Source organism: Diadema antillarum, unplaced genomic scaffold, assembly GCF_040938485.1.
Source record: "Diadema antillarum isolate AM-2024a unplaced genomic scaffold, OU_Dant_1.0 scf00000095, whole genome shotgun sequence".
Taxonomy (NCBI): Eukaryota; Metazoa; Echinodermata; class Echinoidea; order Diadematoida; family Diadematidae; genus Diadema; species Diadema antillarum.
The window spans coordinates 245,789-389,967 of record NW_027270984.1 but is presented as its reverse complement, the minus strand read 5'-3'; the positions used below and the strand labels follow the sequence as shown (position 1 = coordinate 389,967).

Sequence of the window (144,179 nt, the reverse complement as noted above, 5' to 3'; positions counted from 1 at the left end):
ATTGTAGGAATCCATGAATCTTTGCACACCGGTGAGAGAATTTTAATCTGAGCAGATTCAGAGTGTATCAAAAGAACTGTCACTCGTAGACAAGGCCTCTTTATACTAATACGTTTCCCAGACTATGAGAGCTGTATGTATTCTATTGTCAGTTTCATTCCGGAAGATCTTTAACAGATTCGGACAACAACCTTCCAACATGTCTTCAAATGAGGTACAATATGAAGTGTTTGCAAACATTTGTAGAATAAATCAATGTACCCAGAACAATAAAATTAACCTTTCTCTCTGTCATTTTTGTCTGGCAAATTGTTTCCCAGAGTCCTCCAGAAGAATACAGATGCACGTATCTGAATATAAAAGTTATTACCTAAAATGCTAACGGTGACTTTGAGTGATAATCCTCTTGGAGTAGTGACAACTTCTTGCCCTCCCTTGCTCATTTTCTTTTTCTCTTCCCCTCGCTCTTTCTCACCACGATCATCCTCGCCACAATTATCACCATCATCATCATTACCATCATCATCACCATCACCATCATCGTCATCACCACCTTCATCACCATCATCATCACCATTATCATCATCTTACCGACTTGCAGGATGTGCAAATACTGCTGAATAGATTCTGCAATAAACAGGTCAACCCAACTGATGCCACCTGCTGTGTGGATTCAAGTGCTGAAATGAATTTTGTTCAACAAGCAACATTTTGCTTCTTTTTGATTATGTAAGTGAATCAAAGTTGATCACTCCTCAAAAGACTGAAAGCAACCATTGACAACAGTAAATCAAAATCCAGTACTGACCCTACATCACAAAACCCACAGAAAGTCTCACAGGTTGATTTTTTGTTTTTACATGTATGCTTGAAAAACATACAAATGTGTCAACACAGCTGATTTGGTTATACTGTGTCTTCTGACAGAATAACACTTTTCCAATTTATATTTGAAGTTTGTTTGCATAATACTAGCTAAAGTAGCGGGTTGTGTTTTTTTTTTCTTTTTTTTCATTTGTTTTCTTTTTAATCGCAAGTTTGTTTTCTCCATTTTCTACCTGTAAAGTGCATGAAATTGTCACTTAAAAACCACACAGAAGCTTTCAAAATAGTCAGTAGTATCTTTCACACTTGACATAATTGTGAATAGAATGTTCTTAACGAGTCTACTATAGTTATGGGTAAATCTGATAATCCCTCAACATTGGTCGCAGGAAGGTTTTAATCCCATTGTGCTACTCACAGTAAAGAGTGACTGAGGGCACTTGAGCAGAGCCTTGACAAAACCTGCTCTCTCTAAAGTATCATTCCTCATGAGCTTGATTTTCCATCAGCTATATTTGGTGAGTTAGGAACAGCCTCAGCTTGAATAATTGTGCATCATTTCAGAGTTGAGAATCTCTTTTGGAATATGACCTCATCGCAAAAATCTCATCTGGTACTTTTCTTTGAGTTTTGTCACGCAGGTTCTCAATTGAGCTATGAATGTACTGAGATGGGTTTTGGAATCGAAAGATAATAAATTGAATTGTGGGTTGTTAATTCATCGTTTGAAGCACTTTATTCTGTAGGTTTGCAAGTGGCAAAAATGTCACAAGTCATTTAAATTTCTTCTCGGGCTTGGTCCACAATTCTTAGTCATGACCATTGTGATTACTACTATGAAATAAACCAGCTTCCTGTCATTCAAAATCTATGCAAGCCTTCTAACAACCACATGGCATGCCCAGGGTTTGCCTGATATAACAACAAGTACAATGTGCTAAGTAGATTTCAGATATTGAAATATATCTTTTATCTGTTGCCTGATGGGGCAAAGCTGAGCAAGTGAGTCTTGTATATTTCTTGGGGAATTATAATTCAAAATAGTTTGATGGTACTGAATATGTCACATGTTTTATGGCAGGTTTGTTGTCAGGAGTTTTGTGCATCAACTGATATTTGCCATATTGCAAACATGCCAAAGTACAGTGTATTATCTTCCGTAACGTGAATGCAATGTACTTTAAAACCAGAAACATTTGCAGCATGAAACTTTCGGGAATTGGAGCGGATGGTCTTTTTTGCTGCATGAAATTTTCATGAAATGCCACTTGCATTAAATGTATTGTGTAGACAAACACTTTCATGTGCATTTTACTTTTGCAGATCTTTACTCTTGCAGATCTTTACTCGTGAAAATTTGCAAAAGTTTCATGCTCGCAAAAATGTCTGTTTCCACAGTACAGTATAATATCTTGGAATTGTGTGTCTAGATCTCGCCAACATCATTTTACAGTACCCTTTCAGGATATGTCATGCTCTATGATTTGCGGGGAAGGAGTAATTGGGAACTGCATGTCAGGCTGATTGAGACTGCTGAACTTCTTTTTGTCTGCTCGGGCTCAGGTTCATCTTTGCAGTGTTCCTCAAGATCCAAGCCCTTCGCAGGGAGAGATTGCTCAGGTCATCGTCGCTTAGCAACGCAGATGCCGAGGCAGCCAATCACGCGGCAGAGAAGAGCGAGGCGGGCAAGAAGGAGGAGCCTCACTGGGTCGACACGTGGTATACCTGTACGAGTCACCTGGCGCGATACGGCGTTGTCATGGCATACTTCTACATCTGCGACAGGTTGGTACCTCTGTGTCTTTGAGCTTTGCACAAATTCATTTTGATAAGGATGGGTGCTTAACCCGTTCCATACTGAATTTTGAAACCCCTATAAAGAGACGTAATACACAGGTCACCAAGTTCCTGTATGGAACGGGTTAACAATGTTTGTGTGTCCCTTTTGCCACCCTGAAAATTAGATACCTTTCATAAGCTGGTACAATAGAAGTAGGTAATTCCAAACCTTTCCTTTTGAATGATAAAACAGAAAATGTTTTTATGATGGGGGGGGGGGGGGGGGGACAATACTACACATTTCTGGTGAATTTATGCAAATTCTGAAAAAAATTCCAACTGCTATTCTTGGTACAAAAGGGGAGGGAATTCTCAAGTGACGTGGGGTTAGTTTTCCATTTTTTTTAAAAAACACTCTGAGGTGTATTGCAGTAAGATTTTATACGCAATGTTGGGAGATGTTATTCTTCAGCGATGCAAAATTTTGTGATGTTTGCAAAATGAATAATCAACCTGTAAAGGGAAAATGTGTATGCATGTGTGCTTAACTTGTAACTGATTCTTAAATTTTTGAAATTTTATAGGACTTAGGTTTGTGTCTCCCTCCCAAATCAGCAAGTTACTTGTGATTTGTTTTGTTTTGTTTTGTTTTGTTTTTTACAGCTCTAGTGAATTATACTACTTCTATCTAATCATTCTCCAATGGAAGATATGGAATGAAATTTAGAGATGCCATTTTGATGAAAACAAGGCGGTAATTTGTGTGGCAATTATCTCCCAGGACACAATCGATTCCCTTTAAAGGGTAATGAAAGCTAAATATGTATGTGGATTGAGTGAATGCAGCAATACTAGTAGAACACATCAGCTAGGTTTGAGGAAAATCAGACAAGCTGTTCAGAAGTCATAAAAATTTCAAGTTTCAGTACTGCAGTCGCAGGACTAAAACAACTACAACAATTTGCGATGTCATTGCAGGACAACAATATAAAAAAATATAGAGAAATTCCACAAGATTTAATGTTACATGAAGAGTACACATTCCTACTAATTTCTACTGACATGTATTGTGGGTAATATCCACCTGCCTTCCATGAGAGTCGAGCCAAGTGCTCTTTCTCTATGCTGGAAAACTGGAAATATGTTGAATTATCTTTTTATATTCTTAATAATATTGTCCGTGAGTGCCATCACAAGTTATTGTAGTAATCTTAGCCAGTGATGCTGTACCGAAACTCTAAAATTCATAAGTTTTAAAGTGGTTGTTCAATTCTCCTCAAACTTTGCTGATGTGTTCTACTTATATTTCTGCATTCACTCAATCCACATATCGCTGGGGCGACAAGACCTCGTATCTACAAAATGTGAAATGTTCAGGAGAGCCAAGAAACATGGCGGCCAAAGCACTATAGTGAATGGGATAGCCTTTCCTTTGACATGCCATAGTGGCTTCATTTTTGGAGTAAGACAGTTGGGATTTGGACAGGACATCACTTAACCCATTATTTGACCATTAATCAAAAAAAAAGTCATTTTCACCAAAATTTCAGATACAAGGTCTTGTCACCCCCGGGACGATATGTTGTTGGGTTTCATTCCCCATTAAACATATCATTTTTTTTTTTTTTCATTTTGTCTCTGGTATTAATGGATAGTTTTCAAATCAGTATCTGATACATTGCTCTCATTTGTTTCTTTCTGTGGTCTACATAGGACAGATCTGTTCCCAAAGAGGCAGAAATTTTATTCCAGCAACTATTTCTTCTTCTCTGTCTCTGTGGCATTCCTGCTTTGCGTGTTCTTTCATAAAACCACCAAAAAGGTGAGATGGCCCCTCTCAGATTTTGTATATTGTTTTCTTTGACCAAGAAAGGTCTTAACTCAGTTTTGTAGATATTGAGGCTTTATATCATCCTACAATAAAACCCTCAATTTGCTGAGATTGGTTTGATTTCTCTCACCTTCCCAATGTGAGTCTTGTCTGGGGAAATGTATGTGCAGTAACTGCTCTTTGCCTCCGTTTGCTTAGAAGCAGATGGGTGCTTAAAGGGCAGTACCTTTAACAGCTGTGAGTTTGAAAAGAAGGTTGCATGTAGGGCACCTTGAGCCAGAGCATATCCCTGGCAAAATGACTGTGGCATCGTTTTAGTGCCAGAAGGGGGCTAACATCAGAATGGAAGGCATCAAGGGACATACAGTGTAGCATGTTTTGCATTATTACCCATTCGGTTCTGATCTGAAGATATCCAGTGTAAAGTTCAAAGCTTCCATTGCTGAAATAAGAATTTTCCTGGTTATTATAGCTGAGTTACGGTAACTAATGTGTCCTCAACACTGTACTAAAGATGCTGCTGTGAATAAGGAGAAAAATGTTTTTGCATACATCAAAAATTTGCAGTACAACGTGTAGGTTCTGATGATGGCAATAATGATCATTATAGTAATTGTAATTAAATCAATGATTGTGATTATGATAGCAACAATGTAGGTTGTAAGTATTTTTACAATGCAGTGATAGAATTGTCCTATGTATTGAATCTTAGATTAATCCTCTGATTATCTGCAGCACAGAATTCATATGGCCATAAAGTGCCAATATGTGTAGTCCCACATGCATGATTAATTAGGGTTTTTTCTGTCTCTGCTTTGATTCACAGCCCAGTATTTTGAACCTGGACCAAACCAAGGAGTGGAAAGGATGGATGCAGATTTGCATCCTCATCTATCATTATTGTGGTGCAAGCAAGGTGAGATTGTTGGCCTCCGCCATGAAGTGTCACCAGAGGCATTATGTTTTCGGGTTGTCCATCTGTCTCTCTGTCCGTCCTTCCGTCTGTCCATCCTTATTCAATTTTGTTGACAGTGTAACTAAAAAACTGTTTGAGGTAGCCTATTGAAACTCGGCACATATACATTGTATGATCAATGAGTGGGCGAAGTTGCGCCTAATAACTTTTGGGGACACTACTCAAGGTTGAAGGTCAAGGTCAAATGCTAAAAATTTCAGTGGCTCAAGGTATCATCATGAACCTTAGTACATATGCATGTCTACTGCCTGACAGTGATTCTCTTGGAAATTCAGGGGTCAAAGATCATGGGTCAAAGGTAACTTTAGAATGCTAAAATTGTACTATGTAATGCTGAAATTACACTTTTTCTCCATTCTTTGGCGATTATTCAATGCATTAACTTATAAAAAAGTTAGAGGTCAAGTAAAAATCCTCAAAACCCCAAATACCTGCTGTCAAACCTTATAGACAATCAACACTTTTGTGACAAACATGTCATTTCAATTTTTTTTTTTTTACCAATTATGTGAAAATGTCATCTCACATTGTCAAGACATATACAGACCTACTGGGAGAACCATGCATTATGGTGAAGGCATACTAGTCGCCATAGCTTCTGGATGTGTAATCAACCAGTACATCTATTTGGGTACCAATAATTAGGATACAACAGTGCTTTTGTTATTTTGATTGCACGTATCTTTACATTTTTGATGACGTAATGTCTTTGTGAAGAGTACCAGGTAATTTTTATGCCTCCGCCACGAAGTGGTGCCGGAGGCATTATGTTTTCGGGTTGTCCGTCCGTCCGTCCGTCCGTCCGTCCTTCCGTCCGTCCGTCCGTCCTTCCGTCCGTCCGTCCGTCTTTCCGTCCGTCCGTAATGAATTTTGTGGACAAGGTAACTATCAAAAGCTGTTGAGGTATCCTAATGAAACTTGGCATGTATGTGTATTAGGGGGTGAAGTTGTGCCTATCAACTTTTGGGTGCACGTGCTCAAGGTCAAAGGTCAAAAGGTCAAGGTCAAATACATAAAATTTCACTATTTCCACCATATCTATGCAATGCCTGAAGATATTTTCTTGAAACTTAGTGTATGCATGTATTACCCAATTTAGATTCTCTGGTGAAAGTTTGGGTCATGACGTCAAAGGTCAAAGGTCAAAAGGTCGAGTAAAAGTATTAAAACTTCTTTTTTTTCTCTGTAAATTGGAAAATTGTTCAAGGTATCTTCATGGAACATAGTATATGTACATGTACTGACTGGCAGTGATTATCTAGAGAATGTAGGGTTCATGGGGTCAAAGGTCAGGGGTCAAAGGTCAAGTGCAACACTTCAAAATTTTACTATTTCCCTCATGTTCATGCAATGCCAGCAGGATTAGTTTTTTTTTTTTTTACACTTGGTGTATGCATGTGTAACCTAATAGAAATTCTCTGGAGAGTTTTTTTTCTTTTTCTTTTTTATTGCCTCAAAGGTCAAAAGGTCAAAGATCAAGTGAAAGTGCTGAACTAACTTTTTCCTCCATATCTCGGAAGTGGCTCAATTTATCGTGAAACTTACTGCATATCTATGCATGTTCTACCTGAATGTGATTATCTTATGGATTGTAGGGTCAAAGGCCAGATGAACATGGTAACAATTTACTATTCAGTACAGAAATTGCACTTTTTCTCCATACCGGTACCATGAAAATTACTCAATGCATAAATGTATGAATGGGTCAAAGTCAAGTTAAAGTCCTTAAATCCCCAAATACATGCTCTCCTATTCATCCAATTAAACCAAGGTCAAGGAAGGTGAACATTCAACACATTTGTGACAAACTTGTCATTTCAATATTTTGCCAGTTTTGTGAAAATGTAATCACACATTGTCCACATGTACTATCTAGACCTATTAGGAGAATCATGCATTATGGCGGAGGCATAACAGTCGCCATAGCGACATTTCTAGTTCTACTTGAATAGATGGTGGTATGTGATTGTATGGTCACCCAAGGTTTATGTTCGCTCATGTGATGTTGAGCGGCATCAGCTTGTATTCACATACTCATCTCTTTTTGTAGTGCTGCTTTGTATGCTGGTATCTTGCCATTTGTACACTGTACCTGTTGCCATGGATATCAATTGGTACAGTAAATGTACATAGTTTAGTGTAAGATACATACTCCAATTGGTGTGGGGCAATTTGTTTTCCTGACTCCTGCCTATTTGAGTGTAGGCCACTAGGTGGTATCAACTTCAGTGCTACGCCACTAAATGGACATTATTCGAAGATGGGCATCCAGTCACAATAGAGGTTTATCTTCATTATGCTCACACAACACAAACTGCAGTAGGAGGGGGAATAAGGCTTATCCCCTCCCACATCCTCTTGCTTTGTCTCCTTCCACAGACTTGCTACACTTCTCTGATTGACAAATTTCCAGATATTCCAACAATAGTGTTTGCCATTTATTGAATTTCAAGTCTAAAAATGAAAAAGCTCCCTCGAATATGGGAGGGGTATCTTGCCAACTTTAATTCCTGTATTTTTCTCTCTTTTTTTGGGGGGGGGGGGGAGGGGCTGGAAAAAATGTTAAAGTATTTTACCACAAGTTTGCTCCAGATCACTGAATTTGAGGTCTAAAAATGCAAAATCACCCTCATGTGGGAGGAGAAATGCAGTTGTACCCCTCCTCCTACATCCTCATTTTCATGTCTTTCTGTTTGATTGCTTAACAGACAGTGTTCTTGATAATTATTCACTGTAAGAATTAATACAAGAAAATTACATAAATTATAACATTTTTATATGCACATTGTTATATAATAATCTACATTAAAACAGGCCCCACCTCCCTGATTAAAATACTGCTTTCTTACTAAACCAATGGGACTTTTTCGAGTCGATAAAACATGCAAAAACATGCATCAAATTACACCATTTACAACATCAAAAGCAAAAAGTCCTCACTGCAGGAGGGGGGACACACCCTCTCCCACCCCCCCCCCCACCCCAAGATCAAATCCTGGCCACACCGTGGTCATACAACAATTAGCATAACATACTTCTCAAACATTGCCCGTAAGCGGGCAGCATAACACGCTGGCCCTACTGCTGGTGGTGGAGTTATCTCCAAAACAACATGTCTCTCCTCATTAAATTATGATGCAATATTAAATTTTACCCTGGGGGACCAAATTAGAATTTACCATTTCATAGAATTATTTTGAGTGCTGTACCCTGGGTTACCAAAAATGTTTAAAAATAATGTTTAGTATTATTATGAGCAAAAAGGTGTCCGTGTTTGTGATTTTGCAACAATTAGTGCATGCAAATAACAACTTTTTTCTCATTGACACGCTCTTTTGTAGTCTTTACTGTTAGATATTATTGTACATCTTATTGTAAATACTGATTTTATTGTGTTGACATTGAATGAGATTGGAAATTAAATCTTGTTTATTATCCAAGAAGTGTCAGTTTCTTTCACAAGTTGACATGGAAGGAAAATTGGCATTGAGATCATTATTGTCGTGCCGATCTATGCTGGTGTTGATGATGAGAAAACAGTCGCCATGACAACATTGCTCAACTGAATGAGAATGGACACAAGATGGTGCGACACAACGCCATACTTCGGGTTATAATGGTACCCCGGGGTACGGCGTGCTGAATCATATCTCTATGTTGTTGTCTTGTATTACTGCCAACTTTCCTCATATTCCCTATTTTTAACAAGGGCCCACCCCTCTCAAAAAAAAAAGAACAAAAAGAAAATACCTGCATGAAGCATGTATTCCTGCATCATCTTCTCATACTAGAAGAACAGATCTTCCCATTACTCTGGTACAAAGGAGCATAATGTTGGAAGTCAAGAGTAGGTAGCTGTGACGGCGACTTTCAGAGGATAGAAAGGGTTTTAGGATATGGCAGAGACTCCAACTCTCCCGCCGAAAGCCCATTTTTGCAAAATCTCCCATTCTCCCGCTTGAGATTAAATTTCTCCCGCCCTGGCTCTGTGTCTCCAGCTTGTGTGGTTTTATAGATGCCAATCAATTTCATGTGCATGCATGCAAAATATATGATTAGAATCATTGAATTATTACAAGTTTACTTAGTGCCATCATACAGATGTACATGTTGAAAAAATAAGCCTGAGATATACGAGAGAGCATCTAGAACCCTAGTGACCCAAGGGACTTCGCGCACATCAAGTTGAGTCTCTAGTTTGCGAGGGGTTCAGGTGGGAGAATCTCCAGATCAGAAAGTGCTTGGGGTTGTAGAGTCTCTGATGTGAGCATGTGTGAGAATTGTCCAAGGCTGTGCTGAAAGAGTAATAACAGCCTTGGATAGTCTCACACATTAATACGTCTTGGGTTTGGTGAATACCAGTCAGCAGTTGAACGAACTTGATCACATGACGGTTGAGCATTTGTTATGTCCGCCCACGGGCAGAGCTTTTTGTTAGCTGTGTTCTGCTTTGGGAGAACACTAAATGTATGTCCTGTAAATGTTTGTCATTTTTGCACAATTAAATTTTTGCACTCAATGGCTCAAAAACATTACTGTAAAATCATGGGGGAATGTTTGTGTGCATTTTAATTTCACAAATTTCACGAGAGCAAAGATTCACGGAATTAAAATGCACGCAAAAACTCTCGTATGCACCAGGGAGGTGGGATCTACTTCCCACTTCCCTGTCTACACTATATGCATTGAATGCCAGAGGCACTTCGCGAAAATTTCATGCGGTGAAAAAGGCTGTCGGCTCCAATTCGTGAAAAATTCTTGCCGATAAAATATCATGTTTTACTGTATTTAAGGGTCCTAAATTTATGCTGCACATTTGCTTGCTCTCATGTTTACTTGTATTTCACAGAAGAAAAAGATTGAATTTGATTTTACATTTCCATGCATCAAAATACATATGTAGATGTATTACTTGATTGCGAAACATGCATACCGATGTACATGTACACATATCATGCCTCACTTCAGCCAAGTACACATATACGCATTACATAATACATAGGTGTCAAGTACACACATATACTGTAATTTCAATATGCACATAAACAATCCATTCAAATTTACGCCTGCACAGAAAGCTACATCTGTACGTGCGTACACATATCAGTACATGCCCAAATGAATACTAGGAAACACACACACACACACACACACACACCCAGTCACACACATATTACTACTAAAGTAGTATTTATCAGCTGGCAAAGTACCTGATTCAATCTATTTGAAATGTGCTTAGGAAAGGAGATATTTTTACAGGTTTTGAAATTCATGGTAGCCAAAAGTCACACATAATCTGCAAAAGTTAATGTGCCACAAATATATCTGCATTACAGTAAATGAAAAAGCTGTGAAGATAAAGCTAGCACCTTAATGGAAAGTACTTTTTGTATTCTATGCGGTGATAGAAATGAACATATAATTCATGGTGCATTCCAAGATGTGATATGAGAATTTCAGTGGCACTTTGAAAATTGTAGACTGTAAGGCATGAGGCACATGTGCAAAAGCTGTGCTGTGAAGTAGCTTCTCCTTGTGGGGGATTATGAATCCCATCCTTAAAGGTACTAGCCCACATTTGCAAACCCACGAAAATCAAAACTGCATAAAACAGGTCCACTATGACTTCAAGTACAAGTTATAACAGTAACATACCTCACCTGTTGCTCTTTGTCTATACCATTCGATAAAAGAGAGAAAATCATCGTTTTAAAATCAATTTTCAAACCGGGTCAACCCGACCCAAAATCGAATTACGAGCGCGGGCTAGCTACGTACATTAACTTACACATGTATCGCATCCATGTAGTACGTGCGTGGACCGGAGCTAGCGAGCGTTTTTATACGCATGCATACGGTGCATTTTCATTTATTTTTATGAAAGTAATGGACTAATTGGAACGAAATTTTGCACAGGTGTTACTGCAATCATACTCAAACTCCATGCTAACTATGAGACCAATTGCTGCAGGTTTACAAATGTGGGCTAATACCTTTAAACCTTGTTTTGGGACGTGTGTTCACTTTTCAAAAGCATTTGTGAGGGATACTGGGATTGTTTGACCATAGAAGTTACATTCACACGCAGTTGCCAAACTTGAAGTTTAGGTCAAAAACTTAACTGTCAATGATTAGCTCCACTCGTGAATTCATGACGCGGGTTCCACACGCACACGTAAACTTAAAGTTACAACTTACGAGCGAATCCCACTCGATGATTACACCGGAAGTGCAGAGTCTTTGCTAGATGACCTTATGCCCATACAAAATAGCGCAGCTGGAGGTTGACCAGGAAGGGAACGAGAAGCAAGGTTCACACTTCCAAGTTTGTCGATTATTGTGTCCACATGAAGCGAAACTATAAGTGGGGACCTCCCATGGCTCATGGAGAGAGCATAAACCCTAAGATGTCTTGTGGTTCCAATCATCCACTAAACTTTAAGGTTACTAACTTTCAAGTGTGTCCACAAGGTGCTAAACTACAAGCTTATCATCGAGAGTTTAAGTTTTCGACTTAAACTTAAATTTTAGGAACAGCGTGTGAACCTAACTGGAGACGGCACACAAAAATCTGTAGCACAAGGACGACAATGGATATATTAGAACAGTCCACTTTATTCTGACAGGCATGAACAGAGTCTTCCCCCCCCCCCCCCCATTTTTGACCATCAGTCTCTCGTTACACAGTATGCCCCTCTCTGCTAAAAATGTAGAAATGTGACAACCTCAGGAAGACTGATTGTTTAAAACAAAACATCAACAAAATAAAATCAGTTGTTGAGTGACAAGGAAATAGGAAAAGACAATAAATAAAATAAGTAAATAGTCCAGGTTTGAGGACATGAAATATCATTAACATGTATGAGAGCACACAGTTTCCACACAATAGTCATTCAGCTTTCTGCAATTTTCAGCTTTGTTTCTATGGCACTTCGTAGTGCCAAAACACAAGAAATTACCAAAGTAAGCTATAACCTTAACACACACACACACAAATAATAATAACCCAGGTGCCCTATTGCATTTAGATATATGCACATACGTTGATCGCCTAAGTAAACACATATTCACAAAATTACACAGAATTAAATTAGTGTAGGAATATTTAGAAAAATATTTTTAAAGATCCTGAAGTGTGATACCTTCTCAAAAACAGGAAAGAATATGAATACATGAACAACTACGGATCCAAAGTAAATGCTTGATTTAGCTTACAAAAATAAAAAAGCAAAACACTGTTCTGAATGCAATTTATAGAAGATTTCATTATTCAACTATACTGTGTGGTTGACATTTAATATTTTTGGCAGGCGCTGTATATCAATATGTAAAGATTCTTTTATAATTCATATATTTCTATTGGTTTAAAGCTTTGTATATTTATTTATATTTCAGTACCCTGTACAATGTACCTATATCACACAAGCATACCCTGCACCTACATGTATATCACACAAGCATTCATATCATTTATACACCTTAAAATTTATTTCAATTACATATATATCATAGATTATCAGTTTGGTATGTATAGTATGAATATCAACCTCTTCTTTTTTTTAAAGCTTACAATTAAAAAGCAAACTAAGAAAATTGCATGATTATGACTGCATAGACTTTTCCCTCATCCTTCAGGCATGTGCACATAAGTGTTTGTTATCATCTCTTGTCATTTCAAAACAAAATCCCCAGAACTAAATTCTTTCACAAAAAAAGTCTCTCCCTTTGCAAAATGATTACAGACGTAGAATATAATCCTCATGGCAGTCTTTTAAGGAGAATGAAAGCTGATTTTAGCTGAGTGCATAATCATGTTAAATTTCTGGTCAATCTGTAGATAGCCGGTGTTACATAATGCCACTTAATCACAAGTCTGTGCTAAACTAAGCCTGAATATGAAATGAATGCATAAATGTACATAAAACAAACAAATTTGATATATAATTATGCTATTGAACATAAAATTTGATCATAACACTTTACACACAAACACAAACACACAAAAATATAATAGACAATTTTAGCTGAGTGCGTAATCATGTTACATTTCGGGCCAGCCTATAGTTACATTGTGGCCAGTATTACAAAATGCCACGTTATCGCCAGTCTGTGCCAAACTAACCCTGAATATGAAATGGCACATAAAAAAATATAAACATCGATATGATTTCAGAGCCCCGTTTATCAAAACTTATAAGAGAAAAAGTTACAGATGATAAATATATTGCCATGAAAGAAGACTGAAAGAACCTACTAGACATTGTTATTGCTTCCTTTCACCCACGCATGGTTTGTGCTATTGATAGCTTTGGTTATGAGCCTGTCAGACATTTTGCGCAAGAATATGACCGAATCTGGACAACATTTTCAAGAAGGTCAGAAATGGGAGCAAGACACGATAATGCCTTTTTTTTCATTATGTTATTGTCTTTTCATTATGTTATTTGTTCATTGCCCGAGTGTTTTTCTTGGCATGATCTTTTATATCTTTGGGCTAGATGTGACCTGTCCAACAAGAGGAGGGCTTTTGAGAATGGGTTTTGTATAAGAGGTACATGTACAAGTAGACCTTCTACTTGAGGTAGGACTGTTGTGATTTGTGAGAAGGCAGTTGTGGTGGGCTAGTTCGTTTCAGATGTGTCCTCAACTGGCACACTGGTTGGAAGAGTTTTTCGCCTCCTCATCTGGTAGTCTGCGCTGTCGCCAGGACCAATCACTGGATGTGTATTGCGCCTCTTCGTCTTGCAGTCTGCACTGTTGCCATGTTGACCCATCTGTAAGCTGCATTGCAAAACATATAGAGAAAGCCCTATGGGTGAGGTTTCTTCATCGACTCCCCATAAGTTTAAAAAAAAAGAAGATGATATTGATAAATAGTGTGTCTTGAAAATACACAATATTAGGGCCTATATACGTGTAGTGTGTATAACAATTTTGAAATGTCTCCTTCATGGTTTGTACATGCATCTAATGTTAACTGCCAGTGAGCTACTGTGTACGCCATATAGCTTGTATATAAAGAGTGGTTAAATTTGCGAACATAGAGTACAGTATCATGATTCTTCTTGTTCATGTATTGTGTACTGTGTGCCAGTACATACTGTACATAACATGTGTAGAAAGCGACACGCATGCGTACACATTTCATACACGCTGTGTGCTAGTGCCCATTACATTCATGTCAGGACCAGAAGTTATTTTTTTACATGTTAAATTTGCAAATAGCTCCAGATCGACTCAAAATATTCACAGAATGAAACCCCCTGATCTGTGAAATACATGTACACTGTATTAAAGTCTTTATTTGGGTACAGCTGCCACTGCATAATCAGGCTGTGGAAATATACAATTGCAATGCTGTAATGGAACACCTATATTGTAGTTCTCCCTACAACAACTTTTCTTAGGCCCTTTTTTGTACTATAAATTGTTGCATTACATTGTATTTAAGTTTGGTGGCATAATTTATCTGTGAGTGTGGGAAGGGAGGGCTGGATGTTTGAGTATGTCATACATGATAGCATAAATGTCACACAAACATGTAAATTTTATATCCCACATTAATACGTTCGACCAATGGGATTACTTAAATTTGAAACAGATGACCAAGAGATGTTTTTCTCCCAACATTCATGCTCTGGTACTATCACATAAAATGTACATGATAGTCTTTTTTGTTAGCACTTTTTACATACCTGCGATTGAAATTGGTAAATGTATCGATCACATCTATTGGCCATGTTTAAGTTCTAGAGGCACACATCCGTGCACAACACACAATCGATACATCAGTATCGCTTTTTATCTTCTTATATTTATAAAATTATTCTTGTTCAGTCGACTGCTGTCTTGCGAGGGTCCGTGGCTGTACTGTACAACCACCTGTGTTGTAAACATTCAGCTCAATTATAAAATAAAAATCTGCGTGGTTGATGGAACACATTTTTATCAAATCTCAAGTTTGTAAATTGATGTTGGATATGAAGCAAATAATCACCTCCTGTTTCTCGGGCAATGGATACCATCTAACATCGCCTCGATGATCCTTGAGGACTGGTGTCTATCAGCCCTCGCCTTCGGCTCGGCCTGATAGACACCTCTCGGATCACCTCAACAATGTTAGATTGTACCATCGCCCTCGCAGTTGATAATCATTTGCTCATCAACTTTATTATGTGAGTTGGAGTGCTCTTGTGACTGGCGGGGGAATGATGCATCAGAGATTTGGTGTATACAATAACACAACTACAGTGTATGATTGGCAGAATAATGTAGCCAGAAGCTTCTTCGATAGTGGCTGTATTGGGATAGGCAATTTGTTTTCAGGTTGACAGAATTATCTTTAGCATAACATTGATCTTTTATTTATTTTGGGGTTTTTTTGCATATGAATTTTCATCACAAGATCATTGAACAAGTAATTTCATGTCGAAATTAGATTGAAAACCTGTCTTCATTGAATACCAAGGCCCCTACAGATACAGCTTGTTTGATATTCAAGAGTACATGCCCATGTACATGTATTTACATTTGTGTACTGTATATGCATGAGTAAATTTGCTTAATAGATACTGTCAAAGATCTTACTCCATTCACATTCATATTTGACATGGGTACTTTGCATCACTCTAGTTCAAAAGTGGATTTCCCTGTGCAAATCTCCCATATCACCATAGATGTACAATACACAACAGACTGGTACGGACACGTGTTTAGGTACAGTCGGTATATCAGAAGCAACAAGCTTGATCGATTCATGTTCGTCGCGTTGATCTCGATCGTGTACACAGTACATGTAATGAGCTTTCAGGTCTATTTTCTACCATTCTGTTGGCACGGTAAGGTGAAAATTCCCTTACAAAAAAGTCCTGTGGTACTCCTGTGGTAATTACCACAGGACAGTACCGTGGGTCATTACCACACAACAAAGCCACAGGGTAGTACCACACATTACCACAGGAAAGGTACCTACACCACATAGCATTACCACAGGGCAGTACCAAGCAGCATTATCATGGTACAGTACCACACAGGATGGATCAAAAAAAAAAAAAAGATAGAAAAAATCTGGGAGAATCAATAGCCATACATCCAGTAATATTCGTGATAGGCAAGTGATGGATTTCAGGACGAACATGGCCCTACTTTAATAATAACCTGTCCTACTCCTAACATGTAACCTCAAACAACAGTCTCGTGTCAACATTGACAGTTTACGGGACCCCGTATCCATGATACAAGTAGATGGGGACTTCGCTGAAAAGCAAAATGAAGGGAACAATTATAGTAACATCTGTTGCTTATACCTTCACTAGCCAGTGCTTCCCCGGAATATATGGTGCGGTAGGATTGAGAAATTTTCTGGCTAATGGAGAGGCACACGAATTAGTGCGCTATTTCACGAATTAGCATGCTAGTTCACATATACTAGCCCAAGATTTTTAGGGAAATTTCCTCAATCAAATAGCGTACTGGTACTATTTGCGTCTTCACTACACAAATAGCGTGCTATTTTGACATCGGGCTAGTTTTGTAACCACAAAATAGTGCACTATATTGAAACTTCACGCTGATGAAGCCTATGGTTACTGCATACACACTATTCCTACTGCTACATAAAAACACATTGTGCATCATCTGTTTTGTAGAAAGGGGGACATTTACTTTTGCCGAAATCCATTTTTCAATAATGTAACCCAGTGGTAAATATGCTAGGAGGATATGTTTTTGGCTTAGCATAGATGCAAACCATGCATCCGGTAATTACTGGATGCCTAGTATTAAACTTCACTGGATGTATGATCGGTTAGCTAGCCTAAAAGGCTTCTCGTACTGAACGTGCAAACTCCTGCTTATGCAAACTCTTGCTACAAGTGTGCGATAAATATACACTCTGGCTACTGACAATGAGGCAACGTGCAGCCGGCCACTAAGAATCAACTCACACTCTCTTGACCAATAAGATCAAAGGATTTTCGCTACCCTGTTCTATCGTGCCCATGTGCACTGTCATGGACAACACCCATCCCCTCCCCAGTGACCACTACTAATTTAGCACCTATTTTTGGTGATAGTGCACATACATGTATGCAGAATTGCTGGTTATCAAACCTCTACAATTAGATACCAAAATATAGTTGGCAGCTGTTTTGTTTTTACCTGGGGTCAGTTTCTCCCACTTGCTGGTGTCCATCAGCATTTGGTCCATTTGGTGGAGCAGTTTTGATGATGACTACAGTATTGCTCACAGAATAGCAACTCCCCATCTTTGGTATCTATTGTAAACAACAGTGAGAGAAAGAGAGCTGGTATGTGTAAGTAAATTGTTTCCTCCATGTGTGCATGTGAATATTTCATTGCTCTTGATTTGCTCTGTCCATTTTAACATAGTAAAGACATGCAAACTGTCCATACAGTCATTATTGTCTTTGCTGATTACTCTCCACATTGATATGAGCAGATTGAAAACTTACCTTTTAATGCACTACATAGCTTTTGAGGAACTGTACATAAAATTGTAGTAACCAGAAGCAGTGCATATGTAGTAAGGTAAAACCCCTCCCCCTTAAAACAAACGACAATCATGAGGGAAAATATGTTTTAGCGTACCTCCAAGCTATTGGGGTAGATGTCCTACGACTGTGCGATGCATAATGACATATCGCCTGTCTACACTACAACCGTGCGATATTCTTTGCACATCAATACACCGCCTGTGACCACTTAGTATACTAATGCATTGTGAAAGCTAGTAAATATGGGAAATCTGATCCATGCGATATCTCTAGAATTATGGCACAGTACAAAAGTCAAGTACAATTTGGAGCTGATACTCACATTGTCAGTGCAGAAAATTCTGTTAAAGATCACTGAATTCTTGAGCGATTGCGTGCTCTTCAGCAATTCTTCAGCCTGTGAATCTGTGTCCAGGGCCGAGGGTGATACAATAAATGGAAGTGAGCCCCCTCTACGGTGCATGTGATCATCGTCACCACTTCAAAACATCCAGATGTTGCGTCTGTGTTTAATAACATTTACAATATATTACTGTAGATTATACAATGTATTTTATATGTGTATGTATGGGGGGATGAAGTTATGCCTATTAACTTTTGGAAGCATGTGGTCAAGGGCAAAGGTCAAGGTCAAATGCTCAAAATTGCGTTATTTCCTCATATCGATGCAATGCCTGAAGGTCAAATGGCAAGTGAAAATGATGAAATTTTACTTTTTTCTCCTTAACTTGGAAATGGCTCAAGGTTTTATCATGAAATTTAGTACACATAAATGAACTGCCTGACAATGATTCTTGTGGTAATCTGTAGGTCATGGGGTCAAAAGTCAGATTAAGATGCTGAAATTCTATTATTTAATGCTGAAATTACTCATTTTCCTCCTTACCTTGTAGATTAATCAATGCATAAACTTAATAAAACTTGGTGTATACATGCATTACTGCAAAATGATTCTGTAGGGAAAATATTTGGCCATGGGGTTAAAAGTCAGAGAAAATGTTCAAATGTCACAATTTTCCCACGAAAGTAGTCTAAAATATTATCATGAAAATGTATGTTACCAGGTGAGTTAGGGATTATTTAAAGAATTGTGGACCATGGAGTCAAAGGGCCAGGGTAAGGTCAAGTGAAAATGCCCAAATCCCCGAATACCTGCTCCCTTAAACAATTTAGCCATCCGTCGATCCACATGAATCCTAGTTGGAGGAAAGTTAACACTCAACACACTTGTGACAAACATCTCATGCATTTTATTTTTATTTTTTGCCGATGAAGTGAAACTGTCATGTCAGCATTGTCAAGACGTACTATTGAAAGACCCATGCATTATGCTGGAGGCATACCAGTTGCCATAGCCACATTTCTAGTTTTTTTTTTAAGTTTTTTTTTTAAAGCCAATTATCCTATTAGAATTGTAAAAAAAAAAATCACTTAGCTAGTGGGGGAGATGTTGAAATAATTTGGTCAAAATTCAGTGAGACTAGGTGTGCCATTTGAATGAGTCCTAGGTCTCTTGTGTTGACCTTGAAAAAAAATAACATACAAGATTTATATGCTGCAAAGTTATACTGCCTTTATTCTTTTCTGACATATGTCTTGTTATGAAGTAACTCATAGATGTGAGATCTTTATATATCAATTTGATTTTTTGCCGATATGATGCATGTTGAATTATTTCAGGCATTGATGTGCTAGACAGGGGGCTAAAGAAATTTCTGGTAGTGTTATAACCTCGAGGGGGAAGAAAGGCAGTCCCCACTATGCATACCTTTCATTTAAAACTCGGACAAAACAAGGCTACGTCACCATGGGGGTTTATGAGGAATAGTGAAATCATTGAATTTATTTCCCCAAGTGCCATATGTGTCTCTCAAAACTCTTGAAGCTTCCACCATGTGGGCTCAGCAAGAATACATAATTTGCATAAATTTATTTTATGCATATTCATGAAAGACAATCTGGATTGATTTCCACTGGAATCCTTTGTCATAAAAGCCTTCAAAAAGTTTGAATACATAACAGTATCTGTCTATCCTTGAACAGCTTCTATGGATTACTGCCAAATCAACATGTGGGCATTCTCCCAGCCAGTACATTCAATCAGGTATGGAGTGTATGACTAGAGTGCCAATGTGTATACCCTGTAGCCTGGCAGTAGGATGATGCATAAATCAAACGTTTTGCTCCTTTCCTACCTCCGTATCAGGTGGTTCCGATCTACATGCATCTTCGCCTCATGGTGGCGTCCTACCTGTTCATGACCGCCTATGGCCAGTTCTGCGCATCGTGGGACAAGAACAAGTTCGGTCTGCCGCGGGTGTGCAACGTGAGTGCTCAATAAGTCTTATAGTCTCTTTGGACAAAATCAAGCGCAACGCACCAGGTTGTGCAGCAATGATATGCACTTTTGGTTTGGTCTCTGTAAAAATCAAATATCTCATTTAGTGCACTGTTAGTGTTTGACAACTTTGTGAGTGACTGAATGATACATTTATCAAATTTTCACTGTTTGCTGTATGAGACTTTCCTCTTTCTTGTCAGACTAACACTTAATAATAGTTCAGAATTCTCCTTTACACACATAGTGCTGCATGGACTTGAGATGGTAAAACAACGTATGTCAAAAATTCTTGAAAATTGACTAAGTCTCTTATTTCAGTTTGTTTAAGCGTAATCTAACTCTGAAACAAATCTTGAAATCAGAACGCAGTCCATTACTGAGATATGATGCCCCCTCCCAGTGAGACCTGTTCTACTTTTGTTGGCAAAACAACGTAAAGCAGTGATACGCTTGCCCCTTCTCAACATGCGTCGCACATGAATTTGGCAAAACAATGTATCTACAGGTGACCTACATGAAAAACATTGTTTTGCCATATGCATGTTTACACAGTAATAGGCTGCGCGCCGCACGCAGACTGCAGAAGCGCACCATTGACAAGATTTAAATTGTTTTGCTGTAGCAACAGGTTGCTTAGGTTGATGCAGTCAAGCAACTTACAATGTATGTTTCGATTTATGCAAATCAATCGTAAAAATAAGGAGTCAAGTGAAATCAATTTGCATTCAGTATATTGTTGATACTGTTGGTTGTTTGAGGGTAAGGTATGAAGTTTTAAACAAAAACAGAAAAAGAGCTGTACTTTTGCAAAACTCTAACCTCTATTTCCTGGAAAAGAGGTTGCATATAGATACATTGTTTTGCCATCTCATGACCGTGTTCCAGTGTCAATGCCTTGTTTGTTTGCTTTTCATGAGTAAGATACAAAACATTCCTACCCCCTTCCTCTCATTATCGATGATCCGCAGGTGATCTTCCGCATGAACCTCCTCGTCTTCTTTCTCTGCCTGGTGATGGACCGTCAGTACCAGCTGTACTACTTCGTGCCACTGGTCAGTTTCTGGTTCCTGGTCATCTACGGCACCATGGCCATCTACCCACGGGTCACCAGGCAGTCAGCCGAAGGTAGCACTTAGCCTCTGCTGTTTCTCCTTTTTTAGCTGACGACGAGGTTCATGATAACCCTGGCTTGGCTCAGTTTCCTCTTACTGCCTATCATCCCTTGGATGACAAGGCCTTGTATTTTGAATAGCATATTACATTCATGCACCTTCCAACTCAATTACGAATGTCAAAAAAAAAATGATTTGAGCTTTGAAACATTACAATTATTGATGTAATTAAAAAGAAATGTTTCAGCATTATTTGATGTCAACACCAAGGCTATGTTATGAAAATGTTGGGAAGTGAAAAGTTTTTTCGCTGTTCTGCAAATTCATCAGTTTGAGTGTTTAGATACAAAATTGTACGAGGTCTTGTCACCCCAGGGGCAATATGCCATAGATTTTGGCGAGCACACTGCATACACAGAATGTTTTTCTTTCTTTTTATTTTTGTTTTATATTTCATGAATCAATCAGTATTTGCAAATCAACAACTCTCAAAAGACTCATTGCCTCCTGTAATACAAAAGCTTTGTTTTATCATCTCTAACGTGAAAGTTGCTAACTTTTCCATTGAGGGATAAAACCTCTTTCTTAGTCTGTTAGTGTGGTACGAGATTACGAATTCATCTTGTATTACATTGTATATCTGCCATTAAAGTGATTTATTATATTCAATCAATCAGTCAATCAATCAATCAATCAATCAATCAATCAATCAATCAATCAATCAATCAATCAATCAATCAATCAATCAATCAATCAATCAATCAATCAATCAATCAATCAATCAATCAATCAATCAATCAATCAATCAATCAATCAATCAATCAATCAATCATTCATTCATTCAATCATTCAATCAATCATCTGTGTTTCTTCATTTCTTCTTTTAAAACTTCCTGCAGGTGCTCCGCGCCACTACTTCTACATGCTGGCCAAGCTTCTTGCCCTGGTCTGCCTCATCACATTCCTATCATTCTCAAGGGTATGTTACAAGATGTTGGTGGAGGTGTAGCCTCTGAGGCCAGCCACTTACATGGAGGAAAACTTGATGCCTTTAGACATGCTTGCAACACATACACGTTTCATTGAAGCACGGTTCAGACAGCATGAGACCAGAAAAATTCCAATATGAGAGCTGAAGTATCTTAGTGTGATGATAATAAGGTCTTATTTATCCAGGGTAGCCTCTTTGGTGTTGCCACTGCTCTACCAGAAGGCCCTGCCATTATTGTTACCCTAGCGTTGCCAGTTACTCATGTATACACCTGGGTCGAGAGGGATATGGTGGGTAAAAACATCTTGAACAAGGACGTAAGCACTGGGCGGGAATTGAACTCGGGTCTTCCGATTGGCAGTCGGGAGTCTTATCCACTGTGCCACAGCGCCCCCACTGATAATGATAGTGATAATGATGGTGATAATGTTTTCAATGATTAAGTGTCTTGAGAAATATTTCATGGCAGAAACTAGATATATCGCTACGGCTACTGATATGCCTCCGCCATAATGCATGGTTCTCCTAATAGGTCTATAGTACAATGTCTTGACAATGTGTGATGACAGTTTCACACAATTGGCAAAATATTAAAATGACAGGTTTGACACAAATGTGCTGAATGTTCACTTTTTCTAGAACTAGGTTCAATTGGATGAATGATTAAAATGTCAGAGTGCAGGTATTTGGGGAACTGATGATTTTTACTTGACTTTTGACCCTTTTATAAGTCTATGCATTGAGTAATTTTCAAGGTATTGAGAAAAAGCATAATTTCAGTATCAAATGGGAAAATAGCATTATCTAAACCTGGCCTTTGACCTTTGATCTCACAGTTCCAAAGAGAATCACTGTTAGGTTGAACATGCATAAATATGTAAGTTTCATGACGATACCTTGAGTTACTTTCGAGATATGGAGGAAAAAGTGCAATTTAGCACTTTCACTTGACCTTTTACCTTTTGACCTTTGACCTTTTGGCAAGAAACTTCCCCAAAAATATATATTGGGTAATACATGCCATACATCAAGTTTGAAAAAAAAAAAACCCTTCAGGCATATTGCATTTTAAGGAAAGTAGTGATATTTTGAGGAGTTGACCTTGACCTTTGACCCATGACCCCAACTTCCCTAGATAATCACTGCCCATCGGTACAAGCATATATACTAAGTTCCATGAAGATACCTTGAACCATTTGCGAGATATGGAGAAAAACATGAAATTTCAATTTTTTTTCACAAAATAACCTGTGACCTTTGACCTTTGACCCTGTGACCTTAAAATCCACACAAAGTATCATCCCCCAAGGATATACCCTCATACCAAGTTTGATGTAAAACCATCACACGGTTCTTGAGATATCGACAAAAACAAAACGGGACGGACGGACGTACGGACGGACGGACGTACGGACGTACGGACGGACGGACGGACGGACGGACGGACGACCCGAAAACATAATGCCTCCGGCCACTTCGTTGCGGAGGCATAAAAAAAGAGATAATGATAATATAATATATAATAAAGTACATTTATAATGCGCCGTATCTATCATTAATGATACTCTCGGCGCATGAGAGCCTGCATACTTCAACACATACTGTGTACAACCCTCCAAACACAGTCCATAATTATATCCAATATGACATTAACATTAACCAAAACTACAATCAAACAAATATGATTTAACTAAAGTCTTGAAATGAGAGTATGAAGTTTCCTTACGGATGTTGAGTGGGAGACTGTTCCATAGATGAGGTCCAATGTATGAGAAAGAACGTGCCAGATAGAGAGAAAGGGGGGAAAAAGGAAAGAAAGATATTTCTCCTTTATACAGGAGCAACAATGTGCATTCCACCCCCCACCCCCATGAGAATGCGACAGTTTTTGAGAGCTTGGAATGATTGTTTGTTTACAATTCTCAACATCATTAGAACAATTCAAATGTGGCTTTAGTGTTCAGATGATCATTCTTTTTTCATTTGAGTGGTGTAAGAAAGAGATTGGCTGTAGCATAAGAAAAGTCTGATGCTTTGTTAACACCATGTTCCTGGCAGCCACAGCAGCCCCGTTTGCCTGAAACGTAATGCGCCGTGGGTAGGTTGGATATTGTCCTGTTTTTTTTCCCCACCGTATTCCGGTCTTGTTTGTTCCAGGCCTTGTTGTGGTGAACATATAGCTATCACACCTGACTCTCACAGTGTCTGATCAGACCAGACAATATTTTTTGTCGCGTCCTATTATTAACTGCGTCCAAGATTTGTTACGGTCTGTTACGTGCTGTCACATTTTGTTGCGTTCATCCTGTTTTATTACGGCCAACAAGGTTTCTCATTAGCACTGATGCGGCATACGGCCCGTCACATTTGCCTATCCTGTCCCACTGCATTGTCTCACAGCCATCTTGTTTTGCCTACGGTGGCATAACACGTGACTGCCATGGCCGCCAGAAACATGGTGTAAACGCAGCATTACCTTGTATTTGCTTTATCTTTTTTCTGGAAGAGAAAGTAAGCTCACTAGATATCTGTGTTAAGATAACATTTTTGTCTTGATTTCCCTCTCTCTTGCAGGTCACATTCAACCTCATCTTTAGATGGTGGCCCTTCGATGTGGCTTTAGTGTTTAGATGATTAATTCTGTATTTGAGTGACCAGTGTAAAGAAAGAGATTGGCTGTAAAATAGGAAATGTCTTAAGTGGTATTTGCCTTTTGTGTGTGTGTAGAAAGTAAGTTCGCTAGAAATCTTTGTTAAAATGATGTTGTTGTCTTAATTTCCCTCTCTTGCAGGTCACGTTCAATCTCACCTTTGAATGGTGGCCCTTCAGTGAACTCTTCACCTGGCCAGGCAGCTCCCTCTATGAGTGGTGGTTCCGATGGAACTTGGATAAATATGTGAGTATGAAAGCTGAACATTGGCCTTAAAACCATGCCTCTCTCTACTACGGCCAAATTTCATCAAGTCATTTTGAATCAAAATTTATTGTTTAGATTAATCAGTGGACTTGAAGAAATGCAAAGTATGTGTATCTCTTGCATGTCAGCCTGTGTTAATTATTGGATGTTTGTTTCCATATTGATGCAGTATGAAAATTGGTTTTGAAATGGCTGAGATATCCGAAAACAAATTAAAACAAAGAGATTGAAATAAAAGATGAGTTCCACCTTTTATTGGGATTGCTGCGTTTGGGAATAACTCAGCCGATTCGAAACCAATTTTCATCAAATTAATTTTTAATTCCTCTCTGAATTATTTGTTCTTTTATATTTCATAAGAGGTTTCTCGTTATCTAAAAAAAATTATCACCCTAAAAAATTGGAAACTTAAAGCCTCACCTCAACATAAATTGTGCCATCCCACTAATAATGATATTAGGGCTAACAGATTTGATTGAGTATTAACCACCCCCTCTCTCTCCTCCTCCTCCTCTTCCTCCTCTACTTCCTCCTCCCCTCCTCTTTCTCCTCCTCTTCCTTCTATTCTCCACCTCTTCTTCCTTTTCCTCCCCCTCCTCTTCCCCTTCCTCCTCCTCCTCCTTTCCCCCTTCAATCCTAATGCCTCCCCCCCCCAAAAAAAAAGGGGCTAGGGTTGACCTATTCATTTTTTCTTGATTCCACAGATTGTTCCGTACGGGATGGTCTTTGCCTTTGGTCTTCTCACTTTGCGGTCCTTCAAGTGGTTGGATGACAGTCATAGCGGCGATCTGTTCTCTCCCTTTAAGAGCATCGTGATTCAACTCATCACAGCAGCTGTGTTCTTTGTGAGTCTTCTTCTAGTGGGGGAGGGGAAAGAGTTTGTAAAATTTTTGTACACTGTATCATCCTCTTTGTGAAGGCAATTTTGATTCCCATGATTTCATGTTTTTATCGAAAGCAGTAAGAAATACAACAGTTAAAAAAAAGAAATGTATGATAAAAGGCATAACAATGTTTGATTCATGAAAGTTATGAGGTGTAAAGTGCCTTTACTACAATGTCAACTTGGCAAAATGTATACTGAGGTAAAGTGGAACTCACATTACAGATCCTAATTTTCTTTTTATTAGTAGGGCATGACTGTACCAGATTTACTATATAACTTCTAAGACCTTATTTTCGTGCTATAGTTCCAAGTAGCGAAATGACCAGAAGCAATGAAGTATCTTGTTATAGTGTCAATTTTAGATAAGGCGGTGTTTTTTATATTGCAAATTATTTTCACGTATTTGTTATTTTTTACTTTTGTTTTGAGTTGAACTTTCACTTCATTATTTGTGTTTTGTTCTTGCTGTTTTATTTTTATTTATTTATTTTTTTTGCTGCTTATGATGTGTTTATTTTGTTGTGACTGCAGAGTGATCATGGGGCTTGCTGTTTTTTACCTGGGCGAGAACCAAATCCATTGTTGCCTTGCTAGTATAGGCAGGACTTTCAGGCAAGACAGCCACGTGGAAGATTTTGAATGCAATTTCATGGGCCAGCTTTCCAAGCTGAAGCAGTTCTGCTTTAGCATGCCTGAATTGTTTGAAGCTCTGTCAATCTGTACCGTTGCTTATTGGTTTCATCTTGCAGTTATCCAGCGTCCACTTCTACCGCTGCACCAGTAAGCCAGAGTGCAATAGAATTCACAGCTATACCAGCTTCATACCGGTAAGAATTCTTCCTTTCTTTTTCGCCTTCACGTGATGGCCTTCCTTTGCCAGAAATAGACTAGTTCATTGTAAATGTGATGCACATTTTGGCTAACTTGTGTCTGATATATTTTGTATGAAACAAAGTAGAGTGAATGATGGAGTTTCCTTGTCGAGAACCTCTTATTCATTCAGAAGGAAATGGGAAAAATTATAAGTATAAATTTTTCCTCAAATTATAAGATTTCAGTCGTAGACCTGCAAAAGGTGATTGGACTGTGACACGGGTTATGTATACACCGCAAAGGTACATGTGTATTGTTGTTTTTTTCTCTTTTAACTTCCAACAATTTGACCCCCCAAAGCTACTATTCTAGTCTCTCTTTGACTTGGGCCCTGCAGCACATTTAAATCTCAACTTTCAACACCCCCCCCCCCCCCTCCCATTAAAAAAAAAGATCTAATGATGAATAAACAATTAAATGAAAATAATAATAAAAGTGAACAAATAAGGAAAAACATTGTAAATAACATAGAACTAAACAGCAGTCCATTCTGTATCAAGAAATCTCAGTTTTACATGTGTATTGAGAACTGTTTTGTTACTTTTCACATCAATTTCACTTCTCAGACTTCAGTCATCACCCTCATTGCCTTACCCCTCTCTTTCCTCTACCCTCTCCCCCCCCCCCCCTTCCCAAAAACAAATGAAATCCTTATGATGAAACTCTGTTATTCATCTAAGAACTTGTTTTTATTCACTTCTTTCCTTCCGTGTTGATTTTTCTAATAATTTCCTTTGACATTATTTTCCTATACCACTACTTCCCATTGTTTTCTCACTTTCTCTTGCATCCCAACAGATCACTGCCTTCATAGTACTCAGAAATACAAGTGGATTCATACGCCAGAGGTTCAGCGTCTTTGCCGCCTGGTTTGGGGATATTTCCTTGGAGGTAACTGCCGAGAGAGAATATCCTCCGTATTAGATTATCACGAACAAAGCTCAGCTATGACAGACTAGCATGATTGTGCATTTGAATTTGATGTATACCTTTATCAGAATGTTCATTTTTGACAACCGGAAGATTTTGTGAGGTGTGTCTGACAAGAAACTAGCGAATACAATCAAAATTGAATGTAGCTTGTTATTAACTCTTCAAGGAAGAAAATTTGCCTTCCCCCCCCCCCCCCATCCAAAAAAAAAAAGAAAAAAGAAGAAAATTGCAAACATCAGTTTCTACACTGTAACATCAGCATGCAAATGAGGACTATGATGTTTGTTCATGGTGGGACTATTTTGTGATGATCTTAGCGTCAGATAATTCTGCACTCAAAAAAATTAGTTTCATTGTGATATTGCTCAAGATCTGTCAAGCATATTCTTGTCCTTATGGGTCGTCTGAAACAAATGAAGTCTCATCTGTTGGAGAGATTCTGAAAGATGTTACTATTTGTTTGGGGTTTATGCACTCACAAAGTAAGCAAGGGTGTACTGTGCAAGAGTTAAGTCACATGACCAGGATGACCTTTTTCTTGTGTATGATAATCTTCTCTCAAACTTTTGTATGTAAATTTGTTTTCTAAAAATGTGGGGTTTTTTCAGTGGCTTACACATCATAGATATTTTGTTGATTTCATTAGTGTGTGCTTTAAAGCTAACCTTCTGCTCCCCCCCCCCCCCCCCCATCCCCCACCATATGCTTGTGTTTATTCTGCAGCTGTTCATCGCACAATATCACATCTGGCTGGCAACAGACACCAAGAGCCTTCTTGTCCTCATACCGGGCTTCCCCCACCTCAACCTCCTCGTCACCTCCTTCATCTTCCTCTGCGTCGCCATCGAGCTCAAGGACCTCACGGGGGTGCTGACGGCCATGGCGATCCCCGGCGATGCCTGGAAACTCTACCCCCGCCTCCTCGTCTTTCTCCTCCTCCTCTCTTCCCTCCTCGTCTACTCTGCCTACCTGAGATGAGGCGGAGACAGTTCCATCTCCTGAAAAAATGGTCTTCTTCTCATCTTTTGAAAAACGATCTTCGTTTCATCTTCTGAAGAAGGTGTCATTCTTCTACGTTGTACAGATACAGCACGATTATATTCAGACAATTAGAGCTTAGTTTATGTGTATGATGTAGTTAGTCAACTCTTTGCTTCCCAACTCAATTTTATATTCCAAATCTCCACCTCAACTCTTCCTCTTCGCCATTAACATCTCCAGAATAAATGTCGTGGTGTGAACACAGCACTGGTATATAAAGAAGGCACCATTCAGTTTCTCCTTCTGGAACCAACCAGAATTATTTGAGCTCCTTTATTGCTTCTTGTACACGGATGATGTCATTGTGAAAAAAATAAGAGTTGACTGAAATACGGAAGGCATCATTCAGTGAGCTGTGTACAACAGAAGATGTCTTTCAGAGCGCATTTTGCATATCTTTGTTTGTCCAGGTTTTTTTGTTTTCAGTCATGTTTTAGATCATGTTTCTTCTTTGATTTTCTTGATAGAAGCAACTCTTTAAATACCTACCCAGGATATGATACTGTAAAATGAGGAATGTTTGCGTGCATTTTAATTTGAGAGCCGAGATTTGCAAAATTAAAATGCGCGCTCAATATCTTGTCTACACTTTATGCATTGAATGTTAGAGGCAACTCGCGAAAATTTCATGCTGCGAATAAGGCCGTCGGCTCCCATTCGCGAAAATTTCATGCCGCGAAAATATCATGTTTTACAGTACCCTTTCCTGAAAATGGGTGTCGTGCAATACCGAATAGAATGGGACTGTGATAAACAGAAATGAAGATTTGTGCATGACGTCATGACATCAGGATCACATGACCGAGGTGCCAATTTGAGGCCCCCACGCAAGATGATTTACTAAAGATCGACAGCGTCCTACTTTCTCATTCTGTGCTGGTTTTGCATAAGTTCAATACTCATATCAAGATAATATTATACATATAGATAGCTTCAATACTTCTTTCACTATTATTGATCTGATATATTGTATATCAAGGCTCGACATTAGCAGTGGCCCAATAGCCTAGGGCCACTAAGAATTGATGTCTAGCCACCAAACTTCCAAAATGATGATCTTCTGGTGACCTGATCGGGCTACTTAGATTCAAAACGGACTGCTATGTTTCCTCTTATTTTGGGCCTCCAAAATGTCAAATTTAAGATCTGAAGTATTTTAAAGATTTTGTTTAAGATTTTAGTAGCCCAAACAGGCTACCAGAAAGAGAGAAAAAAAGTGAGTGTTGAGCCCTGTATCTCAGGCCATTGGGCAGAGCACTGCACAGACATATTGAGGAAAAACAAGACACTTGAAAGAAAGATATTATTCAGAGGGGTGAAGGTCCAGGTGTGAGTTTCTTCAATTTGTCTCCCTCTACAAATGAAATTTGTTAAGATCGCCTTATCCGTCTTGGACTACTTAACATGACAATGTCGGAATTTCGGAGCTTGGGTATTTGTTCCATGTTCATCGTGTCGCTGCCAGCAACCATGGACAGCCTGGTGGTAGTGTCGCTCCCCGGAAAGCAGTAGATGACAAGTTTGAGTCCCACTGGTTCCTTTATTCCAACATATTTGTTTATTTACAGAACAGCAGTTGCAATCTTAACAAATTTAATTTGTAGAGGTAGACAAATGGAAGAAACTCACATCTGAACAAGACACTTATTTAAAAAAAAAGTGCATCACAGTGTTCCAGTTACAACGTTCAGTCACATGCTCCAAATCTCTCGAAATTCATTTGAAATAGGAGGAGCACAGTATATGGTTTCTTACATTGTAGGTCGATTGCCAACATAGTCATGCAACCCAATTCTCTGAAGGATGCTCTTTGCAATCAGAGCCGCGTCTTTTCCCATTCATTGCCTTAGTCACACTTGTGTGGGTCCTCTACTGGCCATGTTTCTTGCCGGATCTCACTCAAATTCTTGCTAAGGAGGTGTACTGTGGGAAAAATCTGAACTGCAAATTATATTTGGTGACAGCGCCCACGTTGTTCTGACAATTAGATCCCAGACATGTAATGCCATTGATGTTCAATCTCCTTAATAGAATACAGGTGTGACATGTTGCACTGCATTGCCCCAAACGTTTCTATTATTTGTTTGTTTGAAAGTCAAAGAATGAAATTGTTTACATTTTGATTTATATTCATTTTTGCCGTACATAGTACTTTTAATACATTTATGTGTGAGATATCTTTTCTTTTTTTTTAAGATTATGGCTGCATTATATTAGATGTATAAGGGGTTTTGAATCGTGTGAAGAGAGTGGCATAATAGCCAATATATGCCAATCAACCGTTTTTAATAATGAATGAGTAGGAGTACCAATGCTGTCCTAGTGCCACTTGTATTTGCAGAAGATATTTATTGTGATGTCAACGATAGAGCTTTTTCTCTAGAAATCTATTCTATAATGTATTAGCGTGTACATTTGATAAATTTTTACCATAGATATTTTTTGTAGATAAGTTGTAACTGGTGATGCTTTGATGTGTAATGTGCTGATGTTTACAAAGGCGAGACACATGGCGACATGTCTTTCATTAAAGTGCAGAGGACATCTGTTACTTTGACATTCGATACCAAAAACTGGGTGTATCAAAATAGCATGAGGTAAAACTGAAAGTTTTTGCATTGCACAGTCTTGTTGTGTGAGTGCTGACAAGATATTGGTATCTGACGAGACAGCATAAATGTGAGTGAGTTTGATGTTTGAGTTAACTGGACATACATTTTTGTACCTGGATGTATATATGTAGCTCGATCTGAGCCCTGTTGCTGGGAACTTGTATCGCGTTCAGATGCAAAAGTTTTTGGCAACAGGGCACTGGTGCAAGTCCCCGCTTTGACGTGCAGGTCAACTCGAAATTTAAGTTGTTTTCATGGAATGGAATGGAATGGAATGAATAAGACTAACAGAAAGTGGGTAGAGGTTTCATAGAAATCAAACTAAGACAAGTAAGTTATGGAATTCTTACTTTTAAAGATTGTAGAAGTTTTTGACAAAACAGCAATGTTAGGAGCAACCACACACATGTTGACAAATAAATAATGTTATTCATGTCACAAGTTTCCTGTTTACTCTTACGAGTATCTTCACCCAATTTCCTCCCCCCCCCCCCCTCTTTTAGATGTGAAATTCATAAGAGTAATTTGTGCAGTGTACATCAAGTCATTACAGTCTTATTAAGATACCATAGTGTCCGTAACTGGGGGGGGGGGGGGGGGGGGGAGAGAAGGGGTTGAAGTTACTTAACTTGCAGACCAAAACAGTACTCCTCTAATGTGTGTTGATGTGTACAAATCATTGGAAGATGGTAACATCATTGCCTGTAAAAATTTGCATGCGCCATTGCGACAAGTGTCACTAATTTGGTGAAGACAGAAGGAACGTAGCAAGATTCCATTTACCAGTCTCGTTTCTTGTCCGATTTCGATGAAACTTCAACCATTCGTTCTTTTTGTTTCTTTGTCTGCATTTCATCTCAGTTTGGTAGAGTGGATTTGAGCATCTTGTGGAATTAGGCGTGAAGTGAGCCTCGGAGAGGACAGAATTGGAGAATTCAAAAATGCGGCAAGCTGGCAGGAGCGAAGCAACAGCGTGCCTCACTCTGAAAGGAATTTTTCTCCCAATTTTCTCAGAAATGCTTCATACAGCTGCCAAAATTAGTAGTACATGTATATCTGTAAAAGGAAGTGGATTCAAATGTTAAAGCCGTACATGTTCCTGCACAGAGAAGAAAGGGCATTCTATGATATAATAGCAATATTCAAGAAATTTGAAAAGTTTTCATAAAGTGAGATACGTCTGTGCTCCTTATGTGTATATAATGTTGCAGTCCAACTTCTGGGCTATTTGTGTGTGTGCGTGTGTGTATTTTGACAATCACGTACATAATTGTCGGTAAATTAGAGAAATTGGGTGTGATCAAAACCAAACTTGGTCATGGGGATTTTGAATGAACTTTGAAGTAATATTACCTAGCTGGAAGGAAGCCTGATGTAAATATGGTTGTAGCTGGCATGGTGTATGCCTTGAAGTGGCGGGCCGGCTGAAATGCACCCCAGGGTGTGTAGTGGGGAATGCGAGGGTGCATGATTGGGCCCCGTGATTGGAGTAACGTACATGTTTTGAATCGCTGTGTGCGCTATGATGAGGTGGAAAAGCAACACAGACTTTCCAACCATTGTGACTGTAAAATAGGGATGATTTGGTTCAGAGGTAGGAAAGCAAGAGCAGTTCACATAGGAGTGAGTAGAAAAATTATCAAGAAAGATAGGAAACTCCTCTTGAAACAAGAGCTGAGAGTGGTCAAAGTTCAGATTCTCTCCAATTCAGAATGGTTGGGAGGTCTGGGCAATATAAAGCCAGTGCTGTAAGGGATCAGAAAGTTTACTCAAATATATGCGAGGATTGAGTGAATGCAGCCATATTAGTGAGAACACATCTGTGAAAGTTTGAGGAAAGTCAGACAGTCCGTTTGAAAGTCGTAAATTTTTAGCCATCGCTGGATGAGAAGACTGCAGTATACTACAATGTGTGATGTACATATTTATGATGGAGAAAATATAAAGAGAATTCTACAAGAAGGACACATTCCCTCAACTTGTTAATGACACATTTTATGGCTAATATTGTTTCCCCTGCTTTCTGAAAGATAATTGAAGCGCTATTTCATTTTGCTTGAAATATGAGAATATGTTGAATTCTGTTTATATCTTATCTGTATATCGTTGGCCTGAAGTGACATCACAAACTTGTAGTCTCCTCATCCAGCAATGGCGGCACTGAACTTTAAAAATTTATAATTTATGAACGGATTGTCCCTCAAACTTTCATTGGTATGTTCTACTAATATCGCTGCATTCACTCAATGCACACAGATATTTGGGTGAACTAGCCCTTTACATACTACATGGGTTGAACCGCCAAAATATAGTTCCTAATACATATGATATATATCAGATCTCATATATTTATCAGTTTGTTATTTTTTTTTTTCAATATTATATGACTGGATATCAATACATGATTAAGCTTCATGCCTGTCACAAAGTGACAGATGGGTGCTCTACAAAAGGTCAAAATTTATTTTGGAATTGGTGGCATAATTTTATTAGCCAAGACCCAACTTGTGCAGTGGTGCGATTTCATTTGTTGTTTTTATGTACACTTGTATTGTTATCCTTTGCTGAATTTGTCCTGAGGAAAATTGTCTGTAATGTGTACATCTCTGCATAGAAAAATAGTGGAATGTGTTAAAGCCAAATCTAGCCAGTTTTTCTTGATTCTTGTTATGCCACACTTTCCGTAATTCGTTTATCATCACAAGTCAATGTGCCATTTAGTCTCTGAAATACAATTTATTTAAATTGCCGGGCTTTGCTTGTATCAATGCGTTTAATTCCATTTCAATGTTATTGAAAGAATGAAGTTTTTGTCGCTCCCATGCAAGCTAAAAACGAACACCCCAACTTCTCATAAATGTGCACTAAAACTTGTGATGGGCTAGTATGCGAGATGTTACATCACAATGAAGAAACGATCACACTGAATTTACTTTTTTAGCTCATCAGTTGTTTGTTGTGTTTATCCTGTGGAATGTGTTTATTCCACAAAGAAATGTGCCTTGTCCGTGCACGACTGCTGTTACAGCAAGACATTACCTTGAAATAAATGCGAGTGAACAGATGTTCATGTTTTAGTATGCCAAATGAGCATCTACACATTGCTTCATTTTCTCTTTCTCTCTGTCATATTCTATCTTTATCCCAATTCAGAAAACGTACAAATTTTCTGAATTTTTTTCTTTCATACTTTTTCTAGTAATATTGCCAAGTACCAGGCTTGTTGTCAGGGGATGTGCTGGTAAGCTTTATTTATAAGGACTATACAAGAATACGGCTGCAATCATTATATCACAAATGCCTATCTCATTGAATTTTTAACCAGTGTGCCTGTTAGTACAAATGACCCTTTTCTGCTCACAAGCAAAATAGAACTACAAACTGGCTTACTTGTCTGTGTGTTTGTATGTTGTATCTACACTGCACCTATCTCAAGTAAGTGCTTTAGTGATTACTGGTGTACAGTATGTCGAACCTCGTTATTATGAGATCAGATAAAACAAAACCCTCTTTATAATAACAAAGCAATTTTGTAAATTTGCAGAACATTGCTCGAATGGAAAAGTATACTGTAACACAATGATGAACAGACATACACAAAAAAGACCAATTGTATACACAATGAATTTGCACTATTTATTCTACCGAAAACATACAAGCCACAAGTGCAACATATGTGTACAAAGAGCTAAAACTAGTACGAAAACACAAGAAAACATATATGGGACTGTTCCAAATTGCAAGTACTGAAGGGTGAGTTTCTGCTAGAAAATTTGTTGAAGTGTGAATCACGGCATGTGTCATAGTACTTCTATTACGTTCGTCATAAGTTTTATCTAATCACTTTATTCCTGATGATTTACAGTGATACGCTTCAAAACTCATTATTCTTAGAATAAGAAATTACATTGTATTCCATTGGCAACTTTCAAATTTTAATGTACCACTGACCTTTGTCTCACACAACCTCATTAAAAATTTTGACTTAAAATCTGATTAACAGTCTTGATATCCTAACAAACTCAACATTTGACATACACATTAAAAACATTTGACATTTTTCTGTTTTTCTTACCCTTGAATACCTGTGCAATAAAAGCTAAAAATATCTACAAGCAGACATTAACCACATAGGTAAATACAGTAGTGTAATGAATTTATTTTACAATGAATACAAAACGGAAAAAAACAAGTAGCACTAATACTGATGTTCCCAATAATACATCACTATAAAACAGTATCATGAACGTATATTGAGTAAAAGCGAATTTCATCAGTTAGAATACATCTAAATCAAGTTGAGCTACACTGTTTTAGCGTCCCTCAAGATTATAAAAATATTTTCTTTTTCTCCTTCAGAACGAAACTGAACGGCTAGGGAAGGAGGAAGAATGGTTTTCTCAAATCTGGTGGTTTCTCCACTCTCTCTCTTGAAGCGGATAAGAAGAGATGGTGGTTGTCCATCCGGTGATTCTAATTCAAATTCTACATATGTACAGAATTTTCAACTGATCCTCTGCATGATTTAGACTCTTTAAATCTCTTTTACAACATCAAACAATTATGAAGAGGATGGAATCCCAAAGACGTGTCAAAGCTCGTGGAAAGAAAAGGTCAAAATGGGAAGCTCACACCACTCGCAATACTGCGCGAAAAAAAGAAATGCAAGAACTTGTTTCGAAGACTACACAGGAGCTGGCAATTCTGCCAACATCACCCAAAAAGAAAGAAAGAAAGAAAGAAAAAAACCAGAACTGAAATCGACTGCTGCAAATTTCATTTCGAAGTGAACAAATACCACGATTGCTCTGATGCATAAAGCTCAAACTTCTGGCGTATCGGCTAATTCTGGCTTATTCATGCCGCCTCGCATATTCAGCGTCATAACAACTTCAACCTCGTACAAATATACATTGGGTAGAAATCCACACATATGATACTGTACATTTATATATCCCTATTTGAAAAAAAAACATAAAAAAAAAATACCAGAAAGCAAACGAACCTCAATAAGTATGTATGTCGAGTCAATATGCATTGGTGGAAATGATTTCAAGAGTGGCTTTGAGAAAACTCCCAGCAAGAAATGAATGCTTAGTAGAATACCAAAAGTAACCCGTTGATCCCAAGTTCAAGTGAAACTAAGAGACAGTGCTGGCAGTTAGTAAACAAAAGTGAGAATGAATACCACTGGAACATCAGAATTTTACAGTGAATATTGAATACTTGACTGCACCCATAAATGTAGGGAAGGGGGAAAAAAAGAAGAATTAAACTCACATTTGCATCACTTAATTACACTGATATCTTTCTGCATGGCATCTCATTCTTGAGCTTTTTTTTTTCTTTTTCTTTTTTAAAGAATTTTGTCTTTCAATCAGATATTCACAGGAGTAAATACATATTTACAATTCATGATAAATACAATGACTTGCTGCTCTTTCCTACATTTTTTTTTTCTTCACTTCCTCCACACAGTAGAAATACCGGTCACCTTCACTGCTATTTGGAAAAGCTAACTTTTACGCTCTGAAGCACTATTTGCTATTTGTTACCCTGGGACGAGATATAATCAGAATCTCTCCCATTCGCAATCATCCATCATGAATATTAAATTTAAGCAAGCATTATGAACAAAGTTTATAAAGTTTACAGTTTGTACACATGAATACAAAAAAGAAAAGAAAAGTGTGCAGCCCCTCTGACAATGTATGAGAATACAATGAGGGAACATCCAAGTCAATCCTTAAATCTTCCCTTTAATCCTCTTGCTGCCAAGCTTGAGGGAACATTCAAGTCAATCCTTAAATCTTCCCTTTAATCCTCTTGCTGCCAAGCTTGAGGGAACATTCAAGTCAATCCTTAAATCTTCCCTTTAATCCTCTTGCTGCCAAGCTAAACGGACGTTGAGAAACATTCAATGCATGAAAGGAGTTGCCAGGTTGGGAAAAAGCTCCCAAAACTTTCTGCAAGACCACTAAGACAAGCATCTAGGGACGCTTTTCAGTCGTCTTGTAGCAGAAGCCCAGGACACCTTTCGGGTCACTCTGGCAAACTGTTTCATGGATTGCAAAGGATGGGGTGGGGGGCAGTGGTGGTATTTGTGTCATATCATTTTGGTCTACACTATTCGGGGTTGAACAATACTCTTTCAAATGTGTTTCATGGACAAACTTTATTCTTTGGCTTAGCATTGCTCTCATGGTACATGCAAATATCCTGAGAAAAAAAGAAATCCGGCCAACACAGCCGACTCCAAAATGGCTCTTGAAAAATTCATCATTTTGCAACACTTGTCAATGCCTTCAACAATTTTGCTTTAAGATCAGACAACTCCTAATTAATTTGAATTAGATTTTGAAGTATTTTAGGAGTACTAACTTAAGGGCAGTGTGCTACTAAATAATGAATACAGGAAAACAGTGCATCTACACAAGCAGCTCTCATAATGAAATAATAGAATAACTCATTACTCTACCTGTTGCTTAGTACTGAAATATTCAACTACATGAAACCATACACAATATATTTTTGCTGAAGTTTTCTCTTTTCTTTTTTCCTTCCTACTTTTTTTTTCTTAGAAGAAAAACATAGCCTGGTAAAAAGAACAAGTATATTTGTGAGTAGTCACTGGCAAGGCAGTTTGAAAACATTGGTGTCAGGAATACTAGTAATTCGGCAGCTCATGATTGGGAAGAGGCATAAAAACTGATCAAAGCGATCGGCAATGCTAAAACATCAAATGGCCCGTGGCAAGGTACAATGTAACTCTAGTACTGGCAGTGTGCTGCCAAAAAGTAAGAAGGTTAAAAAAAAAACAAATCATGGAACCATTGTGGGGAAAGAATGAAATCTCAATTTATTCTGATATGTTCCATGTCCTACTTTCTCTACTGTCCTGTTTGTTTTTGTTTTTTTCTTCTTTTCTGCATTGTAGGCTGTAAAATCATTCATTGCTTTGAAGATCAAATTCACCTTTCAACAATGTAGGCAGTAAAATAATTCTTTACTCTGGATCAAATTTACCCATCTCTCACACATAGAATCTATGTCAAAACTCGCCTTATCCCACCTGAAGGCGGCAATTGTAACACTGCATTTGATCCAAATTCGCCCTAGCTATCGTGATGCCACCTTACAAAGCTTTACAGTTACATGTTTAAGAGAAGACATAAAAGAGAGATCTTCACCCTGATAAAATTAACCAAAAAAAAAAAAAGAAGAAGAAAGAGACAGATAAGAGACGTTAAAGAGAGAAAAAAGAACTGAAGAGATACTACTTAGACAGAAGATGGTAGGTCAAAGGGCAAATTTCCTCTCTTGCAACCGACTGTCCAAGTTCTCACAGGTCGGTGTCGAAGAACGCCAGACCGGTGTTGTCGGCGGGAGGGATGTTCTCCAGATTCAAGTCCCCTGTGGGCGGGCCCATGTCGGACAGGCTGGGGTCCATGCCAAAGTCCCCGCCTCCCCCGAGGTCCAGGTCCTGCATCATGGGCTCAATTGGTCCTGTGGCGTCATGGTAACCGCCTGCAAAGAAGGTCACGGGAGGTTTGTGGTCACCGCCATTCTTATGAAAGCTGTAAATATACTCTGAATGAGCAATGAAGGTACGGTTCCCCCATATACAAGGATCACCATGAGTGGCAACATTCTGCTAGTGCTCCTTAAAGGACATGTTCACCTTCGCATACATCTGGATTAAGTGAATGCAGCAATATCATAAGAACACATTCGTAAAAGTTTGGGGAAAATTGGATATTCTGCTCAAAAATTTAGAATTTTTTCTTGTCCTTTAAAGATGAAAAGAGACAACTTGGTGAGGAATGTGATTGAAAGGCATGGTGCAGTATGCTACCTCAACACAGAAATAACTCTCCAGCTTGCAGAGGAATTGTCCAAAGTTCTGCTTAAATCAAATATTATGAAAAGTCTTTGATTTGATCGTAATCATTGGTACAAAGAGAGCATACATACAATATATCTAATCCCAAAGATACATTCATTTTTTTTTTTTACTGTAATAAAAACTCATGGCAGAAATTTGACTGCTGGTAACAAGAACACTTTCGAATTATTATTTTAATAAATTTTGTTTTTCATGCTGGGTCAATCTGAGTAAATTCCACTGGTTGGTACTTTTGCACACAAAGAGCATTTCTCTACAAATTTTGATATCTCAAAACAAAAGTATGTGTCATCACATTTGCACTACGTTAGAAGATTGCAAAACTGGCAAAACTTTTCGCCAATGCAAACTATTTCACTCTTTTACCGTAAGGGGAAGAACCAGCACCATGAAATCTTTAATACCTTGCATGGGAGGTGGTGGCTGTCGATACTCCCCCTGGCTGCTATGCTGATGGAGACTGTGGACGCTGCCCTGGTGTTGGTAGGTGGGGTCCGGGGGAGGACCGCCCATGGAGCTGGGCGGCAGGATGGAATTGTCAGCGGGCATGTCAAGAGGCTGTCAAACAGACGAACAGGGGAAAGCACAGACAAATACAGCTTAATTTTCTTGCTCGACTGAGCATCTTTTGTTATATGATGTTAGGCTCATCCACAACAAAGGGGATTCCCCCTCCAAACACACACACACACACACACACATATGCAAAAATAACACACACTGACACAGGCATACATACATACACAAACACAAGATTCCAGAAGCTACTGTGTAGACTGCTGAACTGCTAAAACAGAATACGTTCCTTTTTTTAAATCTTTTATTTTACTTTGCACAAGTCCAGATGACTTGACCAATTCTATGTTGGGTTGATACTAACACTCCAGCAGATTGCATTAAGTCCGCAAATACAGCAGTTATTACTGTAAATAACGCAATGCAGCTTTTTGAATTTCCAACAGAGACCATGGACATAAATTTCATAATGTCACCCAATGCTATCAATGACAGAGATTGTGAAATTTGGGAAACAGGCAACCGAATCTTAAATGACAAATGGAGCTACAGTGATTACAAAAAAGCAACCTATTACAACAAATTCTACACCGTGTTTGGATACCACTTCACTGTTATCAAAGTGAGTTGTTGTATGCCAAACCTTCTCTCTCTTACACAACATGCATGAGACAAAACATGTTTAATATCTTCAGCTCACCTCTCCCCAAGGAACAGAATCTCCCCTGAAGAGCGAGTTGCCCAGCTCTACGGAAATCCTCTTCTTGTAGTCTGTCGGCTTGTCGTCAGACATGCGATACAACACGGCGGCAGCATAGGTGGCTATAAAAGACAGCAAAATGGAGATTTAGTACAATGGCAGTTAATCAGATACAAAAGAAGATGCCATATTTTTGAACATAATGACAGAATGACATACATTTATAAGAACTAATCTGTGCCCATCTAGATGCAAAATAATTTTTGTTCCAAGTGTGCGGGGGGGGGGGGGGGGGGTGGGGGGGTGTTACACACCCTATTGCATGTAATGCTCAACACTTATTAATTCGCAACAGAGCTACATTATAGACAAATATATGTAATGAAAATGGCAAAACCTTAGCATGACTAATCAAATACTTCCTAAAATGTTTGTTTGGTACCCTTCCCTCACCCTCCCTAACAACACCCCCTCCCCCACACACACACAAACAAAAGTTCCATAGCAAAGAGATCAAGCACATATTCATCTTTTTGTTGGCTTCTCTAGGGATGGGAGATTCTTTCATCTGTGTGAACTATAATATTAATGGTTTCAAAGTAAATCAGACACTAACTTGGGAAAATTGATTTCAGAAATAGCAACTAGTAATATGCAGAATTTGGGTGCATGTCTGTGTGTGTTTGTATGCGTCTGTGAGTCTGTATTATAAATGGCTTGAACCTATTATCTATCTGGTCGTGAGTTAAACATTTCGCATGTAATGCAATCCTACAGATGAAAATCCTTGCCGAAAGCAGAGACATGGTAGCTTAGTGAATTTAAGGTCCACTTACCGACACCCTCGTTGCGAGAGTGCAGGAGCTCAGTGAGGGGTGCAGTGGCGCCCTCCTGCTCAATCATCTCAGCCCCCTGCTTGTCTAGGGAGACCTCAGACAGGACTCCTGCAGCCACACGCTGAATGTTCTCTATGTTGGAGTACAGCAGCTGGAAAGGGGCAGAACATACAGGGAGCAACAGAAAATGATAAAATGTTGATAAACTGGAAGTATATGCAGTCACATGTAAATCTATGCAAATTACTGGACGAAAAGGAAGGACAGGTAACTTTTTGAGGGTTAGTCTAAGTCACATGAGACATTTTTCTTTAAATTCCCTGAAAATCACCCATTCAAAAGTTAACATATTTCACACTGCATTATTCACGCATTAGAGGCAATCTTGTGACATCCAAGAGCCTCATGTCTGTGCTGACTGCTAGAAGTCCACTTGCCCAGTTGCCCTGGGCAATGAAAACTCACTGTCAGGCAAATGAACTGTATGGGCACTTGGGTGTTCTAGTGTTGGGCCCTTGACCATTTAGCATTTGGAACAAACTGTCAGAATGATGAGACAGAAGAGATGTTGGCGGTCACATTGCAAATACAACATCCAGTCATATGATGCAACAAGTAATGCCTCAACTTAATATGTCCTCTTTGATGGAGAAATGGTGGTGGTGGAGGTGGTGGCAAGGGTTGTAGTAGTAGTATGGGTGGTGATAGTGGTAGTGGTAGGGGTGTGGTGGTGGTGGTAGTGGTGATGGTGGTGGTGGTGGTGATGGTGGTGGTGGTAGAGGTGGTTGTAGTGGTAGTGGTAGTGGTGTTGGCACAGGTGGTGGTAGGGACAGTGGTAATCATGATGGTACTGGTAATGGTGCTGGTAGAGGTGGTGGTAGGGATGGCTGTAGTGGTGGTAGTGGTAATGACGGTGGTAGTGGTAGTAGTAGTAGTGGCGGTAGTGTTGGTTGGTGGAGGGCTACACGAAAAGGAATTGGGTATAAAGGTAAGGGCGCTGGAACCAATCCTACCTGGACAAAGAGAGGGATGCAGTTGAGACCCTGGATGAGAGCCCTATTGTGGGAGTCCCTGGCCAGGATGTGCAGCGCCCCCGTGGTGCCCTCCACAATGTCCTCCATACGCACCCCATCAGCATAGCTACCTCCCTGGCTGCCGGTGCTACCCATGGACGACCGCTGCATGGCACAAGAAAAACAGTCAGAGGTTCATAGAAAGTACATATTATCAGCAAAAACATATCAACACCCAAATATGTCTTCTATATAATTATATTTCAAACAAAAACAGCTCTTGTAGAGATATTGATTTGATCTAAGATGTGTGCATCACTGTCTAATTACTATGGTATGTTTAATTTTCATCACCATGGCAACTTTCATCACTATCATCATCATTTCCACTACCACCATCAACCCTACTCCTCACAACATTATCACTACCATCGTCATCATCTCCAAAATATTAATATTGTGAGCCTGCTGCAATCATCACCATTGCTCCAACTATCACCATCATGATCATCACAACCATCTCAGAGGGGTTTGCAAAAACACCATGTGAATGTACAACTGTAAGATAAGACAATAAGACTCGAGAGAGAGAGAGGAGAGTGAAGGAGCGAAGGGACAGAGGGAGCATTTCACTTTCACCATAACCATCATCATCACTTTGATTCTAAGTGTCACCAGTGTTATTACTCTACTCATAGTTATCATCATCATCATCATCATCATCATCATCATCATCATCATCATCATCATCATCATCATCATCATCATCATCATCATCGCCTTAGTGATAATCTTTGCAATCACAATCTTACCCTCTGTGTATCTTGGTGAGCTCTCATCAGGAGCTGGACCAGTCTGTGGAGTGCCCCCTGCTCTCGGAGAGGGGCGTGGTTGGCAGAGCACAGGGCCAGGTTTCGCACCAGCCCAACAGTTGCCTGGCAGGATGGAGGGGTAAAAAGAGGAGGAACACATCACCACTGACAGTTAAAACCTTTTGAGATCTGTGTTCTCTCTCTGATCTCTTACAGCTTCATTTGTTTTTGTTTTTTCTTAGCAGTAAAATCGACACATCATTGGTTCTTGACCAGGAACCAAATAATTAATACCAAGATAGAGCTGAAAAGTGAGAAAATTGTACAAGGCTGCCATTGATCTATGTCTGTTCATGACATCATCTGCAAATGAGGGTTAATACATTTTTCATAAAACAAATAACACCTAAATTTTCTAACCCCTCACCTTGATAAGAGGCCACTTGGATGGCGGGTGGAGGAGCTTGACGACGGCTGGGATGCCAAAGTGGAGACGCACTGCATTCTGGCACAGCTCCGCCCCTGGGTGTCGGCTGGTCAGGTGGCGCAGGGCACAGACCTGTACAGTGATAAAGAAATGTGAGAATACATTGTACTTACACAGTAATATGTCTGTTATGTTGTCACTCTTTCAGGTCACATGGTGGACAAAACACAGAAAATCATCACTAGACACTCTGTGTGCTATTCTTGCGATTTTCGCATCTGAACAAGCCAGGAACAAAGCGCAACCATAAAGTTCCATTGACATGTCACTTTGAGGCAAAACAACACAACTGCTATGTTGACTGATCATCCTGCTATTACATGAATTGTTTAAAATTGTGATCTTTTCATGAGAGTATTGTCAGAATGAACCTATCCCAGGGTAAGACCTGTGCAAGCTTCTTCCATTTGCAACTCATTACAAAAAGAGGAGGGTGATAAATAGAAAGTAACCATTATGGGAATTCAAGTGACAATCATGTGGTCAACAAATCATGAAAATGAATTCACAATCCATCATGTCACTTGTAGGCTTCAGACACTTTGCAGGACATTTGACATCAGGGTAAAATAATGCCTCCGGCGACACTTTGTGGTGGAGGCATTAAAAAAAAAAAAGAATTAGAAATTCCAATTACTGAGATAATACTGATTCTTTCTATCTTCTATCTTTCTATTGCTTTCATTTTCTGTTGTGCCTGCAGTAAGATTCTGACTAGTTTGACCTTAAGTATTCCCATTACGACCAAATACTGAGCAATATCAATGCATGGTAAGATCCTTCCCCCTCCCTCCCTCCCCCACCCCCCCCCCCCCAAAAAAAAACCTAAAGAACAACAACAAGGCTTAAACTAGATATATCGCTATGGCGACTGATATGCCTCCGCCATAATGCATGGTTCTCCTAATAGGTCTATAGTACAATGTCTTGACAATGTGTGATGACAGTTTCAAACAATTGGCAAAATATTAAAATGACAGGTTTGACACAAATGTGCTGAATGTTCACTTTCCTAGAACTAGATTCAATTGGATGAATGATTAAAATGTCAGAGTGCAGGTATTTGGGGAACTGATGATTTTTACTTGACTTTTGACCCTTTTATAAGTTTATGCATTGAGTAATTTTTCAAAGGTATTGAGAAAAAGTATAATTTCAGTATCAAATGGGAGAATAGCATTATCTAAACCTGGCCTTTGACCTTTGACCTCACAGTTCCAAAGAGAATCACTGTTAGGTTGAACATGCATAAATATGTAAGTTTCATGATGATACCTTGAGTTACTTTTGAGATATGGAGGAAAAAGTGCAATTCAGCACTTTCACTTGACCTTTGACCTTTTGACCTTTGACCTTTTGGCAAAAAACTTCCAACAGAATATATATTGGGTAATACATGTATACATCAAGTTTTAAAAAAAAAAACCTTCATTCATTGCATAAATATAAGGAAAGTAGTGATATTTTCAGGAGTTGACCTTGACCTTTGACCCCCTGACCTTTGACCCATGACCCCCAACTTCCCTAGATAATCACTGCCCATCGGTACAAGCATATATACTAAGTTCCATGAAGATACCTCAAACCATTTGCGAGATATGGAGAAAAACATGAAATTTCAATTTTTTTTCACAAAATAACCTGTGACCTTTGACCTTTGACCCTGTGACCCTAAAATCCACACAAAGTATTATCCCCCAAGGATATACCCTCATACCAAGTTTGATGTAAAACCACCACACGGTTCTTGAGATATTGACAAAAACAAAACGGGACGGCCGGACGGATGGACGTACGGACGGACGGACGGACGACCCGAAAACATAATGCCTCCGGCCACTTTGTTGCGGAGGCATAAAAAGGATCCAGACCAATACTGCTACGGACAAACAAACACACACAGACACAACAGAAAGAATAATAGCTGAGAACTGACCGCCGGCTCCGTGATGTCTTCCCGGTCTCCGGCCTTCTGGATGGTCTGGACAAGGGCCTCGATGCCGCCCAGCTGGCTGACCACCATCTTGTTGTGACCGTTGTTGCAGGTCAGGTTGGAGAGGATGCCGCAGGCGCAGGTGACCACGTTGATGTCATTCGATGCCAGGAGGTGCACCAGCATCTGGAGGAGCGGCTCAATGTCATCCTGTCAGGACAGAGGAGATGACGTCACGATGAGAAATTATTGAAGATTATAGGCGCATCTACTGTACATATATCTTGCTATCGGCTTCAGAGACTCTAACCCCAAGAATCTCTTAAACGGGAGATTCTCCCACCTGGACCCCATAGTAAAGTGGAGACTCTGATAACGTGAACAACTGAAGATTCCGTACATGATGACCTACTGTTTCCTAGAAGGAACAGCAATATTACTCTCATTTCCACAACTTTCTACATGATGTGAAATTGCTCACGGCATGCCTATTTTTGTCTATCATAAGTTATGTTTATTTGAAAGCCTATCAAGACTTTATATGAAGAGACTGGTGTGTCACAGAAGTAATTCTGACATACTTTTATTGACCTTTGGCCTCTTTTAAACTACATAATTATATATTCCATATGAAAACAATAAAAATGGTAAAGCATTAAACTATAAAAATGCGGACAGGTGGTTTCGGGCATTTTAGGGAGCAATAAGACGGGGGACTGACTGTTCATGGATAACATATGATTACTGCTCAGCAAAGGCACAGAGACAATAATGCATGCAAAAATCGAGGTTACATGAACATGGCAAATGCATAAGGTGCTAATGAGATATCACATCCAAATGATTCAATGACAATAAAGGTGCCATTACTGTCATACAATCAATCAGCTTTTGCTCAATTTTTTTTTTTTTTGCACTGATTGTTCGGTTTTTCCACTGCACTTATACAACACAATCTCCCCCTTGGTTGCAATCTCCTGTATTTGTCTTACTGTTTCTTCTTACTCCACGAATGACAGACCATCAAATGCATACTTACATTTCCATTCGAGCAGTCTGAAAGATTACGGAGGGTCCAGAGGCAGTTCTGGACGAGGCGGTTGCTATGGTGACCGAGATGAAGCCCGAGGGCCGACATGCCGCCTGGAATTGAGAACAGATGGGAGCACTTGCATGTTATCGTATCCTTTGCTTTGACAAACAATATTCTAGTCTCAGACAACCATATACCTTGTCAGCGACTTTCAGGACTAAAGCTTGATCATCAAGAGCTGTTTTTTGACTCCTTACTAACTCTTGACACGGCACACCCCCTCCCCCCCCCCCCAAAAAAAAAAAAAAGACGACAACAACAACAAAAACAAAACAAAACATATGAACACTTTGTATTAATTTTTTTCTGGGGGAAATATAAATTTAGTACACACGTGACTAGAATCATTACTTATGAGTGCAAATAAGGTGACAAAAAGAAGGCAGACAAGAAACTGCCACATACCAAAAAAGAATACTACATTTAATTGGAAAAACAAAGTGCATTTAATCTACAAACATAAAGTGTAAATAATCTCTTTAGAATTGATGAACCTAATACACCCTTGTCAAATGCTGTCAATTTCGCCATAAAGAATGCTTCTGCATTGTTTCACAGTTCTTTGCAGATGTCATCATGGTCTGTGCACTATTAGAGGTGATCTGAGGTACATATCCCTTTATCCCAATGGACTGAAAAGGATCGGGAAGTTATGATGACATCATGAAAACAATCCAGAGTTACACTCTTCATTCTACATGTCAGCGCAACATACCTGCTTCTACGATGGCTGGCTTGTTGTTGGGACAGACGGAAAGGACCTTGAGGACCCGGCTGGTGGTCCAGAGGAGCTTCTCATACTCGTAGGTTCGCATGATGTGAACGAGCCCCGCAGGTCCACCGCTGGCCAGGATGATCAGCTGAAATGGCAAAGAAGTGTATATTCTCCATGTTATACATATTATGTAATTGTATTTAAGAATATAAATATAATATAACAATTCATAATTCATATGCATTTTAGTATGGGTCAAGAATGAAGATGTCTGTGGTCACTATGGATTTACTATTTCTACTAAATCAGTGGAGATACCTACTATGCCTAGCACCCTTTTGAGTTCTTATTTTACTGGTATGAAATAGCCATTTAATATTATTCTATGGCACCCGGATCTCCTCATTTCCAAAAAAAGTACTTATATTTCTTTTAATACAAGTGTGAAGAGGCTCTGTGGTTGTTCTATCATACCTTGTTAGTGTGGTCTATTCACATTATAAAGAATGTTAATACATTGCGAGTGTGAGTGAAACACAGCACCCGTCACTCAATATCTCACTCTTCTGATCTTTGCTGGGAAAAAAATATGTTGCAATATTGCAAGTTTGAATGGACTCTACAGTTATTGCACTACATTTTGTTCTCCTGGGTTTTTTTTTTTTTGGCTAAAGACTGTGTTTTTCACATCAGGGAAAAGTGCGATCTTATTCTAGGAAAGACTATGTACTTCATATTGTGAATGGTCTCTGCAGTTGCTCCACTATACCTTGCTCTCTTGGTTTCCGTAGGCCAGGATCTGGAGGCAGTCCGTGACGATGGCCAGGAACTTGGGGTTGTTGCGAGACAGCAGCACCACCATCTTCTGCAGGCCACCGGCCAGGCGCACGGCCATCTTGGAGCCCTCCTGGTGGAGGAGCAGGTTGTGCAGGGTGGTGATGGCGTAGAAGAGCACAGATTCCACCGACGAGCTACAGGAGGGGGGGGGGGGGAAGGGGTGAAAGATTTGCACAAAACATGGTTTAATCTCTGCTCACAAACTGTGGTGAACAGCAGCTGCAAAATATTGGTCAATGATGAATGTAACTTGGCAGAGACCACAGACACATATAACTTGTCAAAACTGGAACTTTTGTTCCACGTACCCGTAATTAGTTGATCTGGTAGTAATACAGAAGGCAAAGAGGACGTAGGATGTACAGATGAACAAAGGAGAGGAGGGACAAACATTCACACAATGTGAAAACCACAAAATGTTCTTGTACCTTTCAGCAGCAGAGACACTAAAATATGTACAGGCATCAGGAGAAATTTGACTTGATCAACATGAAGACACACAACTTCAACTTGTATTCTTCTACTTGTATTCTTCATGAAGCATTTTGTCCGACAAAGTTGTCGGACAAATTTGCCCTCAGCCAATCAGGGGGGCATTTCGTGAAGCAGTTTGGTCGGATATTTTTCTGACAAAATGTTACAAGCTACTGAAATCCTTGCATCTGATTGGCTGAGAGCAAATTTGTCTGACAACTTTGTCCGACAAAATGCCTCATGAAATTCCCCCCAGATGCAAGGATTTCAGTACCTTGGAACAGTTTGTCAGAAAAATATCCGACCAAACTGCTTCATGAAATGCCCCCCTGGTCATCTCAACTTGAAACACAAACACAATTTTGTAAGACATAGGGCATGGGAGACAGGAGCATACAAGATCATCATTATTAGCCTTTTTCCACTCCTTTAAGCCATTGAAGACAATACCAGATTATACTCGGGTAGGTGTCTATGGGAAATATGTGTTCTAGCAATATCAGCCCATCCTCGACAGATTAAAGGGATAGTTTAGTATTGGTGGAGAGGAGAATTTGGCTTTTAATTTTTTTTTTCCATACCAGGAAACCACTTATGAAATAGTACAGAGGATACCATTCTAGGAGGAATTTAAAGTTTATTTGATGAAACTCTGTTTTGGTATGGCTGAGGCACCCCAAAACAAAGTAAAACAAATCGATCGTAATAAAAGCTGGGTCCCACCTTTTATTAGGGTCACTCTTTTTTGGATATCTCAGCCATTTCAAAACCAATTTTCATCAAATAAATGCTGAATTCCTCTTAAAATCACATGCTCTTTCATATTTCATAAAAAGTTTCTCATTATCTCACCAAAAAATGTTAGAAATCTGAAGTTACAGTGTAGGTCTCAACCGAAACTGTACAATCCCTTTTAAAAGATGGTCATACCTGAGCAGCTTCACCAGGGCGGGGATTCCCCCACTCTTGAAGATCTGGAGTAGCCCCGCCCGGTGGTGGGACAGGTTGTGCAAGGTGCCGGCCGCGCAGCGCGTCGTCTCCGCATCGTTGCTGTTGGACATGGCCCGCACAAGGGCGGCCACCATCTGTGGCGAGTTCATGATGGCGTGGCGGCTGGCCTCCTTCTTGGAGAGCTGATGGACCATCATGGCCGCCTGGTTCACAACCACCTGTAGAGGGCACCACAAGCAAATACAAGGCATGGATACAAAAAATTCACATCATTCCAGATTCACGCTATTTCTCATCAATCTAAAAATGAACACTGTGTAAAACAATTCCAGTAAGGTGGACATGAAAGGACTTTCATACCTCTCATCCATACATTTCTCCTGTACTACCGAGAAAAAATCACAAATTTAGAGTAAATTGGATGACATGTTGATTATCCCAAAGGGGATGCCAATAAAGTTTTGTTTTAATGAACAAGTTCACACTGATGAATACTCTGCAATTTATTCAGAAATGGAAGAGCCATCAAAGGAAATCCTCATTACTTGAAAAACAAGCTTCAAAATAAATGAAACAAGATTTCAAACATGAGTGTCCCTTGCACAAAACCTATGTGTACTACACACATGAGAACACACTGAAACATTGGCAGCACTTTTGTAATTTCCACACGGTACAAACAAGATCATCTTTTGCCAACTGTTAGGGGAACACTACATGAACATGGCAGAGCGTATTGGTCCGAGAATGATGACACTATTCGTAAGACCTAGCACCATGGCAGCACCCGCTACTACAGACAGAGAAACAACTCACGAGATCATCATCGTTGAGGAGCTTGGTGAGCTCCGGGATGGCGCGGGTGGCCAAATCCGCATCGTCCTGGTAGTTGATGAGGTTGACGACAGCGTGCTTCAGCATCTGGGACGGCTCCGAGAGGCGCTGGACCGCCGTCGGGTGGGCGGGGTCAAACTGGGTGGAGGGGATCTGCACCCCTTCCTCCAGGGTCTCGGGGAACATCGCCGCCCGCACGCGCTGGGAGCGCGTCTGGGTGAGCTGCTGGTTCATCTCTGCACGATATTAAGGGACAAATGGAAGGAAATACTTTCAATAAAAGACACAATACTCACATGATTTAGCACTACACAAGCAAATCACATATGCAGATGTTGGAGAATTTTACAAGGAGTTGAGCATTTTAGGGAATAAAGGAACATACCACTAAGGATATACAGATTATCATAAGCAATGACTTATACATATCGGTACATGTTGTCAAATATGTAATATGCATTAATGAATCCTGCAGGTTGATACAAAGTCTTATAATACACAGGGAATTAATTTTTTTGTTGTCTTGTAATTTCATGTACACTTAAAAAGCTTTTGTGCCGTGCACTTCATCGGTGCTTCAAAGAAAATCACTACACTTAAATAATGTCCATACATGTACATGTATGTTAGTATGTCAAAACTACACAATTTTCCTCATTTCAGCACAGAAGGAATACCATGTTGAACATCTCATTCACAGTATTTAGACAAAACATTTCAACACTTGATTTATTTTGAACTCAATGCAGATAGTGTCTGATAGATGGCTATGTGGCTCTACAGTGTTTTAACATTACATAAAGATGTTTTCTTAAAAAAAAAAAAAAAAAAATGACATCGTTTCCTCACCATCAACTTGCTCCTGTGTGTATGCCTGGCCGTAGCCAGCGTCCCAGTCAAACATGTCCTGCGGCTGGGCGCTGTCCAGTTCACCTCCATCATCGTGGCGCGACTTGCTGCTAACAGATGGCGCCTATGGGTGTCAAAGTACGGGTGAAAATTGGACATGTTTACCCAATTTGCTTCTCTCGTCGTGATGTCAGTGGAAAATGAGTATTCTAGATGCAATTTTACTCTTTTATTTCCAAAGTCATCCACCTTTCAAAAAATGAGTCAAACAGCTTGCATACATGTAATTCAATTATATAAGTGTATACATGAGTGTAGCAATGCCATTTTTTTTTCTTCAAATTTTGCAGTGATTCAATCCATGACGACAAACAGATATCTATCATAGCTGTACATACACAGTAACTGTCATAACTTAATCACATGGTAGAGATCTGATTACATAGGTGTTAAAATTCTTCAGTGATCTTTACTTGCTGATAGCATGGTTTGAATGTGTGGTATAAACTAAAATTTCACATGTCCCAGACTCCTGCATATTTCAGGCTCTGACTAAAGTCAAGTCAATCACATTATTTGCATCATATCAAGGTTGTCATTACAAGGAAATGATTATCTGAAGTTTGTACAGTGAAAACATTTACATAGCCTTAGATGACACTCCTCTCACTAGACTAGAAGTATGTGGAAATTTAATACAATTTACATTCCAAAGTCTGTTAATGCACACATTCTTCCTCTCACAAGAGAGATAAAGCATACATATGACATTCCAATGAAGTGATCACTGACAAAACAATATGTCATGGGATCTCAAGGTACAGGCATGACAGACAAGGGCTGATGTCGTGGACATCATTATCGCAAAAATCCAAACTATGGCCACCTTAACTGATGAGAGACAGTGACATGCACACACATGCCATCAACTTTGCCCGACTAGATATGAAGAGCGAAGGGTTCGACTCTAGTAGGGCTATTCATTGCTATGCAAACGATTATGTAAAATACCCGATCAGAGCTTACCCTCACTGATCATAAAGCTCCAACTCAGAAGTGGATTGCAACAAGATATATTGGCACTTGAATGCCAAGCTGATGAGTCACGACCAACAATCAATTCAGATTATTTGTGTTTGGTCTTCGTTATACCTAATTTATCTCTCTCATCAAAATCCAAATTGATATGTGATTATATGTAACCACAATTACAGCTGTAAATATTTTATTGCACAGGTGAAGATTGATGTATTACACAGACAAACCTTCAAGACAGCATTCCTCAGCTTTAATGACAGTAAATTCACTCAGAGATATCAAATTGAGGTTTCTATGGCTCTGCTGGTTGTATGTGATCTGGCCATTATGAGATGAGCTGGATTTCCAACAATTAATAACTTCTTCCTGTAACAAAGACTAGCTGCATAATGAAGAATCTTCCTTCTCTGAGGAAATAATAAAGTCCTATGACTCCCTTTCAATCAGTTGTTTGCAATAATTGCACATCGACATACTGTGAAAGTGGAGATTTTCATGCATTTTGCACAACCAAACACTGGCACGAAACTAAAAGCATGCAAATATTTTTGCCTGCCATAAGATCCAGTAGCTCATGCCTTGATTCCACGGAATTAAAGGACAAGTTCACCTTTATAAACATAAGGATTGAGAGAATGTAGCAATATTAGTAGAACACATCATTGAAAGTTTGAGGAAAATCAGACAATCCGTTCAAAAGTTATGAATTTTTTTAATTTTTGTGCAGCAACCGCTGGATGAGAAGACTACCGCAGTGTATGAATAACTTGCGTACAACAATATAAGGAAAATATAAAGAGAATTTCACAAAATTCCATGTTTTGAAAAAAGTACACATTCCCCTGACTCGTTACCGACAAATGTTATGGGCAATATTATTCCCCCTGCCTCTAGAAAGAGGCAAGTCAAGAGCTCTTTTATTATGCGAAGAAAGCGAAAATATGTTGAATTTTCTTTTACATTTTCTTTATACTGTTGTACGCATATGACTCACAAGCTGTAGTAGTCTCCTCATCCAGTGGTTCCAACACAAAAATTTTAAAAATTCATAACTTTTGCATCGATTGTCCAATTTTCCTCAAACTTTCACTGATGTGTTCTACTAATATTGTAGCATTCTCTCAATCCTTATGTTTATGAAGGTGAACTTGTCCTTTAAAAACACGCTAAATTCATCTTCCCAATGTACCTGGCCAAGACCGAAAAATTAATCTCGCGAAAATTTCCACTTTTACAGTAGTACAACAGACATCGTAACACCTCAATTACTCACATATGAATTGTAGTTTTCAGGCTGCTGCTGCTGCTATATTAACTTGATTCGAATCATTGCAACGAACTATGACTGCAATGCTCGGAAATGAATTAGTCCTGTGATTCCGAAAGTAAGAGCCTGCAACTGACAAGCGCAGGCGTCTATCAATTAAAGGATCGCGGACTCACATGTGAGGTGGCGCTGCTCTGGAATCCAGAGTCCATGCCGTAGCCGTGGTGTTGCCACTCCATGGCGTTCTGCATGGGGTCCTGCTTGGGAAGGTCCTGGAGACCGGAGCCGCCGTACCCCTTCTGCGGCTGGTTCACAGGCTGCTGGGTGTTGTACTGAACGTTGCAAAAGGGAGGGAAGGGAATCAAATTAGATCAATGTTATGATTTGAGGCAAATGGTCAAGACACTTTTTCCGTTTGTCATCTCTTTAATGTCCATCAAACTTTGTCAGTTCATCATTATTTGCATTCCTGATTGGATGTTTTTTTCGATTACAAACGTGTTTCAAGAAACACAATTAAAAATGAGTTCCTCCAACATACTAAAGCCCTCATACTTTGGTTAGCTCTTTACATTCCTTTAGTTTCGGTCATCTTTTCTAAGTTTGTCAACCACACATATTTTCTCTCATTTATGTTAAATCCCTAGCCCTAATCCCTTGATGTCTTTTACATTCATTGCATGATCTGTCACTTTCACCAAAACGAGAAACACCAAAATTCCAAACTTTGCAAATGCTAATTTGCAATCACAGCAAATGCAAACTCTTCATCGACCAAAAAACTCCCAAACACGCATCAGACATGGTAGGCACTCAGAGTTTATTAATAACAGACATTACAATTGATCTTTATCCCTTTTCCCTCCGAATGAGCATTCTTGGGGAAAAGTGCATTAAACATGCACTCCATGCAGGCAGATGTCCATTCATTATTTAACTGGTCCAACACTGAATTTTAGTTGCGCGGTGCACTAGGGGAAATAGAGTCTTGAGGCACCTACAGTGTACATGTGACATGTACTCACCCTAGCTTGTTCCATGGTGCTGTATTCCTATGTTTCCTCTTCGCAAAATACTCTGAAAAAGAAAATGATATCATGCATATATTAAGATGTAAAAGTGTGGGCACATATATGTATATAACATACAATAAAGAGAGAGAAAGAGAGACAAGAAGAAAGTTCAGCTTCTTTGAGCATGGTATGGAGATGGTTTTGAGAAAAAAAAAGACGAAAAATACTCGACTGATTTCTGAAGAGTAAGAGTTGATTTCAAGTTTTAGAGTTGATTTCAAGTTTTGACAAAAAATATACTTCTTGGCATGGATTCAAAATGATTTTACATAGACACCAGAAATGTGTACGTGCATGAAATATGCACGCATTTCGCGAGGCGCCAAGATTCGCAAAATTGAAATGCACACGCGAAAGTTCTTGTCTACACTATACAGTGTGTATGTACTGAATGCCAGTCAGAATTTCGCCAAAATTTTATGTTGCGAAAAAGGGCATCAACTCTAATTTGCAAAAATTTCATGCCGCGAATATTTCTGGTTTTACAGTACATGTGTATGTACCTGGTTATGTACAAATAAGTAGCAAATTGAATGCAAGATGATAACACCAATTTATAACTCCAGCATCATTGCACTACAAGTAAACCTGCCTAGTTGTACATGTCTACATGCCTAGTTGTATAATGTCTGTATTGTACAAATGTGCAATAAGTATTGTAACATTATACCTTGCAAACCAAGTCTGTGCACTGTAGTAACAGGCATACTTATGTACACTTGTAACCCTGTGTTTAATTTCTTACAGTGGATAAACACAGAGAACAATGTTGCGCCCAACTCTGCTCACCGCATCCCATTGTATCTGTACAAAGCACCTCTCCAGTGAACTCTCCGGGTACAAAAGAGCACAAAGTATCCTCCCCCCCCCCCCCCCCCCCTTCTTTCCCAATACCTCTCAGCCTGTTTAAAATGTTGAAGTCTCTAGACAACACATACTGGTCTCCTACACATGCAAGCAATACACATTAGGTACATTGGTGGGTGACTCATACTCCATAGACACATACACACAGACACACATACAATGTACAGCGTACATGCATGTACACAAGCAGCACACTCAATATAGGGTACTTGTACCATAATGATCATTGCATGGTGGGGAATGGAATGAATTTTCTAAGTGTGGTTACCACCCAATGACCTCAGCAGCTGGGATGGATGCAGTCTCATTCATAGACACATGGTTTTTCAATTAATTATATGAGCAGAATAATTAGAGGTTATTCCATAAGGATAAAACACATAAAAGAAAAAAATATACCTAACAAACATAATACCATTCAGCCATATACTGTATAGGTCTACATAATGTGTGATAACATGCTTTCAGTTGCAAAGTCAAGAAATACATGGCAGAGTTAAGCAAAATCTACAGCTTGTACGCACCATCTCTGGTAACGCAACACTAAAATCGCCACCAGATAGAAATGCATTCATTCATGATTGATAAGCACTTGTAATCTCATGATTTTCATATACTACAGCCACGGGGATATGAAACTGGCATAGTCTTGTTGTTGTTGTTTTTCCTCAAGTTCCTCAATTCCTCAAATATTCTGTTTCTCCTCAAAGAGAAAGAAAATCTACTTTGTCAACTCTTAAAAAAACTCTGACACACACACACACACGCACAATCATGAAAACACTCATACCACAAGAATTTTGATGATTCTCTATCATTATTTACTTTCTATTTTTGTGCAGACAAAATCATGAATGTATGAAAATAGAAAAACATATTGAAACAAATACATGCCATGTACTATTAGTACATTGTACATGTATACATGTACAAAAGTACATGTACCTATTGCTGCACACACAAAATTCAAAATGTACACATCAACACATTATTGTCACAAATGAACACACCCAAGTGACTCACTGAGGTAATGTATAAAATCACACATATACAGTTTTACGTACATTTATACAGTAGTATACTCTACAATGCAGATGCCCACTCGAATCCTCTGTCTCAAACCAAGAGAGAAGCTTTCTGATCCTGATGCGACAAGACTTTGAGGAAATGAAAGCTGCAAGACACCCCCCCCCCCCATTAAATCTGTAGTCAATCTGTAAGAGTGCAATTGAAAACTGTAAATCGTGTCTCAATTGGTGCTCTCAATCACTTCAACCATGACGCAGGTTTTAAAAGTACTTCCTGAAGATGCAATTAATCTTTCTGGATGAAAATTCCTTGAAATTCACCCCCCCCCCCCCCATTTTTGTCTCAGGCAGCTTATATATTTTACTGATTATAAGATTATCTCCAACATCAACTTTATTGCGTGACTTGTACAATATGATTTCATCTAAATGACATTATTCTAAAATATTCTATAAATGGTAGAAGAAATTTCTAGATGAAAGTCTCTAAAATCACTCAGATTTCCTCAAAAGGTGGGTGTTCAGGACATTTTTATTTCTCACTCAACTTCTCCACAGAACTCAATGGATAAAGAGCTTCACTACAAATGTACCTTTGGCCAAATAAAAAAACCACAATAAACGAAACCCCCTTCTTGTAATACCTGTACTGCCATTCATGTTCTTACTGTCTGCATACATTTATGGCAGTTTACGAAATAAATCATGTAGTCCTACATGACTAGGCCTTTATAATGGAGAATCACAGCCAACTTGCATCCAATTGGAATGTGAAAATGTTGCATATTATTAATCTCTTTAAACATTCCACCTAGAGCCTTGAAAGTCCATCAGACATAGCTCAACACATCATGGTGTGCTGTAAAATTGAAGTCTTGCACACTATTAATGTCTGCTTATTAAACTCTGAACATACAGGGAAGGTTCACAGATGTGGAGGATAACAATGTGTACTGAACATGCACAGATGAATATACACACACCAAAGGTGGAATACCAAAGGTATGAGTAATCTTGACCCTGTCACATCGAGTCATTTTTCATTGGCCCAGAATATGCTGGGGTGGGGGGAGGGGCGATGCAATGTTACCACCACCATCGCCAGACACCTATATCCCCCCCCCCCCTCCAGTAGAATTCCAAGCTCCATGACAATGTCAATCACTCCCTCGCCCAGACGGATTGGAAGAGGGCATGACACCAGCTAGTCTGGGCTCCCGTAGACGCGGCTGGTCCTCGCAGAGCACAACATGAACAAATCCACATTGCCCTTCCATTGATTACCCAGACTACCCATTCTCCCACCTCAACCCAGCACCAATCCGAATCTCGCCCAACAACATTATTACCGCCCCCCCCCCTCCAATCTGCAAAGAGTAATCATCAATTCCAACCCATTCCATTTGGCCACTGGCTACTACAATTTGCAGCCTCTTCCCTTCAAACATAAAGAGATACAATGTACACTGAAGAATTGTTTTATCAGAAACTGTCCAATTCTTCTTCTTACAAATTCACCACTTAAAAATCTGGCATACAATGTACTTTTCATCATACAGACAAGCAACAATAAATCAGATTTATGTAAAATCCTTGCTGGAGATCATCAATTGATCAATTCCATGAATACTGGTCTGAACTCTACAATGACCAGCAGTCTCGATCACCGAATTGCATTTTTTTTTAAATTCAAAGACAGGCATAAAAGGATTGATTTACTGATGCAATCTGCATTGTGAAATGTGTGCCAGATGTTTGGACATGTTATAGATCAAGAGCCCTGCATCAAACACACACAAGTTTGGTGCTGCGATGCACCTCCCAATGGTGACTGAGTAAAAATTGTGCTACCAGGGCATCACAGTTTTGTAGTAAAATGCAAGACAGTTGCACAAAGTTGGTGGGCAACTTGTGCGGAGAGGCTTTCATCGGGAGACTAATGCCCGCCCTGCATGTCATTCCAGAGGGCTGGTCGGCAGTTTGTCACAATTCGGCAACGAGACAGCTGTCACGGCTCGGCAAGCCGTACATGCGGGGACTAATAAAACCCACTGGCAGTTAATGGAAGGGTAATCGTGACATCTCACTCTCTGCAGTTTTAACTTGCAAGAGTGGATGCATGTCTCACACCTGTAAATAATTCCTCATCATCTTGAGATATGAATCTAAAATACAACCCCCCAAATTCTGCAAAAAATACACTGAACATTCAACATGTTTCAAATAATTTGTTTATCACTGTTGAGGCGACAAATCTTCATCTATTATCTCAAAAAATGTCAAATATTTACATGTAGGAGAGCAAAAAAACAATGCAGCCAAATCAAATGGGATTGCCTTTCTTTTGGCATGCTGTGGTGGCTTCATTTTGGGAGTAAGACAGCTAGGATTTGGATAGGACATCACTTGACTGATTATCTGGCAATTAATCCAAAACATGATTTTTCACCCAAATTTTAAAAACAAGGTCTTGTCACCCCAGTGATGTTATTAATACTTGGCATCCAAATCAAGCAATAGTACTTGTCCCACAATCAACCATTCTTCAGGGATTTGTATGTTTGTTGGTTGGTTGGTTTTCTGACAGTGCTCTGCCTGAAGACCTAATTAAAAAGCAGATTATTCTTTTCTCATGACAAATATGGATGTTTTGTGAATTATATCGATGGGTAAAACAAACAAATAAAGCCCCCTAGTATGAAAACAAACATGTCCAGCCTCCAGGAGGGGCACAGTTGTCAAAGGTAGGAATATACAATTTGCATCCTCAGTCTCACCAATCATATTACACAGCAGTGTAATGAGAATAAATTAGTGATTTTTTTTTATTTTTTTTTGCAACTAAGTCATTTTGACTGATGGGTTCAGCTCCATGTTCCTTTATCATTTCCTGTATTACAGCGCTTTGAAAATAAAGACATTCCCTGCAAATAAAACAATATGAACATAATATCACCACTACAATTGCTGATTCAATTACAGCACTGTAGTACAATGATGCTAGAGTACAGTTCCATCTCTAGTACAGTTCCATCTCTAGAAAACAAACAAACACACACACATAGTAATACATACATACATACTGTACACACACTGCACAGTGTTCTATTATGGTCAACAACGGATAGAGAGAGAAAAAAAAACAGGTGCAATGTCAGTATATCAACTCCAGGGTGAGGAATCACTGCATGAAATATTATTTTGCTGGCACCTGCCTCAACCCACTGTGCAAGTACAAGCACTTTGCTCGATTGATTAATTGGACCAATCTCTGTCTCATTTCAAGTACACACTTCACACCATGATTCTATTTGGTGTGCTTCACAGGCAATCAACGAATCTATTCGAAAGGGTCTGATTAAAAGGGTTCTTCCTAACCAATGATTGCGCCTGACAAAAACATGATCCAAGAAGAGCACAAAATGTGGCTGCAATTCATGAGCTCAGCTGTACCACCAACTGTTTTATTTATCTTGTACAAGTATTCATCTGCTACATGTATGTCTGTCCTGTGTGTGTAAAACTTCACAGGTGTCTGCGTGCACAATGTTTACAACCTGTACGTCTTTTTTTTTTCTTTCTTTCTTTCTTTCTTTTTCAAAGCTATTCATTGCCTGGTAATTGCACCTTCTTGGCCCATGTAGCAAAAGGGGGAAAAAATACTGAATTATACAAATTTAATTTACAATCACAAATTGCTTAAAATGTATGTCTGAATGGAATGCATGTGACTACTGTAAGCACTTTCAAAACATTTTTTTTCTTTCTTGATTGCTTTATCTAATTATTGGTGAAATATTTCCTCATCTTGTACATGTACATACATGTAGGCCCTAATTGTATACAAGACAGACGACATATCATGGTACAGTGTCCATTAATGCAAGTGAGATAAATGCTTTCAAAACTTGCAACACATGAGCAAGAGATTCTCTTTTGCATCCATGGTAATGGTACTAATGAGACTGTATGATGTTTATTGTATTTTTTTTTTTAAAGAGAGAGAAAAGAAAATAAAGAGGGGAGTTCTACAGTAGTTCATTTCATTCATTTCAACCTTTGTCTGTCAATGAGTTGTACACAAACAGAGAGCTGAATAAAACTAAATTAATTTAAATACAATGTATCTTTCAATACGTATCATAAATCTGCCACAGTGACTTTGGGAAAGATACATACAAATGCAACATTTAACACAACACAGTGTCAATAAACCTAGGAAATGCTAATGGAGGATAAAATGCTGAGCCTGATGGCAATATGAAAAAATAACACACACACACACACATACACAAAAAAAAAAACCCCGCAAATCTGATCACTGTCTATTTTGGAGGAAAATGGCACGAACAAAAATCAACAACCCATTTGAACACCGGGCCATTCTTTCCACTTCACTCCCCATTCCCATTTTCTTGTGCAAATGTCACGAGCCAAACAGCGATCAATAGCAGACGCACTCAACGGCTCTCATATTTACTCTTCCTCTTCTTTTTTTTTTTTTTGCCCACCATAAATCAATTGCCGAAATAAAATTCCAGCATCACATATCGCTCAGGATGAACCTCATCTCTCATTAGCAATTCACGGTGCTACCATATCCGACATTACCGTCGACTGACATCATCTACTTGCATCCATACAAAGAGATCAATCCACATTTTTTTTTTTTTTCAGCATGGCAACCAGCTTACGATTCGCCCATAAAGGGTATCAAGAAAGCCCAGCTTGAATCATGCCCATGTACTCAATACACACAGTGTGTGTGAACCTGCACGCCCACTGACATGCTACATGCACTTGCGCTTTATATACATGTACATGGGGCCATACAAGAGAGAGAGACACACCAGTGCATTCCTTTGGTATGAATAGCAATGCTGTACAAATACACACAAAAGCCACATCAACTCCCACACACAGGGTTTCACAATGACCCCTAGGTCTAAAAGCACACACACAGTCTCTTGCACAAAGACTCTTAACCACAGCTGAAAATCAATCACTGGTTTTTCTCTCGGGCTGTGCTACGCTCGCTTCAGATACAAATGTAACTCTATTTCACAAAGTTCTTTAGTATGACTTTGAAATTGATTTCACACTTTCATTCTGGTCTAGTTGTCCTTTCTCACAGTTTTCAAATCCTGCAAACAGTCAAGAACATGTACACTTGTAGTACGTTACATACATTGACTTGTACAAGTGTGTGTACCACAGTGTGATAGGTATACTGTATGGTGTGCAGTACGCAAGACACCTAAAATGACACAAGGTCTACTTCTCAAGACTATCCATACTCATTCCACTTTGCTCATTTTAACTCCGTTCTCCCTCTCCCATTGTTGTGGACTTAACTGACTGATTTGGTCATTTCTACGAAATTGAACCTGTTCAACTTTGCCCTTTACAATTTCAAATTAGCAGGGAGTACATACCAAACAAATGACACCCAGGACGGAAGCTCATTTACGGCGGCCATTTCTGCTGGCCGTCTGTCCTGAATATTGGCAATCAAGTCTCTGACAATATTCTGCATCTTGTCCTCATCAACTTCCAAACTGCGTCACCCAAACAGGACACTTATCATTACCGATGAGCACAAAACTCCTGGTAATATAGTATGTAGGTCACCTTTCTTGATGTTACAAAATTTGTCACAAGTCTTTATCTTTCCTACCTTTGTGCTCCATATCAGCACAAAGAAATAGAAGAGAAATGTAGGCATAATACACCTACCACAGCACAAGTAGGGCCTATTATTTTTTATGTCATAATTCTAGAGTTTTATAACAAAACTAAAAGAATTCTGTAAAAATAGGTGTTGTCAATTGCATGATCTGAATGGCCATATGAATGGGTCTCAAGAGCGCAACTACAGGTCTTATAGGCAAATCAAATCATAGCAATTAGTATGACTTCTCATTTCTGAGTTTGCTAAAAATTGAAATAACTTAAATAATGCTGCTATATCAAAATGTTTACCCAACCATTCTCATGCCTTGTCTAACTGCGAAAAGAAAGAATCTGACGCAAACTGCACATTACAAAATGAACATTTTACATTGTACCTCCAAAAGGACTCCACGTAAACCTTCTTACTCTGGAGGCCCACTTTTCAGGCCAATAAAGTCTTTAAATCTGAAATTTTCGCATCCCGAAATAGGAGGAAACATAAATATACATTTTTAATCTACAAAGTTGTCCTATCGTGCCACCAAAAGATAACCTTTTTGAAAGTTCGGTGGCCCAACAACAATTTTAAGTGGTTCCAGGGCCACTGCTAATGTGGAGCCCTACCCCGTCTCACACTAAATTGCTCAAAGCATTTGGTTACAAGTTAGTCTTGCGGCCGGGGTCCAGGGCCCTTTAGCGGGCCCTGGAAGTTCTAAGGTTCTAGATGCTCTCTCATGCTATCTGAGCTACAAGTATATTTTGCATGTTTTTCTTGCATTCTAGACAGAGGGTACTTGGCATGTTTAATATAATTTATTTGCAAAATACATTCTATGATTATTAATTTCAAAGGTAATGATGATTACATCTTGTCTTCAGCGCTGCATGCAGTTCCAGTGGAATGATTTATACATGTACAGTAGGCCCTAAATTTGAGTCAGCTAAGGAAAAATGTGACTGAAGAAAACCAAGAATACAATTCACTAAAGGATAGAAAAACTTGTACTACTTGCTACTTGTCTTCCTGATTTTTCTTTTCATATGCAGGCAAAGCAGTAAAATATATGAGCTTAGTTCAGCTTTCTTTTCAGGAAGTTAATTACCAACTTAATGAGAGCAATCATTGCCCTGGTCAGTGTGTTATAGTAGTATGAATCATGACAGATACATCAAGTCCATAGATGAAGTAAAGAGTAAATACTAACATCTCTCCGAATTCAAAACAGATTTTGATGATTAAATAAATTCCCATTTTGTGTTTAGGCATGTACATTGTAGTCCCGTAACCCCAGGGCACTCCATTATACAGTTGTACTGTGGGAGCGCCCCGAGTAAATAGCCTGCTTTCTTTGTTCTTTGTACGATGAGAAAAATCAAATTTAAATATATTCAGCCACCTCTAAAAATGCCCTATTTCACCAGCAATACGCTGGCGATGATACTATACATTTTTAATATCTACATAAACACTGTAATGTTCCATTGGTCTGGAAAAGACATTATTCTTTTTGTGTGTGTTTATCTCCTTTCTGCTGTTCATTTTCAAACAATTTTGTCTTGTGTGGCATTGGGCATGTGCTATACTATACTAATGATGCACACACAAAATAATCCTGTGCATCATTTGTTTTATAAAATGGGTCGAAAACTAACAGCATTTTTCACGTACCTTTGTGGGTCAATACCAGTCAGCTACATGTAGCACTCGCTCAAGTCAAAAAGTCAAGATGTCCGAAGATGTTCGTCCCAAACATTTACGCACGTCACACTCGGAAATCCCGCACATATAAGTACTGTACGTATAAGAGTATACGTACGCCACATGTTATGCACAAGAAAGGCCGGCCGGCAGCCCGAACTAGAAGTTGTTTACAGGATTGACAGCACGTATAGTAGCACTTGTAACAACTGATTGAGTGCGCACTGCTAGTGTAAACATTGTGACGTCAGGCCATGCATGTTAGTGAGAAATTAATGCACTCACAAGTGACTCATTTCAGCGCTTCCAATTGGCTACATTCTTGAACCCATTTTATAATCATGAATATACATAATTTGTTTGTGACTGATATGGTACAAAGAATCATGTTGAACTTAGCCTTTGACAAGGCCCTGTGAGCTCTCGCTGCATGGTGGCGAGTAAGTGGGGTCGAGAGAATTGAGCCCAGCAGAGAATGATGAGACGCCTCGAGGTTGGGCTGTTGTGCTTGGCTGGGCTTACTCCTTTGCTCGCCCAGAAAGTAACACCATATCAAAAGTAAAAATATTTCCTTATCAAAAGGCTACACTACATTGGATTTTCGTCAATATGCAGATAACTGCTGAACTGCCAGTGCATGCACACAGTTTCCAAAGCCTTCAAGTGAATAGTTGTCGTACTACTACTCTATGTTTGTGCTAGTCTGGTACTACAGTTTACTTTTGACCAAATCACCAAAAAAAAAAAAAATCATCAATTTGGACAGTATAAGGGACTACGAAGGAACCAAATTTTACCCATTGTGAGTTATCAACAAGTGAACTACATCCGTATGTGTTCAAACTTAAAATAATTCAAATTTTACGGCTAAAGTTCATGTCTAATACCACCAACCACGTACGAAACACCAAATGCTAACCCCGGGCCCTATAACCCGACACATCCGTGCTGGGGTTGCCGTAACTGCAACCAGCCCGAACGTGAAGCGTTCGGGCTGTGGATGATAGGATTTCGGGTCTTGTATGGGGTAGAATCCAAATTCCAATTTAATTACTAAAAATTGCTTCTATTTGAATACATACAGATGTAGTCCAAATATTGACAACAGAATATGTTGTCTTTGAACATTTGGTGTCTCTTCTGTCCTAATTAAAGACTGAAACTGATTCGGTCACGAGGAATCTGAGAATGACAACTGTTCTGCACGACAGATTTGAAACCTGTGCAAATCCAATGCACTAGCCGGTAGCAGTGTAGCCTTTTGACCAGGCACTCTTGCTGCGCGACATCATGTGGCACTTGATCGCTCTCTGCTGGGCGCATTTTATTCAAACCCTTTCACTCGCCACTACACAGCAAAGGGGCCTTGTGCAAGGGCTAAAAACATCGCGACTGTCATGCATGTAAGCATATTCTTTTTCGCCAATGCGCAATGTGCCATGCAAAGGTTGTTTCGAAAACGAAGGAATGGGGGGTATGGAGATGAACTTCTAGAAACACGTCTTTTCAAAACCATGGGATTAACCTGGAAATGAGCAAGTGCACAACGGGTACGTACGAGTTAGATATGGAATGTATACATGTACATTGTATAGTTTAAAAGTAAGCTGTTTGCTGGTAAAATAGGAGTTGCTTAGGACACTTTTAGAGGCGCTTAAAGGGACTGTACAGTTCTGGTTGAGGTGAGGATTTAGCTTTCAATGTTTTGCGAGATATTCAGAAACCACCCTATGAGATGTCAAAGAGCACACAATTCTAAGGGGAATCAAAAGTTTATTTGATGAAAATCGGTTTTGAAATGACCGAGATATCCAAAAACAAGGTGAAACAAAGAGATCCTAATAAAGGGCGTGGCCTGTCGCCTTTTATTATTATCGCTTTTTTTTTATATTTCGCACAACCAGAAACTAGCACGAAAATGAAAGCACGCAAATATTTTTGCTTGCCATGTGTTCCAGTAGTTGATGTCTTGATTCCGCGGAATTAAAAACATGTGAAACTCTTCCTACCCAGCTGAGCGCGAAAAATTAGTCGCGCGAAAATATCCACTTTTACAGTTAACTAGCTAGACAGAAAAATCCATCTGTTTGGGGCAATTTTCTATGATTACCCGTCGGTATTTTTTTTTTCTTTTACTTTTAGTACGGCTCTCCTCCTAAGGAATCCCATGAAGCCAGACACACACTGTACTCTCTGAACTCTACTACGGAACAACCCAACAACGTAAACAACAAGATCGACCGATCTTCTTTGGTCAAACAGAACCATCTCAGGGCATCATCCATGTAGATTTTCTACAAGCATTTGCAAGTCAACGTCGTGGTCAATGTTCACATTGTTAGTTCTAATCCATATATCAAAAAACAAGCATGACAGCAACTAGACAGAAAGATCCGTCTGTCCGGAGGAATCTTTTATTTTTTTGACGTTATTGCTCTCCTCCTCCGGAGAGGATCCATGATTAATGAAGCCAGACGTAGTCTCCGCAGAACATATCCCCGACGACCAGATACAGACCAATCTTTCGGTCAAGACAGCAACCTCTTTCATCATAATTTAGAAACATCTTGACTGATGTTGCAAGTTTCCAGTTAGACTCCTCTATAACATTATAACAAGGTAGGCTTCTGTACACATCACCACAACATTTACATGCTAACATATACACGGCCTGGACGATCTCTACCACTGACACACGGACATGACAGGCACTCTGCTGTGCAGAACCACTGAACTGGCACTGCATTGGTACTGCGTAGTGTTATGTTGAAAACGTGCATAGTATTGTGTATGTAAGCAAATTGTATACGGTAGAATATTTTTCATATAAATTTCCCTTTCTCACAGACACTTTACACACTCTTCCCTCCACTTACCGGCAATTGTGCACTTTACGGCCCTATATTATCGGTACCTCATTCGCCGTATGCCAGGGTGATATCCCATGAACCACCACGCACTGATCAGCTGGCGAGCTTCTCTTGCTGTATGGACCGCCGTTTGACAAGTGATAAGGTCACTAAAAGCCCGCCTGGAGTTTAGGGGCACAAGACAATTGTGACCCTACAACAATATAATTTGATCATAAAAATTGTTTAACGGTATTCTTACATGTTTCAGCTTCCTAGCGCCGTCATTACAGATCAAATGCAGCGTACAAAATTGAATTTACAACCACAAATATTGTCAGATGCACTAGAAAACAGCGATGTACCGAGACTCGTTCGTCGATCGCTGAGCATCATCGGCGCGCACGCATTCGCCTGGTATACGTGCACTCCCTACTGAAGTGAGCGCACAATCCGCCGACATCGCCTATGTATGGTGGCTTTAAGCGGCCAAGAACCACAGGAAAATGGCGGCTGTTTTGATCATGGCGGATCGTAATGGTAATTGTGAACCGATTTTCACCACACTTCCAGGGTTTCTTCTCAATGGAGTAAGAAAAAAATATCACTTTGGGGGCGAAGGCCAAAGGTCAAGTGGATCTTAAAATGATTAAGAAAGTTAAATCTCCCATGCAGTATAGGGCCTAACTTAAGAACGGATCATTTTTTTCACAAAACTCTCAGGGTGTGTTAACAAAGAAGTGAGGAAGAAACCATTTTTATTTAGGGAGTCACGAAAATTAAGGTCAAAGGTCAAATGTCACAGAGGTCATAAGTACATAAAATGTGCTTAATCTCCCAATAACTCAAGAGTTAGTGGTCGGATTTCCACCATGTGCACTAGTAAAGTGTCTTAATGATTTGGCCCAAGTGCGAAAGAAACAATTTAATTTTAGGGTCAGTTGGGGGTCATTAGGTCAAAGATCAAAGGACATGTATGGGGTCATAACTTGACATTCAATGATAGTGATCTTTCTTTCACTCGATGCAAAATTTGGGGGTCATGATTTCGAGTTCCAAGGTCAAGTACCGGTACCTGAAATGTGTAAAAATTAACAAAAATCGTCATCTCACAGGACTCAAAATACGTGCCAACCTTGTCATTTTTTTTTTCATATGTTCTGAAAGAGCAATTATTTTTTATGTTAATCTATAAACCAAATATGCGGAGACCACAGACCTAATCTTACTAGTAATCTCCCAACAGCTCAAGAACGGGTAATCGGTTTTTCATTAAACATGGTGTCTTAATCATGAAGAAAAGATGTTATTGGGGTATTAGCTAGCAGGTCGAATGTACAGATCTTAAGGTTAAAAAAGAACATTATAAGAATAAGCACTATCCCTTTTTACTAAAGAACAGATGGACTTGCAGGATGTGTTATAATTCAAAATCTGCACCTGACAGTTTTCCTTCAAATAAGAGCAAAAATGGAAGAAACCTGTTTAAGGGAGTTCTCAAAAGAAATCAATAAATAATGCCTGTGTTCTAACTTCAAATCTTGTCCACCCCTCATTCTGTGGAAATATCAAATACTTAAAAGATGAGTTTGCAAAGATTGGCGAATATGTACGACGGCCATTCAGCGTCAGAACTGAGTTTGGGAGCTATAAGACAAAGAAGAAGAAGAAGAAGAAGAAGAAGAAGATATTATAGACACACTTTTATTTTTGTCTTGTCAAGTGGTATAATGCCTTCAAATCCTATACAATTAACATGGCATCTCGAAAATTCCCTAACTTCCGTTGATTATGACATGAATATCAAGATTTTTCTGTCAATGTTTGAACGAAATCAGGGAAAGCATAAAGGGCCGGCGGAGAAATTAGGTGGAGATAGTGTATCTGCATGTAACTGTTTAAAAGTTCCCTTGGAAGAAATGGTTCTTCTTATGTGACACCATATCCGTCCGAATTCGATAGGAAATACTTGTCTTGACAATGGACGACGTTTGTGAAGATTGGAAAAAAATATATATATGAATAGTTGGCAGCAATAAAAAGTCAGAAATGACTCGTTGTTCTGGGACAATAGTCCTTTATATAAAGCCCACTGTCTTCGGGTAACGTCTCTGAGAGCTATAGAAATGACCCCCCCCCCCTATCGAATTATAATATACCATATTTATTGAAATTGAGGTACATGTACACTGTATTCAATGAAGATAGCTTACATATCCCTCATTTTCTGCTAAACGATACAAAGACGCTTCTGACAAAGTTTGTTTGAAATTAACACGATGATGAAGTAATTACAATTTTGTCAACTTATTTGTTTGTTTCTTTTTCATCTCAGTAACATTATTGGTGTATTACCAGTTTGTTTTATTTTTATTTGCTCAGTAGCCTATTTTTCATTCGGTTTATGGGCAGTTTGTGTAATGATTGTTTGGTCAACTAAACCCGTTTTGGTCACATTTTATGAAGAATCTAATTTCATCTTGTGTAATGGCAATGTCTGATTTCCATGTGGATACAAGTTAATTCGTTTAGTTTCCAGTTCGAAGCGCGGTATATTTAGATAACTCAATCTTTTCACTCGAGTAGAAAGCAAAAATTATTGACCAAAATTGCTCTACCTTTTTTTTTTTTTCAAATAGAACATACAAACTGCAATTTAACCCCTCAATTATATTTTTTCCATTTTCTACATTTAATTGAAAACACAACACGTTCAAAAAGCAATTCCATCTTTGCGTTTCAATAGACAGAGGAAAGTACAAAACCGACCCCTATTTTCCATTGTTCTATTTTTCATTTGGAATATGAAATAGAAAGTCGAAGACGGCCCTCATCGTTCAAGTGCGCACGCGGGAATAGAATGCTGCGTGCATTTCGGCCAATATTACGATTAAGTCTAATTCTAATTTAGGGCAGCAATTACCAATACAGCTACTCTACATGAACGGTATTCATTACGACAAGACAATATGGAAATCTGTGTACGATCTCTGGTTCTCATGTACCAACCGACACACACAAGCACATACGCACATGATTACATCGTATATACACAAAATAATGAGCGTGCACCCACACAGAGATAAGTAAAATATTAATGCGGGAAAGAGCAACTTTCGATGGCAAGGTTTTTTTTTTAATTTATTTTTTATCAGTCGAATTAGCACAAAACACATTTTCTTGGCACAGGATGATAATATCGTAATTATGTTTTCATAAAAAAAACCCAACAGATCCTCTTATGAGAAAAAACTTACCTTTTCCACACAAATGACATGACATGCAGACTCATGACGGCTATGTCTTAACATATAATCGCCGAACAACGTAACTTGAACATACTGTATGAAACACTTTGACTGAACTGTCATTTTTTTATTTCTGGCTGTTTAGTCTGCTGTTAGCACAATATACCTCACATGGACGCATGTAGGAGAACAGAGGATGGCACGTGTACTCTGGTACATGATAAATGGGACTTACATAATTATACATGTTTAGCTTTGCATCCCCACTTGCGAATTTCAAATTATGTAGGGCCTACAAGCTCTCGATCTCCAAGGCTGATAGATACATATAGAGTCAAAATACTTAAATTTGTACTTTGGTTTTAAGCAACCTCTCACTTCATCCAACCAATTATGTAAAACACAGCTGTCTTTTCTTACTTAAGCTTCACAACAAAATTGGTAATGATAATAATGATTATTTTCAACAAAGAATATGAAGTGTGTTTTCTTCTTTTGCGTACGGTCGTGAACAAAAATTGACATATGGCCAGTATGGGAACACTTTTCGTTATTAAAAACAAGACGACCGTAAGCTCCGTCATCTTTCTCGCATAGACCGATGTCACTAACTATTGTCACACGAATACAAAGTAAAGAACAAAAACAAACAGGAATATTGACTCCCTTCAGAATAATTCGTCAGTCAATTCTAGAAATATCAAATGTGATGTCAGCTGTAAAAGACTAGCCATCACTCAGGATATGGTTTATCAATGGAGAACTATGATGTGCATGGAGAGTAGGCCCTGTACCATTTGTCGGGATGAATGATTTTTACCGACTGTTGCGATAGATAACTTGCGCAGGTGCATCGAACAAATAAACAAAACAAATGAAACTAAAGCAAGATGATAGCAGTATAATCAGAGAAGACAATAAAATAATGGAAGGCAGGTGAAAGGCTGATGACAAGTACTGCGCCAAACAATGAAAACCTCGGAAAACGTGTGAAAATTACACACACACACACACACACACATACACTCCCTCTCTATCTCTGTCCGATGCATGTCAAGACATAACGTTTGGCAGTGGTTGTTGGGCTTTGCTTTTCACTCATTATGCTTTCATTTATTTTTTTTTAATTCAGGAGGAATTGGAGGTTTGCTACTTCAGGATTACAAAATGTTTAGTAAAGCGTAATCATGATAAATTTATTCAAATGAATGTTATAAGTGTTATTGACACATACAGACAGAGTTTCTTTTTATATATCACAGAAGGATGTACAACGACACGCATGTATTACGCATTCAGACTGTATTTAGACTAATGACGCGTGGCTTACACATAAAAATTTATCATGCATATTCTGTAAAGGAAGAAAATAAAACATAACATATTAAAATTTGAATTTTTTTTTTCGAGTGCTACGAATTTTCATGGATTACCAGAGGAGTTGTGTATGGCGTTAGTATTTAATAACTTGTTGTATTGAACCATCAATGAAAAAGTAATAGATCGCATTCCCGGACACTACATAGTTCATCAGCAAAGAAAACAAAAAGAAAACTCATCAATAATTTCAAGGGCAATGTCATAAGCCGTCATTTTGGTGTACAAAGCCTATGGGGTTGTAACGGGGGAGGGGTCAGAGGCAAAAAAAGCGTTCCGCTTTGAAGATAACTAAATTGATGTCAAGATAAACCTATGGAAGTTGTAGTCTAATATCTCCTTCACACATTCTAATCGATTTCATAAGATGAAAAGTTGTTTCAGGTCCGTAGAATTCATAATTTCAAGAGCAATGTCATAAGCCGTCATTTTGGTGTACAAAGCCTAAGGGGTTATAGCCGGGGAGGGGTCAGAGGCAAAAAAAGCGTTCCGCTTTGAAGATAACTAAATTGATGTCAAGATAAACCTATAGAAGTTGTAGTCTGATATCTCCTTCACACATTCTAATCGATTTCATGAGATGAAAAGTTGTTTCAGGTCCGTAGAATTCATAATTTCAAGAGCAATGTCATAAGCCGTCATTTTGGTGTACAAAGCCTATGGGGTTATAGCCGGGGAGGGGTCAGAGGCAAAAAAAGCGTTCCGCTTTGAAGATAACTAAATTGATGTCAAGATAAACCTATAGAAGTTGTAGTCTGATATCTCCTTCACACATTCTAATCGATTTCATAAGACGAACAGTTGTTTCAGGTCCGTAGAATTCATAATTTCAAGGGCAATGTCATAAGCCGTCATTTTGGTGTACAAAGACTATGGGGTTGTAACGGGGGAGGGGTCAGAGGCAAAAAGAGCGTTCCGCTTTGAAGATAAGTAAATTGATGTCAAGATAAACCTATAGAAGTTGTAGTCTGATATCTCCTTCACACATTCTAATCGATTTCATGAGATGAAAAGTTGTTTCAGGTCCGTAGAATTCATAATTTCAAGAGCAATGTCATAAGCCGTCATTTTGGTGTACAAAGACTATGGGGTTGTAACGGGGGAGGGGTCAGAGGCAAAAAGAGCGTTCCGCTTTGAAGATAACTAAATTGATGTCAAGATAAACCTATACAAGTTGTAGTCTGATATCTCCTTCACACATTCTAATCGATTTCATACGATGAAAAGTTGTCTCAGGTCCGTAGAATTCATAATTTCAAGGGCAATGTCATAAGCCGTCATTTTAGTGTACAAAGCCTATGGGGTTGTAACGGGGGAGGGGTCAGAGGCAAAAAAAGCGTTCCACTTTGAAGATAACTAAATTGATGTCAAGATAAACCTATGGAAGTTGTAGTCTAATATCTCCTACACACATTCTAATCGATTTCATGAGATGAAAAGTTGTTTCAGGTCCGTAGAATTCATAATTTCAAGAGCAATGTCATAAGCCGTCATTTTGGTGTACAAAGCCTATGGGGTTATAGCCGGGGAGGGGTCAGAGGCAAAAAAAGCGTTCCGCTTTGAAGATAACTAAATTGATGTCAAGATAAACCTATAGAAGTTGTAGTCTGATATCTCCTTCACACATTCTAATCGATTTCATAAGACGAAAAGTTGTTTCAGGTCCGTAGATTTCATAATTTCAAGGGCAATGTTACAAGCCGTCATTTTGGTGTACAAAGCCTATGGGGTTGTAACGGGGGAGGGGTCAGAGGCAAAAAACAAGCGTTCCGCTTTATAGATAACTAAATTGATGTCAAGATAAACCTATGGAAGTTGTAGTCTAATATCTCCTTCACACATTCTAATCGATTTCATAAGATGAAAAGTTGTTTCAGGTCCGTAGAATTCATAATTTCAAGGGCAATGTCATAAGCCGTCATTTTGGTGTACAAAGCCTATGGGGTTATAGCCGGGGAGGGGTCAGAGGCAAAAAAAGCGTTCCGCTTTGAAGATAACTAAATTGATGTCAAGATAAACCTATAGAAGTTGTGTTCTGATATCTCCTTCACACATTCTAATCGATTTCATACGATGAAAAGTTGTCTCAGGTCCGTAGAATTCATAATTTCAAGGGCAATGTCATAAGCCGTCATTTTCGTGTACAAAGCCTATGGGGTTGTAACGGGGGAGGGGTCAGAGGCAAAAAAAAGCGTTCCGCTTTGAAGATAACTAAATTGATGTCAAGATAAACCTATGGAAGTTGTAGTCTAATATCTCCTACACACATTCTAATCGATTTCATGAGATGAAAAGTTGTTTCAGGTCCGTAGAATTCATAATTTCAAGAGCAATGTCATAAGCCGTCATTTTGGTGGACAAAGCCTATGGGGTTATAGCCGGGGAGGGGTCAGAGGCAAAAAAAGCGTTCCGCTTTGAAGATAACTAAATTGATGTCAAGATAAACCTATAGAAGTTGTAGTCTGATATCTCCTTCACACATTCTAATCGATTTCATAAGACGAAAAGTTGTTTCAGGTCCGTAGAATTCATAATTTCAAGAGCAATGTCATAAGCCGTCATTTTGGTGTACAAAGCCTATGGGGTTGTAACGGGGGAGGGGTTAGAGGCAAAAAAGCGTTCCGCTTTGAAGATAACTAAATTGATGTCAAGATAAACCTATAGAAGTTGTAGTCTGATATCTCCTTCACACATTCTAATCGATTTCATACGACGAAAAGTTGTTTCAGGTCCGTAGAATTCATAATTTCAAGGGCAATGTCATAAGCCGTCATTTTGGTGTACAAAGCCTATGGGGTTGTAACGGGGGAGGGGTCAGAGGCAAAAAAGCGTTCCGCTTTGAAGATAACTAAAATGATGTCAAGATAAACCTATAGAAGTTGTAGTCTGATATCTCCTTCACGCATTCTAATCGATTTCATAAGACGAAAAGTTGTTTCAGGTCCGTAGAATTCATAATTTCAAGGGCAATGTCATAAGCCGTCATTTTGGTGTACAAAGCCTAAGGGGTTATAGCCGGGGAGGGGTCAGAGGCAAAAAAAGCGTTCCGCTTTGAAGATAACTCAATTGATGTCAAGATAAACCTATGGAAGTTGTAGTCTAATATCTCCTTCACACATTCTAATCGATTTCATGAGATGAAAAGTTCTTTCAGGTCCGTAGAATTCATAATTTCAAGAGCAATGTCATAAGCCGTCATTTTGGTGTACAAAGCCTATGGGGTTATAGCCGGGGAGGGGTCAGAGGCAAAAAAAGCGTTCCGCTTTGAAGATAACTAAATTGATGTCAAGATAAACCTATAGAAGTTGTGTTCTGATATCTCCTTCACACATTCTAATCGATTTCATACGATGAAAAGTTGTCTCAGGTCCGTAGAATTCATAATTTCAAGGGCAATGTCATAAGCCGTCATTTTCGTGTACAAAGCCTATGGGGTTGTAACGGGGGAGGGGTCAGAGGCAAAAAAAGCGTTCCGCTTTGAAGATAACTAAATTGATGTCAAGATAAACCTATGGAAGTTGTAGTCTAATATCTCCTACACACATTCTAATCGATTTCATGAGATGAAAAGTTGTTTCAGGTCCGTAGAATTCATAATTTCAAGAGCAATGTCATAAGCCGTCATTTTGGTGGACAAAGCCTATGGGGTTATAGCCGGGGAGGGGTCAGAGGCAAAAAAAGCGTTCCGCTTTGAAGATAACTAAATTGATGTCAAGATAAACCTATAGAAGTTGTAGTCTGATATCTCCTTCACACATTCTAATCGATTTCATAAGACGAAAAGTTGTTTCAGGTCCGTAGAATTCATAATTTCAAGGGCAATGTTACAAGCCGTCATTTTGGTGTACAAAGCCTATGGGGTTGTAACGGGGGAGGGGTCAGAGGCAAAAAAAAAGAGCGTTCCGCTTTGAAGATAACTAAATTGATGTCAAGATAAACCTATGGAAGTTGTAGTCTAATATCTCCTTCACACATTCTAATCGATTTCATAAGATGAAAAGTTGTTTCAGGTCCGTAGAATTCATAATTTCAAGAGCAATGTCATAAGCCGTCATTTTGGTGTACAAAGCCTATGGGGTTATAGCCGGGGAGGGGTCAGAGGCAAAAAAAGCGTTCAGCTTTGAAGATAACTAAATTGATGTCAAGATAAAGCTATAGAAGTTGTAGTCTGATATCTCCTTCACACATTCTAATCGATTTCATAAGACGAAAAGTTGTTTCAGGTCCGTAGAATTCATAATTTCAAGGGCAATGTTATAAGCCGTCATTCTGGTGTACAAAGCCTATGGGGTTGTAACGGGGGAGGGGTCAGAGGCAAAAAAAGCGTTCCGCTTTGAAGATAACTAAATTGATGTCAAGATAAACCTATAGAAGTTGTGTTCTGATATCTCCTTCACACATTCTAATCGATTTCATAAGACGAAAAGTTGTTTCAGGTCCGTAGAATTCATAATTTCAAGAGCAATGTCATAAGCCGTCATTTTGGTGTACAAAGCCTATGGGGTTGTAACGGGGGAGGGGTCAGAGGCAAAAAAGCGTTCCGCTTTGAAGATAACTAAATTGATGTCAAGATAAACCTATAGAAGTTGTAGTCTGATATCTCCTTCACACATTCTAATCGATTTCATACGACGAAAAGTTGTTTCAGGTCCGTAGAATTCATAATTTCAAGGGCAATGTCATAAGCCGTCATTTTGGTGTACAAAGCCTAAGGGGTTGTAACGGGGGAGGGGTCAGAGGCAAAAAAAGCGTTCCGCTTTGAAGATAACTAAATTGATGTCAAGATAAACCTATAGAAGTTGTAGTCTGATATCTCCTTCACACATTCTAATCGATTTCATGAGACGAAAAGTTGTTTCAGGTCCGTAGAATTCATAATTTCAAGGGCAATGTCATAAGCCGTCATTTTGTTGTACAAAGCCTATGGGGTTGTAACGGGGGAGGGGTCAGAGGAAAAAAAAGCGTTCCGATTTGAAGATAACTAAATTGATGTCAAGATAAACCTATAGAAGTTGTAGTCTGATATCTCCTTCACGCATTCTAATCGATTTCATAAGACGAAAAGTTGTTTCAGGTCCGTAGAATTCATAATTTCAAGGGCAATGTCAAAAGCCGTCATTTTGGTGTACAAAGCCTAAGGGGTTATAGCCGGGGAGGGGTCAGAGGCAAAAAAAGCGTTCCGCTTTGAAGATAACTCAATTGATGTCAAGATAAACCTATGGAAGTTGTAGTCTAATATCTCCTTCACACATTCTAATCGATTTCATGAGATGAAAAGTTGTTTCAGGTCCGTAGAATTCATAATTTCAAGAGCAATGTCATAAGCCGTCATTTTGGTGTACAAAGCCTATGGGGTTATAGCCGGGGAGGGGTCAGAGGCAAAAAAAAGCGTTCCGCTTTGAAGATAACTAAATTGATGTCAAGATAAACCTATAGAAGTTGTAGTCTGATATCTCCTTCACACATTCTAATCGATTTCATAAGACGAAAAGTTGTTTCAGGTCCGTAGAATTCATAATTTCAAGGGCAATGTTACAAGCCGTCATTTTGGTGTACAAAGCCTATGGGGTTGTAACGGGGGAGGGGTCAGAGGCAAAAAAAAGCGTTCCGCTTTGAAGATAACTAAATTGATGTCAAGATAAACCTATGGAAGTTGTAGTCTAATATCTCCTTCACACATTCTAATCGATTTCATAAGATGAAAAGTTGTTTTAGGTCCGTAGAATTCACAATTTCAAGAGCAATGTCATAAGCCGTCATTTTGGTGTACAAAGCCTATGGGGTTATAGCCGGGGAGGGGTCAGAGGCAAAAAAAGCGTTCCGCTTTGAAGATAACTAAATTGATGTCAAGATAAACCTATAGAAGTTGTAGTCTGATATCTCCTTCACACATTCTAATCGATTTCATAAGACGAAAAGTTGTTTCAGGTCCGTAGAATTCATAATTTCAAGGGCAATGTTATAAGCCTTCATTTTGGTGTACAAAGCCTATGGGGTTGTAACGGGGGAGGGGTCAGAGGCAAAAAAAGCGTTCCGCTTTGAAGATAACTAAATTGATGTCAAGATAAAGCTATAGAAGTTGTGTTCTGATATCTCCTTCACACATTCTAATTGATTTCATAAGATGAAAAGTTGTTTCAGGTCCGTAGAATTCATAATTTCAAGAGCAATGTCATAAGCCGTCATTTTGGTGTACAAAGCCTATGGGGTTATAGCCGGGGAGGGGTCAGAGGCAAAAAAAGCGTTCCGCTTTGAAGATAACTAAATTGATGTCAAGATAAACCTATAGAAGTTGTAGTCTGATATCTCCTTCACACATTCTAATCGATTTCATGAGACGAAAAGTTGTTTCAGGTCCGTAGAATTCATAATTTCAAGAGCAATGTCATAAGCCGTCATTTTGGTGTACAAAGCCTATGGGATTGTAACGGGGGAGGGGTCAGAGGCAAAAAAGCGTTCCGGTTTGAAGATAACTAAATTGATGTCAACATAAACCTATAGAAGTTGTAGTCTGATATCTCCTTCACACATTCTAATTGATTTCATAAGATGAAAAGTTGTTTCAGGTCCGTAGAATTCATAATTTCAAGGGCAATGTCATAAGCCGTCATTTTGGTGTACAAAGCCTATGAGGTTATAGCCGGGGAGGGGTCAGAGGCAAAAAAAGCGTTCCGCTTTGAAGATAACTAAATTGATGTCAAGATAAACCTATAGAAGTTGTGTTCTGATATCTCCTTCACACATTCTAATCGATTTCATAAGACGTAAAGTTGTTTCAGGTCCGTAGAATTCATAACTTCAAGGGCAATGTCATAAGCCGTCATTTTGGTGTACAAAGCCTATGGGGTTGTAACGGGGGAGGGGTCAGGGGCAAAAAAAGCGTTCCGCTTTGAAGATAAGTAAATTGATGTCAAGATAAACCTATAGAAGTTGTTGTCTGATATCTCCTTCACACATTCTAATCGATTTCATGAGACGAAAAGTTGTTTCAGGTCCGTAGAATTCATAATTTCAAGGGCAATGTCATAAGCCGTCATTTTGGTGTACAAAGCCTATGGGGTTGTAACGGGGGAAGGGTCAGAGGCAAAAAAAAAGCGTTCCGATTTGAAGATAACTAAATTGATGTCAAGATAAACCTATAGAAGTTGTAGTCTGATATCTCCTTCACGCATTCTAATCGATTTCATAAGACGAAAAGTTGTTTCAGGTCCAGAGAATTCATAATTTCAAGGGCAATGTCATAAGCCGTCATTTTGGTGTACAAAGCCTAAGGGGTTATAGCCGGGGAGGGGTCAGAGGCAAAAAAAGCGTTCCGCTTTGAAGATAACTAAATTGATGTCAAGATAAACCTATAGAAGTTGTAGTCTGATATCTCCTTCACACATTCTAATCGATTTCATGAGATGAAAAGTTGTTTCAGGTCCGTAGAATTCATAATTTCAAGAGCAATGTCATAAGCCGTCATTTTGGTGTACAAAGCCTATGGGGTTATAGCCGGGGAGGGGTCAGAGGCAAAAAAAGCGTTCCGCTTTGAAGATAACTAAATTGATGTCAAGATAAACCTATAGAAGTTGTAGTCTGATATCTCCTTCACACATTCTAATCGATTTCATAAGACGAAAAGTTGTTTCAGGTCCGTAGAATTCATAATTTCAAGAGCAATGTCATAAGCCGTCATTTTGGTGTACAAAGCCTATGGGGTTATAGCCGGGGAGGGGTCAGAGGCAAAAAAAGCGTTCCGATTTGAAGATAACTAAATTGATGTCAAGATAAACCTATAGAAGTTGTAGTCTGATATCTCCTTCACACATTCTAATCGATTTCATAGGATGAAAAGTTGTCTCAGGTCCGTAGAATTCATAATTTCAAGAGCAATGTCATAAGCCGTCATTTTGGTGTACAAAGCATATGGGGTTGTAACGGGGGAGGGGTCAGTGGCAAAAAAAGCGTTCCGCTTTGAAGATAACTAAATTGATGTCAAGATAAAGCTATAGAAGTTGTAGTCTGATATCTCCTTCACACATTCTAATTGATTTCATAAGACGAAAAGTTGTTTCAGGTCCGTAGAATTCATAATTTCAAGGGCAATGTCATAAGCCGTCATTTTGGTGTACAAAGCCTATGGGGTTGTAACGGGGGAGGGGTCAGAGGCAAAAAAAGCGTTCCGCTTTGAAGATAAGTAAATTGATGTCAAGATAAACCTATAGAAGTTGCAGACTGATATCTCCTTCACACATTCTAATCGATTTCATAAGATGAAAAGTTGTTTCAGGTCCGTAGAATTCATAATTTCAAGAGCAATGTCATAAACCGTCATTTTGGTGTAGAAAGCCTATGGGGTTATAGCCGGGGAGGGGTCAGAGGCAAAAAAAGCGTTCCGCTTTGAAGATAACTAAATTGATGTCAAGATAAACCTATAGAAGTTGTAGTCTGATATCTCCTTCACACATTCTAATCGATTTCATACGACGAAAAGTTGTTTCAGGTCCGTAGAATTCATAATTTCAAGGGCAATGTTTTAAGCAGTCATTTTGGTGTACAAAGCCTACGGGGTTGTAACGGGGGAGGGGTCAGAGGCAAAAAAAAGCGTTCCGCTTTGAAGATAACTAAATTGATGTCAAGATAAACCTATAGAAGTTGTAGTCTGATATCTCCTTCACGCATTCTAATCGATTTCATAAGACGAAAAGTTGTTTCAGGTCCGTAGAATTCATAATTTCAAGGGCAATGTCAAAAGCCGTCATTTTGGTGTACAAAGCCTAAGGGGTTATAGCCGGGGAGGGGTCAGAGGCAAAAAAAGCGTTCCGCTTTGAAGATAACTCAATTGATGTCAAGATAAACCTATGGAAGTTGTAGTCTAATATCTCCTTCACACATTCTAATCGATTTCATGAGATGAAAAGTTGTTTCAGGTCCGTAGAATTCATAATTTCAAGAGCAATGTCATAAGCCGTCATTTTGGTGTACAAAGCCTATGGGGTTATAGCCGGGGAGGGGTCAGAGGCAAAAAAAAGCGTTCCGCTTTGAAGATAACTAAATTGATGTCAAGATAAACCTATAGAAGTTGTAGTCTGATATCTCCTTCACACATTCTAATCGATTTCATAAGACGAAAAGTTGTTTCAGGTCCGTAGAATTCATAATTTCAAGGGCAATGTTACAAGCCGTCATTTTGGTGTACAAAGCCTATGGGGTTGTAACGGGGGAGGGGTCAGAGGCAAAAAAAAGCGTTCCGCTTTGAAGATAACTAAATTGATGTCAAGATAAACCTATGGAAGTTGTAGTCTAATATCTCCTTCACACATTCTAATCGATTTCATAAGATGAAAAGTTGTTTTAGGTCCGTAGAATTCACAATTTCAAGAGCAATGTCATAAGCCGTCATTTTGGTGTACAAAGCCTATGGGGTTATAGCCGGGGAGGGGTCAGAGGCAAAAAAAGCGTTCCGCTTTGAAGATAACTAAATTGATGTCAAGATAAACCTATAGAAGTTGTAGTCTGATATCTCCTTCACACATTCTAATCGATTTCATAAGACGAAAAGTTGTTTCAGGTCCGTAGAATTCATAATTTCAAGGGCAATGTTATAAGCCTTCATTTTGGTGTACAAAGCCTATGGGGTTGTAACGGGGGAGGGGTCAGAGGCAAAAAAAGCGTTCCGCTTTGAAGATAACTAAATTGATGTCAAGATAAAGCTATAGAAGTTGTGTTCTGATATCTCCTTCACACATTCTAATTGATTTCATAAGATGAAAAGTTGTTTCAGGTCCGTAGAATTCATAATTTCAAGAGCAATGTCATAAGCCGTCATTTTGGTGTACAAAGCCTATGGGGTTATAGCCGGGGAGGGGTCAGAGGCAAAAAAAGCGTTCCGCTTTGAAGATAACTAAATTGATGTCAAGATAAACCTATAGAAGTTGTAGTCTGATATCTCCTTCACACATTCTAATCGATTTCATGAGACGAAAAGTTGTTTCAGGTCCGTAGAATTCATAATTTCAAGAGCAATGTCATAAGCCGTCATTTTGGTGTACAAAGCCTATGGGATTGTAACGGGGGAGGGGTCAGAGGCAAAAAAGCGTTCCGGTTTGAAGATAACTAAATTGATGTCAACATAAACCTATAGAAGTTGTAGTCTGATATCTCCTTCACACATTCTAATTGATTTCATAAGATGAAAAGTTGTTTCAGGTCCGTAGAATTCATAATTTCAAGGGCAATGTCATAAGCCGTCATTTTGGTGTACAAAGCCTATGAGGTTATAGCCGGGGAGGGGTCAGAGGCAAAAAAAGCGTTCCGCTTTGAAGATAACTAAATTGATGTCAAGATAAACCTATAGAAGTTGTGTTCTGATATCTCCTTCACACATTCTAATCGATTTCATAAGACGTAAAGTTGTTTCAGGTCCGTAGAATTCATAACTTCAAGGGCAATGTCATAAGCCGTCATTTTGGTGTACAAAGCCTATGGGGTTGTAACGGGGGAGGGGTCAGGGGCAAAAAAAGCGTTCCGCTTTGAAGATAAGTAAATTGATGTCAAGATAAACCTATAGAAGTTGTTGTCTGATATCTCCTTCACACATTCTAATCGATTTCATGAGACGAAAAGTTGTTTCAGGTCCGTAGAATTCATAATTTCAAGGGCAATGTCATAAGCCGTCATTTTGGTGTACAAAGCCTATGGGGTTGTAACGGGGGAAGGGTCAGAGGCAAAAAAAAAGCGTTCCGATTTGAAGATAACTAAATTGATGTCAAGATAAACCTATAGAAGTTGTAGTCTGATATCTCCTTCACGCATTCTAATCGATTTCATAAGACGACAAGTTGTTTCAGGTCCAGAGAATTCATAATTTCAAGGGCAATGTCATAAGCCGTCATTTTGGTGTACAAAGCCTAAGGGGTTATAGCCGGGGAGGGGTCAGAGGCAAAAAAAGCGTTCCGCTTTGAAGATAACTAAATTGATGTCAAGATAAACCTATAGAAGTTGTAGTCTGATATCTCCTTCACACATTCTAATCGATTTCATGAGATGAAAAGTTGTTTCAGGTCCGTAGAATTCATAATTTCAAGAGCAATGTCATAAGCCGTCATTTTGGTGTACAAAGCCTATGGGGTTATAGCCGGGGAGGGGTCAGAGGCAAAAAAAGCGTTCCGCTTTGAAGATAACTAAATTGATGTCAAGATAAACCTATAGAAGTTGTAGTCTGATATCTCCTTCACACATTCTAATCGATTTCATAAGACGAAAAGTTGTTTCAGGTCCGTAGAATTCATAATTTCAAGAGCAATGTCATAAGCCGTCATTTTGGTGTACAAAGCCTATGGGGTTATAGCCGGGGAGGGGTCAGAGGCAAAAAAAGCGTTCCGATTTGAAGATAACTAAATTGATGTCAAGATAAACCTATAGAAGTTGTAGTCTGATATCTCCTTCACACATTCTAATCGATTTCATAGGATGAAAAGTTGTCTCAGGTCCGTAGAATTCATAATTTCAAGAGCAATGTCATAAGCCGTCATTTTGGTGTACAAAGCATATGGGGTTGTAACGGGGGAGGGGTCAGTGGCAAAAAAAGCGTTCCGCTTTGAAGATAACTAAATTGATGTCAAGATAAAGCTATAGAAGTTGTAGTCTGATATCTCCTTCACACATTCTAATTGATTTCATAAGACGAAAAGTTGTTTCAGGTCCGTAGAATTCATAATTTCAAGGGCAATGTCATAAGCCGTCATTTTGGTGTACAAAGCCTATGGGGTTGTAACGGGGGAGGGGTCAGAGGCAAAAAAAGCGTTCCGCTTTGAAGATAAGTAAATTGATGTCAAGATAAACCTATAGAAGTTGCAGACTGATATCTCCTTCACACATTCTAATCGATTTCATAAGATGAAAAGTTGTTTCAGGTCCGTAGAATTCATAATTTCAAGAGCAATGTCATAAACCGTCATTTTGGTGTAGAAAGCCTATGGGGTTATAGCCGGGGAGGGGTCAGAGGCAAAAAAAGCGTTCCGCTTTGAAGATAACTAAATTGATGTCAAGATAAACCTATAGAAGTTGTAGTCTGATATCTCCTTCACACATTCTAATCGATTTCATACGACGAAAAGTTGTTTCAGGTCCGTAGAATTCATAATTTCAAGGGCAATGTTTTAAGCAGTCATTTTGGTGTACAAAGCCTACGGGGTTGTAACGGGGGAGGGGTCAGAGGCAAAAAAAAGCGTTCCGCTTTGAAGATAACTAAATTGATGTCAAGATAAACCTATAGAAGTTGTAGTCTGATATCTCCTTCACACATTCTAATCGATTTCATAAGATGAAGAGTTGTTTCAGGTCCGTAGAATTCATAATTTCAAGAGCAATGTCATAAGCCGTCATTTTGGTGTACAAAACATATGGGGTTATAGCCGGGGAGGGGTCAGAGGCAAAAAGAAGCGTTCCGCTTTGACGATAACTAAATTGATGTCAAGATAAACCTATAGAAGTTGTAGTCTGATATCTCCTTCACACATTCTAATCGATTTCATAAGACGAAAAGTTGTTTCAGGTCCGTAGAACTCATAATTTCAAGGGCAATGTTATAAGCCTTCATTTTGGTGTACAAAGCCTATGGGGTTGTAACGGGGGAGGGGTCAGAGGCAAAAAAAGCGTTCCGCTTTGAAGATAACTAAATTGATGTCAAGATAAACCTATAGAAGTTGTAGTCTGATATCTCCTTCACACATTCTAATCGATTTCATAAGACGAAAAGTTGTTTCAGGTCCGTAGAATTCATAACTTCAAGGGCAATGTCATAAGCCGTCATTTTGGTGTACAAAGCCTATGGGGTTGTAACGGGGGAGGGGTCAGAGGCAAAAAAAGCGTTCCGCTTTGAAGATAAGTAAATTGATGTCAAGATAAACCTATAGAAGTTGTTGTCTGATATCTCCTTCACACATTCTAATCGATTTCATGAGACGAAAAGTTGTTTCAGGTCCGTAGAATTCATAATTTCAAGGGCAATGTCATAAGCCGTCATTTTGGTGTACAAAGCCTATGGGGTTGTAACGGGGGAAGGGTCAGAGGCAAAAAAAAGCGTTCCGATTTGAAGATAACTAAAATGATGTCAAGATAAACCTATAGAAGTTGTAGTCTGATATCTCCTTCACGCATTCTAATCGATTTCATAAGACGACAAGTTGCTTCAGGTCCAGAGAATTCATAATTTCAAGGGCAATGTCATAAGCCGTCATTTTGGTGTACAAAGCCTAAGGGGTTATAGCCGGGGAGGGGTCAGAGGCAAAAAAAGCGTTCCGCTTTGAAGATAACTAAATTGATGTCAAGATAAACCTATAGAAGTTGTAGTCTGATATCTCCTTCACACATTCTAATCGATTTCATGAGATGAAAAGTTGTTTCAGGTCCGTAGAATTCATAATTTCAAGAGCAATGTCATAAGCCGTCATTTTGGTGTACAAAGCCTATGGGGTTATAGCCGGGGAGGGGTCAGAGGCAAAAAAAGCGTTCCGCTTTGAAGATAACTAAATTGATGTCAAGATAAAGCTATAGAAGTTGTAGTCTGATATCTCCTTCACACATTCTAATCGATTTCATAAGACGAAAAGTTGTTTCAGGTCCGTAGAATTCATAATTTCAAGAGCAATGTCATAAGCCGTCATTTTGGTGTACAAAGCCTATGGGGTTATAGCCGGGGAGGGGTCAGAGGCAAAAAAAAGCGTTCCGATTTGCAGATAACTAAATTGATGTCAAGATAAACCTATAGAAGTTGTAGTCTGATATCTCCTTCACACATTCTAATCGATTTCATGGGATGAAAAGTTGTCTCAGGTCCGTAGAATTCATAATTTCAAGAGCAATGTCATAAGCCGTCATTTTGGTGTACAAAGCATATGGGGTTGTAACGGGGGAGGGGTCAGTGGCAAAAAAAGCGTTCCGCTTTGAAGATAACTAAATTGATGTCAAGATAAAGCTATAGAAGTTATAGTCTGATATCTCCTTCACACATTCTAATTGATTTCATAAGACGAAAAGTTGTTTCAGGTCCGTAGAATTCATAATTTCAAGGGCAATGTCATAAGCCGTCATTTTGGTGTACAAAGCCTAAGGGGTTGTAACGGGGGAGGGGTCAGAGGCAAAAAAAGCGTTCCGCTTTGAAGATAACTAAATTGATGTCAAGATAAACCTATAGAAGTTGCAGACTGATATCTCCTTCACACATTCTAATCGATTTCATAAGACGAAAAGTTGTTTCAGGTCCGTAGAATTCATAATTTCAAGAGCAATGTCATAAGCCGTCATTTTGGTGTACAAAGCCTATGGGGTTATAGCCGGGGAGGGGTCAGAGGCAAAAAAAGCGTTCCGCTTTGAAGATAACTAAATTGATGTCAAGATAAACCTATAGAAGTTGTAGTCTGATATCTCCTTCACACATTCTAATCGATTTCATACGACGAAAAGTTGTTTCAGGTCCGTAGAATTCATAATTTCAAGGGCAATGTTTTAAGCAGTCATTTTGGTGTACAAAGCCTATGGGGTTGTAACGGGGGAGGGGTCAGAGGCAAAAAAAGCGTTCCGCTTTGAAGATAACTAAATTGATGTCAAGATAAACCTATAGAAGTTGTAGTCTGATATCTCCTTCACACATTCTAATCGATTTCATAAGATGAAAAGTTGTTTCAGGTCCGTAGAATTCATAATTTCAAGAGCAATGTCATAAGCCGTTATTTTGGTGTACAAAGCATATGGGGTTATAGCCGAGGAGGGGTCAGAGGCAAAAAGAACCGTTCCGCTTTGACGATAACTAAATTGATGTCAAGATAAACCTATAGAAGTTGTAGTCTGATATCTCCTTCACACATTCTAATCGATTTCATAAGACGAAAAGTTGTTTCAGGTCCGTAGAACTCATAATTTCAAGGGCAATGTCATAAGCCGTCATTTTGGTGTACAAAGCCTATGGGGTTGTAACGGGGGAGGGGTCAGAGGCAAAAATGCGTTCCGCTTTGAAGATAAGTAAATTGATGTCAAGTTAAACCTATAGAAGTTGTAGTCTGATAATACCTCCTTCACACATTCTAATCGATTTCATAAGATGAAAAGTTGTTTCAGGTCCGTAGAATTCATAATTTCAAGAGCAATGTCATAAGCCGTCATTTTGGTGTACAAAGCCTATGGGGTTATAGCCGGGGAGGGGTCAGAGGCAAAAAAAGCGTTCCGATTTGAAGATAACTAAATTGATGTCAAGATAAACCTATAGAAGTTGTAGTCTGATATCTCCTTCACACATTCTAATCGATTTCATAAGATGAAAAGTTGTTTCAGGTCCGTAGAATTCATAATTTCAAGAGCAATGTCATAAGCCGTCATTTTGGTGTTCAAAGCCTATGAGGTTATAGCCAGGGGAGGGGTCAGAGGCAAAAAAAGCGTTCCACTTTGAAGATAACTAAATTGATGTCAAGATAAACCTATGGAAGTTGTAGTCTAATACCTCCTTCACACATTCTAATCGATTTCATACGACGAAAAGTTGTTTCAGGTCCGTAGAATTCATAATTTCAAGGGCAATGTCATAAGCCGTCATTTTGGTGTACAAAGCCTAAGGGGTTGTAACGGGGGAGGGGTCAGAGGCAAAAAAGCGTTCCGCTTTGAAGATAACTAAATTGATGTCAAGATAAACCTATAGAAGTTGTAGTCTGATATCTCCTTCACACATTCTAATCGATTTCATGAGACGAAAAGTTGTTTCAGGTCCGTAGAATTCATAATTTCAAGGGCAATGTCATAAGCCGTCATTGTGTTGTACAAAGCCTATGGGGTTGTAACGGGGGAGGGGTCAGAGGAAAAAAAAGCGTTCCGATTTGAAGATAACTAAATTGATGTCAAGATAAACCTATAGAAGTTGTAGTCTGATATCTCCTTCACGCATTCTAATCGATTTCATAAGACGAAAAGTTGTTTCAGGTCCGTAGAATTCTTAATTTCAAGGGCAATGTCATAAGCCATCATTTTGGTGTACAAAGCCTAAGGGGTTATAGCCGGGGAGGGGTCAGAGGCAAAAAAAGCGTTCCGCTTTGAAGATAACTCAATTGATGTCAAGATAAACCTATAGAAGTTGTAGTCTGATATCTCCTTCACACATTCTAATCGATTTCATAGGACGAAAAGTTGTTTCAGGTCCGTAGAATTCATAATTTCAAGGGCAATGTTATAAGCCGTCATTTTGGTGTATAAAGCCTATGAGGTTATAGCCGGGGAGGGGTCAGAGGCGAAAAAAAGCGTTCCGCTTTGAAGACAACTAAATTGATGTCAAGATAAACCTATAGAAGTTGTGTTCTGATATCTCCTTCACACATTATAATCGATTTCATAAGACGTAAATTTGTTTCATGTCCGTAGAATTCATAATTTCAAGGGCAATGTCATAAGCCGTTATTTTGGTGTACAAAGCCTATGGGGTTGTAACGGGGGAAGGATCAGAGGCAAAAAAAGCGTTCCGATTTAAAGATAACTAAATTGATGTCAAGATAAACCTATAGAAGTTGTAGTCTGATATCTCCTTCACACATTCTAATCGATTTCATAAGATGAAAAGTTGTTTCAGGTCCGTAGAATTCATAATTTCAAGAGCAATGTCATAAGCCGTCATTTTGGTGTACAAAGCCTAAGGGGTTATAGCCGGGGAGGGGTCAGAGGCAAAAAAAGCGTTCCGCTTTGAAGATAAATAAATTGATGTCAAGATAAACTTATAGAAGTTGTAGTCTGATATCTCCTCCACATATTCTAATCGATTTCATAAGACGAAAAGTTGTTTCAGGTCCGTAGAATTCATAATTTCAAGAGCAATGTCATAAGCCGTCATTTTGGTGTACAAAGTCTATGGGGTTATAGCTGGGGAGGGGTCAGAGGCAAAAAAAAAAAGCGTTGCGCTTTGAAGACAACTAAATTGAGGTCAAGTTAAACCTATAGAAGTTGTAGTCTGATATCTCCTTCACACATTCTAATCAATTTCATAAGATGAAAAGTTGTTTCAGGTCCGTAGAATTCATAATTTCAAGAGCAATGTCATAAGCCGTCATTTTGGTGTACAAAGCCTATGGGGTTATAGCCGGGGAGGGGTCAGAGGCAAAAAAAGCGTTCCGCTTTGAAGACAACTAAATTGAGGTCAAGTTAAACCTATAGAAGTTGTAGTCTGATATCTCCTTCACACATTCTAATCGATTTCATGAGACGAAAAGTTGTTTCAGGTCCGTAGAATTCATAATTTCAAGAGCAATGTCATAAGCCGTCATTTTGGTGTACAAAGCCTATGGGGTTATAGCCGGGGAGGGGTCAGAGGCAGTTATCTTCAAAGCGGAATGCTTTATTTGCCTCCTGTCACCTCCCCCGTTACAATCCCATAGGCTTTGTACACCAAAATGGCGGCTTATGACATTGCTCTTGAAATTATGAATTCTAAGGACCTGAAACAACTTTTCATCTTATGAAATCGATTAGAATGTGTGAAGGAGATATCAGACTACAATTTCTTTAGGTTTATCTTGACATCAATTTAGTTATCTTCAAAGCGGAACGCTTTTTTTGCCTCTGACCCCTCCCCGGCTATAACCCCATAGGCTTTGTACACGAAAATGACGGCCTATGACATTGCCGTTGAAATTATGAATTCTACGGACCTGAAACAACTTTTCGTCTTATGAAATCGATTAGAATGTGTGAAGGAGATATCAGACTACAATTTCTATAGGTTTATCTTGACATCAATTTAGTTATCTTCAAAGCGGAACGCTTTTTTTTGCCTCTGACCCCTCCGCGGCCATAACCCCATAGGCTTTGTACACCAAACTGACGGCTTATGACATTGCCCTTGAAATTATGAATTCTTCGGACCTGAAACAACTTTTCATCTTATGAAATCGATTAGAACGTGTGAAGGAGATATCAGACTACAGCTTCTATAAGTTTATCTTGACATCAATTTAGTTATCTTCAAAGCGGAACGCTTTTTTTGCCTCTGACCCCTCCCCGGCTATAACCCCATAGGCTTTGTACACGAAAATGACGGCTTATGACATTGCCCTTGAAATTATGAATTCTACGGACCTGAAACAACTTTTCGTCTTATGAAATCGATTAGAATGTGTGATGGAGATATCAGACTACAACTTCTATAGGTTTAACTTGACATCAATTTAGTTATCTTCAAAGCGGAACGCTTTTTTTGCCTCTGACCCCTCCCCCGTTACAACCCCTTAGGCTTTGTACACCAAAATAACGGCTTATGACATTGCTCTTGAAATTATGAATTCCACGGACCTGAAACAACTTTTCGTCTTATGAAATCGATTAGAATGTGTGAAGGAGATATCAGACTACAACTTCTATAGGTTTAACTTGACAACAATTTAGTTATCTTCAAAGGGGAAAGCTTTTTTTGCCTCTGACCCCTCCCCCGTTACAACCCCATAGGCTTTGTACACCAAAATGACGGCTTATGACATTGCTCTTGAAATTATGAATTCTACGGACCTGAAACAACTTTTCATCTTATGAAATCGATTAGAATGTGTGAAGGAGATATCAGACTACAACTTCTATAGGTTTATCTTGACATCAATTTAGTTATCTTCAAAGCGGAACGCTTTTTTTGCCTCTGACCCTTCCCCGGCTATAACCCCATAGGCTTTGTACACGAAAATGACGGCCTATGACATTGCCCTTGAAATTATGAATTCTACGGACCTGAAACAACTTTTCGTCTTATGAAATCGATTAGAATGTGTGAAGGAGATATCAGACTACAATTTCTATAGGTTTATCTTGACATCAATTTAGTTATCTTCAAAGCGGAACGCTTTTTTTTGCCTCTGACCCCTCCGCGGCCATAACCCCATAGGCTTTGTACACCAAACTGACGGCTTATGACATTGCCCTTGAAATTATGAATTCTTTGGACCTGAAACAACTTTTCATCTTATGAAATTGATTAGAATGTGTGAAGGAGATATCAGACTACAACTTCTATAGGTTTAACTTGACAACAATTTAGTTATCTTCAAAGCGGAAAGCTTTTTTTTGCCTCTGACCCCTCCCCCGTTACAACCCCATAGGCTTTGTACACCAAAATGACGGCTTATGACATTGCTCTTGAAATTATGAATTCTACGGACCTGAAACAACTTTTCATCTTATGAAATCGATTAGAATGTGTGAAGGAGATATCAGAACACAACTTCTATAGGTTTATCTTGACATCAATTTAGTTATCTTCAAAGCGGAAAGCTTTTTTTGCCTCTGACCCCTCCCCGGCTATAACCCCATAGGGTTTGTACACGAAAATGACGGCTTATGACATTGCCCTTGAAATTATGAATTCTACGGACCTGAAACAACTTTTCGTCTCATGAAATCGATTAGAATGTGTGAAGGAGATATCAGACTACAACTTCTATAGGTTTAACTTGACATCAATTTAGTTATCTTCAAAGCGGAACGCTTTTTTTGCCTCTGACCCCTCCCCGGCTATAACCCCATAGGCTTTGTGCACGAAAATGACGGCTTATGACATTGCCCTTGAAATTATGAATTCTACGGACCTGAAACAACTTTTCGTCTTATGAAATCGATTAGAATGTGTGAAGGAGATATCAGAACACAACTTCTATAGGTTTATCTTGACATCAATTTAGTTATCTTCAAAGCGGAACGCTTTTTTTGCCTCTGACCCCTCCCCGGCTATAACCCCATAGGGTTTGTACACGAAAATGACGGCTTATGACATTGCCCTTGAAATTATGAATTCTACGGACCTGAAACAACTTTTCGTCGTATGAAATCGATTAGAATGTGTGAAGGAGATATCAGACTACAACTTCTATAGGTTTAACTTGACAACAATTTAGTTATCTTCAAAGCGGAAAGCTTTTTTTGCCTCTGACCCCTCCCCCGTTACAACCCCATAGGCTTTGTACACCAAAATGACGGCTTATGACATTGCCCTTGAAATTATGAATTCTACGGACCTGAAACAACTTTTCGTCTCATGGAATCGATTAGAATGTGTGAAGGAGATATCAGACTACAACTTCTATAGGTTTAACTTGACATCAATTTAGTTATCTTCAAAGCGGAACGCTTTTTTTGCCTCTGACCCCTCCCCGGCTATAACCCCATAGGCTTTGTACACGAAAATGACGGCTTATGACATTGCCCTTGAAATTATGAATTCTACGGACCTGAAACAACTTTTCGTCTTATGAAATCGATTAGAATGTGTGAAGGAGATATCAGACTACAACTTCTATAGGTTTAACTTGACAACAATTTAGTTATCTTCAAAGCGGAAAGCTTTTTTTGCCTCTGACCCCTCCCCGGCTATAACCCCATAGGGTTTGTACACGAAAATGACGGCTTATGACATTGCCCTTGAAATTATGAATTCTACGGACCTGAAACAACTTTTCGTCTTATGAAATCGATTAGAATGTGTGAAGGAGATATCAGACTACAACTTCTGTAGGTTTAACTTGACATCAATTTAGTTATCTTCAAAGCGGAACGCTTTTTTTGCCTCTGACCCCTCCCCGGCTATAACCCCATAGGCTTTGTACACGAAAATGACGGCTTATGACATTGCCCTTGAAATTATGAATTCTACGGACCTGAAACAACTTTTCATCTTATGAAATCGATTAGAATGTGTGAAGGAGATATCAGAACACAACTTCTATAGGTTTATCTTGACATCAATTTAGTTATCTTCAAAGCGGAACGCTTTTTTTGCCTCTGACCCCTCCCCGGCTATAACCCCATAGGGTTTGTACACGAAAATGACGGCTTATGACATTGCCCTTGAAATTATGAATTCTACGGACCTGAAACAACTTTTCGTCTCATGAAATCGATTAGAATGTGTGAAGGAGATATCAGACTACAACTTCTATAGGTTTAACTTGACATCAATTTAGTTATCTTCAAAGCGGAACGCTTTTTTTGCCTCTGACCCCTCCCCGGCTATAACCCCATAGGCTTTGTACACGAAAATGACGGCTTATGACATTGCCCTTGAAATTATGAATTCTACGGACCTGAAACAACTTTTCGTCGTATGAAATCGATTAGAATGTGTGAAGGAGATATCAGACTACAACTTCTATAGGTTTAACTTGACAACAATTTAGTTATCTTCAAAGCGGAAAGCTTTTTTTGCCTCTGACCCCTCCCCCGTTACAACCCCATAGGCTTTGTACACCAAAATGACGGCTTATGACATTGCTCTTGAAATTATGAATTCTACGGACCTGAAACAACTTTTCGTCTCATGGAATCGATTAGAATGTGTGAAGGAGATATCAGACTACAACTTCTATAGGTTTAACTTGACATCAATTTAGTTATCTTCAAAGCGGAACGCTTTTTTTGCCTCTGACCCCTCCCCACCTATAACCCCATAGGCTTTGTACACGAAAATGACGGCTTATGACATTGCCCTTGAAATTATGAATTCTACGGACCTGAAACAACTTTTCGTCTTATGAAATCGATTAGAATGTGTGAAGGAGATATCAGACTACAACTTCTATAGGTTTAACTTGACAACAATTTAGTTATCTTCAAAGCGGAAAGCTTTTTTTGCCTCTGACCCCTCCCCGGCTATAACCCCATAGGGTTTGTACACGAAAATGACGGCTTATGACATTGCCTTTGAAATTATGAATTCTACGGACCTGAAACAACTTTTCGTCTCATGAAATCGATTAGAATGTGTGAAGGAGATATCAGACTACAACTTCTATAGGTTTAACTTGACAACAATTTAGTTATCTTCAAAGCGGAAAGCTTTTTTTGCCTCTGACCCCTCCCCCGTTACAACCCCATAGGCTTTGTACACCAAAATGACGGCTTATGACATTGCTCTTGAAATTATGAATTCTACGGACCTGAAACAACTTTTCATCTTATGAAATCGATTAGAATGTGTGAAGGAGATATCAGAACACAACTTCTATAGGTTTATCTTGACATCAATTTAGTTATCTTCAAAGCGGAACGCTTTTTTTGCCTCTGACCCCTCCCCGGCTATAACCCCATAGGGTTTGTACACGAAAATGACGGCTTATGACATTGCCCTTGAAATTATGAATTCTACGGACCTGAAACAACTTTTCGTCTCATGAAATCGATTAGAATGTGTGAAGGAGATATCAGACTACAACTTCTATAGGTTTAACTTGACATCAATTTAGTTATCTTCAAAGCGGAACGCTTTTTTTGCCTCTGACCCCTCCCCGGCTATAACCCCATAGGCTTTGTGCACGAAAATGACGGCTTATGACATTGCCCTTGAAATTATGAATTCTACGGACCTGAAACAACTTTTCGTCTTATGAAATCGATTAGAATGTGTGAAGGAGATATCAGACTACAACTTCTATAGGTTTAACTTGACAACAATTTAGTTATCTTCAAAGCGGAAAGCTTTTTTTGCCTCTGACCCCTCCCCCGTTACAACCCCATAGGCTTTGTACACCAAAATGACGGCTTATGACATTGCTCTTGAAATTATGAATTCTACGGACCTGAAACAACTTTTCATCTTATGAAATCGATTAGAATGTGTGAAGGAGATATCAGAACACAACTTCTATAGGTTTATCTTGACATCAATTTAGTTATCTTCAAAGCGGAACGCTTTTTTTGCCTCTGACCCCTCCCCGGCTATAACCCCATAGGGTTTGTACACGAAAATGACGGCTTATGACATTGCCCTTGAAATTATGAATTCTACGGACCTGAAACAACTTTTCGTCTCATGAAATCGATTAGAATGTGTGAAGGAGATATCAGACTACAACTTCTATAGGTTTAACTTGACATCAATTTAGTTATCTTCAAAGCGGAACGCTTTTTTTGCCTCTGACCCCTCCCCGGCTATAACCCCATAGGCTTTGTACACGAAAATGACGGCTTATGACATTGCCCTTGAAATTATGAATTCTACGGACCTGAAACAACTTTTCGTCTTATGAAATCGATTAGAATGTGTGAAGGAGATATCAGACTACAACTTCTATAGGTTTAACTTGACAACAATTTAGTTATCTTCAAAGCGGAAAGCTTTTTTTGCCTCTGACCCCTCCCCCGTTACAACCCCATAGGCTTTGTACACCAAAATGACGGCTTATGACATTGCTCTTGAAATTATGAATTCTACGGACCTGAAACAACTTTTCGTCTCATGGAATCGATTAGAATGTGTGAAGGAGATATCAGACTACAACTTCTATAGGTTTAACTTGACATCAATTTAGTTATCTTCAAAGCGGAACGCTTTTTTTGCCTCTGACCCCTCCCCGGCTATAACCCCATAGGCTTTGTACACGAAAATGACGGCTTATGACATTGCCCTTGAAATTATGAATTCTACGGACCTGAAACAACTTTTCGTCTTATGAAATCGATTAGAATGTGTGAAGGAGATATCAGACTACAACTTCTATAGGTTTAACTTGACAACAATTTAGTTATCTTCAAAGCGGAAAGCTTTTTTTGCCTCTGACCCCTCCCCGGCTATAACCCCATAGGGTTTGTACACGAAAATGACGGCTTATGACATTGCCCTTGAAATTATGAATTCTACGGACCTGAAACAACTTTTCGTCTCATGAAATCGATTAGAATGTGTGAAGGAGATATCAGACTACAACTTCTATAGGTTTAACTTGACATCAATTTAGGTATCTTCAAAGCGGAACGCTTTTTTTTGCCTCTGACCCCTCCCCGGCTATAATCCCATAGGCTTTGTACACGAAAATGACGGCTTATGACATTGCCCTTGAAATTATGAATTCTACGGACCTGAAACAACTTTTCGTCTCATGAAATCGATTAGAATGTGTGAAGGAGATATCAGACTACAACTTCTATAGGTTTAACTTGACATCAATTTAGTTATCTTCAAAGCGGAAAGCTTTTTTTGCCTCTGACCCCTCCCCGGCTATAACCCCATAGGCTTTGTACACGAAAATGACGGCTTATGACATTGCCCTTGAAATTATGAATTCTACGGACCTGAAACAACTTTTCGTCGTATGAAATCGATTAGAATGTGTGAAGGAGATATCAGACTACAACTTCTATAGGTTTAACTTGACAACAATTTAGTTATCTTCAAAGCGGAAAGCTTTTTTTGCCTCTGACCCCTCCCCCGTTACAACCCCATAGGCTTTGTACACCAAAATGACGGCTTATGACATTGCTCTTGAAATTATGAATTCTACGGACCTGAAACAACTTTTCGTCTCATGGAATCGATTAGAATGTGTGAAGGAGATATCAGACTACAACTTCTATAGGTTTAACTTGACATCAATTTAGTTATCTTCAAAGCGGAACGCTTTTTTTGCCTCTGACCCCTCCCCGGCTATAACCCCATAGGCTTTGTACACGAAAATGACGGCTTATGACATTGCCCTTGAAATTATGAATTCTACGGACCTGAAACAACTTTTCGTCTTATGAAATCGATTAGAATGTGTGAAGGAGATATCAGACTACAACTTCTATAGGTTTAACTTGACAACAATTTAGTTATCTTCAAAGCGGAAAGCTTTTTTTGCCTCTGACCCCTCCCCGGCTATAACCCCATAGGGTTTGTACACGAAAATGACGGCTTATGACATTGCCCTTGAAATTATGAATTCTACGGACCTGAAACAACTTTTCGTCTCATGAAATCGATTAGAATGTGTGAAGGAGATATCAGACTACAACTTCTATAGGTTTAACTTGACATCAATTTAGGTATCTTCAAAGCGGAACGCTTTTTTTTGCCTCTGACCCCTCCCCGGCTATAATCCCATAGGCTTTGTACACGAAAATGACGGCTTATGACATTGCCCTTGAAATTATGAATTCTACGGACCTGAAACAACTTCTCGTCTCATGAAATCGATTAGAATGTGTGAAGGAGATATCAGACTACAACTTCTATAGGTTTAACTTGACATCAATTTAGTTATCTTCAAAGCGGAACGCTTTTTTTGCCTCTGACCCCTCCCCGGCCATAACCCCATAGGCTTTGTGCACGAAAATGACGGCTTATGACATTGCCCTTGAAATTATGAATTCTACGGACCTGAAACAACTTTTCGTCTTATGAAATCGATTAGAATGTGTGAAGGAGATATCAGACTACAACTTCTATAGGTTTAACTTGACAACAATTTAGTTATCTTCAAAGCGGAAAGCTTTTTTTGCCTCTGACCCCTCCCCCGTTACAACCCCATAGGCTTTGTACACCAAAATGACGGCTTATGACATTGCTCTTGAAATTATGAATTCTACGGACCTGAAACAACTTTTCGTCTTATGAAATCGATTAGAATGTGTGAAGGAGATATCAGACTACAACTTCTGTAGGTTTAACTTGACATCAATTTAGTTATCTTCAAAGCGGAACGCTTTTTTTGCCTCTGACCCCTCCCCGGCTATAACCCCATAGGCTTTGTACACGAAAATGACGGCTTATGACATTGCCCTTGAAATTATGAATTCTACGGACCTGAAACAACTTTTCGTCTCATGAAATCGATTAGAATGTGTGAAGGAGATATCAGACTACAACTTCTGTAGGTTTAACTTGACATCAATTTAGTTATCTTCAAAGCGGAACGCTTTTTTTGCCTCTGACCCCTCCCCGGCTATAACCCCATAGGCTTTGTACACGAAAATGACGGCTTATGACATTGCCCTTGAAATTATGAATTCTACGGACCTGAAACAACTTTTCGTCTCATGAAATCGATTAGAATGTGTGAAGGAGATATCAGACTACAACTTCTATAGGTTTAACTTGACATCAATTTAGTTATCTTCAAAGCGGAACGCTTTTTTTGCCTCTGACCCCTCCCCGGCTATAACCCCATAGGCTTTGTACACGAAAATGACGGCTTATGACATTGCCCTTGAAATTATGAATTCTACGGACCTGAAACAACTTTTCGTCTCATGAAATCGATTAGAATGTGTGAAGGAGATATCAGACTACAACTTCTATAGGTTTAACTTGACATCAATTTAGTTATCTTCAAAGCGGAACGCTTTTTTTGCCTCTGACCCCTCCCCGGCTATAACCCCATAGGCTTTGTGCACACATATTTTGACGGGCTCCAAGCATTAGTACAGCTTGTAAATTTCATTACGCCTATTTTTTCTGTTTTATCATCGTATAATTTTAGTTGTAAGTTTTTTCTTCTTTTATAATATTTAAGATTACGTTTGTTTCAATTTCTTTCTTTCTCTTTGATAATATCATTTAGCATTCTTTACAACGTACTTTATATTCAAATTGGATATTGTGTGTGTTTGTGACAGCTCGCCTGGAGAAAAACAAGACAGAGCTTTGATGAATCTAAAAACTGCATATGCAGAACGTAATTAAATACATGTGCAGTTGTATTGTACATTGGGAATTTCTCGCTAAAAATAATATTGGCGAATACTTTACATGAGAAAGCAACTATTTTGGCAGGTTGGTTGTGAGTTGTATTCTAATTTTCCCATTTTTCGCACAATACTCATACTATAAGTGGGGCATAATTCGCCACTTTCATTTTATCCCATTGCATATAGCGCAACAACTCATAATCTCACTTTGGACGGCTTCCGATCCATTTTTGGTCATTCTTCACAAGTTTTAACCAATGTCATCCTTACAGTATTAGCTGTCGAAGCAGGGGCAGACGCACCATCACAGATTAGCAGAAATCAACCATGACTTTAAAGGGAAAGATTAAACTAAAACTGAAAATGCTATGATTTTGTTTAATTGCTCCTTGGTTTAAACGGGCACCGACACTTTATTAGTTTGATTAATTTCAATCAAACTTTATCAGAATCATCTTTGGCTTATCTAACATAAAATGAAGGATAGGTAAGGTATCTTCATTAACTCTTTTCTGCCATGACACAAACCCCTTTGTGCCACGTTCTTCTGAGACACCAACATTGTCATACTTTGGAGAAAACATTCCGGTTTTTTTATATCCATGCGAATTTTCATAGATTTCTGCTAAGATGGACATGAGTTATTGTGGTGAACAAAATTGAGGATAACATGCCAGGCTTCGCTTTGATGTAAATTGTATATAACACATACATGATTGCGTTCTTTTAAAATGACCAGCAGTTGTAGGCCTATTGCTGTGAAGTCATGACTTTTGCACACAAAACAGTGAGAGAAACTTAGAATTTACAGGCAAATCCAGGACAGAATACTGCTTGCTGGTCAATTCCCACAAAAAAAAAAAAAAAATGCAAGCTTAATGTAAGAGGAACAGAATCCCGAGAAACGCTTTAATTGTACTGTGGTATTTGGCGATTTATAGATTGGTTTGGGCGGATTTGTGGGTTTGAGCAGAATATGCGAAGTTGGCACGCCATTGACTGAGTCGGGCGTGCGAACGTGGCACATAAGAGTTAACTGCCCACATTTTGTATTATCATGCGTTTAGGAAAAAGTGGAATTCTATAGCTCACAGCGACTTTACCCGAACATAGTGAGTCCTATCCACCACTGCATGGCCAATCGCAACCACTCATTCTGGAATTAAAAGACTGCCTACAATTCATATTGTGGCAAGTATTCACAATCTTTCGCCAATGATATTCTTTAAACATTGGCTATCAAAATTTAATGAGAGGAACCATCTTTGACTAATCTAATAGAAAATGAGAGATAAATAAGCTTTCTGGTGTAGCTGCCTTAATTTCCAAGAATCATTCGGTAGAAAAAAAAAATCATTATTTTCTATCTCTCAGCAACTTACCAGAAGACAGTAGATTTAGGATTATTTTCCCAGCACAACAAGATATTTCCGACTTTGAACGGCTGCCATTTATTCACATTTTTCCAGTCTTCACAAACGTTGGCCAATCAAGTATTTCATATCACGGAACCAGGCCTACCTTCTTTAACGGGAACTTTTGAACAATTACCGAATATGCACTAACTCCCATCCACTCCGCCGACCCTTTATGCTTTTTCTGATTTCATCTAAACATTGTCAGAAAAAATATTTAATAAAATCAACAGGAAATTAGGAATCTACAAGATGCCCAGTTAATTGCTTTTAGGAATGCATTATGGAAGGCATCATAATATCACTGGACAAGACAAAAATGAAATTCTTCCTAAGTAGCTTCTTCTTCTTCTTCTTTTTTGTTGTTGTCCTTTTATAGCGCACAAACTCATTTCTGTCTCCGAATGACCGTCATACATAATATTTTCGCCAATCTTTGCAGACTTTTATTAAAATCATCTATTATGTATGTGGTATGTGTATGTGGTATACTTTTGCATTGGGTGGATATGTGTCAGTGTTTTGGGTGCGCAGCCGCACACAGACGCTCTGGGTGTGGATATTGTGTAGGGGTATGTACAGCCGCAGAGCTACTATAGCCCTCATGGTTCAGCTGTACACATGTGATGTGGGCGTGTATGAGGCGTGGGTAGGTGCGGGTGTGTCTGTGTGTGTGCGCGTTTGTGTGTGCTTGTGTGTGTGTGTGTGTGTGTGTGTGTGTGTGTGTGGGTGTGGGTTTGCGTGTATTATTTTTTAGTGTTGGGTGGGTGGGGTCCCGACCCATGCATGCTTTTTGCGTGTAATAAGACAAGTCATGTACCGGTACATGTGCAGGGACCAAGTGCAATATTTTGATTATTACAATACATGTACTTCCTGTACTTGTTTAGTGTTATATTACTTGTCTCTCAGTTATGTATACATAGATATTTATTTTCCTTTACACGTGAAATTTTTAATGGAGACTGTTGTAAAGATTTTTATGCCGTAGTGCATGACAATAAATGATCTGAATCTGAATCTGAATCTGAATCTATTAAGTATTTGCTATAGAATGTGTGAGGGTGGACACAATTCAAAGGGAAGTTTACACACAGGCAAAAAGAAACAGACTTCTTCCATTTTTGCTTTTATTTGAAAAAAAAAATGAAGGAAAATTTGTCTGGCACAGCTCTTATTGATACATATCCTGCAAATCTGGTGAAAATCCCAGATCATCTGTTCTTGAGATCCGTAAGATTTTATACTTTCGACCTACCAATCCCCAAATAAAATCGTTTCTACATAAGTAAGACACCTTGCGAGGTAAGTGAAAATCCTGATCATCAGAGCTGCCAAGTCTCACGCATTCTGCGTGAGACTCAAGCATTTAGGGGTCATCTCACGATCTCACGCATGGCACCCATTTTTCTCACTCATCGGGCGAAGTCTGCAACTTGGGCCTATAATAATGAGCATAGCTCAAAAGATTTAAGTGATAGTTAGAAATGAAGGTAAATTCCCTTTTGTCTTTAAAAAATAAGTAAAAAATAGTCACTTCTCAAGACATTAAGTATGCACCTGATCGCACCACGAAGAGCTAAAAATTGAAAAAGCTCCCTACCGTGGGAGGCCACAGGGGGAAAAAACCCCTCCCACACCCTCGCTCGCGCGCACATTCGCATGTCGAGATGCCGAGTCATGAAAATCTCACTCATAAAATTGTTTTGAACTTGGCATCCCTGGATCATTCGTTCTTGAACTGTACTGTAGGAGATTCAGCTTAAAGGGTGTGTACAGTTTTGGTTGAGGTGAGGATTTACCTTTTAATGTTTTGCATGATATTCAGAAACCACTCTATGAGATGCCAAAGAGCAAGCAATTGTAAGGGGTAGGCCCTATCGACAGTTTGAAATGCCTGAGATATCCAAAAACAAGGTGAAACAAAGAGATCCTAATAAAAGGCGTGGTCTGTCATCTTTTATAATTATCACTTTTTTTTGATATCTCAGCCATTTCAAATCACATCATTTACATCCAAATAAACGTTGAATCCTTTTCAAAATTACATCCCTGGATCATTCGTTCTTGAACTGTACTGTAGGAGATTCAGCTTAAAGGGTGTGTACAGTTTTGGTTGAGGTGAGGATTTACCTTTTAATGTTTTGCAAGATATTCAGAAACCACTCTATGAGATGCCAAAGAGCAAGCAATTGTAAGGGGTAGGCCCTATCGACAGTTTGAAATGCCTGAGATATCCAAAAACAAGGTGAAACAAAGAGATCCTAATAAAAGGTGTGGTCTGTCATCTTTTATAATTATCACTTTTTTTTTGATATCTCAGCCATTTCAAAACACATCATTTACATCCAAATAAACGTTGAATCCTTTTCAAAATTACATGCTCTTTCATATTTCATCAGATGTATCTTATTATCTCACTTAGGAATGTGCAAAACAATAACATGAATCCCCACCTCAACCAGTACTCCTTCTCATTGTACGTTTCTACAAACACTTCAGGAACCTGTGACCTTTGACCGCAATTCTCGTGAACCCTGAAAGTTTGATGAAAATCTAATGATGATCTGTTCTTAAAGGGAAGGTAAACCCAAAGAGCAATGTGGATTGAGTAAAACCAGCAACATAAGTAGAAAACATCAGTGAAAGTTTGAGAAAAATCGGACAATCGATGCAAAAGTTATGAATTTTTAAAGTTTTGGTGCTGGAACCGCTGGATGAGGAGACTACTAGAGGTTATGACGTATGAGAGGACAACAATACAAAGAGAATATAAAGGAAATTCAACAAAAATTCATTTTTCTAGCATTATGAAAGATCACTTGACTAGCCGCTTTCAGGAAGCAGGGGGAATCATTGCTACCCTTAACATATGTCAGTATCAAGTTGACAGAATTTGTAATTTTCATGAAAAATGGATTGTTGTAGAATTTTCTTTATATTTCCTTTGTATTGTTGTCCACTCATACGTCATAACTACTCGTAGTCTCCTCTTCCAGCGGTTCCAACACCAAAACTTTAAAAATTCATAACTTCTGCATCAATTGTCTGATTTTCTTCAAACTTTCACTGATGTGTTCTACTAATGTAGCTGCTTTTACTCAATCCACATTGTTCTTAGGGTTTATCTTCCCTTTAAGTTATTACACTGAGAGATTTATCTTTCTTAACCCTATAAAGCCCCCCTACCAGATTTTCGTTTGCCACTCCTTCGCCCTTCATCCGATTTCAACCAAATTTGGTGACTTTTCCTAAAATCTTATTGCAAACATTTTGATATATAATTTAGCTATATTTGATGTTGCTGGTTGCTATGGCAACCATAAACTGACAACCATGTCAGTCAGATTTTACGTCTTTTTTCTGTTCCCATTTCATTTAACAGCAATACAGTGTATGAAATAGGTATTTCTAGGCTGAAATTTGCTGAAGGAGCAAAGTTCGAAGTAGTTATGATCCTGTAAAGTTTTTCTTATTATTTCCTTTGTTTTTATGTGACAAAGGCATAAAACAATAGATATAAGAGAAATAATTGAAAACAATGATATTTTCTAAAGATTGCCTTATATTTTGAGTTATTTTAATTCCTTCACCCAATGTATGCCTCTAATATCATTAGTTTATCATATTATCAACGTGCAATCTCAAAATTCCAGTATTATGCAAACCCATATGAAATGTCATAACTATACATGTACCCATCCCAAACATTTCATCTCAGGTCTCATAATGTATCACTATGTTGATATGAATAGCGCCCCCATATGGTGACCTTGAGAAATTTCAACCATAACAAATAATACAATTCCATTTGCTTATCATTTGTGGCAAATATGAAAATGATTGGTGTATAATATGACATATATAATGGGGATGAAGAAATTATACAGAAAAATCATGTTTTTAGCGTATTTCCTATGTATTTCTTTATATTTTGGTAAATAGCGCCCTCCATGGGTGACCTTGTGAAAATTCAAATGTACGGTCATGTAGAGTATGAGTTACTCTACCCACGTGCCAAATATGACGATGATACATCAAATAATAAAAAAGTTATATACTGGGGGGCACAATGTGCCCCCCCCCCCTTGGGCCTGCGAGGGGTCAAAATAGCTTGGGCTTAATAGGGTTAGGCCCTAATCATTTTAGGATCCCATCGACCTTTGTCCCCAAAGTGATATTTTTTCTTACTTCGTTGAGAACAAACCCTGGAAGTGTGGTGAAAATTCTTCACAATTACCATTACGATCGGCCATGATCAAAACAGCCGCCATTTTCCTGTGGTTCTTGGCCGCTTAAAGCCACCATACATAGGCGATGTCGGCGGATTGTGCGCTCACTTCAGTAGGGAGTGCAAGTACATTTTGTATACTAGTACCAGGCGAATGCGTGCGCGCGCCGATGATGCTCAGCGATCGACGAACGAGTCTCGGTACATCGCTATTTTCTAGTGCATCTGGCAATATTTGTGGTTGTAAATTCAATTTTGAACGCTGCATTCGATCTGTAATAATGGCACTCAGAAGCTGAAACATGTAAGAATACCGTTAAACAATTTATATGATCAAATGATGTCGTTATAGGGTCACAATTGTCTTGTGCCCCTAAACTCAGGAGTACCCTTTGCTCTGCTGCAGCTGAGAGCAGGATTATCGTGCTATACATTATTACATATTGCATCGCAGAAAATTGCCATGATCGTGGCGCAAAGTGTGAGAAAGTTGGCAGTAGTCTGTGACATAATAGATTCCATTTTTGAACATCCTAGCTCCCGCCAGCTCACCACAACAGTTACGTGAATATTTTCATGCCTCTTCATCCATCCCGATCCCTCGCATCCCGATCCGACCCTATCACAAATCGCACAAACCAACCACACGGGCGAGGCTTGTGTGTGCCCGTAAATCGGTTGCTATACACACTTAGCACAGCGTCTGGTCAGGCTCGTTAAACGGTAACTGTATAGACGAAATTAACACTAACAGACTGACGAATCGGGGTTAGATTTTGATTTTTTTATTATCATTTCGCAGAATAATTTCACCAAGGCCACGAGTGGACATATGCTCTCTGCAACAGGTTAATTAGCGATTTCCTGCTTAAGATATAACACAAAATTCATTCATTTAAAATCATGATTGAAGCACGGAAGTTTACCACTCGTTGTGTTCCGTTGTGTGCCAGTGCACAGTACCCTGATTGTCTAGGGTCTGCTCGCACTCGATCACGCCGCGCCGCACGGGGAAGGGCGTAAGAGCAACAATGTGGCGTACCGTAAGAGCTTTTATCACGCACACGCACGTTGACACATTCACACACACTGCATGCATCCCAACGCGAAATCTCACACACATGAACACAGTACAGTGCCGGAAGACCCGCTGTCGACCCGCGGTGCCTGATGGGTACTCGAATTGGCCCGCACTGCTCGATTAGGGTAAAATCTCGCACCGATAATATAGGGCCGTAAAGTGCACAATTGCCCACTTACCTCCTTCAGAAGGGCTTAAAACCCCTCCCCTCCAGCTTACTCGTTATGTTGTGCGTCACTTTCCGGCAGTTTCTCATATAAATTTGAATCTGCTCTCCGTCAAGAATACGCACTGCATACATGCATTGACTTTACTATACGCTAAGTATCCGCTAAAGATTCGCTACGTACGGTACGTGCATTGCGTTTCGTGGGTATGGTTGGGGTATGCACTACTAGTTACTGGGCACAGTACACCCCGCATACATCGGGGCAGCGGAGCAGCGGAGCAGGAAAATCTCCATAGCCGAAGCCAACGCTCAGCAAGACTTCAAGCTGTCAATCAATTACGAATTATCAATGCGCACCTAAATAAAATAGTTACACATCTCTTATTGGAAGGAGTGAAAATAAAAATTCTGAGTATATATCAGGGCAGTAGAGTTAAATAATTTCACTTATATTGATTCTAAAAATATGTGTCTAGTGCCGTGATTAGTTTAAGAATGAAATTATAGACGTCGAAAACAGCGCGGATTGTTTTACTTGAAGCGGTGATGCGGTCGGGAGAATCGCACTCATTCACTTGGAATGCTTTTATTGTCAGTGGAAGTCAAAAGGTGCATTGTGAAAACACAGGTGGGTCGGTTTATAGGGCTGAGCAATCCGAGATGATTGATAGAACTGAAAACTGAAAACATTGTCGAAGAAATGTTTGCACGCGAGATAAACAACATTCGTATGCTCGGGCCGGGAATTATCGACTCTCTCTCAAAGTTACACGTATTGCGAAATTCTTTGCCCTTACAAAACAGCTAGCTTATATTGCCTTAGAAATAACAAGAGGATAACGTTTTCCTTCCTGTAAAAGAGCGCTGATAACCCAAGAAAAACTGTCTGCTCGATTAAAAAGAAGAAGAAGAAAAGATGAAGAAAGGGATGAAATATGATCTATTGAATATTTTGTGTTCGATTATGTACGTTCTGTGGGCGTGATCTGATTTCATTTCTTCTGCCCTCATGCAGTTCTGTTCTATGAATCGACGTTATTCCAAACGTAGGTAAATGTTCTTCTCTTCCTCCTGAATTCTTCTTCTTCTTTTACTTCTCCTTCGCAGCAGGATATAACATGATATAACCAACTTAGCTGGAGTTCCAGCTGGCTACAATTATTCAAACAGCTGTTAGTTTGTTTAATGTTATTGATGCGCAAAATTCCACGTGCTCATTTGTGCCTTTGATATGTTCGGTGTTTGAAGTCGTCATCTTTTCCAGCAGTCTGAAAATTAATTTTGAACTCAAAATACATAATATCGGGTGTATTTTACTTTTTTTATTTATGAAATGATGCTTTATTTTCCCTGATGATAACATTTATAAAACAAAAGTCAGAAATATCTATGTTTCGAGAGGCCCGGGTTTGAAACTATAGTGTACCCTCCCGGAAAGCCCATTTTATGGTGATTATCATGATTATGGTAACCTTCGATTACAGTTCTTTATATGTCAGATTAGTGCCCGGACGTGCCCAGTCGAGTATACATTGATTTTGTATTTGGTAAATCTTTTGCGCAACTTTTGTTCGAACATCCCTATCATCATTGTCGCTCATATTATACGGCCTACTGATGGAGAAAAGTAATTACCAACATGGTCCTTATACAATGGGACATGAATCAAAATTGTCTTCCCATATATGTGAGGCAATTATCCAGTTTGACACATAGGCATGATAGGCCTACCGCAATTATTTCTGAGTGGCGGCATCGAACATGAGTTCAAAGGGAATAAAGGCAGATGCGACTCCAATCTCTTGAACATCCTTGATCTTTAAAGGGAAATCCAGTGCAGATATAAGTTAGTCTGATAAAAAAGAGTAAAATCTTACGAGTTCAACGATCAAAATTTGACTGAAATCGAATGAAAAATAAGGAAGATTACGGCATTTCAAAGTTTTGCTAATTTCTGCAAAACAATTCCTGTACAGTACGTGGATATGAACATGCAAATGAGTGAGGTAACCATGTCATAACCTCACAATTTTCCATTGATCCTGTACCAAAAGAAAAAAAAATGACGAAAATTCAGTGAAGTCTAAAAAAAAATGATGTTATTCCTGGTTGAATAACTTCAGAATAGTGATCGGTTGGATATATCAGGATTTGAACCTCGGGCATAATTGCGTTTTAATGAAAAACTGAAAATTTCAAAATTGTACGTACAAACTGTATGGCAAGTTGTGAGGGTATGACATGCTGACTTTGTCATTTGCATATTCATATTGACCGTTCAAGAACTGTTTCCTGAAAAAATAATGAAAATTAACAATGGCATAAAAGTCCTTATTTTTCACCCGATTTCGATCAAAATTTTACCGTCAAACTCGTAATATTTTACTCTTTCTTATCAGACTAACTTATGTTTGGACTGGATTTCCCCTTTAATTAAGGGAAGGACCAGGAGGATCTTTTTTTCTTTCACAGGCATGCATACTACGAGAGAATTCTATTGATTCTTATATCCTCAGATTTGACTACGATGATTATGATATATATTTTCTGTCGTTGTTATGAATCCCGATTCTTGTCGGAAATACAAAGTATTTGTAGCAAATTTGGTGTTTTGAGAATGTCATGTTATACACTTCACAGGCGAGACATGTCACAAAACGACACCCTATGACATATTATGAGTAGGACCTACAACATAAACATTTCCTCGGATTATTCCATTTATTAGTAATAATTTCTGTTGCTTATTCGGTATATATATATATATATATATATATATATATATATATATATATAAAGAAAGAGATCTGAAAGACAGTGAGAGAGAGAGAGACAGAAAAAGTAGAATCTATAGTTTACAATTTGAGAGAGATATACGCCCTTGCGCATTTCCGTGAAAACGCAAACTTTGTTTCTTTCTTTTTTATTCTTATATCTCACACTTCCTTTGTACTTATTCCTTTCTTGCCTCTTCTTCCCCTTTCTATTGATTTAAAAGTCGTTATGTTTTGGATACAGAGGGCATGCGTAATTGCGCGTCTTTATACGGAGGTTTATCGAAGAACTCGATAGTAACTTGTTTTATGGCACACATGCAGCTGCATTAACTCCACTGCTGAGTAGCAATTTGACGAAAGTAAAGTGAAGTGAAGATGTATATCCAGTCCAATTTGTGGTTAGCTTTCGAAGTCTTGCTTACATCGTTGCACTAGACGCCGACACTAGACGACAGCAATTTCACACAATCCAACACTGCAAAAAGTCCGGTGTTAAATAGTGAACACCGAGCTGGTGTTAAATTTTCGGTGCTCATTTATGGTGTTAAATTAACACCTCCGGATGTCATTTCCAAATTTTAAACTGTTTTTTGAAGAGTTTCTTAGTAACTGCACTTCTTGTTGATTTTTAATTTAAACAAGACGATCAAGAATTTTACATTAGAATACTAGTTTTTTTGAAAAAAATGTGAAAATAAATTTACACCAAAGTAACACCAGCTGGTGTGGTCTCTTATTGAAGCTGGACGGGTGTTAAACCATTGATATTAACACCAACAAATATCAAATCAACACCATGTGGTGTCATTTTTGGGTTCTAGGAACAGTACCCCCTGGAAAACCACCCTCCGGATAACTACCACCCGGATAATTACCCCCCAGGACAATTCCCCCCTAGGGCAACTACCCCCCGGACAACTACCCTCCAAGGGCAATTACCCTCCAGGGTAATTACCCCCTAGGACAACTACCCCCCGGACAACTACCCTCCAAGGGCAATCACCCCCCAGGGCAATTCCCCCTTAGGAAAACTACCCCCTGGATAACTACCCCTCGGATAACTACCCCTGGATAACTACCCCCTCGGATAACTACCCCCTGGATAACTACCACCCGGATAACTACCCCCTGGATAACTACCCCCCGGAGAACTACCCCCTGGATAACTACCCCCCGGAGAACTACCCCCTGGGTAACTACCCCCAGGATAACTACCCCCCGGATAACTACCCCCCGGATAACTACCCCCCGGATAATTACCCCTCGGATAATTACCCCCCCCCGGATAATTACCCCCCGGATAATCATCCCCCCCCCCGGATAATTACCCTCCGGATAACTACCCCCCCCCCCCCGATAATTACCACCAGGATAATTATCCCCAGGTTAATTACCCCCTCCTCCGATAACTAGACCCCAGATAACTTCCACCCGATAACTACACCCTCCGATAACTTCCCGAGGATGATTACCCCGGATAAGCAAGCCTACAACTCCCCCTCCCCTATAACTATCAAGACGAAAATTACCCCAGGACAGTGCACCACGCCAATTACCCCCTGGGTACCTACCTCCCGGGTCATTGCCCCCCCCCCCCCCCCATCTTACCTTTAATAAAAAGAATATCATTACTACAGGAAACGAAGTTCTTTGTATTATTTGCCAGGAATCACGGAGATGCCATACTGATACATCATTTTATGAAAACAACATCTTAAAGATTTACGATTTGTATCGTTTGCACTTAGGACAATTTATGTAATTTAAGCTTAATTTCTCCCTCTGTATTTTGACTCTATGTTCATAAAAAACGAAGCTGTCCCTTCATATCCTACCCGGTAATCCAGTAAATGTCAATGCCTTTAACCAAACTATTTTCGCTAAATCTGTATTTTCTTTTACTGTTCCGAAATTTCGGATTTCTCTTGATAGTATAGTATAAAAGAAGTTTTAAGTTTGAATGCCTTTACCATTGAACTAAAGACATTTTGAAGAATGTTACACTTCAGAATGAGTTAAACTTTTTGCAATATTTTTTAACCACAATTGTCTATCGTTTACCACAACTCCATGTAACACTTCTTTATTTTAAGGAGCTTATATCTCATGCCTCACGTGCCCTGGTTTTGACCCATCATCTTCCTCTTCCCTCTCGCTTTTCTCTGTCCACTGTGAAGGTAGTCTATTCCTGTCATTCATAACTCACCTTTCCTCTTTCTCTCATTACAAGGGATTTATCTCGTGTGTGTTCATGTGCAGTGCACTCCCGTTAAAACGAAATGCTCAGGACCGGCAGTTTTTTTTTTTTTCGTTTTAACGAAATTTCGTTGTAACCGAACAAATATAATATGCAATGTATAACGAAAAGAAGGAAACCACGCATAAAAAATTTTGTTTGTTGAATCCTCATCATACGCTGGAAAGCTATGTGAAATGGGAGAATACCTTTTTAATTTCGTTTAAATATTACATTTTAAAAAGAGCATAAAGTTGTTTGTGTTGTCACACATGTGTAGAAAATGACGGTGTAGGATTTGGTTACAGTTCGCTATTCCAAAGGTTCTTTTCTTACTAAAGTACGTTACTCCGAAGACTCCTTATTCCGAAGTTTCGCCATTCCCGGGATTCCGATGGTTTGTTTATGTGAAGGTTCGCATTTCCGCAGAATCATCATTCCGAAAGTTCATAATCTAGATCAAAACAATATATTGTTCATTTTCCGAAGGTTCGTTGATCTGAAAATGAAATGAGGTTCGTCATTCTGAAGGTTTATAAATAAAAAAAAAAAGAAAAAGGTTCACTAGTCAGAAAGTCCGTTGTTCCGAAGGCTTTTTCATCCGAAAATGAAATAAGGTTCGTTATTCCGAAGAAATTTTGTTAATGAAAAAAAAGATGAGAAAGGTTAGTTATTTCGAAGATTTATTTATCTTAAGACGATTATAAAGATTGCAATTCTTAAGTTTTGTTAGTGTACTCTCCTTTTTCCACCATGGATTAACGATACTTTTTGTAATGTTCCGATTAACGAACGTTTTGAATTCCTATCATTTTCGGACTAACGAACCGTATAAGAATAAGAATAAGGACCATATTTTATTATCGAATTAACGAACCTTTGGAATAACGCCAAAATGTGCTTAATAACAAACCCTCTTTCATTTCCGAACTAACGGACATTTAGTTGTATCAGAATCTGTGTGTTTTGTATTAAAGGACTTCGGAACAATGAAACAAACCTTATCTGAATTCAAATTATTTTATTACAACAACGCAAGTTCCCCTCGGAAACTGTGCGTGATACACGGAGTGAACATTTAATGATGCGTTCGCTCATGCAGAGACGCTTTAATAATGCTTGTTCCGCTACGCATTTTCGAATGCGATCCGCATTTCGTTATAACGGAGCGCATTTCTTTTGTTTTTCTTTGTCAGTGGCGCTCAGAAAAGACTTCGTGATAACGAAAATTTTGTTATAACCGTCTTCGTTATAAGCGAATTTTGTACCATAGACTTTAATGGCGATAATTTTGGGACCAGAAGTTTTGCTTCGTTATAACGAAATTTCGTTATAACCGTGTTCGTTGTAACGGGAGTGCACTGCATCTTTATTTGTGTACTTCGTCTCTGTCTTAATTTGCTTTCTTTGCATTGTTTCATCAATTTTGTAACTATTTTACTGTTATACCGTTAACGCTCATTTCAGAATTGCCCTATTGCATTATTGGGCATATTAACAACTAGTATATCAAGGATGTGGGAAGAGATTGTCACCTCCTTGGTATGATCACTGCAGAACATTACCTCCCTTGACAATTACTCCTTATTAAAATTAGGCTCCAAACAATCACCCCTCTTACAATAACTCTCCCCCAGAAAATTACGTCTCTCATTGTTATTTTCGAACACATTAGCTATTTGAATTGAAAAAAAAACCCAACCTTTTTTTCATATCGTCTGGTTTTGGTCGAGACCTAACTTCAGGTTTTAAACATCTTTTGGGTGAGATAATTAGAAACCCCTTACGAAATATTAAAGAGCATGTTATTCCAAGAAGGATTCAATTTTTTGAGAAAAAAAAATACTCTTGAAATGGCCGGGATAAAACAGAGCAGCCCTATAATGTAAAAAGGATTCTGTCAACTACAACTCTCCCTAGATCTATTCAAAAAGAGGGTGCAGGACAAAAGACTTCGTTAACAACTAGGGGTGTTTTGTAAAAAAAAAAAAAAAAATACCGTTAAACTCGTAATATTTTACTCTTTCTAATGAGACTAACTTATATTTGAACTGGATTTCCTCTTAAAGTGTCGAGAACATTTAATTTGAAAACTAGCACAATTCTACTTGTATGTAAAACAAGCTGTAATTTTACTCTCATGACAGATTAGGGCACCTTTTGATAAAAGTTGCCAGTTATGACATCTTGTTAGTATCTAATAATTTCAATAAAACCATGGGTTCTGCTTGATTGATAAGCTCGAGTCACTGACTTGTTACCATGGACCTGCTTTGATCGACCTACAACGATTGGTAATTGTGTGGAACTGACAGCTTGTCAGGACTGATAACTTTCATAAAACCGTGCCCGGATCCTATCAGAAATTATGGCTTTATATCGAAGAGTCCCTCGCTAATGTTAAGGGAATATGAATTGCAGTGAAATCAACTCTCCTTTTCTTATGTTTATCGTCTATCATGTGTTATAACGGTAGAAAATAAATGACAAGCCAAAAGAGTGATGACAGTGTAAGAGAAAGGTGCATCTTCTGATATGGTGTTATGAACTTATGGAAAATATACGACGGGTGGTAACTTTCGGGGGGGGGGGGGGGGCGGGGAGGGAGGGTTGTCCAGTAGGTAAATATCAGGAGGGGGCGGGGGGGGGGGGGTTCGGGGTATTGTTAATGGGGGGGGGGGTAGTAATCCGGGTGGTAGTTATCCTAGGGGTAGTTATCCGGGGGGTAGTTATCCGGGGGGTAGTTATCCGGGGGGTAGTTATCCGGGGGGTAGTTCTCCGGGGGGTAGTTACCCAGGGGGTAGTTCTCCGGGGGGTAGTTATCCAGGGGGTAGTTATCCGGGGGGTAGTTATCCAGGGGGTAGTTATCCGGGTGGTAGTTATCTGGGGGGTAGTTATCCGGGGGGTAGTCATCCAGGGGGTAGTTACCCAGGGGGTAGTTATCCGGGGGGTAGATGTCCTAGGGGTAATTGCCCTTGGGGGTAGTTGCCCTAGGAGGGTAGATGACCGGGTGGTAGTTTTCCTAGGGGGTAATGGCCCTGGAGGGTGATTGCCCTGGGAGGGTAGTTGTCCGGGGGGTAGTTGCCCTAAGGGGGAATAGACCTGGGGGGTAATTATCCGGGTGGTAGTTATCCGGAGGGTAGTTGCCCAGGGGGTAAGTGCCCGGATACGTCATTTTTGAATTAACACCAGTACAGTGTCAAAATAACACCAGGTACAGTGTCAAATTAACACCACGAAGTGTCAGGTAAACACTTTTCTGTTCAACACCATCACAGTGCATTTTTAACACCTGTGGGTGTGGTCCTTTATTGAAGTTTGATCGGTGTTAGATTTAACACCCGTGGTGTTAAATCTAACACCGATGTTTTTACAGTGAAGAGAATTTATTACATTTGTCTTTGATGATTCATGACAGACAAATAAAGGGGGACTATATATGTGTAACATATTTAAAGTCTTCAAATAAAACAAGAAAGGTGGAGACATTCACAACTAACAAAGGCAAAACTAATACAGGTCCATCTCTCTGTTTTGCAAAGAAAATGCTATAGCCTTGCTTTTTAAAATTCAAAATGTGATCATACGTTCTTTGTTTCGTTTGTAGGTTATGCATAATGTTCAAATCATATTCAGTTTTAAGAGACGGTCATCATATCAATCTTTTTCAGCTTCTTAGCACGTAGCCTACCTCAAAACTGTAAGTGATAACTCCCACTCCTATATTTTCCTAGTAACAAGAGAGATCACGCATGGACTACAATTCTTAGGCAAATCATCACCATTTCTTTTTTCAATTGATAATTTTAACCCGTTCCATGCCGAATTCTGAGATCCCCTTAGATTAAAAAACAGGCCACCAGGTTCCTGCAGTAGGGAATGGGTTAATTAGATTGTAAATCGAAGTAAAGAGCAAGAAAGTTAAACAGCTGTATATTGTATTTGCATGTTTGCTTTGTTAAAAGAAGGTACACTGTTCTGGGAGGTCACTGTATGGCCTTTCGAAATATCTTTATTGAATAAAATATATCAGAATTCAATTCTCTATTACGCGGCCCACCCGCGCTACATGACTGGTCCTTCAACGGTAGAGGGCGGACGACCATAATGTCTGAAAAGTCACTACTTGTATCTTGCTTCTTTGGTTATCATTCGGTTATACCCGACGTGTTACGCCTTACGGAAGCTTTTAATTCCACAATTTAATTGATGTTGCTGTGCTGGTTAGAACCTCTATCTGGCGACAATAGTTGGCACGATGTTTCTAACACATTTACAAAAAAAAAAAAAAAAAAAAAAAAAAAACCGTAAAGGGAAATCATAATTGGGTATTTGTATCAGGAGAGGAGGTCCGTGTCAAACCCACACGAAGCTTGATGTTTGCAATGCTACTACTAATCCTTTTCGATCCTGAACGCTTTTCTTAGAAACTATCAATTTCCTAATGATTGATTCTCCTACGACGGTTTCAAGTGCCTAAGCTGTTTCTCTGAACTCAAAATACTGCTCCCTACCCAAAACTGCCAAGGGTTCAGTATTACCGGTAACCAATCAATGCACCGACATTCGATTGGAAGGATGGGCTTCAATTCTTCAGTGTTCCCCAGATCTTTGATGATACAGGGCAGGGACATTTTTCAAGGTATCGTGGATGAAGGCGCTGGACTTTTAAATTAAACGTTAAACAGAAGATCCATAGGGAAGGACTCCTGCCTGCTGACGTTTACATCCCTGCACGATAAATCCTCTTTTTCTTCTTGATCTAGATGTCAAAGTGGGAACCTAACAATACAGTGCTTATTGGCAGGGCCCCTCTCAGATAGCGCTACAAAAATAAGGATACTTTACTAAGACCTTTATCAGTATGTAATATTGATTTTGTCTTCGTTGTATGTTTTGTGCATCGTATTAACATCAAAAGTGTAAGAACTAGAAGTATTTTAATCAAAAGTATTAAAAGTAATTGAATCAGGATATGATTTGTAATCACCTCATTTTTTCGTTCCCCTTTCTTTCTCTCTCCCGTCTTCCCGCACCTCCATTCTTAATCTATTTCTTTCCCTCCCCTTCCACCCCCCCCCCCCCCTCTCTCTCTCTCTCGCTCTGGGAAAATTTCAGGATTTATTATAAATTCATTTTCGTTCATATAAGTTGATATATGGTAACAATATTGTTCCAGAAAAAAAAAGACATTCATACTGGATTGATAAAGGTCTTAGATTATTTGGTACCATGTGGTTTGTAATGAAATCCCACTTTATCAATCCCACACACCTTTTGCACCAGTTTATAGTTTTAGCCTACATACCCCAGTTGTGTTGCCATTTTTTTTTTTTTTGTAATGTTGTAAGAGGTCCAAGTGAATTGAAAAAAAAAAAAACCCAACATTTCTTTGTAAACAATGTCACATAACAAGAGTTATGTGTGGGACATGGTTCTGTACCTAGTCAATCCCAAAAGATACAAGTCAAGGACAACCAAACGCCTACGTCCTCCTTCAAAACTGTCATCCTCATAATACACCAACCCCCATGATGAGACTATTATGAAGAAATTGTTCGCAAAAACCAATAAGTCCATTTTTGAAGATTTTGAAGTACAGTCTCTGGCATAAGGTACAAAATAATACTTTTTAAATGATATATTGGTCGCTACATATAAAGGTACATTTTTGAAGTTACGATCAAAAGAAGCAAAAATTTTCTTATTATTCTCTTTATTTCTCTTGACCTTTAATCGCAAATATCTCCATTTGGCAAATATGGACTTATCGGTTTTTGCAAACAAACTCTTCATATCAACTGACAGCAATAGCAAAACTGGTCACAGCTGAACGATCGTCACCTCACTGCATGTTGCCTTGGGGTATACTGCCCTACTTTGGCAAAAGGAAGCAAGTGAAGTGACATTTCTCGTAAAAGAGCAAAATGTGTCTGTCATTTACACTGACGTCAATGGACTATCATGATGTCTTATATAACATATCTCTTAGTAGGATAAGTGTTTCTGTATGAAATTTGGCCTGGAAGAAGAGCTTATTATGTGAATTATGAAAACATCAATAACTCAAATTCAGATGGTATGTCACTTACTTCATTATGCCAAAGTAGGGCAGTATAAAGATGCAACCTTTTCATAGCAGATGCTATACATACTATGTCTAAAATCAACAAGCAGGTTTGGCAACATATATCATTCAAATTTATGAATGCTTATGTATTTGTATTAGGTGATGGGAGTAAATTTAAATACCCATACATGGTTAGTAACTTTTTTTTTCTTTTGGTTAAGCTTGTGTTGAAACAGTCATGAACCTGTTACACTTTGTGTTGCTATTATGTGTTACTACCAAGTATGACAATGAGGTAAGACAAACTTTCTGGTTGCTATGGAAACCCTTTGTTCTCCTGACGTGCATTAAATCTGAATACATTACACACCTCTCTTATTGCTTGCTCATTCCTTTCATCAAGCTCTCGAGATGAATACACAGATGATGGAAAACAACTTCTGAAACACTCTGTGTAGAGTTTCTTGTATTTTATTAGTTTTATTGTTCCCCTTTCAGCATTAGTTACTGACATGTTACATCACTCATTTCCACAGCCACTCACATCTACAAAGCATCCATGACAATACAATAAGCATCAATCTCTGGTTTAACCCACTGAGGACCACCCATTCACATGCTATGGAGATCCCGCAGCACAACAAATCGCCAGTGGATTCGTAAGGTTAACCCCACAACTTTGCGACTCTCATTGCGTGCCTGATCAGACTCTTGCTAAGATCGTGAACTCTCACGAGTCGACAAATAAAAAGTTCATTCGTTCCGCTTGATCTGTGACTCGTCACGCATAAAACCATGCGCAACATGAGGCCAAGATCATATGAACTTTGATGGAGTGTTACAATCATATGTACTCACAGTCAATAATAGATTGCTTCTATGACCACCAGTAGTTGTAGCGTGTTTACCCTTCACTGTGTTACATGACACACATGAATAAGCCCTGTATTTACTGTCATTTTTCTCTTTCTCACTTGTTACAGATTGACATGATGGCATTCCATAAGAAAATTTGATCTCTCTTTTTTTTCATTGTGCAATGCTTTTTCACACTATTTACAGCTCCCTGGGCAAATAGGGGTCAAAAAGGTCAGACTGAAATCGCTGTATCTTGTCAAATGCACACGTTGTTGACGAGCAAGTCAAATCACGGGTATCAAAAATCGTTCAGGCTTTTCCCTGACTGCCTGAGCTTGTCATGATGGGCAGTTAGGGCAATGAGCCAATATTGGTACAGTTTCTTTTAGAACTGAGTAAGAACGCGACTGTCACTGGAATGAACTGTCAGTAGCTTCTTTTTATCAATAAATTTTGATTGACTTGTATTTGATCAACTTGTACCGGTGTTCGGTTAACATGTGATTGACACGTCCATCCACATTTTGACGTCTCCATTCACTTTCTTTCCTCCGCAAATAAAACAGAAATCCCACTGAATTGACTGACAGGACTTAATTTTTGTGAATGGATTGAAGAGATTGAAGGTAATAGGCATTAGCTAACTGTAAAAGCACACTATGCTCTGCATTTTCTCACATGTAGTACATGCTTAGTCCCTGTGCCAGGAACTGAACGTAAATTATATAGAGAGTATAATTATGAAAAGGAAAAGCTGTATACTTAGTAGAAGAGGGGGAGAGAGCTAACAATAATATGTAGTCGTACATCTATATACTTCAATAGGGGCTTCTGACATGACTTGTTCTTTTTATAACACTTCACATTTTTGTGAATACCGTTAGTGCATGACATCACTTCTTGTATTTTTTTTTTAACACTATATTCCAGTAAACTTGCATTTCTGGGCACTCAAACATTTCATCCTGGTTTTCATCAAACATCATGGGAAATTACAGAGGGCATACTGTAATGTCAGCCTTATTTGACCATTAAGTGTTTGTCTAGCATAATCCTCCACCATGCTACCATCTCAGTCCACTGTGCCACTACTCCCCCGCCCCCCCCCCCCCCCACACCCCTCCTAACACACATTTTTGAAAACTGGATGGTTTAGTTAAGTACATTCTCGATTTGATAGTGCTTTGCGTTGACAGGTGGGCAGTACATTTCCCTACAGCTACACTTGTCTATCAATTCCACTTTTTCTGTTGGCGGGTCACCTTTTTTTTTTTCTTTCTTTTTTCGTCCAATCAACAGAGGGCCACTTTTATCCTACCTCAATAGACGCAACATGTCTATACCACCAGCACAGGTAACGTAGCACTCCACACACAGGTTCAATATATATATCATGCTCAATTTTGATATGCAATTACTCAAGTTTCACATAGAGTTTATAAATATGTACATGTTCATAATTAGTTACTGAAGTTATATTCATTTATGTCCATGCTTGCTCTCACTCTCTCTCTCTCTCTACTTCCCTCTCTCTCTCTTTCATTATCTACAAGCTTAACATTTAAGTGCAATGCTACCATTCCGTCACTCAAGCAGAACTTACAAAGATGTGTGAACTTCAGTACTCTCCAACAAAAGGTTTCCTCAATTTTCGCTTTGTGAAACAGGAACATTGTCGCTAGCCTACCATCCTGACTTAGAAGGTAGAAATATGGTAAACCCGGACCACTGATGTATCGTGAGAGCTTAAAATATGACAAACAACAAATAGCTTCATGTTTACATCTGGATAATTTAAAACAAACTGTAACAGAAACAGAAACCAAGTAATACAAGGAAACATACACATGTGTAACACTAATATGGATGTATAACTGCTTTTAAAATGTACACATATTACAAAGTGAAAAAATGAGCATGGACGTCAACTCCTCTGAGATTCTATAATGCTTCAAATAAGAAATTTATATGAAAGCATTCGCTCCAGTCATTGTACTGGCCGGCATACCGATAGAAGAAGTTTGAAATCAATGCTCCCAATCATTTCTAAATGGTAAACTATTTTGTCATTTCAAAGGGCAAAGTCATATCCTGAACGAAAGCCAACGAACTCTGCAAGATAATGAAGCGACAGGGTTTACACGGTGACTATAGTGTGAAATATATTTATGCAAAAACATTGTAAATACATGTGTTCAGTCATGGGAAAAAGCATACAAACACACACACACATATGCACACATACACACACGTCGATGTATGTGTACCGTCATGCAAATCAACTTGATTATCTTACTCACTGCTCTCTAAACAAAGATACTCAGCCAAATATTTCCTTTTTGATCTAAATCATGTTATGTGCAATAAACAAACAGCTTCACTTTTGTTTTTACCCACAAAAATATAGCAGATGTACAGGATTCAATAATGATTTGTATGATAATAAACAATAATAATCTCTATCATTTTTTTTCTATTTACACAGCTGTTCATTGGTTATTACGGTGATAACACTTCCTTTTGAATTGACAGACCTCCACAATACACAGCCACAGCACATCCATCTGTAACATACACTTTAGTTTATGCCTCTACCCAATCAATTCAAGATGCATCATCTACAGCACAAATTTTGTTGGCTTCTACTGGAGATTGACAGAGGGACTCGTCCGTGAAAATAAATGTCTGCAATGCATGTCGATGAGGGCTTCACACAGATTCACCCCCACATGTGGTGAGTTTGGAACATTCCAGAAAACAAAAGATGGAGGCATGGAGAGTTTGGGAATATCCCTACAAGGTTTGTGGATTGTCCCACTTTACAACGGGTGGATATCTATGAACATTCAATCACATACACTCAGCATTATATATCACTTCCTTTACAAAGTAGTATGTGTCTCCTCCTCTAATAATATTCTGATAGTTTCTTAGTTCAGGTATTATAAAGTTCACAAATTGCTATGTATGCACACAACAGCATACAAGTTAAACATACACATCCATAAACAAAAATAAAAGGTTGGTCAGTGGCAACTTCTGTAGGTTACTTCTTCAAGGACAATGATATGCTCAGGAGCTGCAAAAATATGTGGTAAGAAAAACCTATATAAGCTGCAAAATAACTTGCAACCCATAACCTCCCAAATTACAAAGTAATGAACATTTTTTTTTGTACTGTACACAGAATTTAAAACAATCTCGTCTATGCATGAAAAGTTTCTAGAATAACTTAAAAAATAAAGGAAGAACATTAACAGACATACAAAGATTTAATGTAAAGTTCCAAGAAAATGACATTTCCCTCAATTGAACACTCTTACACACACAAAATACACAGGTACCACAGAGGAGTTCTGTCGTGTTTGTAGTTGAAAATTACACGGCTGGTAAGTGGTATGTCAGGAAGGCCGCACTCACATGTACCAAGCCAATATTTGAGAGTGGTGCATATCATATTTACATATCTTTCAATTGACAGAGAACTATTGCACAGCTGCAAATTTACATCCAATTTTCAATTTCTCTAGCAACACAAACGATCATGAATGAACTACATTTTCATGCTTGGGCAGTATTCGAGGGGAATCTTATGTAATCTCAAGCCAGGCGGTGTCCATTTAGACTGATGATTGGCTACGCAAGGTTCCACGTTTGCAGACATACAGTTGTAACATGTAGTTAGTATAAACTCAAAATATTAGAAACGAAATGAACGATGAAGACCAGAGGGCAAATGATGTGAGACAAGCTCAAATATCTTGTTCTTTTTGTCATTTTCTTTTTTACACCACAAATGACACTGAATTGGTTGTCATCACAGATTACATGTGCGCGCACACACTCTATTTTAAACCAACGGAATTCTACAACCGTCTCCTGTGCCTCTAATGTTGAATTTCTTAAGTAAAATACCACAAAAGATAGCTATTTTACACTGCACATGAGTGCATGGTGAAAAGTAAAACTAAAGCATTTGTAAATACACACAAGCTAAAATGGAGTAATTATAAAATACAAACATTATACACATTTGTGTTTGATATGGACAAGCCATATTCATGTTTGCTGGACTCCATTTCCTTGCCATAACATTACATACATTTAATATGTAGAGTCCATTCATGTTTTTTTTTTTCTGTTTTTTGTTTTCAAATCGGATTAACATGAGTGAATGGTTGAACTTACTAGTTCCTGTAATGAGCTGAGCAGAATCTGCAATTTTGGTGACCAACTCTACCAAAGGGCTATCCTTCTGGTAATTCCAACTGCTATTCAGATTCACGCTAAAAACCTGTAATAATTCATACCAAGCTAAAAAACAAAAACAAACAAAGAAAAACAAACTATAATGCATTAACCGTGTAGTCACAGAGTACAAGTGTAGATACAAATAATATCAGTTTTCTTGCGATATCTTTCAAGCAGGTCTGTTGAGACCTGAAGACAGCAGAAACAAAAATACGGAGAAAGAAAAAGGTGAACTCAGCACAGAAGAGGCTCTGACAAACCATCCCATTTCTCATTCCCTGCTGTTACTATGTGTCTCTCAATAAAATTTGAATTCATCATATAATTGTAAGTCTTAATTGCCGAAGTAGCAGTCAGGGTATTACTCAGTGAGGAGGGATCATTTATAGGTAATGCTGTCACAAGCTTTTCGACCATCAATTTATTTCCCTTGAGTCCACAGTGGAAAATATTTCTGGCTTATATGCACAAGCATTTAGCACAAACTTTTCAAGTGATACGCAATCGATCGCTTCAATGTGACGAGACAGCAGATTATAAACATTCACTCTTTTGTCGACAATGTCACAAGTTCAGATCTGGACGATGACCTGTTAGCCTATGAGCAGTGATTTCAAGATTGCAGTCGATGCTGGCGTGACGTGCGGGACTACACACACACAGCGTCCAGACTTCCCAGCTGTAATTCGTCCTAGTGCCGGTTGTTGTGCCAGTCGTTATCCTCGGCCTGCAGGAGGTCCTGGACGCACATCGAGACATTGTCGTTGTGCTTCTCCAGGAGTTCCTGGTTCCTGCTTCGGTTCCCGAATCCCATCTCGATCAGCTGGTCCATGGGGGAAGGACTGGGAGGCGTGTATGGTGCCGGCGTTGGGAGAGGCTGCGATATATAAACAAAGAAGCATAGTTTTCACTTCAAAAGAAACCAAAACAAAACAGGGCTTACGATATGACCCAATTACAATAACCCTATCACACGTTTGACCGCACACGTGAGCATCTTCCCTTAAAAGGATTCTAAATTTTGACCATCTTTTGCATGTCTGTATAATTCAAAAATAATAATGAACAATCACCTGCTGCACAATGAATACATACTGAGATAACATCTTCCCTGAAATTGCATTTGTATAACAACAACTTCCCAGCTGCTGCTTCTTGATTTATTCCCTATCTAAAGGCTTATCACTTCTAGCAGTCACATCACTTGTCACTTTGCTGAGTTTTCATGCCACAGGATATTGAAAATATGAAGAGAAGTTTCATGGTACTATCGTTGAGCCATCACTCACCAAAACGGGATGTACTGTGTACCTTAGGAAGTTTTATGGAAGAATTTTATAGGGAAATTGTGGGGAACTAATGACCCTATATGAAATTTCAGTATTTCAGAGGCAATGCATTAATAATGCATGCTATCCTTCTTTTGTTCTGCCTAAAACCCCATAATGATATGAACTTCACTATGAAACTGCAGACTTTAGAAGTTTAGCCGACTTCACTGACTGGCTTCAGTTTAATGTCCATCCCCTTACCTGTGGCCGGAGAAGGGCGTTGACGGAGCTGGCAGCGGAGTCGAAGGCATGGCGAACCACGCTTCCAGCCACTTCTACAGCCCTCGCTGCTGTGTATCTGATGGACGAATGGATACAGAGACAGACTGTTAATCCATCTAATAATTTATTGACAACTACTTAGGGGAAGAGTTAAATGGTGTCCTTTCTTAAAGTGATAGTATACTGTATACGCTATAATTTTCGCGAATTGCCGGTGTCACACATTTTCGCGAGTGGTTAAATTCGCGATTGGAGGACCAGAGAAAATATGAAGTGGCAAAGAAAGTGTGAATTTTCAACTTACTAGCATATAAGAATGATACTAGTTATACACTGCATGAAAAAGACTTGCCAAACTCTGCGAACTAGTAAGTTAGAATTCAACATTTTTGAAGTGGTTAAGTCCATCGTGCTAGATTTCTGACGAGTGGTCCCCTTGCGATAATGGATTGGCTCTCTACAGTATTCGTAAGTAGACGTGGACGTGCGTAAACAAGCTTAGCCAGTATGGTCTGTTCTGTAAGCCGTGACATGGTATTCTAGTACTGAAATGTTCGTATCATCAAGGCAAGGGATGCATTTTGGAAGGTAATATTTTCGCGTGTTGTTAATTTCCCGAATAGCTCCGGACTCGCGAAATTCGCGAAAATAAAACCCCCGCGAAATATATAGCATATACAGTAGCTTTGGTTAAGAAGGGGTTCAGGTTTTAACTTTTTGCAAGGTATAGGGAACCACTTACATGAAATATTGAAGAGCATACAATTCTAACAGGGATTAAAAGTTTATTTGATGAAAATCAGTTCGACATGTCTGAGATCTCCAAAAACAAAGTAAAACACAGTGGTCCCAATAAAAGGTGAATAAACTTGAAACTGCAGTCACCAATGTACTTACTCTTAGCACTTACAAAGCTCTACCACTTATGCAACCACACACACACACACAAAACGACCTCCTTGGCAGAGGTAATCATTACCCCAGCAACTCCACGGGATCCGTCTGGAACTCATTGCTGCCCTCCTGGTCATCATCTGCCGCGTCATTGGGCGTGTCCTGAGCGTCGTGGAACTCCTCGGCTTCCTCCTGCCTCTCGGCCGGTTGCTCGGGGGCCTGCCAGAACAAATCACGTGACAGAGTTGTAAAGTGTGATCAAATAAAGCATTCAGAGGAACTTCTTCGTCGTTCTGTCCTCTTTTGCTTTGTCATCTGTTGTGAAAGTTTCACATGTACAACATGTTAAAAGCACTGAATCAGTATTACCTATCCTACACAAGGCTTTCGTGTCTCAAAAAGAGAGCAAGGTTTATATAGTTTTCTGTTATTTTGATTTGATCGATTTTACTTCCATTCTTTATCAAGTAAAACAAATGAAACCAAATATGCGAAGAAACGCTACTAACTTAGAGGAAACTCATAGTGAGCACTTAATCTCCCCCGTAAAGGAAAGGAAAGAAAAACATTCAATACATAAATCATTCCAGGCATGTATGTCCAATCTTTGCACACATGATACTATTTTAAAAAGCGAAGTTGTGTCAAGATTATCACTTACATCTGCCGGGCCTGTTGCCCTAGCGTCATCTTGCAGATGAGCCACATACAGGACATTGCCCTCCGGGTTGATGAGAACGCCGTCTTCCAGAGAAGCACGGGGCGTGTCTGACGATGTGGCCAGGAGAGTGATATCGGGCATGGGTGCCACGGTTACGGTCTGCTGGCTGGGACCGGCGGGGGCCGGTGATGGGGATGTAGTGGCACTTGGCTGCCGAAGAGGGGTTGCAGCCACTAGCGGGATGAGGGGTGCCGTCTCAAGGGCAGGGTTGGAAGTGCTCAGGAGGGCATCCACTGACGGCGCAGCCGCCTCCGTAGCTGGGGCATTGCTAGGTGTGATGGCTTCTTCTATCAAATTGTCGTCGGGTGTGGCGGCGTCCTTATCCTCCTCTTTGCTCTGTTCGGGCTCGGATTTTGCATCAACGGCAGTGCTGGAGTCCTCGGCGACAGAGGGGGTCTCATCGGGGACTGAGTGGATGCTGTCTGCAGAGTCGACGGTGCTCTCAGCACCCTCCTCTGCCGGCGGAGTTGGGGTCAGCGAGTCCTCTTGAGGTGAACTCCTCTCCACTTCAGCCTGGCTCTCCTCGTAGCTTGGCAACCGCACCAGGGGAGGGCTCTCAGAATGTGGCGGCAGCACTGTCGAGGAGGTCTATGTTGGAAGATTGACAAATAAAGAGAAATTTGCTGGTCTATCACAATGGAAACATACACATTACATAAACAAAGTTATGTTGTAAATTACACAACAAAAATATCCTCTCTCTGAGAAACGTATCTATATCCTGTGCTGATGTATGATGTTCACCGTGGGGAAAATTTCATCGACGGTTTGATTTACCACCAACAGTACAAATATACCCCTTAAAACAAAACAAAACTAGCAAAGTTGAAATTAATGAACAACACATAATGTGAAAAATGTCAAATCGTAATGGACATCAAGTCATTACAGAATGGAATTTTTTGACTTAATACTTGAGAGAAATGAGGAAGGAGAGTATACACTGAGAAAGAAGATATGTACAAATATATATTTATGTATATATTTATGTATATATTATTTATGTGTGTGTGAGTGTGTGTGTGCATGTTTTCACCAATGCCGGACACTCACCATGGATGAGCTCAGAGAGGACCTGGACATAATGAGGGACTTGTCCAGCGGCTTGGTGGGATCAAAGCAGTCCGGCAGGGGCACAACGCAGTAGTCATCCAAGATGTCGCTGTCCGACGAGCTGCAAATGCTCTCCATGTCATCTGGGGAAGATAAATTGACGAGGAGTTAGGAACTGGCATCATGGAATGACCAACTTTCAGCTTTTATGTCACAGTGTAGCCTTATCTGCAGGCAGACAAGGCCATAAGTTTTGCTAAACTTAAAAAATTAAAAATTGCCGGTGTGAGTGATAGAAACCACTGCACCTGAAGGTATATGTTGCAAGAACAAATCAGAGCAGTTATCAATACAAGAACTGTTTTCAGGGGATCTCATAGTGAGCAAACTTGTCTGCATGCTATCACATGTAAATATGTAATGAAAGGTGCATATACGAGAACCCACTTCAAAACTGTCATAGCCCTTTTGGACACTGTCAGCCAACAGACACGCTTACCTTCGTGTTCTGACATGGGGTCCGCGACAGCCACGCCATCAAGAACTTTCACTGGTGACAGACCGCTGTTCGACTCGGAACTCTCCACGATTTCCGGCACATCTTCGGGATGGACGATCTCCAGGTCGCTGTGCTCGGAGACGCGTCTGCTCAGCAGCTTCTCGTCCAGTTGGGGCACTGGTGAGATGCAAGGGGTTAGCCCGACTAAAAGAAGAGATAGGTCCAAGTCAAATTATTGTGACTGTTCTGACTTTAAGTCAAAGAAACCACATTTATGTCGTCTGATGAAGTATCTCTTTACTACATTCATTATCATTCATTGGTAGTACTTCATGTGGTAGAATATAAATGTTTCTTTCATTTGTGCCCCATTCTTGTCGTACACCATCATCTATTTTGGTTACAGAATTATCCGAGGCCTCTGAAGAGCAAATAATCTTTAAATTGGGAGCACATTACAGAAGACTGAAAGTACAAGTCAACAAATACAGAGTGCCTTTTACCCATTGAGGATGAGCTGATTTTACTACAACACGTTTCCCACAGACACCTTCCCCATGTTTACTCCACACTAGTCTTGAACTGGTTAATGGTTTTATGATAACAGCAAGTAAATCCTTTCAAAATACAAACAACCTAAAAACAAATGAAAAACATGCCAAAGTACTTTACTTAAAAAGGTTATTTTCAATTCACTCAATAGAATGATTAGACTCTTCAAGAAACACATTCCTCTTTGGATACTATGCGATATTATCACATCGGAATCAAGCACTGTGCTCACCAATGGGTGTGTTGTTTGGTGTTGCCATGGTAGCAGGGCTGTTCACACCCTCCACTTCTTTGTCTGCGTCGCGGTCGTCGTTGATGCTCAGCATCTCGAAGGAGAGGACGTCCTGGGCGGTGAGGAGGTCGGACGACGACACCACCCGCGACGGAGTGGAACTGTCCGACTGGTCACTCTGGAGGTGTGCGACAGCACTGGAAGGCGTGTTCTCATTATGCTCCGCCTCGGTTGCTTCACTTTCCTGCAGAGGGGGAGATCCCAAAATCAAAAACCAAAATTAATTGGCACCCTGCATGTCTGGCATATTACCAAATACATCTTAATGCAAAAGCTTTTCGCCATACACCACTTAACAGCAGCATGTGTGAGAGATGGTCGCAGTATCACAAGGAAAGTTTGAGGAAAGTGGGTCTGTAACAATTTGCAGGGGTGCAGAACCTTGTTCAGTGTGCTTGTGCATTTGTATGGGTGGGTCAAGGGGCAACGCTCCCCCCTTTACTGGGGAGAATCTCAGGGAGCCCTGCAGAAAATTGCAAGCTTTCTTGAGTTTGGGTATTTTTCTGTCACTGTCATTATTACCATCCCGTTTTGATCCGGGTTTGCCCCGATAATAAGGGTGGCTGGATTTATCTTACACTAACAGCACCTGCCATCACACCTTCTCACTAACTGGCCCACTTTGTGGCATCCTCCCTCATGCAAACTCTTTGAAACTCATCAACCTCTGTCTATTCCACCTCTTCCTTGGACATCCTCGTTGCAATTTTTTCATTTCTTAATAATCAACAGGGAGTGGGAAGGGAAGGGGGGGGGGGTGCAGCTCCTCTTACCTCAACCCTTGGGAGGATCATCTCCTCCTGAAGAGTCTTCTTCTGCTCGCATCTCGGCTCCAAGATCTCCGGCTCGTCCACGACGACGTTGCACCATACGCGGTGGCCAAACTGCTCCCCCTTCTGCGTCAGCCTCCAGTGGCTCTGGTACTGGCCCGGGGCGGGCGGGGCCTCAAAGTCCACGCAGACGGGCGCCTCCTCCCCAGGCGACAGGGGCGGGATCTCCATGGGGTCCGAGGCCAGAATCTTGATGTCGCCCCACAAGTACTTCAGCTGTGAAACCACACAAAGGGAGTGTAATAATCACATGAAGTTTTCTTCTATCATTTGACACTCAATGCAATTAACTGGACGCAAACTTTGACCACAATTTTAAAGATTTGACAAATTGACTACAGGTTCTGTCACTGCACATCTACAATGCATGAAACTTAAACATTCACTACACAAGTTTGGCTGTAAGTACTCTCAACTGGACAATCCCTTTGCTACACTGCATGAGTATGACACGGATCTAAATATACACTGTGGCCTGACTGCACACAAAGGCTGCACCTTTGAGGTATGAAACCAAAACAAACTCCACAATTCAAGCATCAGTGTGATCAATCACATGATTTAACCAGGCTGAAGCAGTGTGTATATCAATACCTTGGTGTCCGAATTCCACTTGATGTTGCCACTGTTGAGCATGATCCAGCTCTTGACAAACTTGGTCTTCGGCTGCATGTGGGTGCCGTCCGGAAGGTTGCCATCACGCATGAAAGCTGCATCAAACTTGCTGCTTCGTACACAAGAATGAGAGGAAAAAAAGAAAGCATACTGAGATAAAGTCCCCACCCAAGTACAGTTTCTCTGACAGGAAACAGGACTAATTTTAACTTCTAAGGTACATCACATCATACTTAATCATCTTCATATAAGTGCAAATTTGATGACTACAACATTGATCTCTGGACATTTCAATGGGTGACAGATGAGAGCTTCCCTCTTGGGTTTTGTTTTCCTTTCTTCTGTGACCAAATATTCGTTGATATACATCATGAGGACACGAATGAGTGTTGGTTTGCTTCGTTGTTATACAGCAGATCTAGGTCAACTGCTGCATTTTTTGACGCGTCAAACAAAAACTTTGATGTTGTGTTCTGTGTGAAACCCTATTTCTCACACAATGTGACAAGCAGACGCAAACAAAACACAGACATGTACAGTTGTACATTACTGACTGAGCAAGTCTTCCATCTTCTTTTTTGATTTTGTTTTTTTGTTTTACAAAGCAGCAAAGGACTGTAAAAAAACACAGGATGCAGTGACATTATTTACAGCATGCATCACTACCTGCACATGTCCTAGTACAAATTATTTTGAACAATAAACATAATCTACATTCATGCAATGTTACAGAAGAGATCTTTACAATACATCAATCAAGACAACACAAACATCCTGCAGCAAGAAAAATCAAGGACGCAGGTTATGACAAATGCAACGGGAGACATCCAGCCAAAACTCACTGTCCAATGAGGGGAGTCGTCTCCCCAGCACTGCCGGTAGCCGTGGTAGTGGTGGTGGGCGTCACGGCGACGCTGGCCGCCGCCATGATCTGTTCGGCCTGCCGCTGCGCCATCTTCTCGATCCGCTCGCGCTTCATGGGCGAGACCTGGGCGTGGTGCTCCAGCTTGGCGCGCCGCTTCTCCTCCCGGTACTTGCGCTTCAGCTCCGCCAGGGCCTCTTTCCTGGCCTTTTTCTCTTCCAGTTTCTTGTTCCTAAAACACGGTCAAGAGGGAGGAGCCCACATTACTGCTTTGAGCTGCACTGTTCTGGTATCTACTACGGCATCTGCCATACACTGTGAAAACTGCCGTCTACTTCACAACTAGAAGTACAACTTGTAACAAGACATGGACATCTTGTGCAGATATTGAGAAATGTACAAAAATATGTGTTTACGAGATCGAGAACACTTGAAGTTGACAAAAATTGCCCAATATGAGAAATATAACAGATGTCCCCATTTTTACAATAAACTCCATCAACTCCATACATGCTCCATTCACTCTTCCCCAAATGTTGTGAAATTAACATACATTGTCAAGCAGGGTGTGCTGACTCCCACAAGATTTCCTGCCTACATGACGCTGGACTGCACGTATCTAACTGAGTTTCTTATGGTATCAGCTGTTTGTATCCGTACAGTACGCCTGTCGGTGAAATGTACTGCCATTCTCATTCTTGCTGGCACTCTAAATGATTACAGAAATGTTTTTTTTTTTAATTTAACAGAAAACTATGAAGGAAACAAAGCAGCAGCACAGCTCCACTGTTTCAGAGCTTCAACAAGAAAACTTTTTCCAACCTTTTTCTGTATGAATCAACTTTACCCATCATCACAAATAATGCATTAACATAGGATCATCCATACTGTGTAGTATCATAGAGTTCTATAAAAAGTAAAAGAACGAATGACAACACCCCCCCCCCCAAAAAAAAAACAAAACAAAACAAAAAACCGACAGGTATAGCAGAGCTTTAAGGAAAAACAATCGTGGAGTCCTTTATCTTACTTGTAGGCCCATATTGGAGAGTCGTCATCGGCATAAATGGGGCCTTTGAGTACTGGCATGATGCTTCCATCCGATTTGAGCCCAATGCGGAAGGTGGGGCGCTTGAGTTTCAGGAACACATGGTTGCGATCATGGACACCGTCAATTGCCTCGCACTCTTCACAGAGGTCAAACGCTATGCAATGTCTGCGAGAACGGAAGCACAAGAAAAAGAAAAAATGTCTACACTGCAATGCACATCCTGAAAATGGCCCTAATGCACAATACACTGTACACTGTACACACACACACAAACATACACATTTGCACTAGCATTACAAGCCAGACCGATACTACGCCGCACATCTTCGCGTGTGGTTGCTACTCATGTACACGTGTCTTGGATGGCTGTTGTACAACTTGTGCAGATCCATTGACACTTCAGAGGGAGTGCTGTACTACCGCCCTCTTTGTTTGCAAAGTCCGTTGACCAACAACAGAATCCTGACCTGATAAAATTATATATCAATGATGGTCCAATTCTAGTGTAAAAGTATGGCTCTTGCTGCCATTGCGGCAGAGGCATAAAAATGCCAGCATGGAAACCATCAGAACAGATCTGGGGGGCATTTCATTCAGCGTTTTGTGCGACAAATTTGTCAGACAAGTTTGCTTTTACCCAAACAGATGCAAGGGTTTCAGTAGCCTGTAACAGTTTGTAAGAAAAAATATCTGACAAAATGCTTCATGAAATGCCCCCCCTGATGAAATCATACTTATGACTTTAAGTACCACCAACATGTGTATTGAAATGGGATACACAGCAATGATCTTCTACTGAAAGCATGTGTCAGGGAAATACACACAGATGCCGCATTTAAACAAACTCTTTTAATAGGAGAATAGAGGGTAAAATGGAAGATTTTGTAAGTCCATTGTTCAATACAATCACACAATTGAAAACAGAACATACACAGTAATAACAAATCTACAGATTTGGTGAAGGCATTTGTAGTACTTACCCACACTTGTATCTGACCCCAGAGATGGGTGACTTGCATCGCGCACATGAGATGCCAATGTGGTCCAGTTTCACTGCACGTGCGAAAACATACAACAGAAATTCTTTTAATGTATCAACCACATACCCACTGAAACTTCCAAACGTTATCTGCATTGTTCATTAGTAATACATATCCAACTAAATACATAGACATAACTGTTTATAGAGAATTCAACAAGGAAGATAAATATATATCTATGAATATAATTTTCACATTCATATATATTCCAGTATATTCAGTCATCACCTTATGATCAACTTTAGCACGACAACTGGGAAACTTGGTGTTTGATATATTTGAATTCATCTACCGACATTTTGCTTCATGAAAATTTCTTTAAATTTTTGAGCATTCCTTGAACATAATACTCAAAATGAAATCATCAGTGAAACACACTGTAGACACAATTTATATCGTCTTCAGGAGTAACATAAAACAGAATGAATGAAATATAGAAAAAAGAAGAAAAAAGGAGCCCTCAATTATGTAGTCCATCAACTTCATTCTTTTGCACAAATCGCCTGATCAAACTGATCAAGTAAATGTGTGACTAGTTTTCGCAAAGATAGTGGACAGGAAAGTCTTAAAAAGTGGCTACATCATACACATGAAGTGTTCAATCATGACATCTCTGGTTATAATTCATACTAATGCATTGGATTTCTTCTTTCTTTCTTTCTTCTCTCTCTCTCTTTTTTTTTTTTTTTGGGGGGGGGGATTAAGTCTAGTGTATAAATGAGTCAGAAAATTTGAAACTTCCCATGTGATCAAATGACATACTCGTGTGGGATGAAAATACATCAGCACACAACGCCCCTTTCTAAAAACAACAACAACAAATGCATGGGAGGATTTTGTGAGAATGTCAAATGATATCACAATGGATGTATCCTTACCAAAGTAACATACCATCATTCAGAAGGAGGAAGAAATAATATACAGAACAAGCAAATAAACAAACATAAATTCAGACCAAGATGCAATCTTTCAAGCTACCCAGCTGCAGTCAAATTCAATAAAAAGTCACTCACTTCTCGAACCCCTAGGTCGAGTCTTGGGCGTCGCACCCTGAGGCACCGGGATTGGGGAGGAGCGTGGGGGTGACTGCCCAGGGGTGTGGCTCAGAGAGGGGTCCCACGAAGAAGGCCTGGAACGCTCCAGCGCACTGCCATCGAGACCTTCCAGAACACCCTTCACAATCTGGTCTATGAGCTGAAAGCAGACACAACACAAATAGTGCACAGTAAGTGGTCAAAAGGATACAATTTCTGCACTTACTTACATACACACAGACAGACAGACACACACACACACACAAGCATTTCATTAACATGCCCCCACACAAGTAGACAAACATACCGTATATTTACCCAGTAACGTCATATGAGCACATGTGGTAGAAAGTGTAATTCATAATTTCTATGCACAATCAACACTCAAGTGCATTGACTGCTGTGTTGGACAAATGGAGCATGTAGTGTGCATAAATAATTTTGAGAAATGCAGATAAATGCACTAATTTAGCAAAATCATATTTCAGTATGTAAACTGGCAAACTGACCTTCAGATGGGATTAAATCAGAGACTTCATGCAATACAGATATTAATATCTTTATATGTACATATGTGCATGTACTGCACAATGATTCACTTGCCTATAAATTGTAACAATTATTTTAATGACAAATGGATGATTCACTTTCATTTCTATGACAAATCATCTACATCTATCAAATAAGTATACCATAAATCAGCCACTCTATCACTGTCAGAACCATTATGAGAGCTAGTGTGAGTCTCACATGAAACTATAGATAGCATATCAATCATGTAACCATTCAATGGCCTTCAATAACAACAGTAATACAATGTACATCAAATCCATTCATAAAAATATCTACAAAGTATCTTTTTGTGGGAAATATATGGTTCTGTATAAAACAAGGGTTTCGCTGTTTGGTGTGTTCCCTAGAGTGAAGATTGTATGAGTGACCATCTGATCATAAAATCAAATGGACATGATATCCAAACTTCACTTGATATACAATCTGCAAAACACTTAGTGTCTCAACAGAACACAAGACAAGCACTACAAGCATTACAGGGATTTAATGCCAACCTCTTTTTCTTTGATTGGTGCATTGGGCATGGATGGCTGTGACCCATTCATCTGCTTCAACTCGGCCACTGCCTTCTTGACACACCCAGCCACGGAGGCCTGCTTCTTGGACGAGGGCATGGACAGGGCACGATTGAGGCGGGGCGGGACTTTGGGGCGTGGCGGGGGTGCCGGTGTCAGCGCCGGTGGGAAGGGGCACACGGCACGGATGGGATTGCCGGGAATCACTGGGTCCGGTTCTTGGTTGACAGACGTACACGGCCTCTTTCTACTGCCAGGTCCATCACTTGTCTATAAAAAGGCAATAAAGCCAATGATGAACGCTGAAAAAAACATTCTCTGATTTAGCCCTCACAGAAATTTCATTTTATAACACACTGATTAACTTGAAGATCTACACATATCTATCTCTGCATGAGTGGGGCCATAGCGCCCACAGAGAATATGAATTTAAAGGTAATGCTGTTCATAGAGCTAACTTGCAAAGGTGAATTCATCGAGTAGCAATTGATGAGGCAAAATGTATTTCTGACAGGGAAAAGGTCCATATTCTGTCAGGATTGGTGGAATACACAATATTTACATGTTTCATATACATGAAATTGAAGACAGAATCCCTCCTAATCCAGCAGATGCTGCAACAGGTATATGATGGGTAAGAATGATAGCATGTAGGGAACTTCTCATTGCTGTTATTCTATCAGAACATCATTCTCATTTGATTGCCACAAGCTGGTCTACAAGCAATTGTGCCTATGGCTTTAAAACACACTAGTAGTTTTGGTAATGTGCTCTTAAAGGCAACTGTAAAGACCGAGAGAGAAACTTTGCTACATGTAAAATCCTTGGTGAAAAACAAACAAAGAAACAAACAAACAAAACCAATGGTTGTCAAAAAGGACTTCAAACATTCCACAAGCACCATAAATTGAGATACTGTATACGCCCAATATTTTGCAAGGTTTTTATTTTCGCAAATTTCACAAGTCGAGTGCTATTTGTCCATTCACAAACACGCAAAAATATCAACTCTGATTCCGGCAATCGGGCTGGCATGAATGAGATATGCATGCACACATTTCTCCATTCAGTGCCGTACTCCACAATTGCGAAATCAATTTACCCACTCACAAAATTGTCGACAAGTCCCGATATGTGAAAAATTAGACAAGCTAAATATATGGCGTATACAGTATTCTCTGCTGTGCCTTTACCTGGCTCGCGCTTGGACCCCGACAGGGCTCTGTGTCCACTTCCATGCACTGCTCTCGGGGGTATATTCGCAGCCTCAAGACATTCTGGCAACGGGCGGACACCTTCTTGGCTTCATCATACTCCTCTGAAGGTGATGGAGGGAAAAAAGGGAGAAAAAAAAATCATCAATATCAGACACAGCTTCGTAAAGCGGCAATGTACAGTACTGTAAAAGTGGTTTCTTTCGTGTACAGATACTTTCGCGGTTTATCGGTGCCGACTTTTTCGCGTGTGTTTAAATTCGCGGTTGGCAAAATCTGTGAATTCACAGTCGGCAAAAACTGTTTTATTTTGCACATGAAAACCCAAACTATAATCCAATTATTCTTTTATTCATCAAATAGAAATTAAAATTAAATGCAGGCTTACCTGAAATCCTGTCTCTCGAGTACTTTATAACATGCTTGTACCTATACATTGCGCGGTATCGCTGTGTGTGTGTTGACCATCAATACACTCAATGCGCGGAATCTTCGTGTGTGCATGTGCGCAATAGCGTTGTAACAAGCGGAGAGTTCAAAACATTTCCTTGCGTGGTTAATTTCGCGCGACTTTTCAAAACATTTTCGCGTGATGTTAAATTTGCGGTTCAACCTCAAAATAAAACCACCGCGAAAGAAACCACTTTTACAGTAACCTTCCTTCTAGATTTAATTACAACAAATAATATGTGGTACAGGACAGACAAGCATGCAAGGGCTAGACATATTATTGCTTGAAATGATGACGAGATATAATTATAAACTTTGGGTATGAGTTGTCTCCCTCTGTAATCATGGTTTATAAACTTATTCAGAAATCATACAAATGCCATTCTGACCTCTTCCATGTGTTCATATTATAGGGCCTATCACAAAACCCCAAGCAAATACTTGTACGTATTTGAATTGTGCATGTGTTTATCATCCCATATTTGCTGTATAGTATGGTACACAGTAGAATGGTAACAACTGATGTTAACAATATCTAGATTGGGATGAAGTAGTCCATATATGCACGGTAACTGGATACAAAAGGTCACATTGCAGGACTGCTAACGCACAGATTGCGCAATTGAAAAAATACAGACAGAGCGAGAAGTGATGCAACAGTTGGCAATCGTGTCGCAACTACAGTCTCGTGTACACTGTACTGCAACTGTAACTACACTGTACAAATCTATGATCACTTGGCCAATCTAGCATTGCACAAAGCGGTAACAATCTGCTATCAGTGGCATTCCACTTTGACTAGATCACTGGGTCAATGTACCCACAGCAAGATGAGACAATAGCAAGGCATAGTGGTTGTTGCCAGTGTATTTAAATCATGTGTGTTTAGCCATTGTAAAGAGACAGGCTTTCGCTTCACACTACATGTGGTACCTCACTCTACACTGGATGTGTATCAAAGTGTCATACACTGTACCTCACAATACAGTGTACTTGCTTACACTTTGTATACAGTGTATACTGGTTGGTAGATAGCCAATACACAAGTGAGAGAACTACACTGTATGGTTGATATTGTACAAGCCTACACTTGCCACTGTGTGCTAAAATTGACCATCTCAGCTAGTTCCCAAGTGTCCGGTGTCAATAAAATATCGATAGATATCATCATCACGTTTGGAAACCAGTTTTGGTCCATCATGGATCATCTCCCCAATGACAATAAAAGTGAGCTTCTTGTGAAGTAGGCTACTTTGACAAAGAATTTGAAAATGGTGTTCCTTGATAGTCTTAGCACTTCTACATTTCTATAGCTCCTTATACATGTACATCATACATGCACAATACAAGAGAACATAGAAGTACTGGCTGAATTGTAATATTTCAGCAGAAAATGTCAATAACTTACCTTGGGAGTCGAGGGCAATCTAAATGAGAGAGGAAACCAAACAAGAGCTGACAAGGTTATCAATGAAATTTTACTTTTTCATATAATGTCAACATTATTTCAGTCACGGAAGTTATACACATGTGCAATTACAATGTACACTACGTGTATTTCAAAATCAATTATGAATGGTATGCGTTCATGCTCACAGCATCCCCCAACAAAGCACTTTTTTTCAATGCATGCATCAAATCCCTAGATTTGCATAAATTGCAGTTTTGTTTTGAAATAAATTTTTCCATCTTTAACTAAAAAAATCCCCTTTGCATAAAGACGAAGAACAAAAAGTTGGTCCTGCTTCTTTTGTGAGCCAAAAACCAGTGGAGGATCCAGCGGGGGACACACATAGGGCGCAAGCCCCCTCTGTATTTTTTATTAAAACAAAAGAAAAAAAAATGGGGGGCGTGTACCCCCATTTAATTTTGCAAAGGTGCCTCCCCTTTATGGATAAACTGCATCTACGTGTATAGTAATTAAATGAATGTTCACGGGACATCAGGGCATTAGGCATTTTCATATTTCTTCCATTTTAAGATCACCAGCTTGAGAATTGTGGAGTATAAAACAGGAGACTACAATATACAAATGTACATGTACAATGCATTTACATGTAAGTTATACATGTATGTGCAACATAAATGTTGCCAACTCGAGACATCCTCTGGCTGTGATGCAAACATGTATGACTCATGATTACACAGTAAGTATAGCGGGTGGCAAAAATAGTGGGGGGCTTCCAAAATTGCTCAACAGCCAGACCGGAAAGAACTTGACATCATATCTATCTAATGTAGTTGGCTGCTCACAGGAGTGCAATACATACACCATGCCTGCCATTCATGATCTCAAAGTCACCTCTGTCACAGATATTAGTAGTAAGGCGCATTGCGAAACATTTACTGCATTATTCTTGCCCAATACATTGTACCTCGCTATTATTTGAGATTAAAGAATGTGATGGAGACAACTGAGAGAGAAGAGGAAGAAAATGATGGAGAGAGAAAGAGAGCAAAAAAAAAAGAAGCAGACAGAAAAACAAAATATGAATACTATGAACTTGTAGACACTGGTGTAAATGCCTCATGTGCGGAGCTGTCAATATCGAGTGTCTTTGATCGAAATCTAGATGGACATTCCCGTCTTCATCAACACTGTTCTTTGAACCTTATATCACAAGTAGCTCTAGGGTTTTCTCTGTAAGGTTTTATACAGCTTTCATGTGGAACCATAAATCATTGGGGAAAATTTTTCTGAATCTTTTGAAGATAAAAGAAGTTCAGTCAGGCACATCACCGAGTAGAGATTTCTTTAGAGGCTTAAACAATCCCTTGGTTTGTTTTGTTTTCTGGCATGCAGCATGGTCTTTTCAAAGGCTTTTTTGACAAAAAACAAAACCAAACCTTTGGAAAAATCCATCACATAGAAGCAGTTCCAAGAAAACAAATTAAACATTTGTTCAACTTAATAAGTAAACCCAGCAATACATTTTCAACCCCAAAAGCTTGATGTCTTATTCCAGGAATCTCTTAAATTGTGTTGTTTTTTACCATGCTTCAGAAGTACTCAGCAACTACAACATGTGCTGGAAGCCAAAGAAACAGGATTACACGATAATGACATCCTTTACTGCATGACCAGTCTGACGTACATGTGCATCCTTGTTTGTTTGTTATGATGGAAGATATTATTATTATTTTTTTTTTTGGTCAGTAGATTTTTGTTTTGTCAGTCTTGTTACTAGGAATGTTTCATTGTCATATACACGTGTCTTCTAAAAATGAAAAGTCCCTCATGCAACCCCGCTTACCTGATCCTCCTCTTCATCTACATAAAACACAACGATGTCATCCACATCAAAGGAGCATTTCAGCTGCAAATGAAAACAATAAAGAGAAATCGCAAAAAAAAACACAAATTAGTTTTTGCCAAAAAAGAGGAATGAGATTGTTGCAAAGTCAAAATACACGTACAATGTTCCTTGCAATGTCGCAATTCTGTTCTTAGCCACTGCTATTATCGGAGCCCATTTCTTGAGCAATGTACACTGTACCTGATGTACACGTTTGTATGCATGATGTAATAGTCATGAGTCAGCAAAAACCATCACAAGTCTTAAAGCAGAGAAAGCGTACAACATGATACAATGAAGGGTCAGGACAACAATAGAACAATATCTATTGGTTTGACTGCTTAGAGATGTGAATATTTTCTTCTATTTCTAACTCCTTGGGAAGTGACACACTAATTGTTGCCTTTTCTGCTGACAGTGTAAACAAATGAGAACACTAGAATTCACTGTGCAGACTGATTTCTCACAGAGAATATTTACATTGCAATGTGGAGAAAGTACAAAAAGATAGCAGTGAAATCAAAGTTACAGTTTGTGTATGTAAGGATCATGACATATAATGACAAATCATAAAATTTGATTTTGACCATTGCAGTGTCATAATATAATTTCACCTACAGTCTTTTTAATGAGTTACACATTTACATGAACATATATCCCTCGCAATGTGTTCTGCTCATAATACTTTGAAGGAATAGCAAGCATTACTTTACATACTCCCTCTGCCTTTACCTACACACTGTGCAGGAACATGGCATCATCATTCGGAAACACATACACCTTGAAGACAGTCAAGAAAGAATTGTTTCCTTTACCAGTTCAAGAAACATTACAGTTGTAGATATACATGTACAATGGAAAACATTACAATATGTACATGGATAACATCATTTACATACTATTACAGCACTAACACTGTCTTTTGATATGCTTGTACAATATATATTATGTGGCTATGTGGCATCACTTGGAACCATGGATTTAACCAATATCCTGTTTTTCACATTTCTGTTGTTCTTCAATCTTACTGTTATCATTCAAAAGAATTTTTTCCCTTGCATTTTAAGCAGCATGAATTCTCGTTCACTCTTTTCCAAGCTGCATCATCTGGAACATCGATGCCATGCTTATGGCAGCATGGCATTTGAGTGTATAACAAGCTGTGCAGGGTACTGTAACTAGTGAAGGAACTGCAACAACTTCAAAATTTATACTCTACAGACTTCACAAGCTATTCCTATTTTAAAGGGTGTGTACAGTTCTGGTCGAGGTGAGGATTTAGCTTTTAACGTTTTGCGAGATATTCAGAAACCACTCTATGAGATGTCAAAGAGCATGCAGTTCTAAGGGGTATCAAAAGTTTATTTGATGAAAATCGGATTTGAAATAGATGAGATATCCAAAAACAAGTTGAAACAAAGAGATCCTAATAAAGTTGTGGCATGTCGCCTTTTATTATTAGCACTTTTTGGGGATATCTCAGCCATTTGAAAACCAATTTTCATCAAATAAACGTGGAATCCTCCTTAAAATTACATGCTCTTTCATATTTCATAAAAGGCTTTTCATTATCTCACTTAGGAATGTTCAAAACGTGAATCCCCACCTCAACCAGTACTGAACAGTCCCTTTAAACTGATAACAAAATCACACACACACACACACACTAAAGTCAAAGACTGAAATAAGTTGCAGGAACTAGTTTGCTGTCATTGCTCTCTCCCGTAGATTTCGAAGGTGACCATGACATTTGGTCTACTTTTTTTGTTTGTTTGATGCAGCTATTTTTTATGTCGCATAGCAAAACAACGCAACCTTGTTCTTAATATCTCAAGGTAAATACAATCTTGACCAAGTGACGTCAAGGAGCAAACTAAACAAATAGACTTTCAGGGAATAGTGTGCTGATGCGGCTTTAAGATGACTATCTGTATTCATATCAGGACCATGCCTCTAGGCTCTAATTGATTACAATTAGCTACAATGTACATAGTGTATGTGTCTAGCCATAAATCCCAAACATGGAAAGTACTGTAAGAGCAGACCAGTCTGTGTTTATACCAAATCAAATAGGATTGTGAGGTAGCAACACTGTACTCTTTGTGTCAAAGGTGTTGTGGCTGACTCTAGTTTCTACAATTACAATGCATATCACTCATAATGACCCTCATATTCACAGTCCCTCATCAAGCATCAGATCCTTGAGAATGCATACCATGTACATCACACTTACTAGGAACACATCCAATTAATCTACTAAAAGTATCTCATACAGACATACATTTTTTTTTTTTTTTTGTACTGGTCTGTTCACTGTATATTCAGTGTCAAAACTTGAACAAACGATTGTCATACTCGTGTATACTCTAAAATGGCAGAAAATATGAACCGAGACCCCAAGGCTTTCAGATTTTGTCATAGAGTTACAACTGTACATCTTGTCAGCCCTGATACATACTGTACAGGTACAATGTATATCATGAAGATTTTTTTTTTCTGCTTTTGTTTCATAAAGGAGTTTGGGACACTGAATACGGGGGGGGGGGGGGATAAGGGGGTAGATTTTAATTCTATCTGTCCATTTTTTAATTCAATTTTTATGTGATCCTGTATGGTATATTTTTGCAACACCATCATCATTACTAATGTCTACTAACTACTGTAAATATCACCTACCATTAAGTCGCCACTACCATGAATTTGCCACTCATTCATGCATGATTTATTTCATACGTATTCAGTGACTCTTTAATATGTCGAGCAAAAAGTTAAAAAGTATGTTCTTCTGTCAAAGTGACGAATCTCTGTGTGGCTGGGAAGTACTTTTCACGGACAAATGTGTTTGAATTTGGTAGATCTACTACGTTTGACACACACACACTATGTGTATTACAGTTAGAGTGTGCTCACACAGCAGGTCAGGCACTGTCCACTTTTTCATAGTGGGAAGGCGATATTTTGAAGGAAAGTTAGTTAAATCACATACCAATTTGAACTTTGGCATTTACAGCATTAGTTGTTACCAGTACATATTGGGTCAAATAATTTCTTCTTTCAATAAAGTACAGGCCATCATATGCATGTTGCATCTGCCTTTTTGCATTGTATAGATCTGTGGAGTCTAGAATGTTCCACAACTAATGTCTGGTGACCATGCATAGTAAATTAATTTTATTGGACGTTGACCATTTCCACATCCATGCACACCTTCAAATTGGATGGTCCCCTAAAAAGTAAAAAATCTCCATAATTTAAATAGTCGTACAACTTCTGCCACATACTATGTATACATTACATGAATTTTACAGCAGCATCATCAGTGATCATGATGACATACCCAAAAATATTTGTCCTTCAAAGTATGTTTCAGTGTCCTCAATACCAATTTCAATTTCCTGTGTACCTACATTGTACTGACAATCACATGTACATCTGTTCACCCTGATGATCACACTCACACTCACAGGACACAGTGCACAAGTCACTGCCACAACTGCAGCTGCAGTAGCAGTCGATGCAGTAAAAAAATAAACAAAAACGAAATTGAAAAATTACTGTTTATTTTACATCATTGTATTGACCACGTTCATGCGCTTCTCAACTTGCGTTAACAAATTACCTCTAATAACGTTACACTATAGGCGAGTAGTTGCAGCAGTAGTACAGGTGTAGGCTACTACACTGCACTGTATGTTTGTTGTGCAATATCTACATGTACATGTACGTGCGTACAACGACGAACGAGCGAGATGTTTTCGAGTTCATGTTGACATCAATGCATGCACTCACCATAGCCAGCAAGTCCTGCCAGCTCGTTCGGTAACTCGGGTTGTAAATCTGAGTTTCTCCCTCATATCTCACTTCTATGGCAATGTTTTCCTCCATGTTCATCCTCTAGCTTCTTCTCCTTCGCGCAAACTACACACCGATCCCTCTTTGGCTCTGCAAGAGGGGATATTGGTCAATTTCTCTGGTCAGGTCATTTACTTCGCTACAGGTCCTACCAGTTTACATTATGGCCGATGTTGTTGTCATTGAAGCCTTGTAACATATTCATACTCATACGCGTCAGAAATTAGTTCGGTATTTTGTTACACGTTTCGTAAATCTTTTGGAAGTCTAGTAACGTCTTGAATACTTCTAAGAAAGAATTAGGAGCTATATCGATTGTTAAACCAAAATGTATCCAATAATACACAATTTTCTGGTTTCCTAGAAATAACCGTATAATAAGCGTAGTAATAATATCAAACTGACAAAAATAGACATTACGTAATGTGTATAGACCAGAAAAATCTAGGCAGGACGTGCCTTGTCATCGGCAAAAGGTGCATTACGTGTCCAATTACATCATTGTGATTTTGGACCAAAACGTAATGTCTTCTTAAGAACCTCTGCAATGCCATCCTGTCCTAACATTTGCTACACATCGTTATCTTTAGATTGGGGAAATGTCTTCACTATTCAATCGCAAATGATATACAGGATATTCTTCTAAATTGCATATAATTTGATGATTGATCTATTCGTTCCGTGAACATAGGTCTTTATGTTGCATGAACCCAAATAGCAATATTCGTTTAATCAATCCTCGATCACATTTCACAAGGAATTACTGTAAGACTTTTGAAAACATAAGAGGATAAACTGTTTTAACCATAAAAATGTATGACATAATGATTTTGCCAATACAGTACTGCAGTTGTTTAAATGTGAGCTAAATACTAAAAATAGAAATATCTTACAACTGAAATACCGCTTGTAATGGTTGGATTTGCGTGGTTGCTATAAAGGAAGCAGTAAATTATTTGTTTACAAGCAGCCACGCAACCGGCTGCCTCTCCGACGGACTTAGGAATGAAGGTTGAAAGAATTCACAGTATCTCCGTGGAAGGCATGACATGGGATATGGATATAATGCGGGACTTATGCATGCGCCTAATCAATTTTGTATGATGATAATAATGATGATGATGATGATGATAATAATAATAATAATAATAATAATAATAATAATAATAATAATAATAATAATAATAATAATAATAAATGAAATAATGATACTTGATACTGTAATACTACATTATACTTGCTGTACTGTAATCCCTCTAGCAGCTCCAGTATATACTGGGGATTAAAGACACATTGTGTTTCATTGGGAGGTGCCACAGTGATGATCTCCACGATAAAAGTGTGGATGCGCTGTGCGAGCAGTAAAATCTGAACACATCCTTCGTTAAAGGATGAGGGATCCAGAAGAAGGCGGCAAGGTTGTAGTATCTAATACAGGGGAGAGCAGCCTCTCTGAATGTTGTCGGGGGTGGTGGCATGCCCAACTTGACTAGGTAGGCGGTTCCAGATCCAAATTGTCTTTGGAAAGAATGAGTACTTGAATGCATCAATGATGACAATATTAATAATAATAAAATCATCATTATTGTTATTATCATTACTGTTACTTATTATTATCATCATCGTCATCATCACTATTATCATCATTATCATTATAAGGCTATACAGTCAAACCTGTCTTAGCGACCACCAGCCGTATATATAACCATTAAAACAATTTCCTCCGAGAAAAAAAAAAACATTTAAAAGAACTTCTCTAAAGCGGCCACCTGTCTATATAACGGCCACTTTTTTCATCTTCCTTGGGTGGCCATTATAGACAGGTTTGACTGTATTGTCATTATCATCATTATCTAGTCATTATCATCGTCATTTATAGTAGTAAGTGGTATCATAGTAGAAGGAGACTCTATACACGTAGTAGCAGTGGCAGTCGTTTTATATAACATCAACATGGTTATCATTATCACTACAGCTATATAAGATCACCGTCAGCAATTCCTATCATATTATGCACGATTTCATACAGAGAAAATGCTCTCAGCCAATGTGGAC

The 144,179-nt window shown here is 39.2% G+C and overlaps 3 protein-coding genes across 3 annotated transcripts in view; 1 reads left to right on the top strand and 2 right to left on the bottom strand.

Moving 5' to 3' along the window:
• LOC139718529 (N-acetylneuraminate (7)9-O-acetyltransferase-like) overlaps nucleotides 1-32,112 on the top strand; it is a 51,317-nt gene extending 19,205 nt beyond the window's left edge. The window contains exons 10-21 of the mRNA XM_071630001.1: nucleotides 602-729; nucleotides 2,389-2,610; nucleotides 4,318-4,426; nucleotides 5,262-5,351; nucleotides 20,133-20,252; nucleotides 21,236-21,392; nucleotides 22,279-22,358; nucleotides 25,162-25,266; nucleotides 25,992-26,132; nucleotides 26,923-27,000; nucleotides 27,845-27,937; nucleotides 28,703-32,112. Coding sequence (XP_071486102.1) covers nucleotides 602-729; nucleotides 2,389-2,610; nucleotides 4,318-4,426; nucleotides 5,262-5,351; nucleotides 20,133-20,252; nucleotides 21,236-21,392; nucleotides 22,279-22,358; nucleotides 25,162-25,266; nucleotides 25,992-26,132; nucleotides 26,923-27,000; nucleotides 27,845-27,937; nucleotides 28,703-28,957 — 1,578 coding nt within the window. The 3' untranslated portion in view covers nucleotides 28,958-32,112. The remainder of the gene's footprint in view (nucleotides 1-601; nucleotides 730-2,388; nucleotides 2,611-4,317; nucleotides 4,427-5,261; nucleotides 5,352-20,132; nucleotides 20,253-21,235; nucleotides 21,393-22,278; nucleotides 22,359-25,161; nucleotides 25,267-25,991; nucleotides 26,133-26,922; nucleotides 27,001-27,844; nucleotides 27,938-28,702) is intronic.
• Nucleotides 32,113-37,707: 5,595 nt separating this feature from the next.
• LOC139718528 (catenin beta-like) lies at nucleotides 37,708-105,243 on the bottom strand. The gene is made up of 17 exons (XM_071629999.1): nucleotides 105,047-105,243; nucleotides 54,919-54,970; nucleotides 54,070-54,225; nucleotides 51,589-51,712; nucleotides 50,722-50,975; nucleotides 49,885-50,123; nucleotides 48,413-48,614; nucleotides 47,644-47,788; nucleotides 46,875-46,978; nucleotides 45,839-46,045; nucleotides 43,843-43,974; nucleotides 43,416-43,538; nucleotides 42,604-42,768; nucleotides 41,591-41,741; nucleotides 40,755-40,876; nucleotides 39,943-40,096; nucleotides 37,708-39,159 (listed from the first exon to the last, which is right to left on the bottom strand). The coding sequence occupies exons 2-17, from the start codon at nucleotides 54,931-54,933 to the stop codon at nucleotides 38,975-38,977; spliced, it is 2,478 nt and encodes an 825-aa protein (XP_071486100.1). The 5' UTR covers nucleotides 54,934-54,970; nucleotides 105,047-105,243; the 3' UTR covers nucleotides 37,708-38,974.
• A 15,100-nt stretch (nucleotides 105,244-120,343) lies between these two features.
• On the bottom strand, nucleotides 120,344-142,287 carry LOC139718527 (next to BRCA1 gene 1 protein-like). The gene is made up of 18 exons (XM_071629998.1): nucleotides 142,062-142,287; nucleotides 138,231-138,293; nucleotides 136,385-136,403; nucleotides 134,506-134,630; nucleotides 133,292-133,582; nucleotides 132,204-132,384; nucleotides 131,131-131,203; nucleotides 130,130-130,315; nucleotides 129,080-129,331; nucleotides 128,217-128,346; nucleotides 127,566-127,838; nucleotides 126,733-126,976; nucleotides 125,949-126,152; nucleotides 125,450-125,592; nucleotides 124,337-124,984; nucleotides 123,761-123,894; nucleotides 122,761-122,857; nucleotides 120,344-122,105 (listed from the first exon to the last, which is right to left on the bottom strand). The coding sequence occupies exons 1-18, from the start codon at nucleotides 142,161-142,163 to the stop codon at nucleotides 121,920-121,922; spliced, it is 3,351 nt and encodes a 1,116-aa protein (XP_071486099.1). The 5' UTR covers nucleotides 142,164-142,287; the 3' UTR covers nucleotides 120,344-121,919.
• Between the last annotated feature and the right edge of the window lie 1,892 nt (nucleotides 142,288-144,179).

Coding starts and splice junctions, on each gene's coding strand:
- LOC139718528 (XM_071629999.1), bottom strand. Junction 47,789..48,412: donor ACGGAAACCAAGAGAGCAAG/GTATAGTGGAGC, acceptor TTGCCATTTCAG/CTGATCATCCTGGCCAGCGG. Junction 46,979..47,643: donor GCCAGCCATCGTAGAAGCAG/GTATGTTGCGCT, acceptor TCTCAATTCCAG/GCGGCATGTCGGCCCTCGGG.
- LOC139718527 (XM_071629998.1), bottom strand. CDS start 142,163: ATGAACATGGAGGAAAACATTGCCATAGAAGTGAGATATGAGGGAGAA. Junction 131,204..132,203: donor TCGACCTAGGGGTTCGAGAA/GTGAGTGACTTT, acceptor TCGCACGTGCAG/TGAAACTGGACCACATTGGC. Junction 126,977..127,565: donor TGATCCTCCCAAGGGTTGAG/GTAAGAGGAGCT, acceptor CCCCCTCTGCAG/GAAAGTGAAGCAACCGAGGC.